Raw genomic sequence first — 144,179 nt, 5'->3', positions numbered from 1 at the left:
AGGCTACCATGATGAAGGAAGATTTTTTGGAAAAGATGGAGCATAAGCTAACTTCTTTAAGTTAAATTTTATTTCTTTCAATGAACAGAAATCTATGCTCCTTCCCTCTCATCACCAAACAATCCTTATAATAAATATATTGTCAAGCAAAACACATTTTTATATTGGCCTTGTCCAAGAAGCATGTTTTGGCTAAATGTTAAAGGATGAGTGGGATTTAGACGGAGATGAGAAAACCTTCTTTCTAAGTAAGGGAATACCATAAACTCAGGACTGACGGTAAAATTGAAGAAAGCTTGGTCAATAGAGAGCAGAACTAGACAGAACAGAGGGGCTTCATAATGGGAAGGAGAAGGGGATGGAAGAACGGGAAAGGAAAGTGAGGGCAGGTTTTCTTCTCTAGAAAGTCATGCAAGATCACAAAGAATCTCTAGCCATAGTTACAAATAGATTGTAACACAGGGAAAGCTCATATCCACAAATCGTGACAACCCCATTGAAGAGCCAGCAACTCCACATCCAGCATTGTGGTCATTACTATGAGGCATGCATTGGTGTCTAAATTTGTAGCCAAAGGAACCAGGTTTGAATCCTTGTCTGGTGGCTCCCTGCCAGGATGACCTTGGAGACCACTTTTCCTCTTGCCCTCACTTATTTCCATGAGGCAGCATGGCACAGTGGTGTGAGCACTGGATTTGGAATCCAAGGACCTGGGCTCAATCTCAGCTCTGCCCCAGAATAGCTGTGTGATTTTGAGCAAGTCACTACAATCCTCCGGGCCTTGGCTGCCTGGTTTGTAAAAACGAGGGGGAATTAATCTTTGGGTGGTGTGGGGGTAGGGAATAAAGAAAAAGAAAAATAAAGAAAAAAACCTAACCTATAACAAGTAAAATGTGCTAAGCAGACTAGAAATAATTCCCAAGAAAGGGAAAGCAAAGAAAATGGGCTATTAATAAGTCACCCGAGTTAAACAGTGTTCTTGAGCAGGCTTTAGAATGGATTAAGAGTTTAACTTCACCTAACAGGTTAAGCTCATTAACTTCACCCAACGTAATTGCATTCCAATGTCTTTTCCCCATAGGGGACAATTCAGGCTCTTGCTTTATTCATTCCTCAAGTCAGCTGACAGAGATTGTCAAGTAGAGGTAGAATGGAAGTTATTTGGAGATCAGTTGTAAACCTTAAGACTTAGGCATCTTTGCAATCTTGCCTTGTGTCAGCTGTTTCGCACCCACGGCCAGTACTCAGAATCACAGTGTTGCTAAGTTGGAAGGACCCTCAAGCAGTCATCTAGTTCAAGCCATAATGGATACTGAATAATCATCCATAAGGTGCTAAGGAGATCTTTACTCAGTCTTTGCTTGAAGTCCTACAAAGGAAGGGAACACTATCTCCCAAGTATCCTACCCTGACTTTGATGGGCTACCTTTGTTAGGAAACGTCTTTATCTCAGCCTAAATCTGCATTTTTATAACTTCTTGTTCTAACTTCTCGAGACAAACAGAAGAAATCTCATTCTATTTTATCAGGTCCTTATCCTAAAAGTCCTCTCTTCTCCAGGTCCTAAATCCCCTTAACATAGTTTAGGATGGGGATGGCTAAGTGGTCCAGTGGATAAAGTGCCAGACCTGGAGTCAGGAAGGCTCATCCTACTGAGTTCAAATCTGGTCTTACACACATCAACTATGTGACCTTGGGAAATCACTTCATCCTGTTTGCCTCAGTTTTCTCGTCTGTAAAATGAGCTGGAGAAAGAAATGATTAACCACTCCGGTATCTTTGCCAAGAAAACCCCAAATGGAGTCACTAAGATTTGGACATGACCAAACAACATCTTAGCATCATGGATTTAGAAAGGGGGCTCATCCACTCATGAGGAGACTGACTCTGAAGTATTCATCCACTCATCTATGGTCACACGGATCTTGAGTACTATAGTGTGGGACTCAAACCTACGCTGTTCCCAACTGGGTCCAGAGCTCTATCCATGACCTTAAAACACTCATCCCAGTTACTCTCTGCTGGGCATGCTAGGTTATCAGTGCATTTCTATACCTACTTATTTAATATCGCCAGACTTTTCAAGTCACGCTTTATTTTTTGGCCAAATGGTGCCTACTCCACAGATGAGTGGAATGAGTAAAGTCATGGATGGCATCATGATATAGTAGAAAGTACTCTGCATTTGGAGTCCGATGTCACACCTGGAGACTCTGGATGTCACCTATCTGTAAGACAAGAGGGTTGGACACAAGGATCTGTCTGCTCTAAAAGCTCTTCCGGGTGTGAGAGATGATTAATTGGACCCCTACTCCACTCCAATCACTATTAACCAGTTTGATATGATTTCATAAGGGGAGTGATTATGAATTCTGTATATTAGGCTGCAGAGTTGTGAACTGCAGACGTCACCTAAGTTCACTAGTTTAATCATAGGAAGCTAACTAGAGGCACTCCACCCTTGTTTTTGCCTTGTTGTGAGGACCAAGCCTAGGTGGAGGTGACTCATGGAATGTTCCCCAGCTATTTTTGTTGTCTCATGATTCTTCCATGTCTTTATCTCAGCCTAAATCTGCATTTTTATAACTTCTTTCCTTCCTTCCTGTTCTAATTTCTGGGGACAAACAGAAGAAATCTCATTCTATTTTATCAGGTCCTTATTTCTAAAGTCCTCTCTTCTCCAGGTCCTAAAACCCCTGCATTTTTATAACTTCTTCCCTTGGACCCAACATGGGGAGATGGCCAGGAGCCAACAAGTAGCCCTGTTTGCCATCCTGTAGCCTGCCTGTTTACTGCTCATTAGCCCCTGGAGATGTTTTGACATCTGTATATCAGCCCAGCCCAGCCCATGGGTGTGCTCTTTGGCTCGGATCTCTGAAAGATCAAGACAGGTCTGTCAGGGTCTGCTCATGCACTCATTTGTCAACTCATGGGTTCTATATTGTGTGTAGAACCTCCTGGAGGGTCAAGGGCAAGGTCATGTGTAGACCCTCCTGGAGGGTCAAGGGCAAGATCAATCAACTATTCCGTATTTTTAGTTTGCTTCATCTGGATTGTCTAGGTATCAAGCACTATAAAACTAGGGTCCTGGAGGAAGAGGGCATCTCAAATCATGAGGAAGCTCTGGGACCCACTTCCTTAGAGGGTGCCATGGACACTTTAATAAAGTGTTATTGGTTTGGAGCTCTGCCTCAGTGGTTTTTCTTGTAGACTGGATAAACTGTAGGCCCTCCACAGCTCTAAATCTTTGTTCTCAAAGTCAGTAAAACTCGAAGACAACCTTAACACTAGATACACTGACTATTTTTGCGTAGGTAGTTTCAACCCTCAGGGTAAACAACTGCTTAAGCAGGTGGGGGGTAAGACAGGTATGCACTGAAAAAGGCTACCTTTCACATTCTCCTTCAGATCCCTTCACCTCCAGCCCCCAAATGCAGAGCTAGGCAGTGTCTGGGGAAGAGCCTCAAGTCAAAAGTGAAGGTTACCTGGGCACCCGGTGAATGGCTCATGCTGCATTCCTTACACATCCACGTAAGGCCATGGAATCATAGCTTTGGTCTGGCAGGGACCTCGAAAGCCTCCTGATCACATACTGGGACGTGAACCCAGTTCCTTCCCAGGCCAAATCTAGCTAACAGTGGGGTCTGTTATAGTAGAATTGTATAATAGAATGGCTGTGCTCGCTGAATCAAACGTCAGAACATGATGTGACAAAAGACAGGCCTTTCCTTAGCCCTCAGCCAAAAAGCCAAGTCTATCAGAAAACCCAAGACATAATAGGATCCTATATAAGGTTAGAGGAAGAAAGGACCTCGGAGGTAATTTGGTCCATTTTCCAGACGAGGATACTGAGGCCCAGGGAGTCTAGTAGCTTGCCTAAAGTCACACATGGAGTAATGACAGACAAGGTTCTCTGACTCCCCCCAAAAAACTATGCTGTTCTTTGCGCTACTCCCCCCCCCCATAAGGTCATATTAGCTAGTACAGGTAGAAACTGAGACCCCAAGAGGGGAAGAGATTGCTTAAGGTCACAGAGCTACTGGTGGCAGAGCTTGGATCGGAACCCAGGTGTTCTGGTGGCACAGTAGTTAGAGTTCAGGGCCTGGAGTCAGGAAGACTCTAAGTTCAAATCCAGCCTCAGATGCTTACCAGTTGTGTGGCCCTGAGCAAGTCACTTAACCTCTGTTTGCCTCAGTTTCCTCATCTGTAAAATGGGAATAATAACAGCCCCTACCTCCCTGAGTTGTTGTGAGTTGGAATGTGAAAGCCTTCTGAGGATAGATGCCAGGGCCAGCCCTTGCTGGCTGACACTCCTTCTTGTGAAAGGAGCCTTACCCTTTTAGACCTTATTCTAGTCTCTCCCACCCCAAAGGGTTAAAAGAGCCCTGGGGAAGCAGGCTATGTTATCATATTGCAAATTCAAGTTTTGTCATTAACCCCACCGAGTGAACAGAGAGAAGTCCCTAGATTGTTTGCCTTTTCTTACCCTTGGTGATTTTGGTCACTTTATCATTGGACTAATTCCCCAAAATCAGTGCATGTGCGCCAACTGCGTACCTTGATGACTGACTGGGATCTCCTACATTTCTTCAGAACAGTCAGGTGAAGACATGAGTGATCCCAGTCCTCTCTACATAGACTGACTCCCTTTCTGGTCAAAGTCCAGCAAGGATGAATCTTGTGGATGTTCCTGGATTAGAGCCCCCAGGAAACCAGATCTCAGCCAGAAGACGTTGTTTGCAAATGACAAGAGAAAGTAAAGCCCTCAGGGAGAAGGATCAGGTTTACTGAGGACTCCTTCAACAGCCCCAGGTTTCTGATCCAGTCAGGGAAGACTCACCTGCAGTCTGGCAGCCTGTTAATTAGCATGTTAAGTACTTTCTACGCTCCAGGCACTATGCTAAAGGCTGGGGATACAAAAAAAGCAAAAGGAGAGTCCAGCCCTGCCCTCATCCTTACAGTCCAATGATGGCTCAGGAGAAGAAAGTGAGACTGGTGACCTTGCACAGCCCTCCCTCCCTCAAATCAAAGTCAAATGCAAGTCATGTCATCTTCTTGATGTCATGGTCCTCTTCGAGAATGAAGGACAAACACAACAACAGTCCATTATGGAAAAACAGCCCAGAAAATGAAGAGGGAAGAGGAGGAAGAGGTACCCAGAGTTGCTTCCTTCCAAGCAGATCCAAAAAGAGCTTTGGGAAGTTACCATCCTCCAGAGCAAAGAGGAAAAAGTACACATGTGGTGCCTGCTGCATTCTCTTTAGCTCATGTCTTCTCTGCCAGGTTCAGGTGGAAATTACCCCCAGCTCCACTGCTCATCAGGTGTTGGCACTGAGTGAATGCATGAGACAAAGATTAGTTTGAGAAGTGAACAGCTGGCACCAGTGGTTATTTGAAAGATCATGGCAAATGAGAAACTGGTGCCACAAGATTAGAATACACAAATGCCCAGATTAACAAAAGTGGGGAGAGGAAAATCTGTCTGCAAAATGTAAGCTAGTGAGTGAGACATCAATTCATGGAATTAGAATGGATAATTAAAGCGATAATTAGTGACCATCTAGAAAGGCAAGTGGTAATTCCAAAGAGCTGGTATAGCCTTGCCAACAACTGGTCATGAAAGATAAACTTCATTTCCTTTTTGAACAGGGTTAAATTAATAGATGAAAGGGGTTGCTGTGGAAATAGTTTACCTAGAATTTAGCAAAGCTTTTGACAGGCCATTCTAATGAAGAAGACAGACATATGTGAGCTAAATGGTAAGAGAGGAATTTACAAGTGTTTGGATGGTCAGACTCCAAGAATGGTTAGAATTTCAAAGTTAACATGACAAAAGGTCTCCAGTGGAGTACCACAGGAATTTGTGCTTGGCCTTGTGATGCTCCCACATTTTGACCAATGCCTTGGATGAAGGCTTAGGTGACATGCTCACCAAATTTGCAGATGACACTAAGTTATAAGGGCTAGCTAATACAGTGCATAACAGCCAGGATCCACAAAGATGTGGACAGACTAGAGCGCTGGGCTGAATCTAGTAAAATGAAACTCAATAGGAACAACTCTAAAGTCTTTCACTAGGATAGAAAAGTCAGATGCACGATGCACAAGTGAAAGATGGAAGAGACAACAGTTCTGAACAAAAATCTGGGGGGTTATGAGAGCTCAACACAATCTATTGTGCTGTGGCAGCTACATAAAGTCATGTAATCTTGGGCTTTATTAAGCACAGATTCCTGGAATACGGAAGCGATGATCACAATGCGATTCACCTTCACCAGCCTGGCATAGAATGTCATGTTCAGTGCCACAACTTAAGAAATAGAAACAAACTAGACAGTGCCTAGAGGAGGTGAATGGTGAAGGGCCATCAGTGCATGGAAGGAACTGCACATGTTTATTCCAGAGAAGAAAAGACTAAGGGGACTCAGGGATAAATGGATTCTAACTATAAATTATGTGAAGGGCTGTTACAGCCTGCACAAAGTCCCACAAGGCAGAACCCAAAATGATGTGGGTGGGAGGGAGATCTCCAAGAGGACAATTTTGAGTTGATGTCAGGAAGAACATCCTAACCACGTGTTCTCCCACAGGGCAGTGTGGTGACCTGAGAGATTCCCCCTTGATGAGGGTTATACAGCAGGGTCCTTTCAGCTATGGTCCTTTCACACTGCGCTCCTTCCTACTCTTTAATTCTGTGAATGTAGTTGTGTTGCCAAACTCTTCGACAGATGGCAGTACCTTTTCTTTTTTTCTTTTCCTTCTCTTTTTTTCTTCCTTCTTTCCTCCTTCTTTCCTTCCTTTCCTTCCTTCCTTTCCTTCCTTCTTTCTTCATTTCCTACTTTTCTTCCTTCTTTCTTTCCTCCTTTCCTTTCTTCTTTCCTTCTTTCTTTCACCTTTTACCTTCCCCGTGATTTCATTGGCATAGGTAATTCTTGGTGAGAGGGAACTCTCTGGTGCATTTCTGGCCTGCTCTACAATTCAGTCTTCCAGAGCTATCTCCCTCACAACAGTCAACAGACTCCAGATTCAGAAGATGCCTCTCCAGTTGCTTCTCCTTATGCTATAAGACAAAAACAAGCAAACAAAACCCTTTTTCCTTTTGGAGATTTGTCTAAATAGGTAAGCCTCTAGAGCTATGAGATTTAAATCCAGAGCTCAAGTTGATGCTTCAGCCCAGACCTGCTTTTTAAACCCCCAGAAAATCAAAACCTTTAGCACCCCCATCTGCCCTTCACATCTGCTCTGGGATCACAGCCAGATTCGAAACTGGTGACAACCTATTGTTCAAGTGAGACACTGTATAAGCTACTTTATACCATGCAGAAGATTTCCCAGCTTGATAAGCTAGTGTAATATGATAGAAGGTCAAGATTTGAAAGTAAAGGGGGGAGGGGTTCTTAACAGATGCCCACAGCTCCCTCACCAAAAAAATAAATAAATAAAGTGGGAGGGAAGATCTTGGGGGTCTCAGAAATATCAGCCAACATTTATGAGACCACTGAGCTTGAAGAATTCCAGCCACAAGCCTATTTTATCTAACACTGTCCGGCATGTGCTCCCTTTGGGCAAGCATATCAGTAGCTTTTGGGGTGAATGAGTGAGGACAGAGGTGCTACAGGAATCCGGAAGAGATACTGGAGGGCTGCTGCATGCTAGAGGAACACAGTTGGGTTAGGGAGTCCCTTCTTCCATTTCTTCTAGGTGTCTGTAAGTGACATGGGCCAAAAGCTAATTTAACATCACTTTGAAAGGTGTCACAAGATCTCCCTCTTCTTCCTTCTGAAAGTATCAGGTACTTTTATTTCCGGAAGCATCTGACTTTCTAAATAGCCCAAAAGAAATTTGACCAAACTAAGTCCCTTAATCAGAGGGAAAGATTCCAGTGACAATGTAGGGCAAGAGGAATGACTTCTCTTTTTTAATTTATTTTTTTCCAGTTAAAAACTATTTTCTCTCCTCTACCAATCCTGTATAAAAGAAATAAAATAAAATAAAAAGAAAACTTGTATAACAATTCTTTATTGCCAAATAAAACAAATTCCTGCATTAACTACGTAAAAAAAGTCTCACTTCACCATGAGTCTGTCACCTCTCTATCAGGATGTAGGTACTAAATCAACAAGTTCTCTGGAATTGTGGCTGGTCGTTGCTGTAGAGTTAGCTCTTTCAAAGTTGTCTTTACGATGTTATAATGTAAACAATTCTCCTGGTTTACACAAATCTTCCCTGATTTTTCTGATACAATTCCCTTGATAATTTCTTTACAGCACAATAGTACTTTCTTAAATTCATATGCCACAATTCATCCAGCTATCTGACATATTCTGATGGCCTCATCTTGCTCCAATTGTGACAAGGCTGTCTATATTTGAGATAGCAAATAAAGTTATTTCTGTCCTAAGACACCTTAGCAGAGTAAGATTCAGCCAAGAACATAGTTAGGCCTGGGTCACTCTTGGTGACCTCCCTAGATCCCATGGGTTTAAAGGTCCCTATACTGAAAATCATCGGGTGGCTATAGCCTGCCCTATTAATTGAAGCCCTCATCATCTTTGACCTGGACCACTTCAATAGCTTCCAGTTGGCCTTGCTGACTCAACTCTCTCCTGACTCAAATCCATCATTCTTCACTCCATTGCCAAAGTGAGTTCCCCAAAGCACAGGTCTATATTACCAGCAGATTCCTATTATCTTCAGCATCAAAAATGATTCCCATTAGGCATTCAACATCTATCACAATTTGGCCCTAACCTACCTATCCAGTCTTCTTACCTCTTATTGCCCTGCCCTTCAAGATTTGATTCAAGCACTAGCTTCTATGAGAAACCTTCCAAATTCTCCAGATTCCAGTGCCTCTACCTCCTCTTCCTCACCAATTACCTCATTATATCTGCCTTTAATTGTAAATGCCATATCCCCTGATAGAATACAAGTTCCTTAAGAGGAACTATTTCTTTTTAAAAAAATTTTTATATCCCAACTCTTGCCAATAGTAAGTGTTTAAATGAAATGCCCATTGATTAATCCCACTTTGGAAATTCTCTTTGGAATTACTGATCTAGAAACAGGGCAGGGATGGCCTAGTTAAGGGTAAAGGTTCAAATTCTCTTTCATTTGGATCACTGTTCAGTATCCTGGGTTGCTTATACCTACTAGAATCCCACTTTTGAGATTTCAACAAGCAAGCAAGGAAAGAAGACTTTACAATGTGTTTACTTCATGACAGGTGCTGTGCTAAATGCTTTATAAATAGCATTTCATTTGACATGCACAACAACCACGGTAAATGCTATTATTACCCCATTTTACATCTGACAAACTGAGTCAGACAGAGGTTACATGACTTGCCCGGGGTCACACAGCTAGTATAAGTTAGAGCTTTCCTGACTCCGAGCCCATCACTCTGTCCACTATACCACCTATTTGTGAGTGTTATGGTCCACATTTGCTTCAGAGGATCAAGGTCAGAGTCTCACGTTTTATTACTCAACATAAAAGACTGGCATGATGGTTACAACAATGAACCCCTGGAACATGCAGGCACTTTGGTATAGAGTTGCAAGGTCTCTCTGAGGTCATCTAGCCCCACCTCATTTTAGAGCAGAGAACCAAAGAAATGAAATGACTTTCAGAAGGTCACATGGGTAATAAGTGGTGGGGCAGCTAGGGGGCACTGTAATGGACAGACGGCCTGGCCTGAAGTCAGGAAGATTCATTTTCCTGAGTTCAAATTTGACCTCAGACACTTACTAGCTGTGTGATCTTGAGCAAGTCACTTAATCCTGTTTGCCTTAGTTTCCTCATCTGTAAAATGAGCTGGAGAAGGAAATAACAAGCCACTCCTGTATTCTTGTCAAGAAAGCCCCAAATGGAGTCACAAAGAGTCAGAAATGACTACAAGAGCCAAACAACAAATGATAGAACTTGGTTTCTTTTTCTGAGAAAATCAGGGTTAAGTGACTTGCTCTGGGTCTCACAGGTAGTGTCTGAGGCCAGATATGAACCCAGGTCTTCCTGAGTTCAACTCCAGGGCTGCCACTCTATCCATTGTGTGACCTAGCTGCCCTTGAACTTGGCTCCAGACACAGGCTCTAGCTGCACATCCAACCTTCCCTGAGAATGGGGCCCAACACATTGACTTAGCCTCAGACTACCAAGTTCAATGACTAGATGGTGATGTCAGATAAGGCTGCTGTCACGGGGCTCACTTGAATGCTCTCAAACTACCAGAATTTGTGCAGACCTAAGACCATGTCTATCCTGAAGGTCAGTAATAGTCCCTTAACATTTGGAGAGCTCCATCTTGTGCTTAAACACAGATAGGTCAGTTGGGGTTTGACCTTCCAGCAGCATCCTTGCAAAGGAGGGTTATCTGCTACTCTCCGATGGACTGGAACGTATTGTAGATTGAGTCTTGGGCCAAGTGAATACCAACTAGAGTCCATATTAAATTGGTGGGACTCATTTGGCTGCAATAAGAATACACTTTATTAACTGGATAGTATTCATAATGGGAACACAGAGCTTCTTCTCACCAAGGACTCCTGCTAAGCTCCCTGCTTCTCCCCACCTCTGCGGACTTTGGAACCCCAGATTCTAGAACTTTGATTAAGCCTTTGGGGATTCCACAATGGCTAGCCTTTCTGGGTTCGCCTCATCCCCCCAAATCTGACAGGCATGCCATTTATGTTTTTGTTCAAGCTGCTGTCCAGGCACCAGCCTCAGACCAAAGAGATCTTTGCAGTGCTTGACTAGGGTCTCCATGGAAATATTAATGAGTTAATTAATTAAGTCCAGCTATCGAATCACAAAGACTTCCTGCCTGCAATACCTTGGGCTAGTCACTTAGCCTTCCTGGCCTCGATTTCCTCATCTGTAAAATCAAAGCAGATGAACTAAATGTCTTCTAAGACTCCTCTAGCGCTAAATCTTTGAGACTGAGAAATACCTGCTGAGTCCTAAGACTAGCCAGGAGCGACATCAGTAGATAAACATTTGTATTAAAGACAGAGGCTCATGTCAGAGCGCATGTTGGCATGGCTACGCGAATGCAGGATCATCAGCCAAACCCCTCATATGTGACCCTAGGCCCTGCTCAGTGTCCCTCCACAGCACCTGGCTAAGCTCAATGGACAGGTAGCCCATTCAGGCTATCAGGCGAACTACAGTGCGCCATCTGGACCAGCATTCTTGATCCAATTCTTTTTCTTGATTTCTGGTGAGTGGCTGCCAGTTCTGATGTCCCTGTTTGAAGACACTGGCGTGATCTAGAAGGTTTTGCTGTGTATAGGGAGGGAATCCCTTGCCATTTGAGGTCTTTTAGATATTTCCTATCACAGTGGCCAACATCTCTAGTGCAAGCAACACAATTTCGTGCCTTGTTGGAACATGATCGATTGAACCACCCACAGTCCCATGTGATCTTAGTATATGCTTGACCATTTGACCTCACTCAAAACAAAGTCAAGTGCAAGTCATGTCATCATTTTTCTGATGTCATGGTCTCCTTCAAAAATGAAGGATGAACACAGATCAATGGTGCTCAGAGATCTACTTCCCTTCCCCCCACCCCCACCCCTCAAAAAAAAGCAACTTGCAAACTTTCCTTGATGAAATCAGCTAGGGTCAAAGAACAAAACAAAGAGACTGAGCCTGGGAACAATTACATGAACTGATACATGCTGAGGCAAGCAGAACCAAGAGAGCAAGTTACTATAACAGTAACATGATAAGAGAGGATCCAAAGAAGCAGCCACGTTGGTGTTTGGTACAGAAATTGTTTAGAGAACAATTAGATGTTCCTTGTTAAGGTACAGAATTAAACAAGTCTTATAAACTATATGCATGCACATATGTGTGTGCATATGTCTATATCTGTATATATAAATATAAACAGGTATGGACCCAGTTGTATGCTGGTAGATGTTTAATAACTGGCTTGGGGGAAGGGGCAGAAATGCATGCACAATACATTTTAAGTTTAATCTCCATCATTAATATTTTCTCCATCACTTTCTTCAGTTTAGACAGTCAACAAAACAATAGATCAAGCCCTGATCTGTAGCATTTGTTGATTTTCAAAGCGTAAATGCTCACCCTGATAATTTAACAATTGACTCTTATGCAAGCTCCAAGGCACCACTATTTGGGGTTCCCAAAGCCCCCACACCTCTATTTTTTCAGTCAGTCATTTCTTGATATAGTTCAGGCTCACTTTTAAACAAATATGCAAAGACAGACCACGAGTCCATCTAGCAGCACATTCCTTTCTGTGCCTTCATTGAGGTAGCTTGATCCCAAGAGGAGGGAGGGAGGTGCTGTCTGTCCCCTGGAACCAAGGTGAGCCCTTCTAAATTATAAGGTATGCCTGGGGTGCTCAAGCTTCCTTTCCACCTCACAGTCAGGTTTCCTGGTGGGGTCAGGATCCTTGAATGCAACCATACCTCTAAGGACTCACAGGGTTGGGACCCAGCTGGGCACAAGGACTGTGCATGCCAGGGTACAAGCATGTACATCGACACGTGATACATGGGCACCAGACTTTATTCCTCCAAGCTGTTTGCCTCAAGTCCATACTGGATTCTAGTTAGATGGGGAATTATTAATTTGAGAGATCAGGTACCACAGCTTTGGTCTCTGTTCAGTCCTTTCAGTCATGTTTGACTCTCTGTGCCCCTATTTGGGGTTTCCTTGGCAGATATGCTGTAGTGGTTTGCCATTTCAGCTCATTTTTACAGATAAGGAAACTGAAGCAAGCAGGGTCAAGTGACTTATCCAAGGTCACAAAGCTACTAAGTGTCTTGAGACCAGGTTTGAACTCTGAAAGGTGAGTCTTCCTGACTCCAGGTCCAGAACTCTATGCACTGTGATACCACCTAGCTGCCCATCTAGCTTCCCACTTACTTATGCTCTAAATGAGTCTAGTCTGGTATCCCAAACCCAGTTACTTGTTACTGTAGAAAGGAGGGATGGGGTAGGAACAAAAATGTATTGAGCACCTACTGTGCACCAGACGCTGTGCCTTTACAAATATTTCATTTTTCCCTCACAACAGCTCTATTATGTGGATATTATGATGATACTCATTTTATAGTTGAGGAAACTGAGGCAAACAACAGTTAAATCACCTGCCCAGGGTCACACAAGTAGGAAGTGACTGAGGCTAGATTTGAACTCTTGCCTCCAGACCAGGGCTCTATGCACTGAGCCACCTAGTTGCCCAATAAACATGGTCACCTTGAGGGTAAGAGAAAACGCAGTTTTGCATTTAGGTGACATTGCACTTTAGAATGAAATTATCTCTGGCCAAGAAATTTCTATTATTGTCCCAACATATATAATCTGTTTTTTAAATATAATTTTCTCAATGTGGATATTAGCCCACACTTCTTTCGTGGGTGTGCAGCCCTGTTTCCAGCTTCCGATGAGGAAGGGGATGTGCACTCCCATTTCTGTAGAGCTTCGTGACTTGGTCCAAGCATCATTCCCATTTTACAGATATGAAGCTGGTTCAGAGGGGGTGAATTTTTCATAATTAAACGTGAGCTCCCATTCCAGCTGAGATTCCCACCCACGTCCTCTGACCAGGCCTCTCTAGGGTTTCTACCCTTAGAATATGAAGGGGTTTTTTTTGTATTACACAGTGAAACATGTTTCATAAGTGATTATTAAAATAATCATAAATTCTTTTTTCATTACTGAAAGTCTCAGACTATTTCCCCTATAATTAAAGTAACCATTTTATATCCTATGAAAGTATTTTTATTACATTTATGAATACAGACTCAGTATTTCAACACAATTATGCATATGATTCACAAATCTGAGGGTCAGCGAGAAATTAAATTTCTTTTAATACTATCAAGGTTTTACATCATGTGCTATTGGCATACTTGTATTCACAGTTTTCAAAGTAAGAAAAACAAATGTTTAATTTAACCTCAGTTCTAAGAAAAATGCATGTCACGTGACATATTCACTAGTCTTGGTCTGTTCTTCTAAAACAGACAAGAGGAGGAGAAAATTCTTAAAAAAACAAATTCAACAAGCCAGCTGCATGTTTTCACTTAAGAACATTAAAGTTTCATGGACCTCCAACACGCTATTTGTACAATTAGTACTCATTAGTATCCATTAGTTGTGGGCTAAAGGTCTCCTGCAGCAACTCCACAGATCTCCCTGCTGGGAAGTACTAGACTCAGCAGGGTGTATGGGTGTTCAGGAGGAGTAGCACCTCTGCTGTGCAGGCTTGCTCAGACACCTTTGGTATCCACCTGGCACCCAACTCTCACCTGTGTGCAGCATGCACAGCGACTACATCCCAGTAAACCATCTCAGAACACAGGCTAAACCAGATGGAGGGTAACTGCTGGGACACAAACATGTCAATGAGTTAGGGAATGTCTACCCTAAGCATATGAAAACAACCCTCAATGAAATGGGTGAATGAGAACAACTTGTTCCAATGGTCATGAAGTTCGCTGAAGCAGGCTCCGTGGAGCGCCCAGAGCTTGGCCATCCACTGCAGGCTGGGCCATCACCAGTTGTCCTGACTTTTGTCCTGCCACTGGACTTTGATGACTCTGAAAGACAGAGTGAGGCTGATGACTTTGTGCGACTCTGCCTCACTTCAGTCCAATTCATGCTCAAGTCAAGATATCACCCCCGATATCATTGATCCTCTTTGAAAATGAAGGACAAACAACAGCCAGAACAATCTCATCATGGCCCTGTAGAGAAGAGCCAGCTGGTGGAATTCATTGGGCCATAGATTCAGAACTGAAAAGGACCTTAGAGGTAATTTAGGACAATACCTTTTTCTACAAGTGAGGAAACTGAGGAAAGCACAGAGAGGTTACGTGACCTATTCAGTATCACACAGGTAGTAAATGTCTGAGGTCAAATTGAACCCAGGTCTCCCTGATTCTAAAGCCAGCACCTTATCTACTGCCCTAGTTTGCCTCAGATATCAATTATTGATCTAGATCCCATTCCTGTCACAGGGTGTCATTCACAAGGAGCCTATGTCCCCTACCCAGAGAAAAGGGAAGGACAAACCAAATGACACAGCTCAGCCCATCTGGTTGGGATCACCATCCAATGCCACAGGAACACTTACTTCCCAGTCTGCACCCTCATACTGTCCCATATGGCTGCCATTCTTCAGAGAGTATAGAAGAAAGAGCCTATAAGAAAGACCTTTTACCATGGAGAGTTTCCCAGTTCACACTTAATGTAGTGATGGTGTTTCTACCTTAGTTAAGCAAGTATCTGAATGAGATACAGATGTCAGACCAAGCTGTGGTGAGACATAGACCTCCCTCCCCACTGCCTTTGTCTTCCTCCACCTCCTCATGCCCCTCAACACTGGCCCCCTGCCTGCCACTAGCCCTTTCTCCCATGCATAAAGAGGAGACAGATTTCTCATCACCTGTTCTTGGCTTCCCAGGTCCCTTTAGACAGTCTGTGACCTCGTTGCATATTAAGGATCTCAGGAGGCACCTCCCTGGATTCCACCCACCCAGACCCTTTGGGCAGATGGCTGGGGACAAGGAAGACAAGGTAACACATGCTGTTAAGAATGGCCTGTGTACAAGGCGGTAGGGCTTAGAGTCATCTTAGCACTTAGATTCTAAAGCAGTTGAGAAGCAGAACATTGTAATGGATAGAGGGCTGAGTGTGAGTTCAAATCCCACTAAAGATAATTAAAAACTACATGACCCTGGTCTAGTAATTTAATCTCCCTGTCTTTCCATCTGTTCACAATGAGCGTGTCCCTTTCTGGTGCTAAATTATATCCTTTGAGTGGGAAGGAAAACAGAAATTAAGCTAGTATTCCAGCTCACTTAGACAAGCACTGAACTCATAGTTCAGTGTTAAGTTTTGGAAAAGCTTTCTTGAGGATTTTCTAGGAGTCAAGAGGTATCATTCCCATTTTCAGCTGAGGAAGTTGAGGTTCAGGGAAAGTGATTTGCCCAAGGTCCCCTTGCATTAATGGGCAGCAGAGCTAGGTTTTCTGAATGAATATTTCTTCCGGTGCCTCACACTGTCTTGATTTTCCAACATAAACTACAGTATAACTGATTCCAGGGGAGAGATAAATGGGCCCAATCCTAGATACTACTCCAGTTCCTTTGGATAGATCACAGCGGAAGTTGAGTTCACAAAATAAAATACATTATGGCATATAAATGTGATGGAATACTATTGTGCTGTAAGAAACGATGAAGGGGACAGTTTTAGAGAAACGTGAGAAGCTTTTTATGAACCTCTGCAGAAAGAAGCAGCAGAACCAGAGCATTACAATTTGCAATAATATTGTAAAGATAAATCACTTTGAAAGACTTAGGAACTCATAGCAATGCGATGACCAACCATGGTTCCAGACGACAGATCTCTGGGCAAGTTTCATCACTTGTAAATGAGGGGGATGGACTACAGAGGCACCGAGGGCCTCTCTAGCTTGACATCTAGGGTTGTATGAGTGTCGGCTTGACGATACATCTATGCTTACAGCACCAACGTAGGTAAGCGCTCCCACATTCAGTCACTGAAGTGAGACTTAAAAAAAATAAAGACTGTATCTGACTTATAAAACTAGAGATACACTTTCAGGAAATGCATGGACTGTCACGCCTGAAAACAAAAAACTATTTAAAATATACCTGAGCCTTGGAAATAGGGTCTTAATGGCTAATGTAGAATGTGCTCTTGGTTCCTACCCATGAAGGGCCTTCTCTTCCTTAAGACAGCACTGGATCAGTGAACCCGCTTTAAGGCCTCCACAGAGGAAATTGTTTCTTAGAGTGACAGTAGAAAAGATAATTTATCCACTAAGCTTTTTCTAAATGACTTTTCTTATATTTTACAAATTCTGAAATTAATACCAATTAAAATGCACATTTCCATACACACATACAGCACAACATGATGCACATGATGCATACAGATACACATTGATGCATAAGCAGTATGTATGACATGATTTCAAGACCTTTCACCAAGCTGGTTGTTCTCTGAAATCTTTTCTGCTTCCAGAAGAAGGAAGATCTCTGTCCCTCAGTCCCAGGTGGAAGGGATGAGGTTGGTGGAGGGTGGCCTAGGCGTGGGAACTAGGTCTGGGGTCTAGAAGGGGAAACTCCATCCAGAGCCAAATCTCTGACTGGAAGGATCGCAGAGCAGACAGGCATTTCCCAACCTCTTGTCTCTCCATCAAGTAATACCACATGGAGGGCAGTAGCGTGCTGCCACACAATTTCCCCTGAATTCATACCATCAGGGGTTGTTCCAGACAAAAAAAATTACCTTAGGACACCAAGCTTTTCTTTTTATAGATGGGAAAGCTGGCTGAAGGTGGAGGAACTTACCCAAGTTCCCACAGCTGGTTAATGGCCTAGCTGAGATGAGAACCCAGGTCTCCTGAAACCCATGACATCACACCGCAGGGGAGGCATGACAGTATTGTATACTGGATTTGGACACAGGGAGAAATGAGTCAAAACATGATCTCAAACAATTAACTTTGTAATCCTGGACAAATCGCTTAACCTCTCTGTGCCTGTTTGCTCCTCTGTAAAATAATAGCAGCTAGCATTTATACAGAGCTTTAAGATCTGCAGACCTCTTTAAATATATTCTCTCCTTCCAGTCTCACAATAAGCCTGTGAGTTGATTATCAGCCTCACTTCACAGATGAGGAAACTGAGGCTGGCAGAGATCAAGTGACTTGCCCAGGTCACAGTTCTAAGTATCTGCAGCAAGATTTAAACTCGGGTCTTCATGGGCTATAAATCCAGTGCTCTATGACAGAGCCTGCACTAAAATGAGGAGGCTAGGCTCAGCAGACTTCCAGGCTCCTTCCAGATCTCAAATCTACTATGCTATGATCCCACTGTAACATTCTGTCATGTTTCTTTAATGTCTGTTGCTCAGTTAAGTCTGATTTCCTCAGAGATGTAGAAACAATAGGTCTGAGAAATAGTTACTGAAGTACTCACTCTCTGACTCAGATTTCTGTGACAATTTGATGCTGAGTTTTGAATTGTGGCAGGCAAGGGGGAGACATGGACAGAATTTTTGTATTATTATGAGGCAAATATAATTTACCCGATAATAGACAGGAGATGGAAATATGATTTAGGGTCATTTGCAGAAAGGGTTCAGAGTTTGATGCCAGAAAGAGAAGAGAAACGTGAAAGGACAGACCATCATCTATGCTTGAAGGTCAAAGTGATAGATATAATAGCTGCCTTTAAGGTGTAAGTCTAGATGAAATAGTTTGGAAATAGGGAATCAGAAAAATCAATCGGGGGTCAACTAATTTGACTGAGATATTTTGCCCAGTAAGCTGATAGCTAAGCATAGTGTGTCAAGCTCAGCACTGAACATAAGGCAGAAGCTTCGTTCATCAAGGAACTTTTATGGACAGTTTCTGTGATAGAAGGTGCATATCAAAGGTTACAGTTGTAGAGTGGCCAAGAACACAGGTTTTCCTCACTCATGTTCCTTCTTGGCAGGTTTCTTTAAGTGTGTGCTCCCTACCCCCCACCAAATACTGCATGCTGTTGGTAAGAGAGGGTGAGCCTGATTTTGTGTGATTTGGGATGTATGTTACTTGTGAATTTTCATAAATTAATATAATATATAATCCTTGTGATACTCTTTATTTTGCCTATTGCTAAGTAAATGTTTGTTTCAGATCTAAAAATATTATTATGAGTCCTTGAGTTTGTTTAAAAGGAAGATCATCAGTGGTGGTGAATAGGGGGATTGAGTGGGACTCTGAGAGACCTTGAGTGTAACCACCTGGTCTTTCTTTCAGAATCTACACTTGTCAATGTGAGGAAAAGTCTGAGTGAGTAAACAAACCCCCAGAGCGAGCAGGGAATATGAGTACCTATGCTACACATCTAGCTCAGTGGCAACGTGGACAGACTGTGAGGCCTGGAGTCAGGGAGATCTGAGTTCAAATCTGACCTCAGACACTAGCTGTGTAATGCTGAGCAAGTCACTGAATTTTTGTTTGCCTCAGTTTCCTCATCTGTAAAATGGGGATAATACTAGCACCCACCTCTCAGTGCTGTTGTGAGGATCAAATCAGCTAATAACTGTAAAATGCTTAGCACATATAAGTACAATGTACTTGCTGCTGTTATTGGCAGCAGCAGCAGCAGTAACAGTAGTAGTAATTATCCTAGGAGTCTCACCGGGACTTGTGCCAGAAAATGACTGTGGTCCCCTAAGGAAGAGGGATTCGTCCAAGATCTCATAGCTGACGAGAGGCAGACGAGGGCCTCAAACCCATTTCTTCTGACTTCTCCTCTAAACCTTTTCCCACAATTACTCTATTTCAGGATGTCAAAGAACAGAAACACTGTTCCATGCTCCCTATTCCCAACAAAGTTTCTTGGTAACATAGACACATGAAAGATGCAAGGATGCACGCACTCATCCTCTTCTACCCAATGTCTGCCATCTAGTTCAGCACCTAGGACTAGCCCTGCAGGCTGATCCTGAGAGGCATCAGTGACTAAGGATGACACTGGTTTATTTTCAGGAAGACAAAGGGTTAGAGTTAGACCCCAGGCACCCTTCATTAGATGAATTACATGTAAGATAAGGATGCTTACAGAGATTGTTAGAATTCTTGAAGGGTCAAGTTCCTGAACTTAAGGACTCATCCATCATTCTAGCTGTTTATTCTTTATCTACAATTTCCCCCAATTACTTCTCTTCATAGGATCCTAGATCTAGAGGTAGCCAGGGCCTCGGAGACCATGTAGTTCAATTCTACCATGTTAGGGATGAGAAAACTGAGGCCCAGGGAGATGGAGTGATTTGACCAGTTACACAAAAGTTAATCTGCAAAAGTTAATCTGACTTTTAGTGATTAAATGGAACTGGGAAGCAGGGGATGGCCCTGATGATAACATCATCCGTGTGGGCTGGAGAAAATGGAAAAGAACCCAAATACCTTCCATTTTCCCTCATGGGGGAGGGGTGAAATATAACATACCTGACCTTGAGACAGTGTGGGGTAACCGTGTTATACCTACATATGTGCGTGTTGTTTCTCCAGTTATAATGTGAGCTCCTATGCTGCCCATTGGGGCTTATATGTGGAGGAGAGAACTTTTACCTAGAGGTAAATGATCCAAAGGTAGGAGGGAATGAAGGGATAAGGTGGGCTCTGGAGTACATAAGGTTCAGAAATCTCTTCAAGAAGATGCTCATTTTGAAAATTGTGAGAAGAGGAAACACCATTAAGTAGGATGGGATTGTAGCTGCATAATAAATTTATTACATTAAAAAAACCAAGCTGAATTTAATAGAGTTTTCATAATTTCATACACAATCCTTTTTTTCTTTTCTTCACACAGAAACAATCGTGTGTGTTGGTGTCTGTCAAGTTTTTGTTTTGTTTTTAAATTTCATCATTGTGACTTTCGTCATGGTAAGACTCAGGAAGACTCCTCCAATGGAAACGTGGCAGGTGTCGTGGGCTAGGTGCGCACGTGGTGAGGCTACAGAAGCACTGTGGACAATCCACACCTGGCTCACAACTCTTCTCCTTCCAGCCTACTGAGAAGCAGGTTGGCACTAGATTTCAATATGCTCTAATTGACCAGATAGAAGATGTAGTACATAATTTTATCACAAGGTGGCACCACCTCAGGTCACGGCAGCCAAGTAATCTTTCCCAAAGCTATTATCAAGCATGACTTTTTCAAAAGGCTGTAATGTCCAAAAGGCTAGAGATGAGAGGACTACTTAAAAGGATGGTGAGATATGGCTGGACCTCTTGGGGAGGTGGGGGCAGGAGGATGAAGAGGTGAATTTACTGAAGCTAGTTGTGGTGCTGAGTCTTGGACAGTTGGTTCCTGGGATGAGAGCACCAGCCACGATGGACCTGGGTTAGCTTTCTCACTCTTTTCTTAGTGATGTGTGAGGAACAGAATTCAACTCCATCCCTTGCCAGAAGAAGACCTTGTCACTTATCTGAATGGCTGTAGAGGGCAAGATTGGTTCCCCCTGCAACTGGTCTCTTGGTTGTCTGCAAAGATTTGATAAGCAGAAGGCAGCCCATGGTGTTATCCATTTATCTGGAGGAAAGATAGCCCAGTAGCCCCAGGAAGGGTGGAGAGGATTATGAAGCAGGTGCTTAGACAAGTTTATAAGCAACAGCTAGTACACAAACCAGGTTAGGGGAAGGCGTATTCCCCGTCTATGGTTCTGGCCTCAGTTGTTTTTTGTTTTTATTTATGATCGAAGGGGTCTTTTATCAAGTTTGCAGATAGGAGTTTGATCCAGAAAGCCTGGTGAGACTTTATTCCATAGAATGGGGCTTAGTGCCCCCTTGTCCTCTATCACTGCAGTTCCCCAATAGCATGATGCTATTTGAAATAAAATAACGAAAGTCATGAGGTCACAAACCACCAAAGTTTTGGTAAACTTGATTGTTTTGGAGTTAGAAGAGGCACTTTGGTCATCCTGGACCAGAAAGCACACTGCTGCTGTCATGGATGTTACTGTACTTTTGGTTAACAAATACTTTTCAAACAGCTAGATCAGGAAAAATTGGAAAACACCAAATAATGTGCCAATACCTGATGTAGGTAGGCTGTATAGAGCAACACAGTGATAGTGGAATCCTGGAAGGTTCCAAGAGACTGGGAACCAGTCAAAGACTGTCCTATTTAGCCTGAAAACCAGTCAGAGGTGTACAAATCTTGGGGACTCAGTCAGGTGGAGCATACATAAACATATGGAGATATATAAAGTTATGTTGTTGTTCAGCCGTTTCATTCATATCCAATGCTTTGTGAACCCATTTGGGATTTTCTTGGCAGAGATCCTGAAGTGATTTGCCATTTCTTTCTACAGCTCATTTTACAGATGAGGAAACTGAAGCAAACAGGGCAAAGTAATTTGCCCAGGGTCACACAGCTAGTAAGTGTCTGAAGCCAGATTTGAACTCAGGAAGAGCAGCCTTTGTGACTAGGTCTGAAATCCTATTCACTGCAACACCTATACAATTGAGCATATTACCGGGGTGAGATAATATATGGAGTGAATATAAACTAAAGATGAAGAGTGTTTCATAATTTTAGCAGGGCATAAACAATTTTATCTTCTTTTATTTTGAGAAGTGAGCATCAGTATAATTTAGTCTCCTGAGGCCACTGGTCAAGGGGCTTTCTCAGAGGGCATTCCATGATCATGTACTGCCCTTCTAAGACTGCATAATCACCATTGCTCACCAGGGGGGTACTCATGCAACTCTTAGACCGGGTTGAGGGTGCTGGCCCTGACTTCAATTGAGAACTAGAAGCAAATTCTAGAACAAGTTCCCAGAACGTCAATGTAGGAAAATCTATCTCTGCTATTGAGCCTCTCCACTGTTGGAAAAGGGGAAACCTGTAACTCATTTAATTTAAAGAATTTAGATTCTATGCCATTTAGTGACTATATGGTCAGTATTTATATTCCTTCATTGTCTATAGTATCTTGTAGCAAAATATAGTTTTCCTGATTATTTCTTTTAATTGGATTGATTTTGGCTTTTGCGTTGTCTGAGATCATGATTGCTATCACTGCCTTTTTCTTTTTCACTTCATCCAAAGTACAATAGATTCTGCTGCAGCTTCTTATTTTAACTCTGTTTGTGTCTTTCTGTTTTAGGTGCATCTCCTGTAACCAACATATTGTATTCCAGTTTCTAATCTATTTCGCTATCTGCTTGTTTTATGGGTGAGTTCATCCCATTCACATTCACAGTTATGACTGCTATCTCTGTATTGCCCTCCACCCTGTTTTCTTGTACTTATTTTTTTTTTTACCATCTTCTAAGTCTATTTTGCTCAACTCGTCTCCTTCAATCTTCACTCCTTGTAATCCTCCCCCTACTTTCTATTTCTCCATTCACAGATGAATTTCTGTAACCATTGTGTGTGCATATGCCTTCTTCCCTTCTTCAACTAGTTCAGTGGAGAATGAAGTTCAAGCATTGGCTGCTTCCCACCCCTCTACTTTCCCTTTACCGTAAAAATTGTTCTCTCATGCCTCTTTCCCATTCTTGTTTTCCCTTCCCCCTTGTCCCAGCGCATCCCTTTTCCCCACCTTTTAATTCTTCTTTTGACATCATACAAACCAAATTGACTCCCATCCATGTCCTCTGTCTAAGCAGACTCCAGGTAAGTGCCATAATGATGATAAAATTCTTAGATCATCTTCCTATGCATGAATATAAACAGTGTAACCTTGGTAAGTCTCTTATGATTCCTCACTCATGTTTACCTTGTTATGCTCAAGTTTTGTGTTTGAATGTCAAAATTTCTGTCAGCTCCATTCTTTTCATCAGGAATGCTTGACAGTTATTTTATTAAGTATCCACTTTCCCCTTGTAGAATTATACTGTTTTCCTGTGTAAATTATGCTTGGTTTGAATCCTAGCCCCATTGCTTTTCAGAATATCATATTCCAAGCCCTCTGCAGCTCCTTTACTGTAGTAGTTGCTAAATCTTATATGTGATCCTGACTGTGGCTCCACAGTATTTTTACTATTTTTTTCTGGCTGTTTTCAGTTTTTTCTCCTTCACTTTGGAGCTCTGGAGTTTGGCTACCATATTCCTGGGAGCTTTTATTTGGGGATTTCTTTCAGAAGGTGACTAAAGGAGTCTTTACATTTCTACTTTGGTTCTAAGATATCTGAGCAATTCTCCTTTATAATTTTTTTAAGTACTCTGTCTAGGCTTTTTTTAAAAAAAAATCAGGGATTTCAGGTAGTCAAATAATTCTTAATTACCTCTCTTCGATCTTTTTTCCCATTCAGTTTTTCAGATGAGATATTTCACATTTTCTTCTCTTTTTAATCCTCTGATTTTGTTTTATTTCTTGGAGTCATTAACATCCAATTAAAGAATTCTAATTTTTAAGGAATTATTTTCTTCAGTATTTTTTGTGCATCATTTACTACACTTAATTTTCTTTTCATAACTAAACATGAAGATAGATGAGCAAAATGAGGATCAGTGAATTTTATTTTGTTACCTTTAGACTTGAATCTATCATATCCCTTCATCTAGAGGCTACATCTTTTTAAGTGGCAGCTAGGTGGTGCAGTGGATACAGCACCAGTGCAGGAGTCAGGAGGACCTGAGTTCAAATCTCACCTCAGACACTTGACACTCACTAGCTGTGTGACCTTGGGCAAGTCACGTAACCCCAACTGCCTCATCCTGGGTCATCTCCAGTCATCCTGATGAATATCTGGTCACTGGATTCAGATGGCTCTGGAGGAGAAGTGAGGCTGGTGACCTGCACAAATCTCCCTCACTCAAAAGAAAGTCAAGTGCAAGTCATGTCTTCATGTTTCTGATGGCATGATCTTCTTCGGCAACGGAGGAACACACACACACACTTTTTTAAACACTTCCTAAGGCTGCACTCATCTTTACTTTTTTGGTATGTGTTTTCTTTCATAATATGACTAAAATGGAAATACATTTCGCATGATTGCACATGTATAACCTGTATAAAATTGCTTACTGTCTAGGGGAAAAAGGAAGGGAGAAAGAGAATTTGGAACTCAAAATTTTTTTTAAAAATGTCAAAATTTGTTTTTCCATGTAATTGGGAAAAAATAATTTTTTAAAAGTGATTTGAGAGCAGAAAAAAAAAAACACTTTTCAAAACACCTTAAAAAATTAATAAATAACCTAGCTACAAGGATGGTCTCCTTGAAAGTATCTTAAACTACAAATTGGCCACTGAGGGGCATACAGGGACTTCTCAGGAGCCCTTTATGACCACGTAACAAGCTTATGAAAGTGGAATTGTATTTATTCCAGGACATAACACTATATGCCCAAACTACCCTGGCTATGCCCCCTGCCTGGAATGCTGGCTTCTTTCAAATCCCAGGTAAAATTCCTCCCTTCCTGATGCCCTTAACTCTTGTGGCTTCCCTCTGTGGATCATCTCTAATTTATCCTGTAAACATTTTGTTTGTACGGAGCTATTTGCGCATTGTCTCCCCTTCCCCTCCCCCAGCACACTGTGCGCTCCTTGAAAGAAGGGACTTGTGCCTCTCCTGGTAGCCATAGTGCATATTTCCCTGTTAAATGTTTATTCACCGACTTTGCAGAGAATGTTCAGCTCCAGTCTACCCTCAGACCTGAGAGAAACGTTGAGTGGACATTGAGGAGAAATCCCAGCCTTTCCCTCCCCTCCCACATTCTCCCACCCTGATTTATCCCTGACTCTCCTCTACAACAGCTGACAAGGGGTCATTCCCCTTTGAGGACTCAGTTTTCTCATCTGTAAAATGAACGGATTGGGCTCTTTCACCCCTAAGCTCCTTCTTGCCTGAAAGTGAGGACTGTCCGAATCCTAGCTCAGCTACTTACTTACTGTGTGATGTGAGGCAAAGCTCCTCGCATCTCTGGGCCACAAATAAGAGGCTCAGACTAAGGGAACTCTGAGGTCTGCATCTCTGCATCTTGTAAATGCAAGAACATTATTACTCAAGAATTCTTCATCTGACAAGTTCAAAAAATCGTGACCTAAATGAAAAAACTGAGACTGACTGGCACTGAAGTATGTTGTCCTCGCTCTTCTGAAAGACGTTGACTGACTCTCACCTGAGGAGGATGGCATCTTTGGGGACTGTCCTTTGGACAGCAGTGTCCTTGACAATCAAAGGCCCAGCCTCCCAGGAGCCACATGGCATACTGTTTATGTGTATCTATCTCCCTGGGTACTGCAGGTCACGGTGTTAACCAGATGGCTTGTCTGGGCACATTCTTTGTCCCACATGGCAGGACCAATGGCTCCTTCTAGGGTAAAATAAAGCCTCTCAAGGATTATAGAGACTAAAAATCTCACCATTGAGAAGCTGTCTCTGGAAAATAGGCTCATAAGGTTTAAAGTGGAAAAGGTCCTTCAAAATTATCGGATGTCATTTTTCAGACCAAGGAAGCTTTAAACAAGTTGGTCACAGTCACTTAAGAGTAAAGTCATGATTCCAAGAAAGGGAAGTCTAACATAATGTCCCCTTGTGTTCCCTTCAACTAAGGAGGAAGGGATCACAAGCAAGTAGGGTTATACAGGCCAAGAGCATCAGAGAGCTCCTAACCACTTCTCACCCTAAATGAGAGCAATCACAGATTTATAGTTTGAAAGGCCCTGAGAGATGATTTATTCCAAACTCATCATTTTACTTATAAGGAAACTGAAGCCAAGAGATGAGCCCAAGGTCACACTAGTCAATGGTAGTGCCGGGATTTGAATTTGGGTCTGTCTCCTGCTTCTAAATCTAAAGTTCTTTCCACTGTACCATCCCGGTGTTCCCACCACATTCCACCATGGATTCAAGTTAACCTTGTTCCCAGAACTTTGACCAAAGGAAGGGAATCTTTTGCCATCTCACTTCTGCTAGGCTCTTCCTCTTCCTCAGCTCCTTCAGGAGAGTTTGTCCTTAATTCCTTATGATGAACTGAGTAAAGAACCCCAAGACAGAACAAGGCAGAGTGGGAGGGACTGCAACAGATTGACGAAGCCTGTTTCTAAGGAGCATGGGCAAAGGTGGCATGTAAAGCTTTTAAATGATGGCTCAAAAGTCAGTTTAAAGGTGAATGAATGAAAAAAGCATTTATTAAGCACTTGGGTAATGTAAACTGTGCCAAGTGCTGAGGACCCAAACAGAAAAGAGACAATCCCTGCCCTCAAGGGGCTCACATCCTAACTGGAGAAGACAACAGATAGAAAAGGGTATAGCTGCAAGGCCCAGGAATCCTTGGGGATGCATCAAGGTGTCTGCCCCACCAACACTGGTAAAGGAAGACTGGGACGGAGTTGGAGTGAAGAGGGATTCTTGGGTTCCCTCCATAAGGGGTGGGGATGTGGTGAACCACACCAGGGTAGGAATGGTAAAAGGGGAAGGATCAGGAAAGTTGTGGGGTGGACTTTGAGATGGGGAAGGGTGAAGAAGTTTCACTTGACCCCAGAGAGCCCTCCAGTGGGATTTGGGGTGGCAGGATGAAGAACTTCCCTCCTCCCCCTCAATAATACATGTAATAATAATATGTAACTACAGGAACACAGCAAAACAGCCTAGACTGGCACATCCCCAACCACACTGCTGGGTGTGCTCCCCAGGGCTGGCCATAGAGAGAACTTGGCACACATGATATCTGTACATCCTACTGGCAACTTTTTGCTCCTCTCCAAGAAAGACTGTTTCCTGAAGGCCAGCACACCCTCTTTCCTTCACTATGAGATGAGCTTCCATGAGTCCCCAGGACCTCGGGTTTTCCCTCACCTCGTGCAGGCATAAAGCTAGGAGACTGACTTTGCTACTGCTGAGAGGCAATGGTAACACCAGTGTTCTCCTCTCCACACCCAGGTCAACACAAAGCCCCAAGTAATGGTCTTCCTGTTGCTTCTTAGCTTTTCCTAACTCAAGTGGAGGGAATCTGAAGACTGAATGGGCAAGGAGAGAAGACCTTATGCAGTACTGAAGGTAGGAAGAGTCACCAGAAGTCCTGTAACTCCAGAGTCCATGTCAGCATTTGCAGATGGTTGTGCTCCAACACAGGCTGGATGAGCCATTGAGACCCAGACAGCTTAGACTGACCCCAGAGTAAAGACAACAGGTCTGAGAAATAAGGGATGAAATCTCTTCTTTGTCTGTGCTGCATTCAGAATAGACCTTGGCAAGAGGAGGAGTAGGGATGCTTTGCAGCATTTAAGTCAGATCCCATTATCCTCAGGGAATGAAGCAGCATAGAGAACCGTGCCCCCAATCTTGGGGAGGGGGGGGCAAGGAATGTTTCTACTTCTGCTCTTGCTCTAGTAGTAAAGATCCCTTTATAAAAGCTATACCATGACATCCCTCCACAATTCCAACACCTACAGCATTCTGTGACTTATAAAGGGCACTGCTCACAAGTCTGCAGAAGAGATGGCCAGTGCTGTATTGCTAAACCTCATCTTACAGATGAGATAACTGAGGCTCAGAGAGGGTAGGGTCATACCCACAGGGGTCTCCTGATGCCAGACCCAGCCTTCTGTCCCCTATCCCACAATGTCTCTGAAAGTAATCATATTTGAGGGTCAGAAGTAGGAATTTATTTAGTCAGGAAACCTCATTCCACAGACACGGAGAGATGCACAAACCTTAAAGGGCTATGTAAACTCTAGCTATCAGCGTTGTAAAAGAAACTGTAGACCTGGAAATCGCCTTGAAAATCATCTCAGCCAACGGCTTTATTATGAGCTGAGGAAAGTGAGGCCCAGAAAAGGGCAGAGGCTTGTCTGGGATTCTGTGGCTAGCAAGCGGCAGAGCTGGGTCCAGGACCTCACCCAGTCCCTTTCCCTCTGAGATTCTCTGAAGCTCCATTCTCATCTGTGACAAGGCGGCTAATGGTCAGCTCCTCGTGTGTGATGGAGGAGAAGAGGAGAATGCTCTTCCAGCCTGGCCTCTTCTAGGCAAGGGAAATTTTCTGCATATGCAGATCATGACCATGTGACACCCCCACTTATTCCAGTTGCCTCTCGGACAGAATGTAAAATCCTGTTTTAACTTCTGAAGGCCTGTACGTGGCCCCAGTCTTTCCAGCTTAGTTGGAAATTACTCTCCCTCTGACACAGCCTTCTCTGTTCCTCTCACACACAGCATTCCATTTACCATCTCCATGTGTTTGGGCTGGCTGTGCCCCCTGCCTTTATGCACTCCTTCCTTCCTCCATCATCTTCCTTGAAGATATGCCTTAAGCATCACCTTCTACATAAAGCCTCTCCTGATCCCCCATGTGCAGGAGCCCTTCCCCCAACTACCTTGTAGTTAGCAGTTATGACTGTTCACTTGCTACATATTTTGTATTTCCTAAAATGTTCCCCATTAGAATGGCAGGTCCTTGTGAGCAGAGACTGTTTTTCTTTTTCTTTGCAGTCCCCTGAGGTGAGCAAATAAAGACATAGAAAGGACCCTAAATTAAGGCAGGAGATGGAATCTAGTCTAAGCTTTCCACTAACCCAGTGTCTAGCTATGGGAAAGTCATGCTGTGGAAAACACTAGCGGCATTGGGGCTTAAGGATCTGGATATAGATCTTGGCTGGGCTCCCGAGGTGAGCCAGGGGCAAGGGAGCTCCTGTGGCCAGTGATACACTCTTTCTGCCCCAGTCTGAGTCTTGAAAGATCATGGATTCAGAGGTGGAAGAGACTAAGGGGTCATCTTGGCCAAGCTCGTCATTTTAGAGAGAAGACAACCAAGACTGGGTCTGCTCCCTGACAGGAAGAGTGACTTGTCCAAGACCACAGAAACAACAAAGCAGGACCCAAAGAGACTCGACTCATCATCCTCTCCTCTGGTGAGTCAGTGGCTTCCATGTCTCTCAGCTCTAAATCCTTGGATACTCTGGGGCCAGGAAACCCAGAAGGCACAAGCTTTCAGCTTTACCAAGAGTACAGGGATGCTTTCTGGGGGATGAGGCAGGGAGTGATAATAACAGACATCCTGTAACATTTCAAAGCTAACACACACAAGCTTATCTGATCCTCACAACAACCCTATAAAATAGGTATTATTACCCCCGATTTATAGATGAGGAGCTGGAGGCTTAGGGAGGCTGCTGAGGATCCAGAAGCAAGATTTGAACTGAGGAGTTCTCAATTCCAGGTCCAGAGTGCCCTGTTATGCCAGCTTGTGGAGACACTCAGGTGCTCAAAGTAGCTGGTGATACAAATCACTCTCACACAGAGCCTGAAGGCTTCTTAAGGTCAGACTGTGAGTAGATTCTGCATGGCTCCCTAGAAACCAGGACTTCCTGGATACCAGGACTTCCTGGATAGGACTTCCCAGGACCAAGCTCTCATGCCTTTCTCTTTCGGGCTGGGCTTGCAAAAAGACTGCTCCCCAGAATCCAGGAAATGGTCTTTCTGAAGGTAGAACTAACAGAATGTACAAAACATTTCCACCTGCCATCTGCCCCCAGCACTGCACTGGGCACCACCCACTGATGTGGATCTAATGGAAAGGCAGCAGGAATTTTCATCTCGCCACTGAAAGTGGGTAAAATCAATGCCTACAAGAAATACTTCTTTAAATATAAAAATATAAGGGTGACCTCTAAGAGGACTTCACGGGCATTATTCGATAGGGCTCATTGTGAGTACTGCACCAATTAATTCCTATCCCAGAGGATATGTCAACAAACACCTTCTTATCATCATTGACTTACAACGTTATTAAGGCAACCTAGAGAACAGCATCCCACACCCCCGAAGCAAAACACCATCAATTCTGTGGCTCCTGTTGGGGCAGGGTCTGAAGCTATGAAGTCCAGTAGCTCTAAATCGAGGATCCTAAGGGCTTTCTCAAGTCAGTCTTGGAAGACCAGAGTCCAAAACTCTTGTGCAGTGAAATTCCGATTCCTCTCCACCAACTGCCGCAGGGCTCGGGCTTCCTTTTTGGACTGCTCAAAGCTTGGGATCCACATCTCCCGCAGAGAGGTCCACTGTAGAGCTGGGATTGGGAAGCCAAAAGCCTGGGGTTTGGGGCAGCTCAGGTGCGTCACTTCTGCATTCCATCTCCTAGGGAGGAAGCCCTACGAGTCGGAGGAGAAGGAAGAGAAAGGCACATGATGAACAAGCCCAAAGGAAGAGGAGCTGCCTGCAGAAGGAGGGACCCAGCCTTTTTTAAAAGAGCAACAAAGAGCTACCGAGGCCTCAAGGGAGAGGGAGGATGTTACCAGTCTTGAGGACAAGAAGGAAAGTTCCTGAACAGGGACTTTAATGCAAATATCTTCATTTCCACACCACAACCAGTAACTCTGAACTACATAAAGGCAGCATGTCTTGGGGCAACTACATGCAAAAATCCAATACAATAGGAACAAAATTCAGAAAAGTACACAGAAGAGAAAAATCAATCTTTTGAGGTATAAATAATATCTAAACCTAAATACAGATATTTAGACATAGATATCTAAATAAATTAATAATAAAGAAATAAAAATAAAAGGGAACACAGAAGCAAACAGTGTAGTTGTATTTAAATACATATGCACATATACTTAAATATTACTATCCATGACAATTTTATATAGTTATACATATTTTATATATTCCATATTTACATATAAATATAGACATACATTATATATATTGTTTTACCTAATTATAAGTACACTTAGCATTAGGGGATTTACAGATCCCCATTTTAACTCCCCTTTCCTGACTGTTTTTGGTGGCTAGAATAACAAAGCTCAGCACAGAGCTAGAAAGATTGTAAAAGGAGGCTCAGAGATCTCCAGCTGGAAGCGCCTTCAGGAGCCAGAAGGAAGCGCCCCTCTTCTGGCCTCCGCATCTTACAGATGGGAGGTTAAAAGACTTGATTACTGGCACCCGGGTCAGAGGCGTCATCCCAGCACACTAGCCTTCCATTCCACGACCCCTTTAAAACAATGATGTGGGACATGGAAGACTTCCCTGGTCTACCAACAAGGGCAGATCATTCCCAGGAAGCTGATTGCAACTCAGGAGGATGAAGGGACATGCCCAAGGTGACACAGCTGGTAAATGTCAAAGATGGCATTTGAACCCAGGTCTTTCTGTCACCCGGGGCAACTGCATCACCTCAAGGGAGACAGACCTACCTTAGAAAGAGTCACTCTGGGCCCAGGGCTTTTCATGGAGAATCTGATTGTCTCCTCTGATTTTCACAACAGCCCAGAGCTATTTTGCCCCATTCTATAGATGAAAAAACTCAAGCTCAGGTAGAAGTGGCCAGAAATGACTTGCCCATGGTCACACAGCAAAGTATGGGCTTGAACCCAGGTCATCTGACTTCCAGGGCTGTGTTCTTTCTATCATAACAGGTATGTGTTCACACACGTTCACACATGCTCGCGCACACACACACACACACACACGGAGGGAATTAGCTGAGTCATGGCCCCTGCGCTATTGAGCTCAGTCTGGCAGGAGGACTAAACAACACCATGGACACACACACTATACATCAGGTGATAAAAAGTCCATTCGCATTAGAAAGCAAAAAGCTCCATGATGCCTGGAGGAAAAGGGGGGACGTCCTCAGTCCTGGGGACATGAAGGAAAGGTGCCAGAGACAGGGAGCACAAGGGCTGGGCTTTAAGGACAGGAAGGGAGGAGGGAAGAGCATTCTGGGCCTAGGGCACGGCCTGAGCAAAGGTACGGAGAGGGGAGAGTACAGGGAATGGGTTGGTGGGCACAGAGAGAGTTGTCTAACTTGGTTAAACCAACAATTTTATTTATTTGTTTTTTAACCAACTCAAAACATTTTGAAACTGAAAAAAAATTTAGAAGGAAAGCCTGAACTGTTTTGTAAACTTTGAATTCAATTCAAAAAGCATTTGTTAAGTGCCCATTAAGTTACGTCCCCAGGAGAGGTTTGTTTTATGAAGGTGATGGCGTTCCTGTGGAGGGCATTAACCACCAAGGAGACCCTAGGGGGCTCCTGGGGAGGCAGCACTTTCACTGTGCTCTGAGAGAAGCTGAGGATTCTTCAAGCTGGGTTGAAAAGGGAGGGCACACCTGGCGTGTGGACATGGCCTGTGGCAAAGTATGGAGGTGGGAGAAAGAAAGACTTGAAGGTCAGTTTTCATGAACTGGAGAGTGGGAGAATAAGGACAGCTAGTGATAGCTAGGATTTAGACAGAGCTCGAAGGGTGGTGAAACACTTTAAAATATGACCTCATTTTCTACGCTTGCTGACCTTGGAAAAGAGGTGCTACTATTATCCCCATTTTACAGAAAATCAAGGCAAACAGAGGTGAAGGGGGTTGTCCAGGGTCACCAGCTAGTAAGTGTTGGGGTGGGATCAGAACTCAGAGTTTCCTGACTTGGGACCAGCCAGCCCACCGAGACTGACACAGGATGGAAAGAGAGGCTGAATTCTGACTGTGAGGGTGTGCAAGCCCAACTAAGAAGCTTGTGCTATGTCCCTGGGGCACAAGATGGACACCTGACCTTTTCCAGCACGGGCACAGTCAGAGCTGTGGTTAGGATCATCGACTTGACAGCTGTGTGTACAGGAGATCAGAGGGGAGAGGCAGCAAGACCAACGAGCAGGCCGTTGCAATGGTGCAGGATGGAATTGTGGACTGTGGAGAAATGAAATATCGTGGAGGTAGAACCACTTCATGTGGAGGACAGATAAAGGAGCAGTAGAGATAAACGATGGCCCTGATGCTGTAAACCTGGGCAACTAGAAGAAGGGCAGTCACTTGCCCAGAAAAGGGGAAGCTGGACTTGGCAACATGGCAGAGGCTCTGTCTTCTCAAGTGCTCCTGAGTCACTGCCAGGTTAACAGAGGGGAGTGGATTGCCCACTAAGCCAGTGGACCGAGCCTCTTCTGAGAGTTGAGGTGACTTGCCAATGGCCATATCGCCAGGACCCATACTTAGTGAGCTGAGAGTTCCCAAAACCACCCTGGCCTTCTGCACAGGCAGATGGGCCATCTCCCCAGTTCTCCATGACCTTACCTTCTCCTGCAGCCTGATGTTTTCCCACACCTTATTACACACCATGCACTCAAAGGCATCAATGTAGTTGTCCTGGGTGATGTCCTGCACACCCCACCTGCGCTCTTTCAAGGCTGTGAGAAGCTTGTGGTTGGAGATCTCGCCCTTCAGTTTCCATGCTATGTAGGCCTCGTATTCTTTGTCATTGTTATCCAACTGCTTGATGAAGCCTGCCAGCTCCCGGGGGTGAGAAAACCCCGTCACCAGCACGGCACTTTTGTTGCTGGGAAGCCAGTCTGTGATGCTGGGTGAGCCGTAGTACACAGGGACCACGCCCAGTTTCAGAGGCCGCCAGAACTTCTCGGTGATGTAGTCGTCACAGACTGCGTTCTCAAAGGCAAGGATGAATTTATACTGCGCAAGGATCCGGTAGAAGCCATCATCATCCATGGAAGCTGGATTTTTCAGCTGTGGGGGGAGATCTCGGTTTCGCAGACACTCACCATAAGAGTCCACTTGGATGTGACTCATCAACTCCCGCACATAGCTGTCCCGGTCCGAGGGTGGGTCGCAGTCCGACTGCACATACACCAGTGGGGCCAGGCGCTGTCGCAGGCTGTTTTTGGTGTGCAGAGGAACCATGTATCTAAGTGACTTCAAGGCATCTACACCTTCCAGATACTGGGTGGTTAATGGTAAGTGGGAATGGCGGCTGAAGGTAGCCGTGTGGTTAAACAACGTGATGACCGGTTCATGGAAGAGCTTGTAGTTGTTCTTAGGAGACTCCTCATGAAAGAGGGCCCAGTCGTGATGGGCCTTCCGAGGCAGAGGCAAGCTGTCTATGCTAAAGTCCGTACCTAGAAAAGATAAGCAGCAAAGGTTGGAATCTCAGCTATGGAGCAGATTTTGGAGAGGTCCTCCCAAACTACCATACTCATGTCAAACTAGACACAATGTGGGGGCTGTTAGCTCCAGTAGTCCCAACCCATGACTTCTGTTGTTCTTTTCTATGACAGTGAATTAAACAGGCAAAATTGTCACAAATACTTAAATAGTAAAAAAGGAAGTTAAAAAGAATTTAACATACAAATCTTGTTCCCAGTGTGAGGAAGAAAGGATCATGATACTGTTACACAGCAGGGACTTACTAAATGACCACTGATCGCCTATCACCAAATCAAGTAAGATCATTCTGTAAAATGCTTCGCAAACCTAACAGTACTTTTAAAATGTCAGCTATTATTACCAGGAGGACATGGCAAATCGCTCCAGTATTTTTGCCAAGAAAACCTCAAATGGGGTCATGGAGAGTTGGTCAGGACTGAAATGATTCAACAACAAAATTACTGTCCCTTCTTTAGACCCTCAGAGAAACATGGTTATGTGCAGGCAGGAACTCTGGATGTGGTGACTGCTTCCTACTTGAGTGCTTGATATACAAACAAGGAGGATTTGTTTTTATGATGGGGAAAGAATTCAAACAACACCATATTCCAATGGGCACAGTGACAGTTTTGCTGGAATGAATGTGACACTGTTTTGACCTGTGATTTAATATCAGGAATTCCAAGATAAGAAAACTCCTTCTATCAATGAAGGTCTGAATTTAATCTTTCAAAAAAAAATTAAACTGGTCATTTTTGTTACAAGCACTAGCAAGCAGAGGAATAAATGGATCTTCCCTTAATGCGGTAAAGAGTATCTCTCTAAAACCAAGAGTCAGCATTATATGTAATGAAGACCTCTAATAGCAGGGGAAAGCAAGGACATCCATTATTGTCACTACTATTTGATATAGTGCTGGAAACACTGACAACAGCAAGAAGACAAGAAGAAGAAATCAAGGGAATTAGCACGGGCAAAAGGATTACAAAAGCATCCCATTTTGCAGATGATATAATGGTTTACTTCAGGATTCTAAAAATTCAACTATAATTAACTGAAGTAATTAATAACTTTTAGCAAAACTGCAGGATGTGAAGTACATCCATATAAATCCATCAGCATTTTAAATATTATCAACAAAACAAAGCAGGGAGAGAAATTCCATTCAAAATAACTACAGAATATATGAAATACTTGGGAGTTAAACTCTCTCTCATGAACTAGAGGAATAAAACAGAAAACATTCTAAAATACAGATCTAAAGAAGTAAAGAAATATCAGATGCACATGGGTAGGTTGAGCCAACATAATGAAAGTGATACTAATACCTAAATTAATTGGCTTATTCAGTAACACATTACCATTGGTCTACTTTACAGATCTAGAAAGAATAAAAAAAAACTCATCTGGAGAAACAAAAAGTTTAGCATCTAGAGGAAAATAATGAAAAAACTGGGAAGAAAGGCTACAAAACAATAATCACCAAAACAATTTGGTCTCGAATAAAAAACCGAGAGGCTGATGAGGGCAACAGAGGAGGTGCACACCGCACTGATGCAAACAAATCTAAGAGCGCCCCGGCCACCGAATATGGTAAAGACTCCCTATTAAACAAAAAAACTGCCTAGAAACTAGAAAATAGTCTGGTGGGAATTAGGTTTAGACCAACAACTACCGTCATAGACCAAAGATAAATGAATGCATCATAAAAGGTCACATCATTCACAAATCGGAAGAGCAATGAAGAACATTTCTTTGGTAGCAACGAACAAGGGAAGAGTTCACAACTTCCCAACAAATCTTAGAAAAGATCCCAGAAGATGATACAGATCATTTTTAATACATAAATTTTTTAAAAATGTTGTACAAATACAACCAATTGTTGTTGTTCAGTCACTTCAGTCATGTCCAACTCTTCGTGACCCCATTTGGGGTTTTCTTGGCAAAGATACTGGAGTGCCATTTCCTTCTCCAGCTCATTTTAGAGGTGAGGAAACTGAGGCAAACAAGGATAAATGACTTGCCCAGAGTCACACAGCTACTAAGTGTCCAAGGTCAGATTTGAACTCATGAAGATGAGTCTTCCTGATTCCAGGAGGGCTGGCATTCTAACCAATGTGCCTCTTAGATGCCCCTACTTAAGGGGGGAAAATCACTAAAGCAACTTTCCCTGTTGAAGGTCTGATACCCAAGGTATATGAGACTGATACAAATTTATAACCATAAGAGCCACTCCCCAACCAAAAGAAAAACGGTTGAAGGATATGAGCGGGTAGTTTTCAAAGCAAGAAATCTAGGCTATCAATAAATACTTTTTTAAAATGCTCCAAATTACTAATAATTAGAGAAGTACAAGTGAAAGCAATTTTTAAATTCTATTTCACACCTATTAAACTGACAAAGATGACAAAAAGAAAATGACAATTGTTGAGGGCACTGTAGAAAAACAGGCACACTAATGCAACGTTGGCAAGCTGTGAACTGGTACAGTTACTCTGGAAAGCAACTTAGAACTCTACCCCCAACTCTGACCAATGACATCACCAACAGGTCTATGTGCCAAAAGCATCAAACAAGGAGGAAAAGCAGCCACATATTAGAAATCTATTTCGAGCAGCTCCTTTTTAGTGGCAAAGAACCATAAGTTAAGGGAGTCCATCACTTGGTGAACAGCTGCACGCATGACAGCACGCCGATGTAAGAAAAGACGACGTTTACGATAAGAAATGAGGAAAGAGCAGGTTTCAGAGAAACTGGGAAGACCTGTAGGAAGCTGCTCTTCCTCAGAGCCGTGCAAAGTCACAGCCTCACCCTCCTCCACAGTCACTGAAGCCCACTGGCAGCCCAAAAGGCAGGATGATGAGTGATGGCCAGAGGACGCGATGGACGATGACGTTGGCATCTTCCATGTGTGACCAAGCTCTGAGCTCCACAGGGTCTGCTTCAGGCTCCTTCAAGGCTGTTGGAACAAACTTCCACTAGGGGAAGTCTTCACGTACCTGGGGGTAGACAACCCTCCCTACCAACTCACCAATGGGTCTGAAGCCTGTCTGTCAAGACAGTTTTGCCGGGATGTGGTCGCTGTGTACACTGCAGTTTCTTGGTAAAACCAGGATAACAATTTTTATAACAACCACCACCTAGTCAATCCATCTATCAGTATGCATTTAGTAAGTGCCTACTATATGCCAGGTATTATGCTAAGTGCTGGGGATAAAAAGATGCAAGGACATTCCATGCCCTCAAGGGAATCACAAAGCAATGGAACTTCGAAAGACCTAAGAACTCTGATCGATACAATGACCAAGCACAAGTCCAGAGGACCAATGATGAAGCATGCTTCCCTCCCACCTTCTGAGAGACAGAGGGTGGACTCAGAATCAGACTCAGATATGGCCAATGCTGGCACTCCTTTTGCCTGATTCTACATCTTTGTTACAAGGCTTCTGTTTTGCTTTTCGGGTTTTTTTTTCCCTCAATGGAGAAGTATGGAGAAGTTTAGTGATAGTGTGGGCAAAAGAAAAAGAAGAAAAAAAGAAATTAAAGAGGGTCATGGGAGCACTTTTTAAGGATGTACAAAGAGAAGAGAAAGAGCCAGAAAGAATCACAAACAGTATAGCTTGAAAAGCTACATGTTGAATTTACTCTATTATTATACTATATTTTAAAAGAAAAGCAAGGTAGAGATGCTAGAGAATCACATTCTTATATGCAATCTTCTTTTTCTGCTCTATGTAAATGAAAATGCTCATCTTATTTGGTGTTTAAGTTCAGAATTTTAAACAAATTTTATTTATTAAGGTAGCTTTCATGCAAAGCATTAGTACTGTGTGCTGGGACAGGGGAAAACCAAGAAACTGAGGCGGAGGGAGGTCAGGGATTTGTCCAGAGTCCAGTGAGTTGTGAAGCAAGAAGACGCAGCTGCTGTGTCCCAAGCCAGCATGCCCAGCAAGGCCTCAGGCCCTCCTCCCTAGGCTGGGACTCTGAACCATTTTAGAGTCAGCCTCGTGAAGCCTACAGACCTCTTCTCAGACATAATCATTTTAAGTGCATAAAATACATAGGATTAAGGAGGAAACCAATTATACTGAAATAGAATGATCAAAATTTTTTTTAAAACAAACTTCCGGACCACAGGTTAACTTGCTGTAGCATGCCCAAAGGTTACCAGACTTTTGGAACATGACTTGGCATTCATGGTCTTTCAAGAAGACAAGTAATCAAAGTTATTTCAACCCTTATCTCATCATTATAAAGAGCCAGTGTGGCATCAGAGATAGTTCTGGGCTCAGGGTCCCTAACACCTGAGTTCAAACCTAGCCTCTGATACGTGGAGCTGTGTGGCCCTGGCAAGCGACCACAGTGAGTGTGTGGCAACCCTAAGCCTTAGCTCTGAAATCGTAGATGGGTTGAGCTCAGCACTAGGAAATTCCCATGCCTGAGAAATCAGAGACACACTGATGATCTAAAATTTTATTTTTCTGTCTCCAATTCAGTAGTACAAGTATGCTTGGCTAATGTCCATGGCTGAGACAAGAGTCTCCTGGCTGTCTCAGAGACATCCACATGTTAAGTACACTATCTGAACTGATCGTAGCCATTCACATTACTGAAGTGTAGTCTGCAGACTCCCTAGTTCCCTGGGATATTTAATTCATGTGCATCTATGCCAGAGTAAGAGGGTAGAGGCATTCTCTGTCCCTACTCCTCTCTCCAACAAAGGGAAAAGGGCTCAGCCAACACTAGGCAGGCCTAGATGCCTTGACTTTCAGCACCTAAGGGCTGGAATGAGAGCACACCTGACCAGCCACAACTCAGGCCAAGGTGGTTCTGGTGATGCCTCCTCTGGAGATATAGGGTTGGCATGCACCTGATCACTGAAGAATGACTGACAAAGGAAGAAAAGAAGGCACACCTACTACTTACCATAGAACAGGAATGCTTTGGTCAGCTGGTGATGCTGGTAGCTCCGGTTGATGGTAAAAAAGCAAGTGTCTGCTCCACAGTGACCTAACCTCCCTGTTTCCCCGGTCAGTGGGGACCACCAGAGCATGATGGGATAGCTGTCTGCTTTGGCCACCTTCTTCTTACTCTGGTACAGTCCTTTCTTAAGAAATGGATGGAGGTGCTTGGTGGCTTGTTCGGGCTTTGGCTGCTCATCTTTCAGATTGGAGTTTTCTATCTTCAGCCTCTCAAATTTGCCAAGCTCACTGACCACCTGCAGAATAAGAATAAGGCTGGGTTTGCCAAGTTCTCTGAATACATTCATTTACTAGAGTTTTAACAACAATCCTGCGAGGCAGGCACTAAAAAAAGCACTATCCCCCTAAAAATGAGGAAACGGTCTCCCAGAGGTTAAGCAATTTGTCCACAGTTACTCAACAGTAAGGATGAAGAGTCAGAGGTGAGGGGTGAATTGGGGCCTTCTTGCCTCCAGGTCTAGCCCTCTTTCCTCTACACCAAGCTGGCTCCCAAAGACCAGGTGCATCGTGGTCTGTCAGATCACTGGGCTGACACATGCTGGTCTCCCACCTGTCTTGGCAATCTTCCCACTGGAAGACCTGTCAGAAAGAATGCAGGAGGATCTCTTGCATGTCTTTATTTCAGTCTAATAGTACATACCTTCTTCCTTTGTCTCCATCATGGGGGAGCACAGAGAATCACAAAATCCAACTTGGAAAGGTCTTATTTAAATCCAAGCCACACTTAAAACAAGCACGCCCTCTCCAATAACCCAAAAGAAGGCCATCTAGGTTTTTTCCATTCAGGATTAGGGATTTCAGACAGAGAAGAGACTAGCTCTCCACTATCCATCTGCTGCTCTGCTTGATTTGGTTGCTGAATAAACTGAACTTTGGAGGCCACCTTCTCGTCCAGGCCTCTCATCAAAGATCCAGGAAAGTTCTCTTAGTTTGTATATGTGACCCCAGAGCCTGGTCCATAGGGAGCACTCACAAACACTGAGGATGACCTCTTGATTATAGAGTAAAGCTAAGATTCAACCCAAGCATCTTTTCCTGGGGACACACGTGTCCTCCTCATCTATGGTCTGCCATCTGCTATCCTGGGAATCTGGGGAGTCATGAAGGGGCTGCTCACTCCCCCTGAGCTGGACCTGCCCTGGAGCTGCCCCTGTATTCTGTGCTAAGCACTTCTCTCCTTTGGATCTGCCTCACAGATGCTCAAAGGCATCTGCTTCCTCCATTCCCTTCTCACCAAACATCATGCTGCTGCTCCTGCTCCTACCGTAAGAAAGGGAGGGCCACCACTGGTGGAGTTGTGAACTGGTCCAAGCAATTTGGAACCAAATACAAAGTGCTATAAAACTGTGTATCTTCTTTGACCCAGTGACACCACTCCCAGGTCTGCATCCTGAAGAAAAACTTATACATCCAAAAATATTCACAGCAGTTCTTCCTGTGGAGGCAAAGATCTGAAAATCAAGGGGATGCCCATCAGTTGGGGGGATGGTGTATGACTGTGATGCTACAAGAAAGGGTGAGCAGGATGGTTTCAGGAAAACCTGGGAAGACTAACGTGAACTGATGCAAAGTGAAGTGAGCACAACCAGGAGAACACTGTACGCTGTAACAGCCAACACTGCATGGTGATCAGCTGTGACTTAACTGCTCTGACCAAGGCAAAGGACCCACAATGAAAAGTCCTTTCTGCTCCAGAGAGAACTGACAGAGGCTGAGTGCAGACTGAAGCAGGTTTTTCCTGCTTTCTTTGTGTTTCTGGCTTTTTATTGCTTTGTTTTACAACATGGCCAATTTGGAAAGATGCTTTGCATGATTTCACATGTGTAACTGGCACACTGCTAGCCTCCTCAATAGGTGGGGAGGGGCTGGAAAGAAGAGACTTAGGAACCTGAAATTAAAAAAAAAATGAATGTAAGAAAGAGAGGAAAAAAGAGAAAAAATAAAGAAGAAAACTAAGGGAGAAGTATGATCAGTACAAATAGGCTTCTGGCTGAGAGGGCCTCGGCTGCAGCTGGGGGTGCATCCTGCTGGGGGCCCGGAGGAGAATGAGGGGAGTTGAGGATGGTGAGGGTGCGAGGCCCCAAAAGGTCTGCTGCTAACAGCCGGGGGCTTTATCTCTTTGGGCCAGATGATTTCCTAGCAGTCCCTTGGGAGGCAAACATAACAATGCACCAACAACGATAGCTCACAATTACAGTCCCTCCAGGAGCTAAGGCTAAAATGCTGCCAGATGACAGGGAGCCTTGTAGACTAAGGAGCTCAATGCTGCCTCACTTAGCAGTGAAGGCTTCTAAGGACTGGAGAGCATGAAATGATTCTGAAAGCAGGATGAAGATGGAGTGTAGCTAGGATTACTTCATCTTCACTTTTTTAGTGATCACTAAGAGATGCCTGGAGAACTTAGCTGGGGTGGGAATCACGGTAGGAGGGACCACTGCCAGATTACAGGATCACAGTTGCAGAGTTGGCAGTGACCTTGGGTCACCTTGTCCATCCCCCTCATTTTAGAGAGGAAACTGAGGCCTGGGGGTGACATGTCTTGCCCATGGCCTCACCAACAGCAAGTGAGACTTGAAGTTCTTTGGCTCCAAATCCAGGGCCTTTTCCAACGTGACACATGTAGTTCATCCATTCTTTTAAAGTCTTAGGTTCCACAAGTTAAGTTCTAGCAATTTATATTAACTAATTCTAGCAATAGTTCATGTGGTTGCACTGGTTCTGTGCTTATGAGCTCATAAGTCCTAGGAGATCACTATTTCCCAGGATCTACTCTAACAAAGCATACAATTAGCAGTAATTCGCTCTTTTGCAGCTTTTCCAAATACTATGCTTGCCTCGGGCAAGCCCAATCCTGACACCTTCTGGAGTGGAAGCCAGGGCTGCAGGAAGGCCAACCACACTTGGTGAGAAGGACTCTGATGGGAAAGGGGAATGAGCTTTTGTAGCTGTCCACCTTCAGCCTGGTCCTGAATTCAGGATATTGGTCTGACTGGTTTTACATTCTAGCAGACATGCCCCAAAAGCCTTGATTTCCTCACATCCTCTGTCCTCTCCCTGCATCAGATTCCTGAAGCATAAAATTTAATTCATTAAATACGTACTGTGGGCACTGGGGGCTCAGAGGACATAGTTCCTTGTCCCCCCACTTTCATCTAACAGGAGGTGCCCCCCCCCACATTATTCTAACACACAATGACACAAAGGGGACACTTGGTACAGTGAATAAAGAGCCAGGCTAAGGTTCCACCTGTACCTAGACTGCTCATTATGACCCCAGGCAAATCATTTACCTGCTTGGTGCCAGAGACTTCCCAAGAAGAAGCCCCTGCATTGGGAGAGGAGCACCCTATACTGACAAAATCACATCTCTGGAGGAAAAAAAAAAACAACCCAACGACACAAAAACATGAAATTTATAAAGCCATGTGAAGGAAGAGATAACAAGGACCTCATTTTGAGATTTAGGAAAAGCACCGAGAGATCAGAGACCTCAGAATCCACCTTCTCAAGAGTACCTGGAATGTCATGAGGAGGAAGCAGGCCACCATGATGCATAGGAAGGATGCCCAGAGTTTCTTCCTTCGTACTCTTGCCATGTTGCTCTGCCTGGGAGGAGAGGTGGAGGCCGAGACTTCCTACCAGGAGTTCTCTCTGCAGTCCATGTCCTGCCCCAGCCTCCTGTGAGGCCACCATCTGGAAGCCCATCTCCTCCACTGCCATTCCAGCTGGGAGCTGGTCTCCATGGAGGACTAAGCTTCGGTGCACTGAGTGGGGCTGATTCCACATCTAGAGAGTCCTGGCTGGTCTTCTCTCTGGCTACTTCCTCGCAGCTTACACTCAATAATCCTGGAAAGGAAAGGGGCCAGGGGCAGATAGTTAACAGCGAGTGGAGGAGCAAGACAGGTCTCATGGGGCTTACCAGGAAGGGCCAAAGGCTCACGGTCCCCTCCCCCCTCCTCCAAGATGAGTCTAGGCAAAAAAGCTCCCCAAGACTTGGAAAGGTTAACTAGACTGTCCACACAGTGGGGCAAGAATCTGTGCTGGATTCAAGTCAAATATGCCTTTGTGTGAGCACTGTTCAACACTGGATTGGTTTGCAGGCTCTCAACTGCTCAAGGTGGTGAGTGCTGACAGGCCTAAATGAGCCAGAATGAATGCAGTGTTCCCTGGAGGGCCCAATGCTGTTCCAGGTGAAAGTCTGGTCCCACTGCACCCCGCCTACCAGGGCTGAACAGGCTTCAAAGTTCTCCAGGTGGGGTCTCAAATTACAGATGTAAAAAGAATATAAAGCCCCCCTGGCCCCTCTCTGGGCACACAGTTTGCCTTATTTTAAAATATCCCTTCCTTTTTCCATCCCAAGTATCTCGCTGGCAAGGGCCTGTAATCTCATCTCTGTTTGTATCCTTTTTCCTAATACAAATCCAAATACCACTACGGCTTAGGTAACAGCCTTTGGATGTTACTGCGGCTGAAAGTTTTTAATGTCTGGTGGCTAATCTGGAAAAATTTTTAAAAAATCAATGGCAGTGTGGCAACATAGGAAGCCACTGAGTCAAATCACCATCCATCTATAATTTAGTCTTAGAAAGTAGGCTCAGAGAAGAAATCCATACAAATAACTAATACAATGCACATGGACAGACAGTATGATTACTCGTAAATGGCCTGCCCATGGGCATACAGCTAATAGGAGTTTAAAGGTAAGATCTGAGGCCTGAACTTCTAGCATCCATGGCTAGTGAATCTAGGTCTTCCTGATGCCAAGGCACCATGACAGGTTTCACTTCCAAAATAATAACATTAAATGTCATTACTACTGCTCTTCTAGGAAAAGGGGAGCAGACAGTCTGAGGAGGAGAGAAGACTGCTGAGTAACAATGAATCAGAAAGCAAATACAGATTGCCGGAGAAATTCAATCTATATCTCATATTGATCTAATCAAAAGTAGAACATAAGGCCCTCCATCCAACACAACGTCCTTGAAAGAAGGAAATGTTTCATTTGTCTTTCTATCCAGTGTTAGGAGCAACAGTTAGGAACCTCAGCACTGAGACTGAAAGGTGCCCCCTCCCCCCTCCGCCAACACTATCTTTCCCCTAAAAAAGGCAAGGAACCACCAAAGATCAAGAATAAACAGGCAGTTTTTAGAGGAAGACATCCATGCAATGAATGGTGAGATGAAAAAAGGCTCCAAATTACTGCTAACGATTAGAGAAATTGGTAATAAAAGTGGGAAAGACAATTTAAAAAGAGAAAGAACTGCTGGTGAGGCTGTGGGAAGCCAGGTGCATTATTGTGCTGTCTGGGAACCTATGATTGGTTCAGCTATTCTGGAAAGGAATCTGGAACCATGCCACATGTCACTCTACTGTGCATACCCTCTGAGCCAGTGATACATACATATATGTGTGTATATGTATGCACATAAAACCCATATGTACAAAAATATCTATAGCAGCTCTTTTCATAGCATCCAAGAACTAGAAACAAACCTGAGGAAATCTGACTCATTTGGGGGCACTAAAATAATAGGAAATTTGAACCTCCCATCTCCTGAACCCAGAGCCAGCACCTTTTCCATTATACCTTGTACAGAAAATAGCCTGAAATCTAAGGGCACCTCACAATCAGTGGCCAGCAGAGGGAAGGTGGCACAGAAGACAAATCCTGCCAACTAAGGCTGGCCTTGTGGCCAGTTCCAAGATGGCGTGATGGCCATTGAAATAGGATCTTTTCTGTTTTTGTTTTAGTATAATCAAGTGCCTCTGATTGAATCTTGCCTTTATCAATCAAGAGTCTTCACAAGGAGTAAAAGTACAGGAAGGAGAGTTTCTTTAACCGGAAACAATGTATGTATTTGTATTATTTTAATGTGATTAAAGATCTTTCTCACCCATAGTGGGTAGCTTGATTAGGGGAGTTGTTTTGTAGGAGGGTCCCAAGTACCATTTCCTTTTTCTATTGCACTGGTCAAAGGGTCGTGATGCCCTCTGGTGTAAATACTGTAGCTGAAGTTTTACTTTGTGGCTTAGTTTTTGTAATAAGGTTTGGGTGCCAGATGAGAACTCTAGGAAGCGACTTTAAAGAGCCTCCAGCTTTGAGAACCCAGATGTCATGCTTCCCTCTCTGGTAACAATGGTCAGACAGCTGTCCCTGTCTGTTGAATTATAGTCAGGCAGAGGAAGTCACGTCTGTTGATTACTTTGGGGCTCACTGACTGGCAGTGTTTGTTTGGCTAGACGAGGACTCTAGAAAGCTGGTAAGGGGCTCCCCAGCTTTAAGAACCCAGATGTTGTGCTGCCCTCTCTGATCTGATAACTATGGTCAAACAGTTGGGGTCCAATTCAATTGCCTGTTGATTTCTCTTTTTTCTGTATTTTCTTTGAAATTCAGGGTGCTGACTCCCTGAACTAAATGAATGACATATGTACTTGATTAAAGGAGTGTGACATGTGCAGATCTAAGAACCTGTTACGGCAAGCCCCACCGTATGTTGGGGTACTTACTGATACAGATGGTGGGAGCAGCTGAGAGTACTCAAGGTTATTTGTTAGAGATCATACTGTACACAAAGTCTAACTACAGAGGCATGCACTGCCCAAGATGGACACTACACAAGATAACCAACAAGTGACCTCCATCAATGAGATAGGCACTTCATACAGGCCAGTATGACAAAATGTTTTTGAGCTGAATTGTTGCTAGTCTGAGGCAGCTAATCTGAGTTTGAGTAGTTTGATGAACAGGGCAGCCAGGGGGTGCAGTGGATAGAGTGCTAGGCATGGAGTAAGGAAGACTTCTCTTCACAAGGAAAAATCTGACCTCACCATTTACTATCTGTTTGACCCTGACCTGCTTGCCTCAGTTTCTTCATCTATAAATTGAGCTGGAAAAGGAAGCAGCAAACACTCAGTCCTTTCCCTCTCTGGATCTCAAGTTTCCAGGTAGACAAGGTAACCTTAAATGTGACCTTTCAGCTCTAAATCCTATGGTCCCATTAAAAATAAGAAGCTGATATGTAAGGGATGGGATCGTTTTCTCCTCAAAAGCTGAAGGTGCATCCTTGCTTATGGAATGCCAACTCGATCTCAAAGTTGGCATCCACCACTGCTTTTATGTGCAGTAATCTTGGAGACAAGTAAATTCTAGGGAGATGGAACACAGCTGAGAGCAGTGAGCACCATGCCAGCCAGTCCCCCATGCTGGCTCCCCTCTGCCCCATGCCTTTCAGAAGAGTATGTGATGACCCTTCCCCTTCCCAGCCCTATAGCCAAGGCAGCCTCTGGGCCATTCACATTCCCCCAACCAAACTTACTCACGCTATACCTTCCCAAATCTCATTCACTGGTTTTGCAAAACAAGCTCTCTGAGGGGCTTTAGAGACAACCTAGTGCCAATATCCTCTTTTTACAGATGGAAACTAAAGGGATTAGTTTCTGCAACTCTCAAACAGAGCAATTAGTTTTCTCAGTTCATAATTATCAACTTCTATTTAGAGACTCTTGGGCAAGAAAAAGGGAAAAAAGTTCTGGAGCATCCAAGGGCAAACCACAAGTCGCTAAATACTGCTGGGTTCCCTGCATCACCTCTCCTCCCCTGATAGTGAGAACTGCCTAGAAAAAACCCTTCCACCTCCCACCCATTCCTCTCATTACAAAGGATGCTCTCTCAGGCAGCTGACTTCTCTGCTGATGCTGGTCCTATCCTAAGCTCCAGCTTTATTTCCAGTCCACGAATTCCATCTCTCTACCCTTGGAATAGACCTGGAAATGGCTGACAAGCCTTTCTCAGCCAGCAATCCTGCCTCAGAGCATTCCCTGTTGCCAGCTGAACAGTCCTTCTGCAAAGTTTTGCTCTCCCAGCAGTCTCTGAGGCTCCCACTGTGGACATTTTCTTAACTTAAAAGGCGGCAGCTAAAAGGAATTCTACAGGGAGGAAGCTGACTCTGCTGCAGCTTCCAGCACATTAGGAAGACTCTGGAAGCTCAGAGTCAAATGGTATAAGAAGCAGCTTTAATCCAGCATCAGGCCAAAGGGGGCCAGGACTGCTGTTGCATCACCAAATTTCCCATGACTTACAGAACAAACTGACTTCAAGAAATTCAGGCTAATGACTGGGCCTGGGACATCATTAATACAGGTAATTTCAGACGAAGACACTCCCTCTATCAGCACAGGTCAGCAGCTTCTCTGCAGCAGGCACCCAGCCAAGACTTGGCACATGCCTGTATTAAGCACTTCCTAAATGAATGCTGATTTCACTGCAAGGCCAGTTCTCTCTAGGTTGGAATGAGGTCTTCTAGTCCCAATCCATGGAAATTCAGAGAGGTCATCTAGCCTAATCTTTTACAAATGAAGAAATGAGGGCACAGAGGCCATTAGTCAGGATTTGAATCCAGGTCCTCTGCCTTCAGTGTAATCAGCTGATTCTCCAAATTATGAATAAGTATGGAGGGGATACAAAAATGAAGGCCTCCTTGCCTCTCAGGGTGCTCACATACTACAGGGAAGCGGAAGGACCAAGTACACAAAATCAGGAGTGGAGGATCTCCCAACAAGTGGTCCTCTTTAGTCTCCTTCAAAGACTCCCAGTAAGGGGGACCTCACTCCATCAGAGGCCATGATTTTAGACAGTTTTCACATTTTCTCAAGCTTGGCTGAAACCTGTCTTCTTGTAACATTCCTGCATTGGTGTTTGTTCTGCCCTCCCAGGGAAAGTGGATCAAACCTAATCCCTCTCTCATAGGACATTCTTCAAAAATTCCTTGCAATCTCCTCTTTCCAAGGCTAACCTCCCACACAGTTCCTTGAACCAATTTTAGTATGGCATGGCTTGGAATCCTCTTCTCATCCTGATGTGCAGTTCAGCATGTCAATGTGGGCCCCAGGACTGGAAGTCACGTCAGTCTAATTCAGCAAGTTTATTATGGGCTTATTATGTGCTAAACACCAGGGACACAATTATGAACAAAATGGCAAATAGTCTTTTCCATGAAGGACATTGTACTTTGCAGGGGCATAAAACAATTTCAAAGGTAAGTTAACAGAATACAATTTGAGGCAGAGAGCATGGATGGCTAGGAGAGTTGTCCTCATCATCCCTAAGAAGGTGAGCATGAGTTCTGAAGGAAGGTAGGGATTCAAAGAGATGAGAACGGAGGGCATTTCAGGAATGGGGATGAAAGACAGAATGACATAGGGTTTTTTTGTCTTTTAAAATGTCTTATTGTTAATCTAGTCAAACAGAATAAATACCATATTAGCAGGTCCTAAAACACATGCTTTATTCAGCAGGTACAGTCCTTTACCCCTCAACTGAGAGGCTCCAGTGGATCAGTCTTCTGAAGTCATGACTGAACCCACCCTCTGGAATGACAAGATCAGGGAACAGGTTTGTGGGGCTGGAGTGTAAAGTCCATTAAAGGAAGAAATATGAAATTAATCTGGGAAGGAGCCACAATGTGAAGGACTTTAAATACCCAAGTGAGAAGCTTGCATCTGATCCTAGAGACAACACTGGTGTAGCTAATGGAGAATCTGAGGAAAGTGAAATGGTCAGAGACATGCTTTAGGAAGATTATCTTGGTAGTGGTGTGCCAGAGATTGGCAAATGGAAGCAGAGAAATCAATTCAGAGGCTACTGCCATTCCAAGTCAAATGTGAACTCTGATGCGCAGACAGACTGGGTGATTGTGAGAGAAGAAGAATTATAGGAGAGATATTGCAGATAGAATCAACAAGACTTGGTCACTGACTGGGCATGAGGGAGGGAAAGGAGAAGAGTTCACAAGTCCAATGTTAAAAAACCTTAAGACTAGAGGGATGGGAGGGCCCTCCTGGAAAAAGAAGTTTGGAAGATGAACAGGTTGGGGAAGATAGCGAGGGACATCCACGAGGCATTTGGTGAGGCAGCATTGGCATGTGCAGGATCGGCACTCCCTTGACTGGGATTCAGTATTTCTAATCATATTATATTTTGGCAGGTAACTCCTGCCAATAACTCATCCTGAACTCGCAGTCTGCCAATGACATGACTCCTCATCTTGGTCTTGGGCCATTCATTTAAAAAAAATCTAACTGCAGAACTTTACATTAATCCCTATTAAATTCTGAGGTTTTCTTTGATTTTTAATGTGCACTGAGGTCCAGAGTTGAACAAGAGAAAGAGATTGGGCTAGGTTACATGGGGAAACTGTGTGGTACTTCTGAGTGGTCTAAACCTGCTCCCTAACGCCTCAGCTTCTCTTTAGACTTTAACATTCTCCCAGTGATGCTTCAGGATGTGAATCACAAACAAATCTCATTGTCTCAGAAGAATTCAAACTGCACATAACCTGAAAGGCAGTGGAAAGAGATGTGCTCAGTGTAGGGACGCTGCAAGACTCCACTGGTGACTAACTACAAGAAATGGCAAAAAAGATAGTAAAGGCCACCTATGGCCAAAAAAGGAAGCAGGAGCCAGTGACCTAGTAAGGGGGCAGCTATGGAACAAGGTTCATGGATAAGAGGCATGCAGCAGTAAAAGGCCTCTGTTGTGGTCTGAAAATGCCCTGCGGAGAATTCAGAGGAAAAGAATCACATAAGATAAGAATATCTGGATCTGCCCCTTTCAAATCAATATATAAAATTAACAATTTTGTATCATGGAAGTACAGGAGTTAACATCCATTATAAATGTGTATGCTCAAGCAAAACCCATTCCCACACTGGCCACAATTAGATAAAGGTCTACATATTTATACACATGTGTAAGCAGAGATAGAAACTGATTCATATCTATTTTCATACATCTATATGCTTCAATCTTTGCTCTGAATTACAGGAGTTAATCTTAATAGTATCATTCATAGGATCATTTTCCTTGGAGCTGGAAGGGACCTCAGAGGCCATCAAAGGATCCAAGCCCACCAGGATTTTCTTCCATCACAGGTTAGGATAGATTTTCTCTGAAAAGTGATACATCGTTCCAGGGAGTGAAGGCTTAAACTGCACCTGAAGTCCCCTGCCCACACCGGTGTGGCTTCCTGGTCACCAAAGGGTCACTCTGAATGAAGCCAGAGCCCCTCATCCTTGGCAACCTGGCAGAGGTGGATGTCCCAGGGCCAGGTAAATAATCGCACCTGGCCCTGCTGACACAGAGGAGGAGGCTGGTCTGCCTAAGTTACGTGGTAGCGTCTGCTCTACGCTATGATAAAGTAAACCCTGTTTTGTCGACTGTTAAATGTGACTCCTTTTGTTTCAATGCCAAACCCTGTTCTTCTTCATTCTCCAAGAGGACCGATGACATCACAAGTGTGATACCAGCCAGAGTGGGGCCCACCCAATGCAGAAGTCACCCTCTTGACCAGGCCACCCTCAAGCCCAGTTTGAGGTCAGCCATTCAATAAGCATTTATCAGCTACATGAGGATGTTGTGAGAAACTGGAGAACAGAAGAGGGAAAGACGACTTAGGTCCAAGCTCCAGACCTAGAGGCTTCTGAATCTAGATCAGGTGACTGTGTTCCCTCATCTCACACTGATGCTTGACAGGCATATATGAGATGAGATAGGTAAAATCAGGGCTTCAAGGCCACATGTGGCCTTCAAGGACCTCGGCTGCGGCCTTTGGACTGAGTCCAAGTTTGCCAGAACAGATCCTTTTATGAAGGCGATTTGTTCTGTGAAGCTTGGATTCAGTCAAAGGGCTGCACTTGAGGACCTAGAAGGCCACATGGGGCCTTGGGGCTGCAGGCTGCCCACTCCTGGGTTAAATGCTTTGCAAAGTTCAGGGAGTTGTGTAAGTGCCAGCTGTAATCTCCCTTCCCCTTAAGTGTCATCTTCCCTTTTGTCTGGACCTGGTCCTTCTCTGTCTCCCAGGCTAGGTCTCCTTCTCCCATTTGGGAGCTCCTTACTTCTAGGCTGCTCCTCTTCTGGAACCTCCCCACATCTGCACCTCCTGTGGCTCTGACTATAGGCTTGAGGCTCCAACATCCAGTTCCCTAAATGACCGGGTGTCCCCATCTGTGACCTCCTAGATAAGAAACTAACAGACCCACCTGGGCAGGACTCCACCTGAGCGTGCCTGGTTCTGGAGTGGTCCTGACTCACAAACACCTCTGAAGCCAGGGCCGGGGCCTGAAGTGAAAGGGGAGGGCACCATCTTGCACCAACTCCTGGGAGCAGACGCTTCCTTGGCCCTAAGACTCCCTGGCCACTTCTCCAGTCCTGCCCTGGCTCCCACGGCCGCCCCGGCCAGTCCTAACAGGAGAGGACCTTGGGGCTGCCAGTTTGGAGGGGAGGTCAGGGGCCTCCCACCTCCTGGGAGCGGCCTGGGCTCTGGGGGTTTCAAGGTGACCACCAAGTTCTCTTCTTAGTCTCAGACTCGGCCCTGGCTTCAGTTTCTGTATTTCGGCTCCCAGCCACCCACCCTATACCCCTGGGTTTGGTCACCCATGCCTCCTTCCTCCCTCGTGGTGGTACAGCGGGGGCTGCCTCGGTGCCTTTGCCCAGGCTGTGCCTCCTGCCCGGAACGCTCACACTCGGCTGCCCAAGGAGCCAGCTCCTTTGCCTCCTGCAGCCCAGGGGTCTCCTCTTGTCGGGGCGCATCGAGGCGCCCGAGGAGGGTCAGCTGCTGTTTGTCCCTCCGGTCCGCTGGGGCGCCCGGCTTTGCCTTCGCTCCCCACCCCACCCCCCAACCCCCAGGCCCGGGCGGCCCGGCCTCGGACGGTCCTCCCACGGACCCGGCGGCAGAGCCGGCCACTCCTCCGTCCCCAGCCCCCTTTCCAGCCCTGCGGTCCGGCAGGGCGGACGCACACAGACGGCGCTTAATAAGTGCACCGTCCTCCAGCCGGCCGCTCCTCCGTTCCCCGCCCCGGGACGCGCCGGCCGGCGGGACAGCTCCCGGGGTCCCGGCGGGGCAATGGGCGCGCCCCGCCCCCGTGAGTCAGTCATTAACACGCCCGCGCTACCCACCTCGGGGCCTGGGGAGACGTCAGCGGGGCCCGCCGCCTCCGGCCCCGACGCGGAGCGCCGCGGGAGCCCGAGCCTGCGAGCGCAGGGCGAGGACCAGGCGGCGGGACGCTGCCGGCCGCGGCGGAGGGGAGCCCAGCCGCCAGCCCTGCGCAGCCGCAGAGACGTCCCTCCCCTAGCCACGCCCCCGCAGGCCCGGAGAGGCTAGCCCCGCCCCCCTGCGCAACCGCAGAGACGCTGCACTTCAAGCCACGCCCCCTCGCAGGCACAGAGGCAGAGTCCCTAAGCTACACCCCGCCTCCCCTCTTCCTCCGGGCGCGCCACAAAAACACCCCGCAGAGAAGGGCTTCTTCAAGCCGTGTCCCTCCCCGTCCTTGCGCAGTCACTGAACGAGAGCATAGATCCGCACCCCCATTCCCGCCTGTCCCCGAGAACCCAGTGAGGAAGCTCACCCAACCACGCTCCGCCCCGCCTCTTTAAGCCACGCCCTTCTACGGATTCAGCTTTCCCTAGCCACGCCTCCTCGTCGCGCCCCCTCACGTGATATCTCTCCAAACCTCGCCCACATCCCTTTCCTGCGTAGCCACGGGGACGCCGCTCCTCTAAGTCCCGCCTCTCCTAGGCTCCGCCCCCGTCCTGCGCAGGCTCCAGAAGTCCACGCCTCTTCCCCCTCTCTACTCTCCCCTCCTCCCCGCATAGAGCGACCTTCGTCCCCCAAGCTCCGCCCACTAAAGAGAAACCTTAAGCGGCCGCTTCCAGGACAAGCGGCCGGAGACAGGCGCGAGGCAGGCTCCGCCCCCTCCAGGCCGGAAGTACGTCACCGTAGTTATAAAACCGTGCGCGGAGGCGTGCTCGGCCTTTCTATGGCGCGAGCGGCTGGTGGCTCTTTTACGGCCGTGCAGGCTGCGGCGCTGGCCGCGTCTGGCCGACCTGGGTGAGGGAGCGGCCGGGTATGGGGTCCGTCAGGGCCGGTCGGGGGCGTGCGGGTGACCCGCTAGCCGGCTCGCCACGAAGTGGGGCGGCCTCGCGGCCTTCTCTCCGCGCTCGCGTGGGGGAGGGCGGGCAGGGGCGCATGCGCCGCAAGCCGTCCGGGTCAGTCTCACGTGGCGGGGCGGGCTGGGGGTGGCCGGGGCGGGAAGGGGTGCCTGGGTCCCGGCGGGGCAGCCCCGGCCGGGCAGAGGCCTGCGCGTGGCCCCTGGCCCACGAGGAGGAGGGCGAAGCCTCCCGGGAACGCGATCTCCATGAATCCTTGGGCCCTGCCGCCTGTGGCAGTCTCCCTTCCTAGCCATGGAAGAGCAGGATCTTGCGTATTGGCAAAGCTGTCACCATTTAATTGGTATCAGGTTCTGACTTGTGCAAGTTACAGCCCGCGTCCCGGACGCGCGTGGGGGCGGCCGTGGGCCGTGCCGCCCCACTAACCTTGTGCTCACTGCCCTCCCTAGGTGCCCGGACCCAGCGGGGATGGAAGGAGAGACGCCAAGTAAGTGGCCTTTCGTGGTTTCTGTGCAGGGCTGGGGGCAGCGATCTGATCAATAAAGTACCTGAGATCACTCTTATTAAGTGTCGTGTTAATCTTTCCCTGCAGGCTTCGAGGGACTGGAAGTGGTAAGAATGAAGGGTCCTGTCTTTGGTTACTATGGCAGCGCTGCTAGAAGACTTGCCTTGTGTTGTGTTGACCGACAACCTTTCCTAACGTTGTGTATTATAGCTGTTTTGTTGTAGAGCGTGAAAACCGGGTGCCTTTGTGTGTGTGAGCCTGCCCCTTCCTGCTGCTGAAAGCTGGGCTTCTCTCCTGGCTCCCTCCCCCTTTCTCAAGCTGGTCTCTGAAGTTACTGACCTTTCCTCTTGGGACTCAGCTGATGAGGGCTTCTCTGGGTTGAGAAGCGCCCCGACAAAGTCCTGACCTCCTCCCCAAAGTTCCATAGCCTTTAAGTCATTCAGAAAATGGTTTACACAGAATTCTCCTTCCATTTTCTGGCAGTCATGGAGTCCTGGCTTCTCACTTTATGGTAACTGAGAACTGTCTCTCCCTCTTCTCAACCAAACCTGAGAAAACCGTCTACCCCTTGGTGCCTTTTCTCACTTCCCTCTCCTTCCAAACTCCGCCTCCCTCTGATCTCATTCAAAGAAACTCTAAAGTTATCAATAAACTTTTAATAGCCAAATCTAATGGCATATTCTCAATCATCATGCTTCTTGCTCTGCAAAATTTGACCCTGTTGATCATCTCCTCTTGAATACTCTCCTGGGATTTTATGGTGACTCTTGGTTCACCTGTCTGACCACTCAGGTCTCTGAGGTTTTCATCTTGGTCACTTCACCCTAGACTATCCTTGACCACCTTTTATCTTCCCCTGCTACTTAGCTAATTTTCTATAATTACCCAAAGACAAAAGAGTGTTTTCACAAACACAGCACAACTTGGAAAAGGATTCAATTTAAAATCAAGAATTTCTGTTTCACACTATTTTGAGAAAGTATGCAATGAGTACACGATTTTCAAAGCCTCCCTTTTCTGTGCTTCCTTTGTTGTGTGCTGTGTGCATTTTCCCCTTCCACAGCCCACCCTAGAGAAGTCTAACTTTAGACAAAGATGTATACGTGTGTAAAAATTCACCATGCGTACTTCTGCTTATCAGGTCTTTGTTCTGGAGGTGGGTGGCATCTTCTTTCATGGTCCTTTATGGCTGATTTTGAGTATAATAACCCAGGTGACTTTTAGTCCGTCAGAACTATTCCCAGGACAATATTGCTGTTTCCCTGTACAAAATTCTCTCCATCCTGCTCATTTTGCTCTTATTTCCTGCAAGTATTTCCATGATTTTCCAGAATCAACCAGCTCATTTTTTATAGCTCGGAAGTATTCCATCGTGATCACATGCTACAACTTTTTCAGCCATTCCCCAAAGGATAGGTCTCCCCTCGATTTCCAGTTCTTTGCCACTACAAAGAAAAGAGCTGCTATAAATATTTTAGAACTTGTAACTTTACCTAACTTTTGGGTGATCTGATAAGTATAAAATAATAGCTCAAAGTTGTTTTAATTTGCATTTCTTGAGCATTTTTTCATGACTAGTTTTGATTTCTTCATTGAAGAGGCTATCAATTGGTGAGTGGTCTGTATTATATATTTGAGATATGAGACCTTTATCTGAGAAAACTGTCTAAATGTTTTCCCCAGTTTTCTATTTCTGATCTTCACTACATTGGTTTTATTTGTACAAAAGCTTTTTAATTTAGTTTAAGTGGAATTATCCATTTTATACATAATTTTGTTCCCTTTTCTCTTGTTTATTCATAAATTGTTCTGTCCATAAGTCTGATAGGTAATATGTTCAGTTTTCTTGCAGTATATCTCCCCTTTATATATCCCATTTTGACCTTGTCTTTGTAAATAGTATAAAATACTGATCTATTCTGTTTCTGCCAGACTGTTTTCCAGCTTCCTAATAATTTTTGCCAGATAACGAATTCTAATCCCAAAAGCTTAAAAATCTTTACATTTGTTAAATACCAAGATTACTGTAACCATTTGCTACTGTGTATTGTGTATCTTCTCTCTTCCACCGTTCTACTTTTCACTTTCTTAGCCAGTACAAGATAGTTTTGATAATAACTGCTTTATAATATACTTTTAAAACTGGTACTGCTAAACCTCCTTCCTTTATTTTTTTTATTCTTTTGATGTTTTCCAAATTAATTTTGTTATTTTTCTAACTCAGTAAAATAAATTTTTTATAATTTAAATTGGCATGGCTTTGAATGAATAGAAGAATTTAGATAAAACTGTCATTTTTATTTTATTGGCTGTGCCTATCCTTGAACAATTAATGTTTCCAATTTTTTAAATCTGACTTTATTTGTACAGAATACTTTATAATAATATTTATGTGGTTTCTGGGTTTGTTGTGGCAGGTATGCTCCCAGGGTATATTTTATACTGTCTGCTGTAATTTTAAAATGGGATGTCCTGCAGGATTTTGTTGGTGATATATAGAAATGCTGATGATTTACATAGGTTTATTATATCCTGCTACTTGACTAAAATTATCATTTGAATTGTTGGGATTTTCCAAATAGGCTACAAAAAAGAGTTTTATTACCTCATTGCCCATTCTGATTCAGAAGTAATGCTTGCTGGTGGTTTCAGGTAGATACTTGTAACAGTTTTAAGGAAAAATAAGTTTTGCAATAGAAATGAGTTACATTTTATCAAAAGCTTTTTCTGCATCTGTTGATATGTGCTTTTGTTACTTTTGCTATTGACGTAATCAGTTAATGTTGATACTTCAGCTATCGCTGCCTTCCTGGTAAAAATCCCAGCTAGTTACAGTATCCTCTTTTCTCCTGTTAATAATCTAGGCAGTTTAGATTTTTGTAATTCTTTTGTTTCACTTAAATTGTTTACTGCCTGATTATTGCTTTAACTTTCATTGTCATTTGTAGTTTGATTTCTCTTTATAAATCATACTAACCAATGGTTTACCAATTTTATTGGGTCTCTTTTTTTTTAATAAAACCTTAATTCAGTGGTTTTGATATATTCTGTTGGTGTTTTAATAGGGAAATTTTAAATTTGTTTTTCTAATTTAATTGCATACACAATTCAATGGTCTGTTGTATCTATTTAAGTTTAGAGATAGAACTTTTCCTCTGGTTACTGCTTTTGCTGCATCCTATAGGTTTTGATATCTTGTCTCGTTATTCTCTTGAATGAAATTTTTGATTCTGTGATTCGTTCTTTAACCCACTTGTTCTTTAAGATGAGGCTTAGTCTCCAGTTTTTAAGTCTATTTTTTATGGTCTCTTACTGAATATAATCTTGATTTCATTGTAATGCAATGAAGATACATTTAATTTTTCTGTATTTAACTATACTTATGTCCTAATATATGGTCAGTTTTTGTAAAGGTACCATATACTGCTGAGGAAAAGAAGATGTGTTGCTTTTCTATTCACATTCAGTTCTCTCTGGCTATCATATCTAGCTTATTTAAAATTCTATTCACCTCCTTGACTTAATTATTTTTTGGTTAGAATTATCTAATTCCGAGAGGGAAAGGTTAGAATCTCCCACTATTATAATACTATTACCTGTTTCTACCTGTAATTTATTTAACTTTTCCTTTAAAAATTTAGATGCTGTAGCATTTGATGTGCCTATACGTTAGTATTGATATTGCTTCATTGTCTGTGGTACTTTTTCATAATATAATGTAGTTTCCTTGTTTTTGTTTTTTTAATTAAACCAGTTTTAGCTTTAACTTTAAGATGACTGCTAGACCTGCTTTTTTTACATTAGCTGAAGCATAATAAATTCTTTGTAGTCCTTTTTTAACTCTGTGTGTATCTTATTTTAAAATATTTCTTGTAAACAAATATTGTCAAATTCTGATATTTAATTGATTCTTTTTATGGGTGAAGTCTTCACAGTCAGTTATAATTATTAGTTGTGGGTTTCCCTTTATGCTATTTTTTCTCAGTTATCCTTACCGTATCCCTTCTCACATGTCTAACTTATTTCTAACCATTACCTCTGTCCTCTGTGCCTTTTTAAATCTCACTTATATTCTCTCTCTACTCTATTCCTTGATCTGCCCACAACCCTCTAAGCAACTCCCCTTTTTCCTGTCCTAAGCCTTCCTACTTGATCTACATACATACCCTTCTGAAAGTCCCTTATCCAAGCCCTCCTGTTTCTTTATAAACTTAGGAGACTTTTCTACCTTTGTATATCGACCTTTGTGTTTGTCCTTCTCTCAGAGAAGATCATGACATTCCCTCTTTAACCCACTTATGATGAGAATAAGGTTCCACAACTACCAGCCCTGCATACCCCCCCCACCCCCAGTTGTTCATCCTTTCTACGAGATCGTTACTCTTGCTCTCCCTACCCAGTTTCATTTTTTAGAATCATCCCATTGTACTCAACTCATGCAAGCTTATTGACGGTATCCTCTTCATTTTTCCTTAGCCTCTTATTTTTAAGTTCTTCCAAGAACTCTGGACTTGTGACTATTTGACATTTTTCTTTGAAATAGTGGCATCTTCTGAGAATGAACCCAGATATTCTGTTATCTATGCTTAGGTTGTTCTCCTTTGGTTCACTTTTTTTTCCCATGGTAGTCAGGTTCTAGTGCTTAGGTGTGGGTGGTAGTGTCTTAGGCTCTGGGTTTTTGTACTGTTCTCTGAGTTCTGTCTGGGAGCCCGAACTTGGGCATTCCTCTGCTGCCCCCCTCCCAAGCCATGACCAGGACCCCTAGCCATACTGTCACCAAGCCCTTGTTTCCTGCTGCCCCTCCTATAGCTGCAGACTTGAGCACACTCCTGCCCTGGGACCAAAACCAGGGACTCCACTCTTCTCCCTGCCCACAGCCATAGGGACCAGTTTTGGTCATCACCATGGGGCCTGGCCTCCTACCACAGCAGAAGGACCTTCAGGCTTCCGCTGCTTGGCTCATTGTACCTTGTTCAAGGGAGAAATACAGGTTGTGGAACCTGTATTTGCTCTTTCTGCTATATCTTCCCCCCCGCCCCCCTTTTTTTTGCCTTACCTTATCTCACTTGGGAATTTTGTCACCTCCCGTAGATTGTTATCTTGACACAGATGATTCTCAACATCAGTTGAGCCCTAATCTTTGATCTCAAACTTAAAATGTCCAGAACAGAATCCATCATCTTCCCCAAATGTAAATGTTCCCATCTTTGGGGTTCCCAGTAATCACACAGCCTCGTGGCCTCATGTTATCCCTGACTTCATACTAACCTCAGGGCTACCCAGTCTTATGTGCCTTTAAGTCTTAAGTGCCAAAACACCAGTGGCTCCTAATCAACCCTAAAGTCCTGCTTGGCTTTTAAAACCCCTTCACAACCTGGCCTTTTTCTGTTGTTTATTTTGTGTATTGTTCTGCCTTGTAGACTGGCCCCCTTGATGTTCTCAAAACACTTGCTTTTACATTTGCAATAATCTTATTCAGATGCAACACATGCATATAAAAACCATGCTGGAATATTTTTCCTCCACACATCTGCTTCTTGCCTTCCCTGTCATCAAGACTTAAGCTCAAATCCCCCCTTCAAGAAGCCTTTCTGAGACAAAAATCCCTCTTCCCTCATTAACACCATGTTGTGTCTGCGTGTTTTCACTGGAATTTTTTTTTTTGTATTCTCCAGCACGTAAATACAGTGCTTAGTGGGTACTTGTTGGCTCAGTAGTCCTAGATGTGAGTGTCTTGTAGAGCCACCGAGTGTTTCAGTGTACAACAGCCCAAAGAGAGCATGAATTTAAATGACTTATTTGTGGGGCTTTTTAGAAGATTCCACCCAACGCTAATGGGAGGGAGGCTTTGAGGCTAAAGATAAAAAAAATTAGAAAAGTATTACTAATGAACAGAATGGTCCCTAACAAGTAGGAAATAAATTTGTAGCATAATAGCGGAAACATTCATCTGGAATTGATCTTCCCCACCTTTAAAGCCTTTTCAGGAAACCCTTCTACTTTCCCCTTCTAACCTACCCTCACGTAATTCTCCCTAAGTAGGACTTTTGGAACCCAGATTGCTCTGCTGCCCTGCCACCCCCACTCCAGCCTTTCTCATGCCCCTCCTGTACCCTTCTAGAAAGCCTGGGTACTAATATGAGTGAGACCTGATCTAAAAGGTAAAAGGAATTCAGGTAATGTATATGAAGATAAATTTGTCAAGATTGTTGTCTGTCCCAGACGGAGAAGAAAAAGTTGATCGTTTACCCCTTTGTTTCTGAGAAAATTGGGGTATCCGGTAAACCAATCTTATTCAGTTTACTGTGTTGATGTTTCTTGGAATATTTTCTCAGTGACTGATAACATAAAAATCTATGGTTCAGTCAGCAGTCCATAATCCGAATTGGGGATTTAGATTGGTTTTTGTGGCTTGTCTTGCCATCAGATGGTGGGAAAATAAGTACCCAGAGGGCAGTGATTCCTCTTGCCCTGATAGGGAAGATGGGTGGCATGAAGAACAAACAACTTCACTAAGCCTCGAGATCAAAGAACACAGGCTTAGAATAGTCAAGTCCTTGTGGGCTTGATTTTTGTTTTGAAGACCACCAGTGACATCAAGAGGGTAATGTCTTGACTTGCTCGGGAATTGAAATTAGATGAGGCAGAGCTGTGCAAAGTTGCCTGCCTCACTGTCAGTCGAAGTCAAGTGGCAAGCTCAAAGTCAGTACAAATAGCTTATATTTACCTTTGTTGAACAACTTCTCAACATTAAAATTACCTCAAAACTTGTCTTGGGGGAAGGGTCACACATGAAGCCAAATAGACAAATTACCATCTTGTGAGAACATTCTACAAGAAGCTGAGAAGAGGAGGTACTTCAAAGGTGGTACAATGGATAGAACCGTGGGTCTGGAGCCAGGAAGACCTGAATTTGAATCCAACCTCAGACACTCCCAACTATGTAACCCTGGGCTTATCCGCTACTTTCCTCAATTTGCTCATCTGTAAAATGGGCACAATTAGCACCCACCTCACATGGTTGTTATGAGGATCAAAGGAGATAAGACTGCCTTAAGAGATGTAACAACCCCCTTAAACATTAGGAGTGGAGCCAGCACTTTTAGAAGCCTTTAGACTCCGTATTATAGTTTTTCTCCACAGGTCCCATGATGGCCCCAATTGTCTTAAAAGGACCCCACCCACTCTGCCATACAACCTAAATTTGAGGGCTGGGAACTGAATTTCTTGAAGATTAGTTTGTTCCAAAGGAAGCATATTCTGTTATATTGGTGTCCTTTGTCGTGATCCCCTTGCCCTATTGGGCCCCTCTCTGATGAATACTTTCTACGCTTGTAAACTGGAAGCCTGGAATTCAACCCCAGCAACCCAAGTTGCTCTCTGTGTGCATTCTATCCAAGGCTGGGTTTTTACCTTCAAACCCTATTTCCTAAGGTATCCAAATATTAAGGAAACTAAAGGCAAAGTGATTTTTCTCCCAGAGTCACAAGCCAGTGAGGTAGAACTTGAAGTGACTTGGGGTCCAGAACGCTTTCTACTTACTGTTGCCCTTGACTTTTTCTCCTTCCCCTTATCAAACTTGAGGGAACGTGATATTCCCATGAGATTATTAGGAATCATCTTTCCTAAATGAATGAAATCTTTTATTTCCACAACATGCTACCCATTTGATATAGGCTTTGCTGTAGCAACCAAAGTATTCTTTTATGGATTGTACCTGCTGACATCACTGGACCAGAAGACCTCACATCCAAACCCTGGTTTGTGCAAGAAACCTACTTGGGCTAGTTAGGAAATAACCTTTTATGCCTAAAACTTGGATTCCCGTTCTTGGGTCATCCAGTATATCTGGATACTGTAGATTGCCAAGATAGGAATGGCTAAACTACTTTTGTTTCTCTCGCTGTCCCAGCACTTGTGAGGATTACGGTACATAAGGAAGCTTCCTGCCAGACTTTAACAAACCCTTTATGCTAATGCCACAAAGAAGCTAAGATGAGTAGCCATTCTATGCTGACCCTTTGGTCCCAATATCTAGCTCATGCTACTTTTCACAACCAGCAAATACCATAGTCCCAATGTTGACTGCGCCTTGGCTGCAGCTGCCCTCACATTCAGGCACCTTTCTAATCTGTATTGTGCTGTTAGCTCTGGTCTGTCATACTTGAAACCTACCCGGAAACACCATCGATTACCTCTCCTGCTATCTCATTCTTTCCAGATAATCTAGCAGTTTATAAAAGCCATTCAGTGAGTTTGTAATCCTTGCCAATTCAGATTAAATACTTTTCTGTGATTGGCCCCATAAGTGCAGTTCCCCTGCTGCCCTAGATGCATCCTACGTTGTTTACGTCCTACTTGTTTAGCTTCTGACCATGACTTAACCAAGGTGGCAGAACCTATTTCCTTAATTCATGCCTGCCACTTTGTGTCTGATGTTCCAGCTAACATTTACACAAACTGTAAATAGACATTTGGGACATAACTGCTTGCACAGTGTGCAGGATCTAGGAGAACTGGATTCCTTATGCGGTCACCTAGTTATTCCATGGCCACCTAGTAGCCTAACCTGAGGCCATCCATTTACATACCATGACCAGTGGCCACTGTCCCACCCACACTAGCACACTGGATTAGCTGCCAAGGCTGCCATTGATAGTAGCATCCCATAGCCTTTTATCCTCACTGCTACATACCTTTATTACTGAGGAACCATATCTGCCCAACAAACCACCCCTTATCTGAAACATGAGCAATGGAAACCCATGGGTTGTGCTTTGTACAAGTAGCTTCATAGTCCACACTTTGCAGTCAGTGCTTCCTTCTCTGCTGAAGTGCATTTGTATCCTATTGAATGGGCCACATGCAGAGGGAGGAGGATGACTAGAATATGAAAGGTTTGGTCATAACAGTTAAATTCTCTGCCTTTATTACAAAATAGTGGGGAATCTGAAGAGTTCCACTGTAGACCAGGAGAAAGGGTTGATTGATGAAAAGATCCCTCCTTGATGAAGCTTACCCTTCAGAGCATTCCAGACCACTTTCATTAGAACTTCCATCATCAACTTCCATCATCCTTAGTGTTTGGGGATTGCCTACTGATTGTTTTCTTGTTTAGTGGATGGTAGAATGTTAGCTCACTAGAGCTGGGTTTGGTTTTTTTTTTTGTTGTTTGTTTTTTGTTTTGGGGGATTAAGTGACTGGCCTACTGTATCACAGCTCCTGACTCTAGGGCTGGTGTTCTATCCACTGTGCCACCTAGCTGCCTGAGCTGATTCTCTTAACAGTGGCAAAGAAATGGATCTCCAATTTATTTCCCAGTTTGGGATCCAACCAAGGGACCCATTTCACCTCCAATTTTAATCGCAAGATAGCTAAAGCCCTTGTATTCTCTTAATTCACACCTCAAAGCATCCCCAAACTCCTGGACATGTAGACTGAAAGAACTTGGATGTTAAATGAGTATTGTGAAAAATCTGTAATGATTCTGAAATGGTTTGCAGTCCTACACTTGGCTTTCTTGAGGTTGTGGAATGCCCAAGGTAGAACATATGCTTTGTTACCTTATGAGATAGTATTTAGAAGATCCATGTCAACTGCCCTACAGTTGGGGTATGAATTGAGGGAGCAATTTGAAGAAACCACTAACTATATTCCATCCTCTAACTGGAATTCTTTCTTGTTTGTGCAGAAAAGCCCAGGATGCCTGGATGACGTCTAAAACACAACCCTGTCCCAGTGTCTGATTATCCAAGTCCATTATCAGAATTCACCACTGGAAGTCCTCTGTAGATCTTTGGTGGAAAAGGCCCCTATCGGGTTGTTCTGACGAGTCACACTGCAATAATAGCCAGAGGAAAGGCTGTGTAGATGCATGTGAGCCAAACCCAAGGCTCTCCTTTTTTAGATGCGCTGTCAGGCATTGGGCCACTTCAGTTCACTCCTTGAACTAAAGATTGTATGGAATCCTGCCCTTCCAAACTTGGGATGTTGGCTGTTTTTAACTATCAATGCTGTTGGCATTAAGCTGGTCCTGTGGCTAAACTCCAGACTAATGTAAATCTCACCTGTGCCCATGATGAAGCAAGAGATGATGAACATACTCCCCATTGTCATCACAGCACTCCTACAACTTGGCCTGGCCAGTCAGGCCCTTCCACAGCACCCATTTATCACATCAATACAAAGGGCCGTCACTGCGGCCAACTTAACGGACTGTTGGGTCTGTTATAAAGTGGGTAATATGGAAAGTGAGCTTTCCCTGGTCCCTGTCCCAGCTCCGCTGTCCCACTGGATCAATGAATCCATCTATGGAGTGTATCATTCCTCCTCCTATTCTAAATACCAGTATCTGTGGAAATACACAGGCCGGCCCCTCTCTCCTGAATACGGGAAAGGGCTGAGATACAAAGTACACGTAAGCCGCTCCTTTCATACTTACCAAGTGGCAGGACGTCCACAGTATCGCATACAACACCGAGGTCAGTATCCGTTGTGTATCCAAAACGACAATGGAACCGTATACTTGGGCGATGTTCCAGAGGACAGATGTGCCCAGACCCTGTGGTTTGACACTGATGATGGCATGTGGGAAGTGGACCCTGGATCAAATAGCGGAGGAAACCTCAAATGTGGAAAGACCTCCCCAATGACATTCTGGGGAAAAGAGAGCTACTCCAACTTCACCATCCTCCCTCTCAATTATACCTCTGCCAGTTGGGAAAGCGAAACAAAGAACTATCATAATGACACTTTATATGTACTTGCTGAAGGGGGAGAGATTGTCCACACGAGCTTTAACATGTCAAATTGCCCTGGAGAAGGATCTTTTGTCAACTTCACCCTTTTATACCAGATGTTTGAGTCTATACTTTGTGCCTATAATGACACCCCTTGGCACCATATGACCCGCTTGTGGAAAAATTTTGACAAGCGATGCCCTTGGTACTTTGAAACAGGTACTCTGATGATCCATGGGAAAGAGCGGTGGTCACCAAATTCCACCTGGGCCCAGTATTCTGGTAACAGACTTACTCTCTCTCTTGCACATGCACCAGGGCTTTATTTCATTTGTGGTGATTATGCTTATAAGGCTTTGCCGCCAGGGTGGGGAGGAACTTGCACTATAGCTTATCTAGTCCCTGACCTACAGATCCATAAGACCTTAACCTCCACATCTGTCCCCAACCCTGGGAGCTTCATTAATCGGTTTCATAAGCGTACCACTAATCCTTTGGCTGAGAAACCCTCAGGATTCCATGCTTTTGCCCGAGCCTTGTTTCCATGGCTTGGGATCTTAGAAATTGAGAAGGCAATAGTGAATATGTCTGCAGCTGTGGAAGAAGGTTTCAGTGCCACCCTCGATGCCATTTCTAACCTGCGGCTCGAGGTGGACCCCCTTTCCCAGGTGGTGGTTCAGAGTCGGATGGCATTAGACATGAAGCGGGCGCAACAAGGAGGGGTTTGTGCCTTTATCAACACCATGTGTTGTTTCTATGTTGACAAGAAGAATCAGATAAGTCAGAATGTTACCAAGTGGAAAAGCTTCATGAACACAGACCCTGAGTAGTCCTGACTTGGTGAGACTCCAAAGGAACTTGGGGGAGGTGGCACAGGACACAATCAAGGGGGCCATAGCTTCCAGGGAAAGTCCTAGGGAGTGCCTTAATGTGTTTAGCCTTAGTTGAAACTCGGATTGCTTTCTGTCTATGCAGTATGCTGCCTGTTGGCTGTCATCTCTGCTATGGTGCTGAGCCTTAGAGCACAAGGGCTCCTAAAAACCAGACCCTTGTTCGAAGAGTCACTTTCTAGCTGGTGACTCTCCTACCTAGCTTTGAATAAACTTTCCTTTTTCAGCTGGTTCCTGAAGTTACCAACCTACCGAGTGGATGAGATTCTCTCTGGGCTCTTCTGGACTCCAGGCTGAGAGATTCTCAATCAATACCTTTATCAGACTGTGAGCTCCCTGAGAGGGCTGCCATATATACTTCGTAGCTTCCACAGCCTCCAGCAGGGCACTTCTCGCAGTGTCTGCTTAACAAGTACTGTAATGTATTCTCTAATTGATTTTTTTTTTGATTGTCAGTGAATAGTGTAAAGGGACATACATTTTGACTTAAATACTTGTGAAACTTGTAATGATTTTATAAGTAAAAAGTTGTTTTAAAAATGAAACATTTTCACTCTTATTCAAAAGATTGGGTTTAGACTGGAAGGGACCTAGCAGATGATCTAGTCTAAGTCTGTCATTCTCTCCTTCCCCTACATCCTCAAATTTATGGAGGAGGAACTGTTGAAATTGTTTGCCCATAAGGAGTGAACCTGAATTAGAGCACAGGTCTTCTAGTCCAAATTCAATTATTCCCTCAGCTACTTTGCATCCTACTTATATGTGGGGTAGATGGGGAGCTCAGGGAAACATTTAGTCAAAATGGAGTAAATTACCCTTCTACGTGCTGAAAAGTTCTGTCCCCAAGTATTTCTGATACAGAATTTAATAAGTAATCTTTTAGAGAAAATGGTACCACCAACATCAATATCCTCTTTTGGGGTCATAATCCCTCAACCATCAGATTTCACAGGGCAGTCTGGGGAATGTCACTATAAAGAAAAATTCTGTTACATAGTGATATTGTAAGAGGCAAAATCAAGTCACCATTATAAATGCTTCAGATGTAAGGATACAGAATTGCACCATGGCTCCCACTGTGACTTGAACAGCTCCCTTCAACATTCTGGGGCTGGGCGAGCAGTTCGAATGCATTTTTTCTGAGGAGTTGCCTTGCATCTGGACAACTAGTTGAGTGGACACGTTTACAAGGATCTTTAGGCAGAAGTGTGAAATGGGGCTGAACAGTAGTAGGTCTCGAGGCCAATATCCTCCTTCCTTCCATCTCTGTAGGTTGTGAATGTAAGCTCACACAGATCTGCTCTACTTTTCTTTCCCTTCTTTATATGTTACTGGGAAGATCCAGAACGGCCTTGAGATTTCTAGCCTTGCTTAACTACATACTAACTTGAAGGTTGTTAGGGATGTTGGTCTTTGATTGTATTGGTTTAAGGAAATGCTTTCTACTAATGCAGGTTGGCAGCTTCGAACCCTGACTGGAAGGGGCTTGCCCTAGGGTCTGATAGCCAGGTTGTGTCAGAAGCTGGGTTTGAACATGCATATTCCTGTCTTCAGGGACAGATATCTTCTGTTATGCCACATTCAGGAGTAATAAGCGAAGGGTATAATGTTTTCCACATTGAATCAGAATATTTTATGTAGTTTGAGTCAAAGTCACATCAACACCAATACTGGATGTCTGACAGATATAAAAAGTCATTCCAAAATCTGAATAATGTTTGAGGTTATACGAAATAAGGCCTGAACCCTGATATCTTTTTCATCTTGGAGAAAATGCTATGGAAAAAGATGAGATCATAAATAAGGCCCAGTTTGGCAAACAGAGAGATAGGGAATTCACTCTTCCAAGGTGAGACACATTAGATACGAAACCATTTTCTGCAGTCAGTGCTGAAATGGAGGCACTCCTAGACTGGCCAACATTCCCAACACCTTCTGTGGCTTTTGCAAAGTTTGCCTCAACTTGATGCTGAGTCATTTCTTTGTGCACAGGAATCCTAAAACAAAAGTAACAAGTATACAGCGTATATTCCGTTTCTTAAAAATGAAAATCACAACATCAGGCAGGCAGAAAAGTATGTGTGGGTTGTCCACAGGTTTGAACTGGACTAGCAGTTCAGTTCAAGCGCCACTGAATTCCAGTGTCCTTTTCTCTTGAAGTTCCCGTGCTGAACTCTTCACAGTTTGGTGACACTTTTTATCCAAGGTATAAAAGCTGAGACTTTGGTATAAACCCCTGGAGAATCCTTCACACCACAGCCGTAACCCCAGGAAGTGACTCCATACACAGCCCAGCTTTCTCCAGGCCGTTGGCACATCAAGGGGCCACCACTGTCGCCCTGGCAGCTGTCCACGTGGTTCTGCTCCTGCAGACTTCCAGCACATAGCATCCTCCCTGTGAACCGACTCTGGTAACGCTCTTCACAAAATCTCTTGGGAAGTAAGGGGATGGCTGCTTGCTGCAGGGTCCTCGAGTAGGCTTGTCCTGCCCAGACAGACCAAACAGCAGGTTGAGTCAACATCTGTGCTACACAGAACAGTGTGTCAGAGGTGTGGGAAGCCCTATGTGCCCACGAGAGACTTCCCTACTCTTTGGACTATTAGGATAATAGTAGATTCCAGCCCATCTTTGTGATGTTTCTCAGCACCAAAAGACAAGCAAGGCAGTGCCAAAAACTGACGGGCTTCATAAGGTAGCAGGACTCCCACTAGAGGAAGGCCTGTACAATCAACAGGGGTTTGGATCACACTTCCAGAGCTGGAAGGACGGCCAGCTCATTCAACCTCCTCATTTGACAGACAAGGCACTGAGGCTCCCAGGGGGACATAATAGTAAGCATGACAGGGAGGTTTTGAACCCGGTCCTTTGTCTGGTTCTGGAGCCAGCCATGTACCATGATCCCCCCATAGCAGATGCTCAACTGAAATGAACACGAGCTGATTTTCCCTGAAGTTATCAAATTCCCCTAAGGTTTCCCATCATCAAATAGGACAATTATCACTGAAAGATTTTCACATCTCTGAAAACATCCTATAAGTGGGAAGTGGCAGTATATGATTCTGGATGGAAATCCCAAAGATTCTGAGATGCACAGCAGTTTTGAGCACTGGCCTTGGAGTTAAGAAGACCTGGGTTCAAATTCTGCCCAGCTGTGTGACCCTGGGCAAGTCACAGAATGGCTCTGTGTTTCAATTTCCTCATCTATAAAATAAGGGCATTGGATTCAGCCTCTCAGGTCCCTTTCCGCTGGAAATCTATGACAATATGACCCTCTGTCCTCAGCTGGTAAAGAGTAAGGATTTAATAAGCCCTTTTACTCTTTCTCCTATTATCCCCCCTGCCCATGTATATCTTCATGGATCTGTGACTCAGGGAGCTCCCTCCACCCAGAGAGGTCATAGTGTCCAGGGCCCAACTGGACCCCAGCTCTTCTTATCGGGCTGCAGAGACTGCACAGGGATAAGTCAAGCCCTGGACAAGTGTATCTAGACTCCTGGGCCATCTACCAGGCATGACCTTAGAGGTTAGGCCTTTCATTTCAGACGATAAAAGTTTGATTAGATCAGCTGATGGGCATTTGCCAGGCAGATGGCAACCACCTTTTTTCTGAAGAAGGGAAGAGGCATCAGCTGCTGGGCAGTTGCCCAATCCTTTCATTTTCCACAAGAGGAGACGTGAGGTCAGAGAGGTTAAAAAATTTACCCAGTGTCACACAGCTGGTCTGTATCAGAGGTGGGATTTTTCTTTGCTCTTCCTACCTCTATGTACAACAGTCAACACTGTAACACAATGCCTTCAGTCCTCTCATGGTGATTTCTGTGGCAAGCCTGCCACCCTGAACTTACTTTTTTTTCTACTCAATCCAGTTTAGCTGAGTTCAGCCTCTTCACTAAAAGGATGAGTGCTAGATGACTGAATTTTTTGGCTAGGGTTATTCATAAAATCAACAGTCCTATGTGTGGCCCTTTATGCTTCTCTGGTGGGACTGTACAGACAGGGGAGAAAACACTGCCTGGAGTCCAGAAGAGCTGGGTTGCAATCTTGACTCTTAACCTTCTCCAGCTATATAACTTAACAAGTCACGCAGCAGCCTGGGCCTCAGTCTCATGTAAAATGGGGGACGTCATGGCCACAATGTCCACTGAACAGGAAGGTTGAGGCCCAAACAAAATAGTGCACAGAAAACTCATTTGCAACCTTAGAGCATTCTATGAAGGTCAGCCATCGTTACAATGACTTCCTTGTCAGGATTCACTTGGATTAGGGCCGAGGTTTTGAAAGCAAGTGACCCAAGCCATACTCCCCCTGGCAGGAATTAAGGAGTCTAGAAATACACAGGCACTTCAGTCATACCCTGGCAAGAAGAACACTCTAGGGAGTCTATCTATGATGCCCAGAGATCAACCAGGCCCCAGAACAACAAGGCACTGAAGCCTGTGCTGCCCACAGGGGACCTAGTAAGGCTCCTGGAAACAGAAGAGTAAGAACCCAAGAGGAGCATGAGCCACCAGGTGCAGCTGGTCAGTTTGCTCTGAGGAGAGGCCATACAGAAATTAAATGGGCCAGACTATGCATAAAAAGGAAACAAGGCAGATAAGGGAGAAGTCCCCCAAAGAATCTGCATATATCACCTGGGAACCCCTGCCACAAGGTCATGCCAACATGTCCTGAGCCCTAGGAAGTGGCTGGAGCACTCCAGCATGGTGCCTCCCCCTTCTTTGTGTTAACTCACACCTACCCGTATCTCCCCATCCAGTGATATAACAGTTGGGCGCAGTCTTCTGTGGTCTCTCTCGCCGGAAAGGCAGGCAGGCAGGCAGAACATGGCTGCTGAATGTGGCACACTGCTCCTCTGGTCCCTGCAGCCTCACCAAGGCTATGTCATAGTCACTGCTGTCCGGCCTGTACTGCCGGTGAATCACAATCTGCTGGATCCCAAGCTCTTCTTCAAATTCCTCTGGCACCAGGGTGTGATAATCCCCAACTCTAACAATGTAGTTCCGAGTGTTGTTACCGTACCTGTAAGGCAGGGGAAGGAGCACACCTTGTTTCAAAGGCTGAAAAGTGGGGATTATGGGGAGAAAGATTCATCAAGCAGTCATTAAGGACTAACTATCTTCAGAGTTCTGGGCCTAACCTGTAGTACCAGAGGCCTCAAGGTCACACATGGCCTGCTCTAACCACCAAGGCACAAACAATTTCCAAGGAATCCGAGCAAAGAAATCAGTTACAACGAGCTGACAAGCAGCAGGAGCATTGTGATGTTGTGGAGAGCTGGCCTGAGGTCAGGAAGATCCTAATCTAGGCTGGCCTTGCATCCCCTGGCAAGTTCCTATCCTTCTCTGAAACCAGCCACCAGTCTTCACCCGCAGAGGGGATTCTGTCAACAAAATCTGGATGTCCCACAGGCATCTCCAACTCATTATATCCAAAATTGAGCTCATCATGTTTCTCCCTTCCAAACCTCCTCTATTACCACCATCCTCCCAGTCACCAGGCTCACAACCTTGGTGCCATACTCAACTCCTCACCCTCACTCTCTCTATCTATTCTGCCCAATACCTAATCATGTCATTTCTACCTCCCCATCACATTTTGTCTATGTTCCCATCTCTCTATTCATATGGTCACAACCCTAGTTCAGGCCCATTTTTACTCAGTTCTGGGTTAAAGTGAGTTCCCCTTTTTGCCTATATTACCCTAGATGGAATGATATATTTGACCAAGACTGATCAGAGTCAGGTCCCCCAGACCTTCATTAGAATAAGTCCACCTCTCATAATATTCATTCTCATCCGTTGTTAATCAGAGTTTATTGCCACGCTCAGGAACACCCATTCTTCCAAGGGCATATAATCATTGAGTGGGTTCTGTGAGGGGTCTTTGGCATTGGAGAGTGTCACCGACCCCTTTTCTTATTTGCAAAATGATTAATTATCCAGAAACTCTATCTCTTGAGCTTTTCATACATCACCTACTCTAGAATGCAGCTCCTGCCTTTCTTCCTCTTCCTCATATACAACACACACACTCTCTCTTCACAGCCCCTCTTCCTAGAATGCTCTGACCCTTTGCCTCTCCCTGACTTCTTTCAAGATTCATCTCAGATCCTACCTCCCACCCAGTTCATTCCCTCCATGGACTCTCATATTCCCCAATACAAGGAGGCGGAGGTGGCTTTGTAGCCCATCTTCCTGGGGTCTGTGGTAATAATGAATGGGGGGCAGACAGAGGATGAACAATGGGGCAATACAAGAAAAGAAAATGGAAACACCAAGAATATCAAAGAACAGGGCTCAGTAAAAGCCCAGCACATAAACAAATTAACAGCAGAAAAGATCCTAAAAACAGAAAGGAGGACATATAAAATGGCAAATAGAAATAAAAATATACTTATGGGCACTGGGTGGTGCCATGGGTAGAGTGCTGAACATGGAGACTTGGGTTCAAATCCTACCTCAGATAAAGGTACCTCAGTACCTACTAGTTGTAGGACCCAGGGCAAGTCTTTGTGCCTCAGTTTATTCATCGGAGACCTCTAAGTCTCCTTCTAGCTGACTCTATGATACCGTGTGTCCATGATCCTTGGATTATATACATGGATACTCTGGTGGGTTACAGACCATGAGAAATATTCCCTTGTGGTTTTAGTCCACCACAAGGAGTGACTGAGGAGTTAGCATCATGAGTTGATGAATAAGTATTCTTCCGATTGTCTGAGAATTGGAAAGGATTAATGACCCAGGCTGAGGCGGAACTCAGGGTGAGTACAAAAGTCGCTCTTCCTAGTTGCTTTTGAGCAAGGTGGATTGTTATGAGCTATAGGGTGGAGAAGTGACCTCTTATATTGTGTCAGTAAATTTTGCCATTCCTTCAGCTGGGCCAGGGATGGCTCTGGCTCTTCAGCTCCCTAAGAAATCCTCTGTCAGAGATGTCACCAGTTTTTTGGGGGGAAATGCTGACAAAGAGAAGTCAAACACCCAAACAGGAGGGCCTAAGATGGTGAAAAAACTAGACTATGCCACACAAGAAACTTTGGAAGAATTGGCATGTTTAAATTGAAAAAGAAGAGTTTTGATGAAAGACGTGTCAAGAGATATTAGACTTGGTCTTGGGAAACTGAGGCCAGAGCATTTATGTTAATAAGTACTGATTTATTAAAGACTACACTGTTAAAGGATTTGCCTAAAATCACACAAGTGTTAACTGAGAGAGCCAGAACTTCAGCCCAGACTCTGGCTAGAAATCCAGGACTCTCTTCCATTGTCAAGTCAACAAGAATTTATTAAGCACCTACTACCTATAAAACACTCTCCTAAACCACCGTATCACTTATTAACAATTAGAATTGTCCAAAAGTAACCTGTGCTGTTTGGGGAGGTAGTAAGCTCCCCATCACTGAAGGTCTTCAAGTAGAGATGAATGACCATTTGTCAAGATGTTGTAGAAGCACCTTTTACTTAAGTCAGAGAAGCAGACCTCTAAGGTCCCTTCCTACTCGGAGATTTTCTTTCATTCTGTTCAGAATGATTCTCTGAGAGGGGAGAACTCTAAGGCTCCAACTGCCATAGCTGACTCAGGATTAGCAGTCATGGCAGACCCAGTCTATCAGCCGGCAGAACTCTACTTTTGCCTTGTCCTGTCACCCTTTTCATAATTATCCCACCTCAGTCTAGCCTTAGGGAAGTCTGTGAGTAACTATTGGGCTAGAATGCAAATGCAAATCCATATCTAAATGTAACCATTTCATTTCATTTGACAAAATCTGTCAGATGATTGCTTAGCTGAAGCAAATGTAAAACTTAGGAGTATCGAGCTCTGGAAGGGGCTCCCAGATTTAGATGAGGAAAGTAAGGCCCAGAGAGGTTAAATGGGTTGTCCTAGGTCACACAGGAAGTATATATCAGAAGTGGGATTTGAACTCAGGGCCCCTGACTCAGGAGACACTATACATCATAAAGCAATGCCACATGAAGCATCTGGCAGGGAACAGAACAAGGAACAGAACACTGCTGAACTAGACTCCAGGTATCTTGGACATCACAGCCTTTGGAAGGGTTCTACACCCATACCCATCCACAGGTGGGATCATTTCTATGATGAATTTACTCCTTAAAGGTAAAGGCTTCTGGAAGGCAATCATGGTGTCCTAGAGAGAGAAACCACCCTGGAGTCCAGCTAACTTGAGTTCTAGTCCTGACACTGACCCGCTGACCCAGTCCTGGGCAGGTCACTTAACTCAAACTGAGCCACACAAGAACGGCAGACACGACATTGGTAGAAGGAGCTTTCTTACTCCAAGAAAATCCTAGGGTCAGTCCCCAGCCAAACCTCAGACTTCCAGCGAGTTCCTGTATCATACCCACAGACAGCAGAAGAGCCCACACACAGACAACACCAAGAACGAAGGATTTTCTGTGGGAGCCCAGTCACAAAGGTCTGATGGTTTTCATTGTCTGAGCTCTTGCAGGTGGCAGATGATGGGACACCACTGAACCCACAGTGCATCCATCCCCCTTCCCTCCTCACCAGAGGCAGCTGTGACCAGCAGTAGATGCTTGAGGACAATCTTACTGATGAGTGTGCAATAGCTAGGACTGACCGCATTCTTTAAAGTCTGCAAAGCCTTTTACAAGTGTCTCCTCTGATCCTCACAACCACCCTACGAGGCAGGCTATTCTTATCCCCATCTTTTTTTTTTTTTAAACAGATGAAGACACTGAGATAAATAGAGGTTAAGTGACTTACATACTAGTAAATATCCGAGGGTGGTTTTGAACACAGGTCTTCCTGACCCAGAGCTCTATCCACGGAGCCACCTATTATGTGACTACCTCTCCCTTCTTCCTCCCTCTCATTCTAGGTGTGGGACTATCAGCTTTCACCAGACTCCTCACCCACCCGAAGGGAAATCACATTATCTCTTAACAGAAAAACCTGTTGTCTCACACGCTACCAAAATGAAGTGTGTCTTTCATCCTCACATGTTCTGTGAATCTCAGTTTGATGCAGCCAGCTTGCCAAACCCATCCCTTCATTTACTGAGATTATAAATGGAACAAGTGTCATGCTTGGAATTCATAGGGCATGATACTGGATTAGGCAGGGCTGCTGGCCAAAGATTTGTCATCTGGTCTGGTATCAGCAGTTATAGAGGATGTGGTTACATGCTAAAAGGACCACATTCTGGCTGAGATTATGAATCTGTTAGTCAGTGTTTAAAGTCTTCATTAATGTGTCTAGGAATTATGAAGGAACCTTGTTTGCAAAGGATTCCTTCCTGCCATGTAATTTATGAGAGACTTTCTAGGGGTCCTGCTGCAATTTTAATAACCTTTGTTTATCAAAGTCAAACAAGCTCCTAAAAGAAACATGGCAAGCTTGGACTGCTAGCTCTCTCACTCTGGTGTGTCCTTTATCCCAAGGAGGGAGTGGATGAATGAATAAAAAAGAATTTATTAAGCATTTACTGAACACTAAGCCCTGGAGATAACCAAAAGTTGTCTGACATTTCCAAATGGATTTTGGCTTGGGAATATCTGACACAGCAACCTTGTGAAAGTCAGTATCCTTGTTACTTACTCCTTGGGACAGGGACTAAAATAGAAGCAAATTGTTAGCATTTCCAATGCAAGCCCTTTCAGACAGCAGGGCTAAATTGTCTCCTCTTGTTCATTTTCCCCTACATGCTACTGACAGCACCCAGGACATGGGCACCTGCCAGGGTCCGGACTTGTTCTGGGACACATCAAGAGGCCTTCTGTCCATGTGGACAAAGGCATTTCCAAATTCTGCTAAATATGGAGTTAAATGATGAGGGGCACGGAGCCTGTCTCACGTCCTGTCCTGCATGTAATCAGGAAAAACATTTGTTAGTGGCTGAATGGCTGAATAAATGAGTGGAAGGTTTGGAGGCTTGGAGTCTGTATCTATGGCAGCATGCAGGTCTCCCCAACCCGCAGATGGATGAGCAGGAGGGAACACAATAAGATGCCTCCATCACCATGGTGACCATTCGACTTTCCTAGTGACAGAAGTTTGGAGAAAAGGAAGAGACCCTGGAGCCAATAGGAGGAGGGGAGAGAAGAGGAGGATGTAGCCCCAGCACAACCCCCAGAGGACAGCTCCTCCTTCCCAGATGGGGAATGGTGGGCTGACCTGGGTCCAAATCCCACCTCGAATGTTTGCTACCTAGATGTCCTTGGCCAAATGAATTCACCTTCCTGGGCTCAGTTTCCCTTTTAAAATGTGCGTATGCATAAATATATATATATGCAAATTATATGAGATATAATATATATATGTAAAACATATATTCATACACATACAATTTATTCTGAATTTAAGAAACATCAAATAATATATTTTACATTTTATATTTATTCTGAACTTAGGAAACCCCCTCTCTCCCTCCCACAGAAAACGAGCATTTCCATAGACAAAGCAGGACAGGAAAGGTTGCACATTAAATCTTGAGTCTCCATTATGCAACGCATGCCTTTCTTTCTAAGAACCTCTATAGTCAAGTCAACAGTTCTGCTGATCTGTGAGCACAGGCCTCAGTTTCCTCTTCTGAAAAATGAAGGGGTCGTGCTAGGTCCCCGAAGGTTCGTCCAGTATTAGGTCAATAATGTTATGAATCAACGCATTCCCCCTGCTTCTTCCTCAAGGCTGCTGTTTTTCTAATTAAGGAACTTTTTTTCCATTTTATTTTATTTACAATTCCAAGTTCATTCCCTCTCTTCACCCACTTCCCAACTCATTGATTAATAAATAAGAATTTTGAAAGAATCCATTAAATCCTCTATTGATTTGCTCCTCATCCATTCATCCTTGCAGAGAAGGCAGATCTTTGATGGAGAGCGACAGGCCTTTCATGGCCTCCTTTCTTAAAAGTCCCTCATAGCCAAAGGAGATTGCTGGTTTCCTACAGAATCTTCTCTGTGTTTCTGCTGGGTTTGGAAAGGTTCTCTTTTTTCACTAAGTTCAGAATAAAAAATAAATTTTAAAATGGCTTAAGCAGCCAAATCTCCCCAAAAAGGTGAAGAAGTCGGGTAGAAACAAACAGGGCATTTGTTTGTTACAGTTAATATACACATTTTTAAATTGTTTAAAATGTATGGTCTTATGTACAGTCTCACTTTAAAATGTTGTTCATTGGCAAACTGGTCAGTGTGTGTGTGTGTGTGTGTGTGTGTGTGTGTGTGTGTGTGTATGTGTGTGTCTGAAGTAAAGGCAGTCTTTGTGTTTAGAATAAAATGAAATAAAACCCACTCATCATGCATAGTAACACTTCCGCATATTATGTGCATGACGGAGGTTGGTGAAGTTGTCATTAAATTGGGGGAGGGGGGATGGCAGCGTATGACTCCCCGGCCATCACTGCTGGTATTTTCAGATCTAAGAATGAGTGAGTCATCCGGGAGGAAGAAAGCAAATCAAAATCGAAGTTCTTATTCTCCCTTTTTAAGTCATGGTGACACTAGTTTCTCTGATACAAACAGTGCAGAAGCCATCACGAAACTGAAAAGCAAACCTAGGCTAGTGGAGAGAACACTGGATTTGGAGTGAGAAAGAACTGGGCTCAAATGCTGCCTTGGGCAGTCACGTGACTTCTCCAGCCCTCAGTTTCTTACTTTGTAACATAAGCAGGTAGCACCCCACAGTCCCCTCCTCTCCATAGTGCTGTTAGTGGCATTCCTGGCCACCTCTATTTACAGACTGATCCTGGTCCGCAGCATCAGTTAAGCAAATCAAAATAGAAAAGATGTCAGTTTTCTCATCTATGGAATGCAGTGGCTGCCCTGACTGAGGCCCTACTTCAATCCCTAAAATGCCTCTTCTACAGAATCAGAGGATCTGGAGCTAAAAGGAATAACAAACGCTTTACAGGTGGAATCACTGGGCCCAGAGCAGGCAAATGAATTGTTTGAGCCTGGAATCCAACCTGGATCATCTGAGCCCTCTATCCAGGGCTCCTTCCACAACCTCCCAGCACTGGCTGTCACTGAGAACCACATCTCTCCTACACTTAAAGGACACTGGACTGGGAATCAAGCAGGCCTGAGCTCAAATCTGACCTCAGACACTCAAGAGCTGTGTGTCCCTGAGCAACTCACTTAACCTCGATCTGCCTCCGTTTCCTCATCTTTAAAATCAGGAAAAAAATAGCGTAGACTTCCCACTGTTGTTGTGAGAGTCAAATGAGATTACATATTCAAAGCACTTTGCAAATTTTTTTGTTGTTGTTGTTCAGTCATTTTTCAGTCATATTCAACTCTTTGTGACCGTACTTGGGGTTTTCTTGGTAAAGATATTGGACAGGTTTGCCATTCCCTTCTCCAGCTCATTTTACAGATGAGAAGCAAAGTAACTCGCCCAGGGTGACACAGCTAGTAAGTATCTGAGTGCAGATTTGAACTCAGGGAGATGAGTCTTCCTGATTCTGAGGGCCACCCTCTATCTACTGTGCCACTTGAATCCTAAAGCTGTATCAGTACTGGCGATTACTGATGAATCAACAAGATTTCTTAGAGAGGCACCTAGTAGGTGCATAATAAATGCTTGTTGGCATTGCAAGGGGAGGGCTGGATCTAAGCAGTATTTCTGTGATGCAGGGAAATCCTGAATCCCATCCCCAAGAACACACTGACCAGGAGTTCTCAATTGGATCAATCAATCAGAGGAATAAAGGAGATGTGGACCAAGCCTGGTCACCTCTATTGAGTCAATCAATAAAAAATATAAACTAGCAGGGAACAATCCATGAAAGGAGAAATACTATGTTTTAGAAGCATTGACAAAAGCATATGGCATGGTACAGAAAAACGTCTTAGGGTTGGTTGAGGAGAGTCATACTGAGCTGTGGGGCTGAGCCAATTCAGAATCTGACCATGACTGAATGGTCTAGAGGTGGAGTGGGTCCATCCAAGCTCTAGCGAGGGAATCCATTGGGAAGAAGAGGGTCATAGTAGAGAGTATCTGCTTCTTCCTCCCCTCACCCTATTAATTGGAGGATAACATTGTGAACTTTGACAGATCAGAAAACCTGGAGGCCCCTCACATCTCAGCAGTAGCATCCACCATAGTGTAGTGTCCCAGTGTGTCCCAGCAGGGAACTGGAGACAAACTAGGTACATCAAGGAAAGACAACTCCAGGACATAAAGAGGAGCAGAAAGCTATACCATATGTTTACCTTCTGAATAAAAACATTTTTTAAAAATACGGTTTTTTTAAAAAAGTGCATTGAACTCTCATAGCACAGTGTAAGGAGCATTGGTTGGGGGTCAGAAGACGTCGGTTCAAATCTCACCTCTGACATTACTCATCTTCTCTGGGTCTCAGTTTCCTCGTCTACAAAATCAGAGATTTCTAGGGACCTTCAAGCTTTAAATCTACGATCCTATAACTGACTTGCTTTTTGCTTTCAAGCAGAGTGACGAGTGAAAAGACAAATTAGGGATATGACTGGTGTTACTGTGAGCATGTCTTCAGTGCAATTAACTAGGGAGTTTAAGAAAATCAAATGCACATACCATCTCTGCATTATTTTCCATAAATACCAGTCACACAAATGGATATCTGTTGAATTAAATGTTTTGGTTACATTAGACAGCAATCTGGTGGCCTAGTCTTGGCCATGTTGGCAAATTTTTTAAAAAGCATCTTTTTTTTTTCTTTACAAAAGCCACACTATATGCCCAAGGGGGACTTTAAGAAGACTCCACAAAGGGAGAAAAGGTCTTCCAGCAGCCAAGAACCATGAATTATACTTTTGCCACATGTTTTCTCTAAGCTTGCACCTACTTTCCCTTGGACTCCAAATGTCCTTGTGGGAAAGCATGTCCCCATTTTGGAGGGAAGTTTTATACCAATTGTTCTCACTGTATCACCTTAGTAAGTATCTGTTTCTAACAGCTAATTACATTTGACTGGTTAATTGATATCAAGTGATAATCAATAGAGAACACACCAGTAGGGAGGAGATCTTGAGCAAACCACCCTCAATTCCTCTATGTTTCCCCTAGAACTTTGAGGGGAGAAGTTGTCAGTGAGTAAACTATAGAACTCTGGACCATCAAATGGGAGCAGAGGTTGGGGGAGTGTACCCAGAGCCTGTACTACCCAAGACAACACAATGCTGGGTTCACTTTTCATGGGGAGTCTGTCTTATGACCATTACAAATTTTCTATTCATAATAAGTCTTGACCTACCTCCTTAGAAATTACAAAACAGGAAGTCATGAAACCTGAGACAGGCTTCAAACCCAGTGGGACATGTCTCAGGGACAATCTTCCTTTCCTCAGAGTTTATTAAAAGAGTCTTAGATGACATTTAAGGACCCATTAACTCTTTATTGAATATGATTGTCTGCTTGTCTCCTTTCCAACTGGTCTTTTAATCATCTTACCCAGAATATGACAGAGACTTTCTGAGCTGCACGTGGTTGGCTTTAGGAAGGTGCATGCATACCTCATATATTAATACAAATGATATGCTTCAGACACTCCAATAGAGTCGTCCTCCAGTGGAAGCATGAAGGTGACACCGAGTTACCAAAAGCTCTGTCAGCTTGGCAGCAAGGCTCGGCCAGCCCTGAAAAGGCTGCCCCAGCTATGGCATTCAATGTCACTAACTCTGGAGATAACCAGAACCTGTGGCCACAGAAATTCATGAAGCCACTTGTGACAGTGCACACACCAGTGTCTGCCTTGCTACATGTGCAGGCAAAGAGACCCCTTTTCGGGACGTTAGTTTTTCTTCACTTACAGAATGAGCAGATTGGAGTAGAGGAGATCTAAGCTCCCTTCCAATTCTGAACCCAGTGATCTGTTTTTGTGGAGAGATAACTCATCTCAGTGAAACTGCCAGTGTTTTATTGGTGTTAAAGGAGTACAGCAACAATGAACAACTGACGAATTAGCAAGGATGAACCAGTGACTAAGCTTATAATTTTGAAACTGACCTATTATTCTGGCTCCAAGATCATTTGGATCCTGGCTCTCTCATGCATCTCTCCCAGGTTCGTGCCCCCTGCACCAGCATGGTATGTATCTTCATCCAAGAAAAATCTCCAGTAACATGACATCAAAGAAAGATCCCTAAACATTTCACTGGAGACCTACACTAGAAACATCAGCCCAGCTGCTCTTGAGGCTGGTCATCTAACTGTTTAGGAACCCACTTCACTGTGTCTCCTTTTCCATGGCATAACAGGAAAAATTTCTTCAGATGCTTTTCTGAAACCTAGGTAAAGTCTATCCACAAAATTCTCCTAAACTCTGACCAAAAACAACAATGAAGATAGATGAAGTGATAATGCTGCTACCTGTGCTGTTTCTCTTTTGAAATGCACATAAATCATTCCCTTTAATAATGTGACATAAAGTTAATGGTCAATAACTAATATTTTAATGTTGGTTATTCGTAATTTAATAATCTAACATTTTGCTGGAAATAAAAGCGAACTTCACTGATCTCTACGTCATAGATTCTAGACTCTTCCCTTTTCTGGAAACTGGGAAATTTGTCCTTCCTAAGTCCCATGGTCCTCTCTTGCTCTCCACAATCTCAAGATTCTTGATACTGATTGCTCAGAAATAACATCTATTAGGTCCTTAAGGACCTAATAGGGATGTGGTTTGTCTGGCTTTTGAGACAAACACACTAAAGGCAGTCAGTTTTCAAACACTTATTAAACACATTGTTTTCTGATCTTTCCAGTCTTTTTCCTTGGCAGAGGAAACTGAAGGAACTCTTGCAAAAGTTGAATTCTTTTGCATGCTCTTGGTCATCTGTTATTATGTAATCCAGCCCAAGCTGTGGTCCTACTATCTGAGATCCTTCTCCAAGATAGCTTTAAAACAAGTTTTTGTTGCACCTAGCCTTCCTGAATTTCACCATCTCTGACACTACGCTTCCAAGAATAGTGCATCGATCCTCAGTTTCATGCCTTTGATTCCATTGTCTAGAAATATCTCATTTTGTTCTTGAGTTACCCATCCTTCTCAGACGGGATTCTCCTGTCAAATTTTCATTCATGGGATCCTCTCTTCTTCCCTCATACCCTTTGACATCTGCTTTCCATAATCCCAGACCTGACTGGCTTTCCTCTCCTTCTCCATCCCGAAGGAATGGGGTGGGGGTCACTTAGGGTGCCCATTCTTTCTGCTCTAGTCACCAGGTCCATTTTGTATTCTCAGGTCCAAACAAGCAGCTCCCCTTGTTGCTTCCTCCAACTTTGGAAGAATTATATTATTAAGGCAAATTAAAAGTTGAGTTGTTGCTTGGCTCTTGCAGCTGTCAAGAGAACTGAGGTCTCCATAACTCAGATATCATCCCTCTGTGCCAGGTTTATGATCTATCTCCAGAATCCCTTGTTTATTGGCTGATCCTAGCCAAGTGGTTCCTAGCAAACTCCCAGAGCAAAATCCTCTCTGTCTCCCTCCACTGATCCTCACCCAAATGGATTCCATCATGTTTCTCTCCTGGAATTTCTCGTTGGAATCTGTCTTCTGACTTTCCTGCTCTGTGGTTTCCATTTACCCTCTTAGAAATCAGTCATATTCTTTTTCAATATGATATTTGTTCTATAGACATTATAGTTAAAAACCCAGTTTGAGTCTCAGTGATAGAACTATAAATTTGGATTTGCCTCAAGTCAAACAAACAAGCATGTATTAAATACCTACTGTATGCTCAATACTTTGCAAAGAGCTGCAGATACAAAGAAAGCAAAACCTCCCTGCTCTCCCTGAGCTCACAATCAAATGGGCGAAACAGCACAAAAACCACTGTGCACAGTCTAGAGATGGAGAAGTGGGACTGGGAGTAATTTCAGAAGGAAGCCACTAGAACGGAAGAGAATTGGGGAAAGCATCTTGGAAAAGGTGAGATTTTTCACTAAACCTTGGAGAAAGCTGGGAAGCCAAACTGAAGAGAGAGAACTTCAGGTCTGGGAGATGGCGGCTTGTGGGGAGGGTCAGGAGGAGAGGAGGCTGGATGATTGGGCAGGAGGAAGGAGGACAAGACGGTGAGGAAGACATTTAAAAAGTACACAGGGAATCTTATATTTGATCCCAGAAGTGACGGGAGCCATGGGAATTTACTGAAGGGGGATCGGACCTCCCCTGTAGGGAGATTCCTAGGATTTGGGTCTCTCCCTAACCTTGATACCCTTACTTGGGTTATTTTCCTGGAGATATTTCCTAGAGATATAGCCTATCCTGTGCTATCTCTTCTTGGATCTTGTCTCCTGTGAATTTCTGCTTCTATCTCTGGATATTCGTTCTCTGTTGGTGTACCTGCTACTCATGAGATACCATCCATGAGCACATTCACGTGGGCCATTTTTTGTCCCTCCTCCCTTTTCTGTTTAAGTTTATCAGATTTACAAGGGACCAGGTGGTCTCTCGTTAGGTGCCTTCAATCCCTGTTTGAAGAGGAGACATCTCTGAGCACTTGTTCCTTACACAGTCAGTCAATCACTCCCTCCTGTTCATTCATACTTCCCAGCAGACCCCAGCCCTGACCAAGTGCATCATTAGCCTCAGTAACCTCCTCATGAGGCTGACCTCCACCTATCACCACAGCACCCTGACAACAGATCCAGAGGCCTCAAACTAGATCCCGATTCGCTGTCTGGCACCCTGGAGAATGGGAAATGACCAGAGAAAGAAGAAGTCTGAAACTGTACAAGGATATCAGCAAAGCCAAGGGGAGTCTGGCATGGTGGATAGAATGCAGGAGCAGGAGGCAGGTGGGCAAAGGTTCAGACTTGCCTCTAGTTCTTAGACATTGTGTGACCATGCGCAGGTCACAGATCCTCTGGGAACCTCAGTTTCCTCCTCTGTAAAATGGATATAGAACACTTGTAGAACTTGCCTTCTAGGTTATTACACAGTTCAGGTGAGATGTTTGTAAACAGTAAAACACTATAAATGACTATTCAGTGTTACTACGTTAAAGATGTTTTGTTGATAGCTTCTTGATAATAATCTCATATGCTCCCTTCTCAGGAAGCAACGTAAGCACAGACAACTAATCCAGTAACAACTTTGGGCCCCAGAGATACAGTTCTGCCCTTTATCCCCCACCACTATGCTGAGAGGAGGAGGCATGCTTCCAAAACCGTTCATCACCGTTTTTCAGTCTGGCTTCTTTGGGGCATTATTTCCACTTCCAGTTCCGTGCTCATCACACTCTATATGGCTAGCATTATTCCTGTTTTGTTAGTTACATAGTAGGGGACACTCACCTCTTGAAGCAGTGAGCTGCAGTGAGCACCCAGCAGCTGCTGATGAGCGTGGCCCCACAAAGAAGTCTGTGGTCTCCATGGGACAGCTTCAGCCGCAGGGCCACCTGCCAGGGCCAGCCACCCCTACAGAGCAGAGATGCCAAATGTGGCTGTTTGTGTCATTTACCAAATAATGCAGAAAGGGGGCAGGGGGCAGGAATGAAGTGGCTGGAATGGCCTCGGGGGTTGGCTCATGGAGGTTGGGGCATTACTTAATCCCCTTGACGCTGCCAACCTGAAAATGTCACCCATTGGCAGCCCCTAGGATCTGCTTACAGACTCCAACCTCCCTGCTTCCTCCAGCCCACTGGAAAACACATTTAATCCTCTCTCAAGTTTCATAATATCCTACAAAGGTGCTCTCTCTCTACTTTGATCCCCTCGCCTAAACTTGACTAAGCAATCTGACAGAAGACGGGCACTCCCACTGCGAGGAAGCTGAGCCCGTCCAAATCTCCCTCATTTCACAGGGAGTGGACCAAGGACTCCAGAAAAGAGGAAGCTTGTCCATCGTCACGTAGCAAGGGAACATGGCATTATTCGCTATTCAAGCCCACAAAGTGACAGACCTTGGACATCCTCTGCTAAGTCACCTTGGTCCTGTCACACAGGTTTTGGAAACTCAGGGCAAGGCCACAGTGGAGAGAATCCTGAACCTGCCTGCAATTAGAAGACCCAGGTACAAATCTTGGCCACTCACTTGTTAACTCGACCTTTGACCAATCCTTCCCCCCTCTCTGGGACTCAGGGATAATGATGCCTGCCCTAAATATCTCATAGAGCTGTTGTAAGAAAAACATACTGTGCACTTTCAGGACTAGAGAAACAGCATTCCTCTCTATACCACAACACTTAAATATGAAAACCATGATTTCATTGGGGTCCATATTCCCTTTGCTGATTCTGATCATGACCCCTTTCCATCCTAGACAGAAAGCACGGTGCAGGAAAAAGAACATTGACTCTGGAGCCAGAGGACCTGTGTTCAAATCTCGCCTCTGATGCTTGCTCCTTGTGTCACCTTGGGCAAGTCATTCACCTCCCTGGGTCTCAGTTCCACATCTGCAAAGGACCAGACGGTCTTTGAGATCTCTTCCATTCCTTCATCTTTCATTCTATGACTGCACAGATGGTTGTCAGGAATATTTGTGATTAAACACAGTAGCAACCTGAGGCCAATGTAGACACTGGTTTTGCCAAACTTAATTGGATTGATCCTGGGATGACAGATAAAAATCTATTGCCCAGCCATATCCCAAACCTTTCCAGTAGGCAAAGAAGCTAGCACTGAAAAGGACAAGCCCTGGAAAGCCCAGGGTCCTGGCACTCCCTGATGGGAGGAGACCCAGAGCCACATAGTTCACTAACCATCAATGCAGCCATAGCTCCTTTCTTTATGTTTAACAGAAAACACAATAGCTAAGGTAGAAATAGAATCTAACTGGAGAGATGAGGGCCATGTGTAATTCTACGAGAGTTTTTTTTTTTTTAATTGGCACCTACGAACAGTTCCACTGTTGAGTATCATTTTACCGTAAAGAGTTTTTCCCACCAATGATCCTCTTCTGCCTTCGGTGGAGTAACCTCAGACCACAAACAGATGAAAGGGAATCTAGAGAGGAAACAGGACATTCATTAAACTCTCACATTATTGCTGGAGGCCCCCACAAGCCAGGGACATGCATGTTCCCACCCATTTAAAACCACCAGCTGGACTGTGTCTTCCCTTGGAAAAAAAAAGACGACTCCACTCATCTAAAACACCTACATTTTTCTAAGTCAGCCAAGGTGCTTTGTGTGTCTCCTAGCCTCCTTCTTTTCCTTCCCTTGCCTTCTTCCTCCTCCTCCCCAACCCTGAGGAGACTAAGCAGAGCATCTAGAGTCCACTCTGGCCAATGTGCTCTCTCCAACAACAATTTCCCCTTCTGAGGTTCTTTCTAGAGATAGGACACTGGCTTTGTGGTGAGAGGTTCTGAGCAAAAGACTTTCATCAGGGGAGGAACATGACTGAAGTATTGTTTGATCATCAGAACACGCAGACTGCTTGGAGTGGGTACAGCCTGATGTCAGGGAGGTCAGTGGAAAGTGAGAAAGTGATCATTCAACTCAATTCCACCATCAGTTATTAAGAGCCTACTATGTACAAAGTCTGGGGCTAGGCCTAGGCCAGGAACGACAAGACCTAAAGGAGTTCTAATCTGCTTGGTAGGGAGGAGGAAGAGAGAAAGTGGTATATGGAGCACAGAGCAGTAAAATACAAGGGAGGGACCCTAATAGTGGGGAGGGCCAGGGACAGGCTCAGGGGCCTCAACACTCAATCTGAGCCTTTTTCAGAAATCTGAGAGTCAGAGGTGATGAAAGCCTGTGTTCCAGCCATGGGGAAGGGCATTCACTTAAGTGGGATTGCAGCATCACTGATCTTGAGCTGGAAGGGACTTCAGAGGTTATGCTGATGGGAGGATGGATTAAGAAGCAACCATGGAGGCAGGAAAAACAGTTAGGGGGGTGAAGGCGAAGGCCCTAAATAGGGCACTAACTGCAAGAATCTCAGGAAGAGAGCCAACATCTACCTCAGAAAGAATCAGCTGGGTGGAGGAAGGGGGAAGGGACAGGTGGATGTCGCTGCTGGTTGTGACAAGGAGCACTGGGAGGTTTGGGGGAAGGGCGGCTCTAAGTCAGGCCAGACGATGAGTTCAGTTTTGGACGTGATGGGTTCCAGGCGCAGCTGCAAACCTCCAGCAAGCAGAGGGGATGTGGGATTTGAGTTCCTGAGGGAAACTAGGACTAGATAAATGGAGAGATCTGGCAGCTCTCTGCCTAGGAGGGAGGTCACAGTTTGGGAGCAGAAAAAGCCTGGGATGTGGAGTCAGGGAAGTCAGGTTTGAAACCTGACTCTGTCACTTCCTAACTTAGGAAATAGGGTAACATGGAAAGCACCATATAAATGATAGTTATTACCCATGCAACCTCGTGCAAGTCTCTTTGCCTCACTGGGCCTCAGTTTCCCCATTTGTAAAATGAGAGAGGTAGGTGAAATGCTAGCCAAGGTCTTTTATGACCCAGAATGTATAATCTGATGATCTTATAGCTTAGTTTCTGCTCCTTTCTACCTGTATGACCTTGGTTTCTACCTGAATGACATCTCTAAGCCTCAGTTTCCTCAGACTTCAAAAAGAAAGGATTATATGACCTCTAAAGTTCCAGATCTATGGTGGCGCTTCATGACTGGGCTCAAATCTTGCCTTCTGGAAGCGGCCTTTCCCAGACTCCCTCTCCCCACTTGAGCCTACTGTCTTCCCTTGGAGATTACCTCCAGTTTGCTGTGTGTACATATATCTTACCGATACATGGTTGTCTGAAAGCTACCTTCCTCATTAGGAAGTGAGCTCCTTGAGGGCTAGGACTGTGTTTTGGCCTGTATACCCAGCACTTAGCACAGTGCCAAGAACCTAGAATATACTTACGAAGCGCTTTTTGGCTCTCAACCTTAGGGAAAGATAAAATTTCCAAGGAAACAGTGTACAAAAAGAAAACGTGGCCAATTGGCCTCAAGTTCCTCATCTGAGAATACGACAGCCTCCAGGACCCTTTCCATGACCCGTGAGCCTGGAAGGCATGATCGGAACCTTGAAACTTCCAGCAAAAGAAACTAAGGATGCCTGGGTAGAGGAGAGGTAGCAGGCACCTAGATTCCACCTAGGTTATTTGATCTAAGTGGCACTGTCTCACCCAACTAGAAAACCTTATGAAGAACTTAATCGAAGGTAATTGTGTTCCACTCAGGCAGGTGGAACTTGGGCTGGGATCAGGGATGATTGGGAAGTAAATAACAAGTTCAAAGTCATGTCTCCCATCCCCATTACAATGGGTCCAGTTCTCATGATATTAATTTTCTCTTATTACTTGCTAATCAATCAGAACTGACTGGCACCCTCAAGAACACCCAGTCTTCCAAAGGCATATAAGTATTGAGTGTGTTCCATGAGTGGTCTTTGGCATTTGAGAGGTTCACCGATCCCTTTTATTAATTATATGCTAGCATAATTAGTAAAATAATTAATTACTCAGAAACTATGTCTCTGAACTTTTTAGATGTCATTCTTAGAAAGATCAAAATGCAAGCCTGTTTTTCCATAGGATGCAAATCGTGCAGAGCAAGTTAAACCCAAATAGAAAAGGTGTCTAGGGGACCCCACTGGGAGAACCTCTGTGACATACATGGGCGGCCCTCTGAGAGACCAGACCAGAGGAGCCAGTGGGGACGCCTTGCACTGGCAGAGGGGGCTTCCTCACCCAGAGGCCCCCAAACATCTGCCAGGATTTCAGGAAGGATTCTCACCCTTATTACTGTGCCCTGATGCTTTTTTGACAAAATAGTCACAGATCACTCCAGCGTCCTCGCTATGACGACAATTGTGCTTCCCGATGTCTTGTTTGATGCAGTCTGCGAGGTTCCTCTCACTCCCAGTGCACTTCACATTATCCGCATGGATTGGGCCTTTTCCTTCTCCGAAATAAGCCATGGTTCTGGCTCTGGCAGGACCCCTGGAAATACAGCAGCATTGCCAGGGTGGGTTTTTCGGGATTCTTGAAAGGACACTCAACCTTTCCTAATACATCCATCATGTATCTAGAATCAGGCCTAATTTGTGAGTTATTTTCGTTTCATAATTCATTACTTATCTATCATCTTCTCAATGAACACTCTTCATTTCAGTCAGTGCAGACACCAGTTAAAATAATCTATTTTTCTAGAAGATTCCTGATTCCTGCCTCTCACAGTGGCTATGGGACCCTGGACAAATCACCCAATTTTTCTTGGTCTATGAGATAGGAATGAGTTGCTGATCTGCATTCAGGTAAAAACTTGCCACACCGCGAGTTCCCTACAAAAATGAGATCACACACACGCAAAACTAAGTTAAAAATTTAAAAATAAATTAAAAATGGAAAAAAACACGAAATCACAAGTCCAGGTTAGACCCAAATAAAATTCTACTGAAAAACTTACCTTTAGGTAAATAAGAGAGGGAATAATGACAATTTCCATACCCAGCTAGCTCGAACAGAGCAGGCTGCCTGATGAGGAGCCTTTCTGTCCCAAGCCATAGTGGTGCCGCCCTGGTACGATACTCTTCTTGTATTCGTGCACATTACTTTTTTAGCCAAAGAGGTCAAAACTTGAATAAATGTAAATGTTCACGTTACGTTTCACCATCTTGAGTGAAAGGAGTGGAGAAGGTGCATCCTTTGGGGGCGACTCACATGGTGCCCTCCCAGCCTTTGCTTTACTTGTCAGTGTGAGGCAGTGAACATCTACGGGGCACCCACTGTATACTCAGCACCGTGCTAGTCCCTGTCCTTAAGAAGTTCACAACCTAATAAAGGCCAAAAAGGAAGCTGAAAATTGGAAGTGGCGGGGCGGGGCTGCAGGGATAGGAAGGGAAAGTTCCAAGAAGTCTAAAAGATTAATTTCCTTCTCTGTGAAATGGGGATAATAGCACCTTCCTCTCAGAGTTGTTATGAGGATCCAATGAGATATTTGTGAAGTGCTGAGCAGAGTGCCTGGCACCTAGGAAGCACGTTACAAACATTTACTGTTAATATTAGATCCCTGGGAGGCAGATGCTATGGATTTTATGGATAAGAAAACTGAAGCAGGTCACATGATTTGTGCAGGGTTCACACAGTCTTCCAGACTCCAGGCCCAGCATGCTAGTTACCGCACTACCTTGATGCCTACTATACGGAAGTGTCCTTTTTAATATATCTGAGACTCAATCCTGGGCTCCCATCCTCTGGAGTAGGGGCAGGGAATCTGTGCCTTGAGGCCACATGCGACCTTCTAGGTCCTCAGGTGTGGCCTTTTGACTGAGTCCAAGTTTTACAGAACAAATCCTTTAAGTAAGTGGATTTGTTCTGTGAAGTTAGGACTCAGTCAGAGGGCCTTACTTGAGGACCTAGAGGGCCACATATGGCCTTGAAGCTGAGGGTTCCCCACCCCTGCTTTAGACTCACAAGCTTGATTTGTGGGTAGGAGTTCCTACTTACTCTCCATGTGGAAGCCCATCTATAGATGGGGAGAGCTCTATATCTACACTATACTTCATGTCAAACTAAGCTCTCACTGCATCGTTGTTGTTGAGTTGTATCTGACTCTTTGTGACCCCATTTGGGGTTTTCTTGGCAGAGATACTGGAGTAGTTTGCCATTTCCTTCTCCAGATGATTTTACAGATGAGGAAACTGAGGCAAGCAGGGTTAAGTGACTTGCCCAGGGTCCCACGGCTAGGAAGTATCTGTGGCCAGATTTGAACTCAGGAAGACAAGTCTTCCTGACTCCAGACCCAGTGCTCTATCCACTACACCACCTAGCTGCCCATATAGCCATTGATTTAGAACGAGAAAGTACATAGAAGGTCATCTATTCCAACCTCCATATTTTACAAATGGAGGATATAAATTAAGAAGTGAATTGATTTGAAAACAAGTCCAAGGACTTCCCGCTGTACCCCAAATATATAATGGAATATTCACTACAGTCCTTTTTTTCTAATATTGTGAAAGAAGCTTATTTTTCAGTTAGTGTAATCCTAATCCTCCAAAGCTTCCCCAACATGTGGAGATGGTCCTGGGTTCCCAGAGCCAGGGGTAGTTGAGCAAAAGTTCAGGCAGTTCCTACTGACCTGCCAGGGACAAGTTTTGTGGTGTGGCTCCCCCAGGGCCATGCCCCAGACCTGTCCTTTGTTACGTGTATGACCCTGGACAAGTCACTTGACTTCTCTGGGTCTCTGTTTCCTTTTTTGTAAAAGAAGGATTTTGGAATTAATGACCACTAAGATTCCTTCCAGCTCCAATCCATGATTTAATATGTTTTTAAGAAACACCAGAGGATATGAATCTCTATGTTGGACTTGGAGCGAGTTAATACTGGAAAGTCTCTTGGGTAAGATGAAGAGATGTAGGACTCCATTATACAGTGTTCCAAAAAATATAAGCAGTGGCAAACTTTACTGCACTAAGACTTTTGGGACACTTTGTATATGTGTAAAGTGCTTTGCAAGCCATTATATGCTATATTCATATTTGCCTTCATTGTTGTGTAGCTTAGAGCTGTCTTGGAGATGCCAGCAACAGCTATTGGCCTACAACATGTTGAAAGTGGTATGGCTGGGGAAAGTTTTTACAGAGAATTCCGGGAGAAAGATGCAGGAAAGAAAAGAAGAGAGTGAGGAAGCAGGTTTGCCATTCCTGTGGGAATCCCCCCTCTTGGTGACATGAGGGAAGATGCCCAGACCCCAGGTGTTCCAAGCCCCCTGGCTTCTTCAGAGACACCACCATCAGTAGGCCACAATGCCAACTGAAGTGTCTTCGAGGCATTGTCCTTCTTCAGATTGGAGAAGAACATTAACTGAACAACTCCTGTGAGGTCTGTCTCTCGCTCTGAGCCATGAAGGAGAAGGAACCCAAGTTCAAGATCAATTTCTGCTCCTTCAGGAGCAGCACCAGACCCTGGCCACTGTATATCCAATGAACTTCCCTCTTCTGCCCCATTTTTGCATTATGTCTTCCCATGTTCATAAAATAAATTATTTGTGCCTCCCCTGGTTCCCTCTCAAAAATAAAATGATGGCTCTGCTGATGAGTTCTATGTCTGTCATCTCAGGAGAAGCCTACCTAAAAATGGGGAGAATCATCACTAGAAGGGCAAAGGGGTGAATTTTTTTTGGACACTTCAGCTCTTAAAGATGGTTTACAAAGGCAGAGAAGAACGAGACTATACTCTGAGTCAGTACTGGCCATACCCACGCAATGAAACCACAAGTCCTTAAGAACTGAAATATTCATTAAAACTGTTTAGAAAATAGTACAAACTTGAAAAAACCTCTTTCCCTGGAACTGAGATTATATATAAAAATCAAAGCTCAGCAGGTAAACATTTATGAAATATTTTTTAAAAGAAAAAATAACTTCTTTAAAGGATAAAATGTCCAGAATAAACCTCTTCAGATCCACCCTTCCTCCCCTTACTCCCAACACATTTTTTCTTGGTGATCTATCCATAATTGTCCATTTAAGTAGTCCAAGAAAATATCTTTTTGATAAGGCACAATTTGATTTCTGCCCAATTTGATTTCTGCAGGTCAGGTTATGAAATTAAGAATTCAGAAGGTAAAGCTACAGATAAAAAACCTTTGATCTGGGAGAAATCATCAAACATTGAGACAAAAGGAAAGCCTAAAGCCCCACTCAACCTGACAGCAAGACAAAACATTATCTTTCATCAGGCCTTGAGGTCAGATGTGAAACACTCACACAGTGTTTTGGTGATGCCTTTCTCTGGATTGAACACGTGTTACTGTAACTGTTAGAATTTCTTTGTCTTCTGTTTTGGTGACATTTAATTTAAAAGTTTTGCACTGATGTCCATTAAGGATATTCATCTATAGTTTTCTTTCTCTGTTCTGACCCTCCCTGGTTTAGGTGCCAAGATTATACTTGTATAATTGAAGGAATTTGGTAGAATCCCATTTTTTCCTATTTTTGCAAACAGTTTCTATACTATTGGAATCACTCATTCATTGAATATTTAATTATAAATCTCCTCAATTCTGGGCAGTTGTTTTTTGTTTTGCCTAAGCAAGGCAGATCAGAAAGGTGGGCACTATATTGTAGGAAGCATATGTACAAGCTAGAAACAAGTCCAGAGGAGAGTGACCAGTGGCGAGAGGAGTGGAGGAGTGGAGACCACACCATAGGAGGATCAGTTGAAAGAACTAGGGAGTTTTAGACTGGATATGACAGCTGTCTTCAATCATTTGAAGGGTGATTATGTGAAGAAGGGATTAGTCTTGTTTTACTTGGCCTTCGAGGCCAGATTTAGGAGCAACAGATGGAAGTATAAAGGCAGATTTTGGTTTGACAGGAAGTTTTCCTTACAACAATCAGAGCTGCCCACAAGTGTAATGAGCTGCTTTGGAAGCTATTGAGAAAGTGGACCTCAGTAGCAGACAGAAAAACGAGGACATCTGAATGTCAACAAAAGAATGCCTTACTTGTAGCCGAGCTGCCGACAAACCACAGTCGCATCTTTATCGGTCCATCCATCATCACAGATTGTTCCCCATTGCCCATTGACAAAGATCTCCACTCGTCCTTCTTTCTTATTCTCTCCATCCATCAGCCTGATAGGGAGACCTGAAAAAGGCCCCAGAAGTATCAGGGTCAAAGCTGGTGCCAAAGTAGAAGAGGCTTCCACTATACCAAGCATTCTTTTTTTAAAAACTGAACTGCTATATTCTGACCCAAGCCACATTTTTTTGTAATCATATCCCACAGTCAAGTCAACAAATGTCAATTAAGCCCCTACTGTATGCAGAGGACTGTGTGCATGAGAGTTTATAGTAGCTATTCCCCAAACTTGAAATATCCTCTCCCCTCTCTGGACCCTTGTACTCATGGGTGGAGATGCTGACAAAGAGGCATATGTGAGTGTGACATCAGGAAAATGCTTCACAGTTGAAGGTCTACAAAAGGGGAAGGTGCTTTCTCCTTAATGGAGACTCATCCAGGCAGTCATAAAGGGGATTTCTGTTCAGATTCCGGTGGGACAAGGTGCGCACTGAGATCCCTTCCCACTCTGACGTTCTGTAACTGAATAGAGCTTCATAGCTTAGAGGATGAAAAACTGTTTAGTCATTTTTTAAAGTCATGTCTAACTCTGTAACCTCTTAGGTTTTTTGGTTCTATTGGCAAAGATACTGGAGTGGTTTGCCATTTCCTTCTCTAGCTCATTTTACAGTTGAGGAAACTGAGACAAACAAGGTAAAGTGACTGGCCCAAGGTCACACAGCTAGTACGTGTCTGAGACTGGATTTGAACTCAGGCCTTCCTGACTCTACTCATGGCACTATTTAGCTGCCCCTTGTATATGAAAAGCTATATTCTGGTAAATCTGAAAGGCTGAAATATGTATCCAAGGATGCTTCATGCCTTTTGGTTTTAGTATATGAGGACCTTATGTTATAGAAGACAAAGCAAAGACATTTTTGGTTCCATTTTTTGAAAATACTCTCCACCTAACCTTAGGACCTCATTTTAATGCTGTTTTCTGAGTCTCTCTGCTCTGTCCCTTCTCTATGTTCCACCTTCCACACTGCTGCCAAAACAACCTTCCCAAGTCACAGCTCCTAATATGCCTGTCTCTTACTCAGAACCTTTACTGTTCCTTGTTACCTTTAGAACAAAATAAAAATTCTTCCCTGTCATCTTTGTGCTCCTCCATAATCTGATTCCAACCTACCTTTCAATCAATTAGTCAGTTTTGTTCACAGGTGGACTGGAGCATTGAGCTCCCCTGGCAGCTACTAGAGACACTGTGGCTCAACACTGGAAGGGTTGGTGCCTTGGAATGACATCATGAACTCTCGATGGTCCCTTGATTTCTCCCACCCCAGCAAATGACAGATACTGGGGGTGGTGGTGCTGCAATGGAATTTGTCTTTAAAAAATGAATTGCTGACTGAACAAATGAAGGTATTTGAACGTGATGGAACATTACTGTGCTGTAAGAAGTGATGAAGGGAACAGTTTCAGGGAAAACTAGGAAGACTTATATGAACTGATGCAGAGGGAAGTCAACAGAACCAGGAATATAATCTGGGCTATAATAACACCCAAAATGAGCAATTTTGAAAGACTTAAGAACTCTGACCAATGCAAACACCAGACATGAGGTGGTAGATGGATGATGAAGGATGCCATCCACCTCCTGACAGAGGTGAAGGACTAATATGAAGAATGAGACACATTCTTGGACAGGGACAATGTGGGAACATATTTTGATTGATTATGTATTCTTGTTACAAGGGTTTTTTTCTTTTTTTGTTTAATTGTGGGGGAGGGAGAGAAAACAAATGCTTATTATTTAGAAAAGGATAAAACTAAGTTTTTAAAAAGCAATTTACTATGACATTCTCCTTAATGGGGCTTAGCCCCACAATTCTGCTGGACAGACACAATTAACATGTGCCACTGGAGTTGGTAATGAGATTACACTGGAAATAAGAAAGTGGGTTAAGAACTCATGCAGGGCCAAGGCAAAGGGAACTCTCGTGGTCAGAAGGAAGGGAGCTAACTTACCCAGAGAGAATCTGTTCACGTCATTGTCCGGATGGCAAGTAATGTGAATGTCCTCTCGGTGACTACAGTCATGTTCTCCCCACTTTCCTCTGGAGCACTGAAGGAAAGCTGTTTCCTTTCCTGAACAGTGGACATCATCCAACCAGATGGGCCCTAGGCTTTCTTCAAAATGGCGACTGGAAGCCTGTTTGCCATACCTGGGATAAGGAAGTAAGATTGTTTTTAATAACTGCAGTCTCTTGTGAATCCCAAACATTAATGAGCATTAATTAAATTTCATGTTACTGAGATGGGTTAAATATTCATCCTCTTCCTCTTCCAATCAGGAAACAGAAACCTAAGAGGAAGGAACTCCCAAGAGTACCATACAGTGCCATATTAACAATTTGTGATTATTTGGGGGGTAGATAAAGCACTTGGTGGATTATACAAAATCCCCCTTTTCATTTCCCAAGTTTGGACAATATCTAGATCCCAGTTGGCTTCCTTCGTTGCTTCAGCTGCCAGAGACACACAAAAGAATAAGAGATAAAGCTCAAATGAGTTTGTATATATTGATTCATCATGCGGGCAGATTTCTCCTCTGCAATGAGTCATTGAATGAGAGAAGAGCCAGTAAAGATAACTGTTAAATGAGAAAAATAAGAAGAAAACCTGCAAAGTGCCTTGCAGACCTTTAGGATTAACAAATGTAAGCTATTGCCATTCATGGTATTATCAGTGACGTGTTTCCAGATCATTCTGCACATGTCTCTGGACTGTCCCATATGGACCAGAGCAACTACTTCCCACCTCCCTCCCTCACACGGTCACCGTGGGCACAAAGTGAATAATGTTATGTTGAGATGACTGTCATTTCTCATGGGAATAACAAAAAGGCATTTCAACCAAGGTGAAAAATTGCTTCCCATCTTTTTGGGAGAAAAATCTCTGTTTTGTAATAATTCACTCCCATGCTTCTCTCTGGTCCCTGAATTATCAAGAGTGAGCCAGATGATTCCCACTGGCGATGGCGAAGCCTCTTCCTCTTCCTGGTCTCACTATATACCTTTTTTTCCATATGATCCATGATGTTGATCCTCATCTCCCCATACATTCCTCTCAACATTAAAAAGAAAAAGCACCTTTGACCTCTTGGTTTGGACTGGAAAAAGTCATCTGCCTCTCACGAAATTTCTGCTAACCAAAAAGATATGTGGCTCAAGGGCGTGAGAACAGCTGTGGCTGACCTGCCTTCCAAATGGTCCTGTTCCAGACAGTGGGATAAATGGGAAGTGAGAAGTCCTACTCACCCTCCCATGGCCTTTATAACAAGGAAAATAACTGCCGTTTCCATGGTGCTTTATCGTTTTCAAGACATTTCCAGATATTATTCTATCTGATTCCCCCAACAATCATGTGAAATAACAGCTCAGGGCATTATGACTCCCATTTTATAGATGAGGAAACAGAGTAAGATGTGAGTTGACTTTGCAATGATCACACAGCTAGAAGGCGTCTGAGGTGGGATTCAAACCTCAGTCTCCTTGATACCAAGTCCAGTCCATGAAGGTTAAATATAAGGAGAATAAATGCAAAAAAAGAAATCCTGAATCATTAGATACAAAGTGTCATTCTTCATTATTCTTTCTCAAAGGGGCCCAATGACCTCGTGAGGGTGATGTTACCTGGTGGGTAAACTGGGTTCAAGTGAGGCAGAACTGTGCAAAGCCATCAGCCTCATTCTCTCCTCTCAAGTCAGTGGAGTCCAGTGGCAAGACAAGATGGCCCTAGACAAAGGTCATTTGAGAGGAGAGGACCAGCAGTGGAGGGGCTCAGGAAAGGCTTCATGCAGAAAGTAAAAAAGATGTGGGTCTGATGCTCACAAATCTGCTCCCTAAGCTCAAGGAAAGCTGTATCCATTGCTCAGAGTGTCCCTAGCGAGGTGGGTTCAAAAACTGAAATGTTACCTAGTGACAATGTTTATTCTCTGCCTGAATGACAGTGGATTTATGTAGCTTTTCATTCTTTTATTTTAAAGGATCCAGAAAGACATCTTCCTGAGTCTAAATCTGGCCTCAGACACCTACTAGCTGTGTGACCCTGGGCAAGTCACTTCACCCCGTTGACCTCAGTTTCCTCATCTATAAAAGGAGAAGGAAGTGGCAAACCACTTCAGTATCTTTGCCAAGAAAACCCCAAATGGGGTGATGGAGAGCTGAACACAACTGAAAAACAACTTCAGCCACTGCTTTGAGTATCATTATTAAAATAATATTTCAAATGATTGTTTTTGAAAAAATATCTTTATCTTATTCATCTTTCAAGCACGAAGTAGGGAGACATAGAAAAACAACAGACAAAAAGCTTTCAAGAGTTTGCATTTGACTCAGCCCACAGCCAACATTCAGGAATTTGGTATGTGTGAGCTACAAAGTGTTTCACAGAAGCGTGACTGATGGCTTTCAGACTTCCAGACAACAGCTAAGGGGGAATTCTGAAGGTCACTTCCATCACAAGGAGGACTGTTCTTCTGAACCAAAAGTGACCCTCATCCTCCAATTCTGAGACCAAGGTTAATGTAATAGCCAAGTGGTGAACTCTGCCCTCTTCTCTAGCTCTGGCCCTGTGACGTCAGGACTGGTCTAGGGGTCAGGAACCAGCCACAGGAGATGCTCTTCTAGAATAAATTCTGCCAGTCATGTCAGCAACCCCAGAAGTTACTTGAAAAGCCAGGAAGGGGCCTCAATGTGGCACACAGCTCCCGGCGATTACGTAAATCTTCTTATGAACAGTGGGGGTAAAAGAGAGGACAAGGGAAAGGGGAAAATGTCCTCTTATGAATATGTTGTTCTCCTGCTCTACTTCTTGTCCAGATCCTGGAACTTGGATCCTTACAGATCATGTAATCCAATATCCTTATTTATATAGAGGAGGAAGATGATGCCTGGGGACAGAACTAATCTGCCCAAGATTACGCAGGTAGGAAGGAGCAGGAGGACTCAGGATTTGAACCCAATGCTCTTCCTCCAAACCCAATGCTGTGGTTGGGGGTACACATAGTACAAAAGAAATGACCTAGAGTGAACATGACATAATGAAGGACTGGGAGTTTCAGCAGCTGATACATGATGGTCACCCGGAGTTTCGCTGTACAGTAAGGACTCTTACTTAAATCCCAGCTGCCGACAAGCCACCTGGGTATTCTTCTCTGTCCACCCATCATCACAGATGGTACCCCACCGGCCACGGTAATGTACTTCCAACCGTCCCTCATGACTGCCCTTCCCGCCTGTTAGTCTCAGGGCCCCATCTGTGAAAAGAAACAAGAATCAATCCTTGCCCAGAGAGGCCAAAGGGGCCTTTTGATTTCACCAAAAGGGTTTAGAGGAATTTCATTTAATGCCACGCTACCCTGGCCCAGCATGGAAGACTAATACGATGCTTTGCCCCCACCCCAGTCACAAATGGGTATATAGATCTGCCACTGTGGCCTGTTCTCGCCCATTCTGCACGAGAAAGGCTTTTGTCTCACTTTTTGGCCCCTCTGAAAGCTGGCCCCAGTTTTCCTCCTTACCCCCATTCTAACAGATAAAACCTTCATTCCTTTTTGTTCATTTTCTTCTGAATATCAAAGATCACAGATGACCCCAAGACAATTATGTGCTTCCTCCTCAGGATAAACTATATCTGGTGGGAAATCTACAGTTTCTTTGTCTTGGCTTTGTCCATTCTGACCCACAGACAGGGGCTATTTCCACTCCAAAGGGTTTCAGATGAAAAAAAGATAAGAAATGACTGTTCTAAGGGGAACACTGAACGATGTCTTATAAAGAAGGATTTCAAAGCAGTCACAACAAATTCCTCAGGAGCCTCAGGCATCTGTTTGTGTCTTAGATTCCCAAATGATGTACAAGTGAGGTTTTGGTTGTTCAGTAAATAAATCCTGGGCCAGGAGTAACTCAACTGTCCATTCCCTTTGGTCTCACTATTGTATATAGACCATGGAGGACAGAGAAGGAAACAAAGGTCCAATATTAAATAAAATACTCCTAGCAACACTCTGTAAAGAACTGAAAAAAAAATGCGTTTCTCATCAGCTGAGATATGGCTTTAAAAAAGTAACATATGAATGTAATTGGATATAACTGTGCAGCAAAAATAATCAATGAACCATTCAGAAAAATGTGGGAAAATGCATATGAACTGATGCAAAGTGAAATGAGCAGAAGGATAAGAATCTACCCAATGAGTCTGACAATCGAAGGAAAAAAGCCCAGCCTTTCAGCAAGCTACAGAGCCAGACACTGGAGACATAAGAAGTCCATAGTCTGACAGCAGGGCTTGCTGCCCAAATCCTGCCCAAATAGTGGCACTTGGAAGGAATGGCTTAAATTCTAGCAGCTTTCTAAGGGAAACACCATTCAATTCGACAAATATTGATTAAGTGTACAGAAGACACTGTGCTACCTTGACATGGTTTTATCTAGGATCTCACCAATGTTGGTAATCCCTCCAGGGATGCAGATCACAGCCCATCCATGGTTTCTCATCGTTAGCCCTTCCCTGTCCTGGGGGGCTGAGTGTGTATGTTGCGGGGGTGGGGCACTGATCCTTCAGTTCTGTTGCTTTAGTGTGGAGCCTGCTGGCAGTCCATTGGGTATTCTTGAATTCCTCTGCCACATAAACCCATCTCTTCCTCCAATCTTACATCTCTCTGAAGATGTCCTTTAAGCCTCTTGTCCTGAGCAATTCTTGGCTGGCCATGGATCATAGCTCCCCAAAACCTACCATGTGTTTCTCTGTCATCCTTTGGGTGCACTTACATTTTAGATCTTAGGTATTCTACAACTTAAAGTCATGGGGTAAATGAAGACACAATAAATTCTGGGTCCTCGGGGCAGGGGGGGATTCTTCTGGTGGGATACAGCATGTATATACATAAATATAGTTCAGGGATAACCATTAGGTGGCACTGGCAACCAAGGAAGGCCAGACTGTCAAACACCAGGAGCCTAGGCCCAGGTCTGGTTGGTTGGTTGTTGTCCTTCGTTTTCAGAGAGGACCAAAATGACATCACCATGATAAACTCAAGTTTCAATGTGTCTGACTGTGGCTGATCAGACCAATATGAGCTTGGAACGCTCTACCACAGGTTGGGCACAGGTAGTCTGTGTGAACATTTGGGGTGGATACTCCAAATTTGCGTATCCTACATTTACTTTGAGTTGTCTTAATTCTGCTTTGCTCCGAGAGCACAGCACCCTTTCTGTTGCGGACATGCCATAACTTGGGAATCCCCTTCCCCTCTGGTGCATGACTTTCACTGAAAATCATCGTACACGGCCTTTCAGGGGGAAAGAAGAAAACTGGCTGCCTGGGTCCCCACTTTCCCCGCTCCATGCCTGTACCAGATCAGGTCTACTAAAGGTATCATCACAAGAATTTTTCTCGCTCTCTTTCTCAATAGTCATTAAAAACTAACTAATAAATTCTCATCTCTATTAGATGTGTAGCTCCAAACCGCAACTAGTTTTCACTGGCAGAATCCAAATATGGTTTAGAAAACCCCAATAATTTAGATCTCCTCTTCCAGGATTTTTCTCCCTCTTTTCCAGTTTCCCAGTATAGCACAAACTTGCTAGCTATTTTTTTAAAAAAGTTTTTACTGATGTCTTCTACGGGGTTTTTTACATTATTATTGTTTTCCACATGTCCTTCTCCCTCACCTTCCCAGAACCATCCCATATAACACAGAGCATTTTTTAAAGACCAAAAAAAGAAAGAAAAAGAAGAGGGGGAAAATCAACATAACCTAAAGGTTCAAAATGTGCACCGTGCAAACTCTGGAGCTCCATCTCCATGAGGGGATCTGCTTTACATTGAATTTCAAATGCATAACAAGGAACCCAAAATACCACTTAAAGAAATGATAATCTATATGCTCTGTCTGGAGCTAGAAGGAGATACAAGTGATAGGAGAATTCTAGACATGGTTGCTGGTCAATGCTAATACCTAGAACCCGTTTGGGGACCATCAGGAAGTTGTGTATTTCCCACTTGCTGCTGGACTTTCTCTCTTCTCTCCCTCCATCCCTTGTCTTTTTGGGATAGTGTGGATGCTAGTTTAGTAGCTTAGCATGAACATGGCATGGGAATGAGACCTAGAACCTGCCCCTGCCCACTTTTCTCTCTAAATTTGTTTGCTCACCCATCCTGTACTCACACTGACAAGTTGTGGGTTTGCGTGGGGGGAGCAACTGTAGGTTTTGAGCCCCCACTGGAATGCTTTCCATTTAACAAATCATCCAAGATGACAACACTAATTCTAAACATTTACTAAACTAGATTTACCAAACAAGAATAACCAAAGCATGACATTCCCCCAATGAACTTAGGAAAAACTCTTCTACCAATGTACATAGTATCCATGGTAGAAGATACATACAAACGTGGAAAACCACAGCATGTAGGCACGTGAGGAGGGACCACATGTTCCTGGAAGGACTCACAACTTGAGATGGCTTGACCCTTGGTGGCCTGGTCCCTCAGGAACAATTTGCACCACGGTTCACTGATGGGCAGGGCCATTCTTTTTCTGAGTCTCTCTGCACTGTTCTGCTGGCTGCCTCTGGATGCTGCCTTTTGGCCCTACTGAGCCTGGACTATACTCAGTGAAACAGAACTTTCAGCCAGAAAACTCTAGTGCTGTTCCAGGTCTGCTACCTTGGTTGGATTCTGAAGGATTTGCTTAGGTCTTGCTTTGGCCCAGTGCTGAGGACTCTCCTTACATCCATTTCGACATCTAGTCTTGACTCCCAAAGGTCTTGTCCTGACCAAGCCTACTGCTCTAAAGCAGGGTTTCTTATGTGAAATGACTCACTTGAATCTTATGGTGAGAAACCCAAATCCACTTTTCTGTCAGTCCAACCACAAGTAGGCAATATACAATTTCCCTCCAACTTCAAAACAGTTCTAAGTATGAGATTACCCAGCTACCAGGAATATAAAGGTCTGGGAATGATCATAATAGAGGCAGTAACTGAACACACAGGAGCTAGCGAGGTTGCCAGGTGAGGGATCACCTGTCATCCGTTCTGTTATCTAGTGAACCAGACTCCCACTGCCTTGGCATCACCTTTTTTCTGAAGGTAAAGTGCTCCTGGAGGTTGTGAGATCTGCCTTGGACAACACAGGGGAGGAGATGAATGAACACGATTAATTATAATTATCAATACTGCTCTTTGGTAGTGATTGTTCAGCACACAACAAAGTAACACTACGTCCTTCAATCACATTCAGTTTGATAAGTCAGTACTAAGGGCCTACTGTGTGCAGGGTGTTGTGTTAAACACAAAGATGAAATTGAAATAATAGTCCTGGACTTGCTCTGAACCACAAGACCAGCCATCTTCACTGCACGAAAGACAGATGCAGTTGCCCTGGGCATGCCCTTTGTGCATAGGTTTTTGGAGGCTTTGTTTTCCTGGTGGGCTGATGGAGGGGGAGGGTTTGGGAAGAACAGGGATGGTCCCAGTGGGAGAGTGTGGCTCGCCACTGCTAGCCTGCATACCTGTCAGAGGGGTGCACGAGACGCCAGCGTCCTCCCGATGGTCACAGTTGTGGTGTTGCCAGGCGCTCTTGGGACACTGCTCTAAGGAGAGCTCGTTTCCTGTACACTGTACTTCATCCAACATGACGGAGCCGGATCCTGGCCCAAAATAGGCCCGCGACCACGCTTTGGCAACCCCGCTAGACCAACAAACAAACCAGAAGATCAAGTATTGCAACGGCCACCCAGGCGCCTGCCCACACAGAGACATCGATGGACATGCAGAGGAAGGGCTGTGGTCTGTAAAGGTCAGTGGTGTTCGTGCCCAAATGTCCTCGTTCTAAGAGGACCGCATTCCATCGGAGTCATCCATCGGGCGGCTAGGTGGTACAGCGGCTGGAGTCAAAGACTGGGAGTCAGTAAGTCCTGACTCCACATTCTGTGTCAGACACCTCTCTAGCCACATAACCCTGGAACCCTTCTCTGCCTCGATTTTCTCAGCTGTGAAGTGAGGAGAACAGCCTCTACTTCCTAAGGCTGTTGGGCGGATCAGAGGAGACGGAAGGAAGCACATTGCAAACTTTAAGGTGCTGTACAAAGGCTAGCGTTCCTGTTTGTACTCTAAGATAATCCCATCTCTCAAGGCAATAATTTAACTCTTCATAGTATTCGGGCTGGGATGGTAAATATTTAACAATTGGCTTTCCCAAAAAAATTGTACACATGACATACACTGAGCCTAATCTACGTTATTTACATTTCCTCCATGACTTTCTTACATTTAGACAGTCAACAAAACAAGGACTCAAGCCCCCATTTCTAGCCGTGGCCAATTTCCCAGGTGTAAATAAATGCTCACACGATAATCTTAACAGGCTCTCCGGCAATGGATGGGACATGCTGGCTCCATTGCCCTGAACTTATATTTGTCCTAAATTTATGCAAGGACCAGTGGCTGTGGAACTGGGAGGGATTCGGATGGCAGGGATCTTAGTCAAGGAAGCAAGTCCAGGCCTCCCATTTTATAGATGAGGAAACTGAGGCTCAGAGAGGTGAAATGCTTTGCCCAGGGTCACAGAGCTATAAGGTGCCTGAGTGTGAATCATCCTCGACTCTGCCCCCTTTGTGTTATAGAGGAGGAAGCTGAGGGCCAGAAGTGAAGGTGACCTGTCCAAAGTCAGGCAGCTCACGGAGGGCTCCTTCCAGGGCCTCCCCTCCCCCACGCTGAATCTCAAACACCAGGACTTCTCTTTAGACAGTTTGGACTCAAGGATCCGGCGACTTTAATGTCAATCATGTAATCTCTGCTTCTTATGGGCGTCTTCACCTTTGTCTCGTCAGAATGAAGGAGCCTGGACTCTGCCTGCCTCTGTTCTCCCCAGCAAACTCTCCCCTGACCTCTTCTGAGCATTTGCTACCTCCCATGACTGTCTGTCGGAGTGAAGCCGTTAGAAGCATAGAGGGTCATAGATCAAGCCTGGAAGGGACCTCCGGAGCCTTGCATCCAATGCCCTCATTTTACAGATGGGGAAACTGAGGCCTAAGGAGGGGAAATGACAGGATTATAGGTCTAGAGTTGGAACAGACCTCAAAGGTTATCTAGTCTAACCCCTCTTTTATACATGGGGAAACTGAGGCTGGGAAAGGAAGTGATTTGCCCAAAGTCATCCAGGTAGCAAGGTGGCACAGTGCAGAGAACACTGGATTTAGGGTCAGAGAGACCTGAGTTCATATCTGGCCTCCGTCACCTGTTAGCTGTGTGATCTCAGGAAGTCCCTTAAACTTTCTCAGCCTCAATCTCCTGTAAAATGGTGAGTCACAGACAGCACAGGAAAGACAGTTAGTGCCATTATGTGTGATCCTATTGTAATAGGGAGCTATTAGAGGTTCCTGAGCTGGGAAGAAAGACAAAAAAACAAGCATCTATTAAGCACCTGCTATATGCAGGCACTTCACTAGGTGCAGGGGATACAAACACAAGCAAAAGGAAAGCCGGGCCTTGCCCTCAGGGAGCTGAAAGCTGAGGTAGGGCAGGGGTGGGAGGAAGGTTTGCTTTCAAAATCTGGAAGCCAGGAGCGGGGACAGGAGGGGAACGCATAAAGGAGAACCCAGGAGGAAGCCATTCATTGAAGAGGGGGCAGGCCAGCTGGAGAGGGCCCTGGGAGGAAACTGAGGAAAGTTCTAGCTGGGACAGTGGCAGAGGTGGGATCCTGAAATCCCAAAGGCAGGGTGTGATAGCCCCAGCCCACGTCTGAGTCCTCGGAGCAACGGTGACTGACGCTGCTTTTTAAAAGACAGTATCGGAAGGAGGAGTAATAGAAATTTTTTTTTCAAATTATTCATTTATTTTTAGCATTTTAAAAAATTCTAAATTCTCTCCTGCATTTTTAAGAAATAACCTCCCATCAGACCAAGCGGCCATTGCCAGGAGCCATAAGCATTTCCCAAGGACGCCCTTGTTCCCTAAGACTCAAGGATATTTCTGTGTCTGAGGAGAAGAGCGGCACCCACAGCCAGAAGGGTGGCTTATGTCAATATGGCTGACAAGGGATTGACTGTCCAGCCTCCAGCCCGCCTCAGGTTTACACCAAGAAACATTTAAAACATTAAGGAACTTGTGTCAATGTGCAGAATGTACAGAAACACTCGATTTGAAATAATAGCCAAAAGGATTTTCTTTTGGAGCGCATCTAGGGTTGGAGTCTTCTGTTCCTCCTCCTAGCTGTTGTGTTCCGCCCTCCCCTGCCCAAGTTACCAGACATCTCTTTGTAGACTCTCGTACACACGTTTTTATCATCTTCCCCGCCTAGACTAGTGAGTCTCAGGGATGGCTTTATTTTCGTCTCTGTATACCCAACCCCAGTCCTGGTGCCCAGTAATGCTCGTAAATGCTGTGGAATGATTGATTGGTGAGAAAACAATTGGATTCTTAGTAAACTGAGGAATAGTGAGTCTGGAGCTGACCTCATCAGTCTGACATATGAGTGCTGAGACCCTGGGCAAGTGCCCAGCCATCTTGGGATCTAGGGAGCTGTCAGAGATTCGAGATTCCAAGTGGCAGAGGAGGCACTGTGGCTGCCATGGGAGAGAGGGAATCCCCTATCCCACTGACATCATGGGAGCATCCCTATCCCTTTGGCAAAGACTATCACAGCCCAAAGGGTTCTCACCAATTGCTCTTCTGTGCAATCATTGGGCTGTTAAAACAGCTGAATGTTTTAAAGTTCTTTTCACTGCTTCTTTCACTGGACAAGAGGTTCCATGGAGATAATATATTCACATAATATTTAGGATAAAAAGGTAAAAATGGATATTTCAAAGACTGTCAGAGGAGAGAAAAACAAAGTTCCCTTACACCCTCCCAAGTCGCCTGTGAATTCAGACTAATTCCATCTGTGGGGAATAATAGAAAGACATTTGTATGTTAAATATGTTCATGCTTAATGTCACGGTGAAATTAAGACAAAGAATCATGGAAACCAATTTAGAGAAACAAGGGGTCAAAGGACTTGAGAAAGGAGAGGGCTGAAGAGGCAGCTGGGGAGGTCCTAACAGAGGATGCAGGATGGAGGAGAGGCTGCTGGGAATGGTCCAAAAAGATTCAGACACTTACAGTGATTGAGTCACTATTCTGAGCACTTTGGCCCCAAGGACAAAGTGCAAAGTAATCCCTGCGGAAAAAAATGGTCTACATTCTAAGGGTGGAGCCAATGAGTATGGAGTACCTACAGAACATGTTTAAAGAGAATAAGTACAAAGACATGGAAATGATTTAAGTGCCAGCACGTTGGCAGGGGCAGCCTAGCCTTGGGGCATCAGGAAGGTTTCCAGGAGCAGGTGGTTGTGCTTGGGCTCCATCTTGAAGGAAGACAGGGGTTCTATAGGAGATGACCCAAAGAAGAGAGAAGACTCCAGGGCTGAGTCAGGGCAAAGGCCCAAATGGAAAAGCCTGATTGACTGACCTTCCTGCCATCCAAGGGCCAGTGAGTGCAGCAGGAGGAACAAAGGGGCTGGTGGAGGCAGGTCAGGGTTCTGGTCCCTCCCATTCTGTGTGCTCATTGTGTGACCTTGAGCAAGTCATTATCCTTCCCTTGGCCTCAGTTTTCTCCTTTGTAAAATGACACTGGACCAGATGATTTCACAGATCTGTGGGTCTGTCTGACCTTTCAGCAGCACGATTGGAAAAGAACAGCCCTTGGATTTTGATCCCTGAGGCTACAAACAAACAGGGAATGAGCCAAACCTCAGGCCTAGCTGGCGGCAGACCACTTCTGCATCGGCATCATCCCACTGGTCATCGCACACTGTACCCCACTGTCCTGCGTGGTAGAGTTCCACTCGGCCTTCATGGATGCTGCGCCCACCAACAAGCCGCACCTGTGTCCAGGCAGGAGCTGTGGGTCCAAAGACAGAGAAGGGAAAGAGCTATGTCACTGGATGCTAGACCACAGCAAGCTAGAACACACCTCACTCTCGTAGAAGGATGAGGATGGGCAGCACCATGAGCCAGGTGTAAGCAGAGACCACACGTGCACAAGGAAAGTATGCCTCACTTTAGACACATTGCCACAAGTGATCCTGAAGCAGGCAGGAAGGTCATTCTCAGAAGCCTGTAACAAACACAGCAGCAGGGACAGGACCCAGAATCCGAAGAGCTGGGGCTCATGGGCTGTTTAACGACAGCCTCACATTTTAAAAATGACTCAGGCCCTTGGGTAAGGTAGTGAGTGGCAGGGCCAGGGTTGAAGCCCCATCTTCTAACCTTTTCACTGTGAGCCAAAATCGATTTTCTTTAACAAGAGAATCCAAATTCCCAGACCTTTTCATCTCCACTGTTACTATGGTGGTGATGAGATTTCTATCCATAAGAATCCATTTGCCCAATACGCTCTCATTAATTATGCCATTTGCCTTATTGGCCATGATGCTTCCAAAGCAGTCACATTTCCAGGCAGTGTTTATTAATAAGACCAGTCAGAGCTCAACACCAAAGAAGGATAAGGACTGCATTTCATGATTTCATAGATAAGGAGAAATCTCAGAGAAGGAAACTCCTTCTCCAGATGCATGTGGGACTTGAACCCAGGACTTCCCAGCCTCTTATCCTACTGCCTCTCTTCCCTTGCCCAACCTCGGCCTTGGACTGGATGGAGTTGGAGGAAGTCACTGAACGGTGGAGATAGAATACATTATAAATATTCATGTTACCCACCTTGAAATGGGTCCTCACTTCAGCATGGCAATTCTTTTACTGCTCTTTAATTGACTCCCCACAAAAGCTATTCTCAAGGCTTTCTTCCTGTGTCAAGTCTCTACAGCTCACCCTCTCTCAGCTGAGGACCTCACCTCATAATTTTACAGAGAAAACTGAAGTCACTCTACACGAGGTCCGTCTTCTCCCCTTCTCTTCATTTCAAACCCCCTTGGCACTATGTCCCACTCCTTTCCTCAGTTTCTTCTTCTTCATCATCATCACCTTAGCACAAAGTCTGGACCTCAGTAGGTGCTTAATAAATGGTTATGGATTGATTGATTGGTATCCTCAGCACCTTCCATAGGCTTAATCCTTATCTTTATGTAGATGACTCCCAGATCTACATATCCAGCCCTAATATCTCCTTCCATTGTCAGTCCTGCGTCACCAATTGCAATTGCCCACTGGATATTTCAAATTGGGTGTCCCAGGGACATCTAAACCCCACCAAATCCCCCTCCTTCTTTGACTCTGCCCCCAAGACCTTCTTTTCCTTCTCCATGTAGTGAAAGCACTACCTTTGACAGTGAGACCCTTCCTCGTGCACCCAATGCCAGCGTCCTCAACCACACCATATTTATGCATATCTCTTCACTATTTGGTATGTCGTTACAAATGTCCTGCTGTGTGAACAGCACTACTCCTTGAGAGTAGGGATGGTTAATTCTTTGTATTTGGATCCCCTACACCTCATATAGTGCCTATCGCTTAGGAGATAAGCAATAAATTTGTGTTGCCTTATGATTCCTCGTACCTAGGCTACCTTGTGACAGTTATATGGTTAGTAATTCCAATAAGCCATAACAGGCTGGTAGGAATCTTGTGTGGTTCTTTTTAAGAGCAGAGCAAACCTAAAAATAACTAAAAGTAGTTTGGACTTAAATGCTACCAGTGTTTGAGTTATTGACTGAAGCAACGTTGGAAAGTTTTCGTTAGACATTTAATTATTGTAAAAGAAGACAACAAAAAGTTTAGAAATGCACGTTGTCCCAGAAGTCTCAGTGCTATGCTTTAGGAAGTTAAATTGCATTAAGAATTTTGGGAGACACCGTATGTCATCTGGATTTCCCCAATCTAAGCCAACTGAGATCTCAGATGGATCATCTTACCAATTATTTCAGTTAAAGCCTTGAACCCCTGGATTCTATTGGCCTTCCTAGCCTGTGATCCTCCTCCAAAGCCTCACCTCAGGATGGAGGTGATCCTGAGTTCCAAAAGGCTAATCCTTGTCCAACCTGGGTTTGGAAAGTGTTACTGAGAGCTGAAAGGGCATCAGGCCCAGGCCCAGTGATGGGCTGCTTGCCCATCTGCTGCTGGCCCATTTCATGTCTCTAAGCCTCAGTTTCTCCATCTGTAAAATAGGGACGATAACACCTATCATACCTACATCAAAGGGTCGTAAGCTTCAAAGAGATCATAGTGCTCAGTAAATCCTAACCTGCCATACAAATATTAGTTATTGTTGTAGGAGTGGAGAGGGGTTTGAGACATGCAAAGGCATGAGAAATTGATGCTTACTTCTGGGTATGGGAACAGATCATGAAAGGCTGCATGGAGAAATGGGACTTGGCCGAGGTTTTGACGAGACAGAAAAAGTTGAGCAAGTTGAAATGAGAAAGGAGTATGGCCCCGGTCAAAGGGGCAGCCTGCATAAAGTCAAAGAAGCAGCAGAAGTCAAAATGGGACTGGCTACTTATTGTGTTTGTCTGGAACAGAGAGTGCATGAATAGGAATCTTGTGAAATAAATAACAGAAAGTGTGGTCTGAGCCTCGTTGTAGATGGGTTAGAGAGTCTGCATTTTATCTCATTGATCAATGCCTGCTTAAAAGAGTGTAGAGTGGCAGAGTAAAGGCATTAAAAGTCTGCTTTAACAAGCCCATTTCAGGAGCGATATGAAGGGTGGTTTGGAGAGGAAAGAGAAGGGAGGCCAGAAGACCAATTAGGAATGTTCTATCACTAGGCAGGAGGAGATGAGGACCCAAGCTTGAGTCACAGAGAAGGGGAGGGAAGAAGATGCTATAAATACAGAATGGTAATGTATTGGCAGCTGATGGGATATGGGAGATGAAAGATCAAGATTATAGGACTTGGGACTGGAAGGCATGTTGGAGACCAGTGAGTCCTGCCCTCTTGTTTTATAGGAGAAGAGACTAAAGATGAGATGGGGAAAAGTGACCTGCCTACGTTCACACAGGAAGTCAGTGGCAGAGCTAAGATATAAATCCAAGTCTTTGGAGTGCAAATCCAGTGCTCTTCCTATGACACCAGGCCACAAGAAAGACTGCCTGTGTATCATCCCTATAATTTTTAATCTGTTGAAAGTGAAATATTATGAAAATAGGTTTATAAAACTAAGGAAATTGTGATTCAAATCTTAGCTATGCTCATTATGGCAAAGATTTCAGAAGACTATAAGTTCTGACATTTCAAAATTATACTGCATTTAAAGTAACTCAGAAAAGAACCAAGGCAAATCTGTCATTTGTCGTTATAACAACAGATGAAATGTGTGCATATGTAACATACATTTTAACTATGATTCTATACATATATGTACACATGCATTCTAGCTATTATATATGTCTATATGCATGTATAATATACATTTCAGCTACGCTTATATATACATACATTTGAACCATTATCACAAATACCTATATACATATGTAATATACATTTCAGCAATTGTTACATATTGTATATTAGTAATATATAACATGTAAGATATTATAACATGTTACACATACATGCACGTCTCATTTCAAGGTTTATGAAGCACTCTATGTACGCTATCTTGTTTAAACCTCACAACCCAGTGAGCTCCTTACTAATGGTATTCTCATCCCCATTTTACAGCTGAGAAAACTAAGTCTCAGAGCGGTTCGGTGATTTGCTAGTGATGCCATTGCTAGTACTCATCAAGGGCAGGGTTAGAAACCTGGCCCTCCTGATTCCACACCATCTGTTCTCTTTGCCATATCTGGCTGTTTCCTTGTTCTGAAAACACACAAAAACTGAGAGAAGAAAATTGTTGGTTGTTGTTGTGGTACCTTGGTAAAAGCTGCATGAGACTGCAGCCACCATTCTCTGAGGACACGTCCCCGGGGGCCCAGCGGTGTCTGTCTCACAAAGCAGGATGTTGTCTTCATCCCCTCGGCAGTGGGTGCTGCTCCAGTGAATGGGAAGGAGGCCCCGTTCAGACATTGGGGTCTGCTTGGCTGTCCCTTTGGCCCTGGGAGAGAAAACCACAGTTAAGTTATGAAATAAGCATCTGAGCCTGTGGGTTTGGGAGTAGGAGAGGGAAGGAAAGGGAAAAGAGCTTTTTAGGAAATTAAGATGTCAGATCAAAACTTGGGCAAACCAGCCACAGTAACTTCATTCTTTTTACTAGTTCTGCAAGACTTTTAATTTTTACAGATCTTTTAAAATAAACACTAGCTCTTTAATTTGGGGGCAGAAAAGGACCCTTGCCAATAGCCCCTAATTAAAGGAGAGAAATCAGCCATGGTTCTCAAGCACAGTTCTGATCAGTCACCCTCCTACTCAATAATCCCCAGCGGCTCCCTGTTCATTACCTCTACGACTCAATGGAAACTGCTCTGTCTGGTAGTGAAAGTTCTTCCTGCCTTTCCCTTCCATAGTCCAGCCAAACTGGCTTTCTTGGTGACTGTCCCCATGACATTTCATCTTGTCTCTTCCTGCCTTTGCACTGCCTATCCCCTAGGCCTGGAAGGCACTCCCTCCTTGTGACTCAAGCTTCTTTTGTGATTCAGCTGGAATATCAACTTCTACCTGATGGACACTGCCCCTTCCCCTAAGTCCCTCCCCATAATTACTGGTCCTCTGCTTTATGTGTGTTTTGTACATGTACATGTACACGCATGCACACACATAACTCTGTCACAATGTTTCCCCTATTGGAGTATAAGCTCCCTGAGGTCTTTGTTTCCCAAGAGCCTAGCACATAGTAGGTGCTTACTAAACGTTTATTGCCTGACTAAGTGACCAACAGGCCAACTTCTCACACAGATGGTTTCTTATCTGCTCCCCAGCAGCCCTCTCCTGAATCCACGGACCATTGGGCATTGGTTTCATACAGCCCCCAACCAAGCATGAGTGTCCTTGTCCTAACAAAGAAATGGTAAGAGTGGGCAGTAGCACTGGCAAAGCCTTTCCCCTAAGAGAGAGAGGACAGAAATACATGGCTTCACACATTGGGCCAACTGCATCTTTTCAGGAGCAGGTCAAGAAAAACAGAATTATTGGTGTGAGAGAAAAGGCACAAAGCAGATTGGCATGGTAGAATGTTCATGGATTTAGGGCCAGAAGGGACAGTAGAGATGTCTGTTCCAAGGACAAGGAACAGAGGCCCAGAGCAGCTAGGTGACATGCCCAGGGTCACACAGCTGGCATGTATCCAAGGAAAACTTTGTATCTAGGTTTTCTTGACTCCATGTCCAGTGCCTACCATACCATACCAGCTCTCGTTAAGACCTCTGGTTTCAGTTCTGTCACTAACCACAACAATCTCTTTGGGTCTCCATTTCATCATTGGTAAAATAAGTGGCTGTATTTCAGGTGATCTGCTGCATGACATAATCCCTCTGGGCTTTAGTTTCCCCCTTTGGAAATTGAAGGCATTTGACTCAATGGTGTCTAAAGGACCCACGTGCTCTAAATGTATAATCTATGATCCTTGGGCCATTAGAGGGTGTGAAAGAGCCCTAATAATCCCTCACATTTAGATAGTGCTGAAAGAGCTGTCCTGACAACCCTGTATTAGCACCCCCAATGTACAGAGGGGGAAACAGAGGCTCAGGCATATTACACAAGCCACCCATAGGCACACATCTGGTCCTAAGTGTGGATTTGAACCTAGATTTCCTAAATCCAAGTTAAATATCCTTTCCACTCCATCATCCTCCAACATTCTGTGACTATAGGAACATAGCAGGACATTGGAGTACCACATTTCCAAAGTCCTTTCTAAGGTTCCATTTTGGGGAGAATTTGTATACAACTAGTATCAAAGCTAAAAGTTAAATAAATGATCTGAGAGAAGATCAGTTCCTGATGAAAATAACAAATGTTGGCCAGGAAGAATATGAAGCTGATTGCCCAAGAACCAGACTGGATCCAGATGGATCTCAACTCATGTCATCTAATCTGCAGATTTTAGAAGAAATTGCTTTGAATGAATCCAGACTAATATGAAATATTCTAAATACTCATTCTAATGGGCATCCACCCAGAATGATGCCACTCCTGACAGTAAATCTGGTGGCACATTTAAGGTCCTGTGACAGATGCCAAGACTGTCCATTATGGCAGCAACAAAGGTGGGTTAGCCCGAGGTGGCAACATGAGGAAAGGAATGACATGCAGAGGGATGGCTGGAGCAATCTCACTGACTTCTGGGAACTTCATGGCTTTTCCAAATGATAAAAAAAACCAAAACCCACTCCCAGCTATTACAACGATCCTCATTACCTAGGCTTGCAGAGGGGTTCAATGACTTGCCCTGGGTCACACAACTCCTAAGTATCTGAGGCAGGATTTGAACCTGGACCTGTTTGACCCCAAGACTTGTGCCCTCCCCCACCATGCCACACTGCCTCTCCTCTCTAAGACCTTCCACTTCAGTCTCAGTATTGTGTTCTTCTTTCCTTCATTCCTCAGTTAATAAGATGGGTTTTTTTTCCTCCAGAGATCAGTTTTAAAAAGGAAATAATTTATGCCCTTCTCATTTACACACAAGCTCATAGCTGGAAGGGACTTGAGGTCAGTTAGCTCAATCCCCTCATTTTACATTGAAGGAAACTAGAGAAGGTCCAGAGACTGGCCCAAGGTCCTAAAGAGCAACCACCACTACAAACACTAAGGATTCACACAAAACACATCAATCTCTCCCCTCACTTACATACTCCCTGGGGCAAACAGCAGGCACACAGATAAGCACAGAGATCTCATTTATATAGATCTTCTCTCAAACCTTGTAGGGCCTCAGTTTGCCCACCTGTAAAATGAGGGGGCTTGACCAGGTGGTCACTCCTATGATGGCAGTCTACCCAAGTCTGCCCATCCTGGTTGATGCTTGTCCACATACCCCTATGATGTGTTCATTGGTTGGGCTGCGGAGGCAGCAGGATGAAATAAGCCAATGCAAAGAGACCTCCCTCACTTTCTGTTGATGTCATGAAGATACTACTGGAGCCATAGGCAGTCCATGGTCATCACTCCCCTTTGTCACTTGACCAGGCATCTTTCTCTTTGGATTATAAATTAAAGGGAGAACCTTAGTAACTAGTGAAACAAGGGATGCTTTGCACAAGGGGCGGTAGAAATTGAACCTTGAAGGAAGGTCAGGATTCTGAGAAGCCAAGGTGCCAGGAAGGAGGACAGTGTGGGTCAATACATCTAGACAAGGAGTGGCATGCAGACAAGGACTGTGGCAATGTCAAGGATTAAGGCCCAAGCTAGAATGACAGCCACAAGAGAGTGGAGATGTGGGCTCCTCCTCCTCCTTGGAGACCTTTAAGCAGAAACCAAGTGACCATTTGTTGGGTACGTTATAGTGGGGATTTCTTTTGTGCATGGGTTGAGCCAGATAGCTTCTTAGGGCCCTTCCAACTCCCAAATTCTGTGGTCCTAGGGACGGGTGCCAAATACGTGGTAGATGTACAAATGGTTCAGCAGATGCAGGATAGGAACCAACTTCCCCAAACTCCAAATCCAGGGGTCTGTATGGGTTACGTAAAGGAACGCCTGGTATTGACCAGGCCAGGGGATTTTGTAAACCTCTCCCTGCTCCATTCTCAGGAAGTAAAGCCGTAAGTCTGCTTTCCTAGGTCAGCATCAACTGTCACTTGTCCACCCACAACTGGTCATTGGCAAGAAGTGTCAGGGAAGCATCTGAGCCATGACTGACTGAAGGGACCTGCCCTCACTGCCTCCTCTTTCCTGAGCAGTAATTCTAAGGGGAAATGTCTATGCTAATTTGGCATGCAATTAATTAACCCTGTCCCTTGCTCCCCTGAGCCTGCTGGTCACAAAGTATATTAGAAATCTATTCTTGAAATCAAAAGTTAATCATCTAGAATTAAATGTCACTAAAAAGATCTCAGTTTCTCACATTCTCAGCCTTTCATGTGACTGAGAGCAGAAATCAGAAGACTTTACTGGATTTTACATCTGGAGAACCAAAGGACCTCAGAGCCCAGTCTGTCAGTCAAGAAGCACTTACTATGAACTTACTACATGTAGATACAAAGAAATGCGGAGCTAGCCTGTGCTCTTAGGACCTTACATCCAAGAGGGAAAAACAGCATGGCAACAACTAGGTACATCCTGGTTATATACAGAACACTTGGAAAGCAATCTGAGAAGAGAAGGCACTGACAGGTGGAGGTACCAGGTTATCCCATACAGATACTTTTTACAGATGAGGAAACTGAGGCCCAGGGAAGTGAAGTGATTAATCCCCAGGTCACAGATCTGGTATCGGAAGGGCCAGAAGCCATGTAGGGAAGCCTTCTTATTTTACACCTGAGAACAATTAAATGTAAGGAGCATGGTGAAGTGATTTATCCATGTTCACACAAGTGGTAAGTGGCAGAAGTGAGGTTTGAACCTTGTTTTTCTGACTCTAGAGTACTTTCCACCCAGATCCTAGGAACTTTAACTAGATTTCATTAGCTTATGAGGGTATAGCTCTAAAGTTGGAAGTTATCTCAGAACCCATTCCAGCCATACTGATTTTACAGTTGAGGAAACCGAGGTTCTTTTAAGTAACTTTCCCAAGGCCACCCAAGTAGTTGGGACTCCAAAAAGTGCTCTTAAGTCCTAGTCATTTTAGCTGAATTTGGCCAATCCACTGAGTTTCAACATTGATCAAAACACTCTCACTTATAGAAATTAATCTTTTTTTTTAAAAATAGTGGTATCCAGGCACACTCACCTCCAGTAACCTCAAGGTTCCTGTATCTACTCTTCCCTTTGCTCTTATTTGCCCTTAGATAGTGAGCTTCTATCTTGGAAATATCTATCTTGGAAATGAACTGTGAACCTCCCCAATGTAGCACAAGATGGTGGTCATATCTACTCTGCACTGTATTGCCACAGTAGCTCAGGGCCCAGAGACTGAATTTGTAAGCCTGAACCAACCCTACAATATAGCATGTGAAGGCCCTCCTCACCCCTTGTATTATTCCCATGATCTCTTAATTGGTCTTTCCATCTGTAATCTCTCTCCAATCCAATCCCTCCTCCACTCAGCCACCTGAGCAGTATTCCTAAAGAACAAATTTGACAAAGTCACTGCCCTGCTCAAGGAACATCTAGGATAAAATGCAAACTCCTCAATTTGGCCATTAAATGTTCATCATGATCTGACTTGTATTTACCTTTTCAGACTTATTTCACCATGCTGTCCTTCATGTATTTCACATTCCAACCAAACTGGTGCATACCCTATACAGGAAAGCCCATCTCCTACCTCCGAGCCTTTACACAGCCTGTCCCCCTAACTCCTCACCTCCACCTCTAAGACCCCCTAGTTTCCTCAGGCTCAGTTTTAGAGTCCCTTTCTACACAAGGTCTATTCCAATCTCTTTTTCCCTCCCCAAAGTTGCTAATGACCTCCAGTGACTTTATATTTACTTAGGATATATCTGTATTTATTTATCGCAGTCAATCCATCAATCCTCAAGCATTTATCAAGCACCACGAATTGCACTTAGCACTGCCTTCCTCATAAGAATGTAGCTGGGCACACGTAAGGAGAGACAGATTATGAAGAAGATAGATATGGATACAAAGCAGCTTCATGTAAGGTAGTTGGAGAGGGAGGGCCCTCTGTTCAGAGGATGGATTAGACAGGGAAAGCCCCAAGTCCATTTGGGAAGCTGCTGAGGTTGTGCAGGTGAGGGGATGAAGGTCCATACTAGGCCAACAGCCCTACGAGTGAAGGAAAGGGGAAGAGGAGAGCTGGCCAGCCGTGGGGATAATGGCTTCCCACTTCCTGGAGGTCTGGCTATGAGGTGATCCTGGGGTGCTGTTCGCTGGGCAGGTTGGAGGGGCATTCTTAGGTCTGGGTTGGGCTAGAGGGTCTCTGGGGAGCATTTCACCTCCTGTAAAAGCAACAGGGTCTTCAACACAGTTCAGTTGGGGAGGAAGGGTCAGGGCTCCTTCCTCTGCTTCCTTTCCTGAATTGGGGTGGACAGGGACCACACCCAAGGGACCCACTCAGGAGACCTAGGCCCCAGACTTCCAACTACCTACTTTGTGGGATGGACTTTGGGATTAGAATCTTTGTTGCAAATATTTTAGGTGCAGTGGAAGCGTGTTACATGCAAAGCTGGCGTCCCAGGAGGGGGTGGTATCCCCAAGCAGTAGAAGAAACACAAACTCTAAGTCCTGAAAAATGCACTTTTTCTTCTAAAGACCAGAGAAGGCCTTGGATCACTCAGCTCCCAGCACCTGCTGCATTGGACAGCTTGGCGGGACTGAGGCTATCTGAGGTATGTTTGTCCCTGGGGCTTTTCCATTTAGAGATTGAGTTTTCATAGTGATGTTTTAGGATGGGCAGCGAGAGGGCAAGATTTTAATTTTGCACGCCAAAAGAATCCTCTAGGTTTGCCTTAGGATCATACAGCTGGTAGGGGCATTGGAGGTCATCAACTCTAGCCTCTTTATTTTACAAAGGAGGCAACTGAGGCCCAGAGAGGCAAGTGACTGGTCCATGGTCACACTGTGAGGAAGCTTCAGAGGCAGGACTTGGATCTGACTCCAGGCCAGTGCTCTGCTCACTCTCTACGTTCTTCCTCTTACTCTATCTCACAAAGTCTTTCCCAATCCCCTCAGGTCGTGTGTGTGTGTGTGTGTGTGTGTGTGTGTGTGTGTGTGTGTGTGTGTGTGTGTGTGTGTGTTCTGTCTCTCGCCCCACCTGTCTCTGTGTGTGTATGTGTGTGCGCATGTGTGTCTCTCTCCCTATCTCTCTGTATGTCTGCCTCTCTCCTTATCTGTCTGTCGCATGTGTGTATGTCTTTCTGTCTCTCTTCCCAGTCAAATGTAAACCCCTTGAGGAAAGGGTCTAGTTCATTACTGCCTTTGCCTTCCCCAATGCCTGGCCCACAGGAGACATTTAAAGTTTGTTGAATTAAATTGACCTGGAAACTCACCCAAAATTCAGCTGGCGACAGATGACAGACGCAGCACCATCATCCCAATCGCTGCTGCAGATCGTCCCCCAGACTCCTCTGGAATACACTTCCACAGTACCTTCAAATTCATTTTTCCCGCCTCGGAGACGCACTGACCCTAAAGAGGAAAGAAAGGCCCCAGTTCCTTAGTACAAGAACCAATCCGGACAGGGCTGGCATTTGGTAGCACTTCATAAATGCTTGTTAATTGCTTGACTATTTGACCGACCATAGCCTGAGATTTCTGTGCAATGGTAGTAGCCCCAAGTCTGACAGATTCTGAGACCCCCCCCCCTTCCCAGCATGAGGCACTGACTTTAAGTAAGCATTTAAAAAGCAGCTGCTAATTAGTATACTGACGGGGGAGCTCATGACGCCTCCCAGCAATCTTAGACAAGCAGATGGGTGAATTCAGATTTAGTGGGGGTGGAGAGGAGCAGGATTCCTGCACAACCGCAATCCTAGAAGGAATGATGGGCCCTCTTCAAGGGGGGGTGGACAGTAGCCCTGGGCGGGGGGAGTGGGTGGGCTCCACTGCCAGGCCCATAACTAATTGTGGGACCTTGAAATTGGCCATTTTACACACCCTGGGCCTCAGTTCTCTTACAAAGTAAGGGGTGGTCTAATGGGAGGCAGGTACATCCAAGACCCATTAGCTTGTGTGGCTGATCTGATGCCATCTCTACCCAAGGAAGGCACCGGGAACTTTCTCTTAGTAGAATCTCAAGGAGGCACAAGGGAAACGGGGCATGGGTGGAGCATCTCTAATGGGCTCCAACTGGTTAATTGGGAAGACTTGTTCTGCAGGAAGGCTTGTCAGCATCTTCCTAAAGGCGGTCAGCTTCACCTACTTAATCTTTGTCTCATTCTTGTCTGGGGGAGCACAGTGACTCTTGCTTGTGGCATCCAGAGAGAGGTTATGTAGTCAAGGGTGATGGCCTTCAGGCCTTCTTCCCAGTTGATGCCATGTCCCTCCCTCCTTACCCCAGCCCCCAGGGATGGACCCTCTCTCCTTGGCCTTGTGCTTTGCCTGTTTCTGTTATGGACAGAGGGAGTGACACTGCACAACTTCATGAGCTGGCAGGGTCCTCAGGGTACCTTGGGCCAAGAGTTCCAGGCTGGGTTTTGCATCCAGGGCAACATCAAGGAGCAATCCTTAGGAGTGACTTTTGAAATCCCTAGCCCAGTGGGGATTCTGGACATGAACTTGGTAGGGTATTCTGCAGTGTAAGGGAAGAAATGACCCAAAGTTTTAGCCAACTTTCCCAGGGACAGAAGTGGTGTAGGGGAGATCAGGTATTAGAGGATGTGTTTGTTTCTTTATCCTTACTGTAGCTTTGGAGGAAACATCACTTTGTAAAACTAATGGATGGTAAGTGGAGAAACGGATCTGGGGTGCTAATCATGGGCCCTTAACAACAGAAGGGACACAGCTGGCAAGGGCCTCAGCCCAAGGCAGAGATGAAAAGATTCCTGATGCTGGAGGTATCCTAGTATCCTGATGGGGGGCTGTGGCAAGCCCAGCTCTGGAAGAGAAGGACAAGCTGACTGCTTACAGGAGAACAGATGTAGGGCCAGACGAGGAAATCGAAGCTCAGAATGAATGACTAACCCACCAAATTGTGTGTTCATTCATTCACTCCATTCATTCATTCATTCATTCATTCATTCATTCATTCATTCATTCATTCATTCTGTCCTTTACCCCTAGGGGCCCAAAGTGGAAACAGAAATCCATCCTTGAAGGCAAAAGTTAGGAAGCTAAGGTTAAACTTCACTGAAAGCTGTTTCTCACATTCTCCACCTCTCTAGTGTTCCTGACAGATGTCTTATCATGCTAAGACAAGATCTATCTACAGATGCAAAAGACCTCAGAGTCCAGTCCCTCACTCACCCAACAAGCATTTACCAAGCATTCACTCTGCGAGGATACAAGGAAAGGCAAACATAGCTTGTACCCTCAAGGACCTTTGATTCCAATGGGAGAGATGGCATGTACAGGCAAGCTGTGCACATGGGACAAGCAAGACCATCTGACAACAGCTATCCATCCTCCCAGAATTAACTGGCGGAGGCACCAGGCTATCCAGCTTCCTCATTTCACAGAGGAGGAAACTGAGGCCTGGGGAGCCTCAGTGACTTGACCAAGGTCATATGTAGTAGAAGCAGAGATCTAGAGCTGGGAGGGGCCTCAGAGGTCACCTAGTCACTCCCTATCATTTCACAGATGAGACAACTGAGGCCCAAGGAGAATCCTGTGAACCTCAGGATAGGAGCGCCTATGTTAGAGGCAAGACTTCCAGTCTTCTGATTTCAAATGTTATATTCTTTCCTTTTCATGCAACCTGTGAGTCCACACACACACACACACACACACACACACATACACACACACACACACACACACACTGCCTCAGAGTAATTTTTTAAAGTCCCTGTAGTGACTGTGTAGTCTGCTGGGTAGTAGACTCTTTGGGACCCCATTTGGGGTTTTCTTCACGGAGATATTGGAAGGGTTTGCCATTTCCTTCTCTAGCTCATGCTACAGATAAGGAAACTGAGGCAAACAGAGTGAAGTGACTTGCCCAATAAGTGCCTGAGGCTGGATTTGAACTCATGAAAATGATGAATCTTCCTGACTCCAGGCACTCTATCCCAATATGGCACCACCTAGCTGCCTGAAATCAAACAAAAGACTAATGAAAATCTCAAGTCTCGTGCTATGTCTCTCCCAGTTCTTCCCCAATGAAGAAACAAAGATGCATTTAAACAGAAACAGATCATCCAAACCTGGATATCTTTAGAACCTCACTAAATGGGAGGAATTGACCGGTCAATCGGAATGACTAACACTGTCAAGGAAAAGTTTTTGTAATGGGGATGGGGACCAGCAGGTGAAGTCCTTAGAGCCCATCCTGGTGGGCTATGCAGAGTTCAAATAGTCAATGCCTGCTTCCATTCCAGTATCTGAAGGCTTGGCCGAGACCAGCTAAGGGACTGGTGACAGCACAGACAGTCAGCTAGCCCTTTAAGGCTTGTTAACTCACGGACCCTCACAACAACCCTGTGAGGAAGGGGCTATGATTGTCCGCCCTTCACAGATGAGGAAACTGAGGCCCAGAGTGGTTAAGTGACCTGTCTAGAGTCACAGAGTGAGTAAGTGTCTGAGGTAGGATAGAAGACTTTTGGTTGGCTGAGGAGATGGATGGCCCGTAAGATGCTGAGCCAGAACTGGGTAGGCATATGTGAATAGTGATCTGCCAGTCTCTTGGCTCTTTTGGGTTCTTTTTCTTTCTTGGGGAAGAATAAGGCTAAAGTCTGTGAGCCACTGGGTGGAAGGCAGGCCTGCTGCCGGTTGGTGCCATTGCTGAGCTACTGTATCTCCCACCTGGTCACCATGCGTCAGCAAACACATGTCGCCTCTGTTTCTTTTATGTTTGTTCTTTCCTGATTTTAGGTGGGTGGTGATTGTGAGAGAGGAATGCCCAGCTGACCAGCAGATCCATCAGAGGTGCCCCTGGCAACCAGAGTCACTAGTAAAGAAAGTAAAGTCAAGTAAAGAAAGAGGTGGGGGTTAATGACTGAAGAAGTACCTTGCGACAATGGCGGGAAGACAGCCTCCTGAGGGTGGCAGGAGCTTCAGGGATGGTGATCTTTCATAACAGAGACAGGCGGTGCTGCCCATGGACTCCAGAAAGAATCACTGATCCTCAGAGCCCAGCAAGATGGGAGAAGGGGTGGGAACATGGGTGAGGACTTCATGGGGCTAGGGAGACGCACCCTGGCCGTGTCATTCTCTAGACATGTGCCTCACTACTTTGTGTGTGCAAGGGGAAAGTGCCCCAGGATGGGGGCCAGACTGTTGCTATAGCTTGTTCTTTCTCTGCCTCTCAGTAGTTTCCTTTTCAAAAGAACAGTAGACTTGATTGAAAACACAAGGGACACTTCTGAGTTACACTACTAGCAATCCCAGGCCCCCAGGGTCACCCCTAGACCCTTGATTAGGAATAAGCAGCACATCTATGGGGCCTGAGCCTGTGAAGGCAAGTGGGGCGTGGAGAGGAAGCCCAGAGGGCTGCTACACTTTGAACTAGGTTTGTTCAAAGCTGGAGACTGAGTAAGAACAGAAGTGCCTTCATTCGGTTAGAGAGCGGTTTGGCCGCAGCCCTCTGGCACATGGCCGATGCCAGCACTCTGCAATCCGGCTGAAGAATGAGCATGTTTTTCAAATAAAGTTTTATTTACATGTTTTGTTCTTACATAATTTCCCATTTCCTTCTGTCTTCCTTTGCTCTCTTTCCAGTTATTCCTTATAATAAAGAGAAAATAGGAGGAAATAGAAAGTCAGTCAAACTAGCCAAGACACCCCGAAGTCTGACATCATGTGCAGGATGCAAGAGAGCTGCAGGGAGGGTGTTGGGGCATCCTCCCTCTTCCTGGGGACAAAGCTTGGTCATTCTAACTTTGTAGCTTTCCATTCTGTTTGTTTTCATTGCTTCTGATCATCCCATTTATGGGGTAGGTAGCTGCCACAGTGGTAGAGTACTAGGTCTGAACTGAGGAAGACCTCAGGAAGACACTTACTAGCTGTGTGACCCTGGGCAAGTCACTTAACCCTGTTTGCCTCAGTTTCATCATCTGTAAAGTGAGCTGGAGAAGGAAATGGCAAACCACTCCAGTATCTTTGCCAAGAAAAACCCAAATGGGGCCACAGAGAGTTGGACATGACCAAAAAATGGCTAAGCAAACAACAAAAATCTTTCTTTAGACTTTTTCCCATTCCACTTATTTTACTCTGCCTCTGATCACAGGCTCATTGGATTGCAGATTATTGCTATGCCAGGCCTATGAGGTCAGGGAGTCTAACTCCCTTATTTTACAGAGGGAAAAATTCAGGCCCAGAGAGGTTTAAATAACCTCACACAGCCAGAAAGTATAGGAGGTAGGATTTGAACCTGGTTATCAGCTACACTTCCCCGGCTTCTCAGGATCCTTCCTGCTAATTATTTCTTATAACATAGTAATGTTCCATTATATTCATGTACCCCAATTTCCTTGGCCAATCAACCAATATTGACTTTATTTCCAGTAAAGAATGTCCTTGTTGACTGGTAACCTCAAGGAAAGCCTTGTGCATGTAAGCTCCATGAGGACAAGTATTATATCATACATAGGATCACAGATTTAGATCTAGATGAGATGAACAAGTTACACCCCTCTCCTAAGTCTGAGGATAAAGAATCTGTGGCAGAAGGAGGAAAACTGCCTTATCCAGTGTCTGAGGCATGACTAGAACCCATAAGTCCTGCTCCCAGAGGAATCAAACATGTGGCAGCCACATTGCTGCCTGAGTACCATAACCAGACTAAAGTATAATTGGGAAATATTTAAAAACTAAATGAAAATACAAACACACTTCATTTTGTTGCATTCTGCTTTATCGCACTTTGAAGATTCTGCATTTTTCATAAATTGAAAGATTGTGACAGCCCTGCATCGAGTGTCAGTCACGTTTCCAGCAGCCTGTGCTCACTGAGTCTGCATCACAGTTTGCTCATTCTGGCAACGTACCTAACTTCTTCACTATTTTATCTGTTACAGTGAGCCATGAGCAGTGATCTTTGATGTTACTGTTGTACTGTGGCATTGTACAACTTCACAATGTTGTGTGTGCTCTGACTGCTCTACAGACCAGCTGTTGCTCATCTCTCTCCTTCTCCTCTGGCCTCCCTTTTGTCTGAGGCATAACAGTCATGAAATTTTTCATGCTGTTCAGTCATTTCAGTCCTGTCTGACTCTTCGTGACCCCATTTGGGATTTTCTTGCAAAGATATTGGAGTGATTTGCCATTTCCTTCTCTAGCTCATTTGACATATGAAGAAACTGAGGCAAACAGGGTCAAGTGATTTGCCCAGGGACACACAGCTAGTAAGTGTCTGAGACTGGATTTAAACTCAGGATGATGAGTCTTGCTGACTTCAAGCCCAGTGCACTGTGCCACCTTGCTGCCCTCAGTATTGAAATTAGGCCAGTTAATAATACTACAATGACCTGTAACTGTTCAAGTGAAAGGTAGTCAATTGATATGGCAGACTTCATCATTGTTTTATTTTTAAAAATTGCCACAGCCACCCCAAATTTCAGCAACCATCACCCTGATCCGTCAGCAGCCATCAACATCAAGGCAAAACCCACCACCAGCAAAGATTATAATTCACAGAAGGCTCAAGTGATAGTTAGCATGGTTTAGCGATAAAGTATTTTTAATTCAAGTATGTACATTTTTTGAGACATAATGCTATCACTTGCTTAATAGATTACTCTTACATGCCCTGTGAAACTAAAAAAATCCTCCAACTCACTTTATTGTGATATTCATTTTAATGTGGTGGTCTGGGATGGAACTCACAATATGTCTGAGCTATGCCTGTACAGCAAAACATAGATAATATTAGTACGTGGTTTTCTAAGTCAGCGTGCAGCCCACAGGGATCAGGGATCCTTATGTCAGCGTTAGTGGCCCCTGTTTGTGTTTGAATTAGACAGCACTATACCAAAGTGTAGTGCCTTGGTTTCCTCATCTATAAAATGGAGATAAAGACCGCGCTCATCTTCCAGGGTTGTTATGAGGATCAAATGAGATGATATTCATAAAGTGCTTTGCCAAACTTAAAGTGCTATATAGATACTGGTCATTAACATTATTTTTAAGTTGTAAGATCATCTAGTTCAATACGCTCATTTTGTGGACGTGGAAACAGGCCTGTGCAAGCTCATTAACTTTCCCAAGTTCACCAAAGTATAAAGTAGCAGGGCCAGATCTTGAATACAGGTCCTCTGCCTTCAAATGAGTGGACTCGTGATCTCTTCTCTGGGCACAACTTATCCACTTGTCGCAATTGTTTCTTCCCTTCCTCTGTCAACTTTATCCATGTTTTTTTATAAAACCTTCATGGGATACACTATGATATCCCCAGATACACTGAAGTCTCTTCTCTTGCCTTTTCACTAATATCCATGAACATCCATACCCTGTATACAAGAGCTGTCCATCATCCCTCACTCCTTCGATAGTCACACTTATCCCCAGTCTTATCTTCTCTGCTGTCTCCCATGTTTAAGTTACCATTGTTAAGATGCTGCAGTACACTTCCCCTTTGGGTCACTTGCAACTCTGAGTCTTCTCCAGTGGTGCTGTTCTCTGACTTGTGGCCACAAAGCATCCCCAGAAAAATGATGGTTTGGTGGCAGGGAGCAATTGAAGAGCCCTGACCAAAAAGGATGCAGCCCATCTTTGTCCTTCTGCTCACTTCTGGACCCAGCTCACTGGCCATTGGCCACTCCTAGCCAGGTTATGCATACACAGATGAAATGGCTCAACTGGCTGTCCATCCAACTGTATGTCATAAGCTGCACAAGAGCCATCTTCATCCACTTGGTGTTTCCTTTGTGGATCATTAGCCTGATCTCTTTTGAATGTCCACGGACCTCAAAGGGGCTTTCTACTCGAGATCTCAGTCAGCCAAATACCACCGGTGAAAGTAAAGAGCATCATGAATACTTCCTTATTTATTGTCATCTCACGTGTGAATATCATAAAAGATCCCATGAGACCTGAAACCAGACAGATAACTTTGTTCATGGATCCTTTGAGTATCTATAGCAAGTTAGGCATAAAACAGGGCAAGAAGAGACAGCCAAGGCATCATCATCATTGGTATTTTTATAAGTCTTTAACATTTTCAAAGTACTTTAGCAGTGTTACCTCACCTGAGCCTTACAACATGTAGATAAGTAGCTGACCTTGGAGTAAGGACACATAGAGCTGGTGGTTGGTGTGCAAAGAGAACATGACATCCCTCGGTCGAGGTCCAACCATGGCAGATCAGACCAATGGGAGCTCGGAAGGCTCTACCACAGATTGAGCACAAATAGTCCACATGAACATTCAGAGTGGATGTGGCTCTCATTTTGTATGTCTCACATTTCTTTTGATCTACTGCAATTCTGCTTTGCTTAGAGAACACAGCACTTTCTTTGATATGGGCATATCATGCTGGGCGGTCCTGTGCTAGTGTCTCCCATGTCTTACAACTGATTCCAAAGTTCTTCAGAGAGATCTTTAGAATGACCTTGTATCAGTTCTTCTGACTTCCATGTGAGTGCTTGGCTTGTATGAGTCTTCTATGAGATAGTATTTAGGCAAACATACGTTTGGCATTTGAACAAAGTGGCCAGCCCATTAGAATCTCACTCTGCAATAGAGTTTGGATGCTCAGCAGTTCAGCTTGAGAGAGGACCTCAGCATCTGGTACCAAACTCATAGCTCTCAAGCCCAGGGCAGCTCCTTTCACCTCTAAGTGGTCTAGGACTTTCTAAAACCACCATTCAGACTTGCAGGGGTTTGGAGACCAGAAAAGCCCTGGATGAAATCAAAGGTCTGGACAAAAGAAGAAAAAGGTTCCCATGACATATATAGACTCTCCAAACACTCAATAAACAAAGGTAGGAAAAAACCAAACAAGGTTCTCAAGGAGCTGATGTTCTACTGGGGACAGATAAAAACACATACATAACTAAGTATAATACAAGGTAAAGAGAGGAAAGAAAGAATGCTAAGGGAAATCATAAAGGATTTTCCTGCAATATATCTAAATGAAAGAAATGAAACAAAAGTTTCAAGTATTTATTTGGTTTCCTATGGTCAAAAGGGATAGGGAATGGACCAGTTAGTTTATGGATACAGGGAATGTCCCAATGAGGAAACTCTCTCCAGCAATGCAGTTGATGGTAAGAGATTCCCCCAAGAGTGCTGAGATGAAGTAACTTGCTCATAGTGTACATGTGTCAAAGGAAGGACTAGAATCCAAGTCTTCCTGGCTCAGGCAGAGGCCATCTGACCACCGCACCATGGCTGTCCCTCATGGTTAGTAATTGGTTGGTTGTTGTCCTTCGTCTTCAAAGAGGCATGGTGCTGGTGGACTGTCCATGTTTCACAGGCATACAACAATGAGATCATCACAACGGCTCTGTAGACCATCAGTTTAGTAGTCAGTCTAATACCTCTTCTCTCCCAAACTTTTCTTCAGAGCCTCCCAAACACTGAGCTAACTCTGGCAATGCGTGCATCAACCTCATTGTCAATGTGTGCATCAACCTCATTGTCAATGTGTACATCCCTGGAAAGCACACTACCAAGGTAAGTGAACTTATCCACAGCATTCAAAACTTCTCCATTTGTTGTAACTGATGGTTCCACGTATGGGTGGTGTGGTGGTGGCTCATGGAGCACCTGTGTTTTTTTGGTGTCAATTATAAGGCCAAAATTAGCACAGGCAGCAGAGAATTGATCCATACTTTGTTGCATCTCAGCTTCAGAGGCTGCATTGAGTGCACAATCATCTGCAAACAGAAAATCATGCACCAACACTCCCTCCACTTTGGTCTTGGCTTGTAGCCTTTTCAAATTGAAGTACTTACCATCAGTACGGTAGTTGACCTTGATGTCTGAAATTTTCCAGGTTATATGTCAAGAGGAGGTTATCCCCCAGGAGTTCAAGGATGCCTCCATTGTCCATCTCTATAAGGGTAAAGGGAATAGATTGTCCTGCGACAATCACAGGGGGATCTCTCTCTTAGTCATTGCTGGACAAATTCTTGCTAGAGTCCTCCTTAATAGGCTGATCCTTCACCTGGACAATGGGTATATACCTGAGAGCCAGTGTGGCTTCAGAAAGGGCCAAGGAATAGTCAACATGATGTTTGCTGCCTGACAACTCCAGGAGAAATGCCAGGAGCAGAACAGAGGTCTGTAAGCAATGTTTGTGGATCTGATCAAGACCTTTGACACTGTTAGTCATGGGGGCTTATGGAAAATTATGTCAAAATTTGGTTGCCCGGAGAAGTTCATCAATATTGTACATCAATTTCATGATGGCATGCTTGCCTGGGTTCTGGATAGTGGACAATACTCTTGTATCTTCCCAGTCACCAATGGAGTGAAGTAGGGCTGTGTGCTTGCTCCCATGATTTTTAGCATGATGTTTTCAATCATGTTGACAAATGTTTTCAATGAGGATGATTAGTAATACTTAGTCATTGAATTGCCAGATGATTCTGAGGATGCAAACTATCCTTAAACTCAAAGATTGTGTGTTCATTCATTCTAAGTGGTTCACAATGGTTCAAATGACTTGAAAGGACACATTCATCTTGATCCCAAAGCATGGCCTCAGGACCTCTGGTTCTGACGTATGAGGGCAGAATAAGAGGCCACAGAAGAGTCCAAGTTTTCCATGTCGCAGCAAGAACACCAACAGAAGGGTCAAACTCAAGGAAGCAGCAGCTTCTTTAACCAAAAAACCTCAAATAAAAATTCTCAGAAGAGGAGGGACAAAAAATGAGCAGAGAAGACAAAAGGTCCATCATAATAAGTCACTAGAAGGTATGAAGAAATACGACAAATTAACACCAGCGATTGTCCCAGAAACAAAGTTCTGTCTAATCAACAACATCCAATGCACCAAAGGAAACAAAGGGAGAGATGAAATTAGCTGAGGAAATGACAAAATAGGGATTGAGCTCAACCTGGAAATATCTGTGGAAAATATTTTTTCCTAACAATGATTCACTGAGAATTTGTTCTTCTGGAAGACAATAGCAGAAACTGCTAAAGAATCAGCAAAATATGCTTGAAAACAACCCAATAGAACTTCCAGCCAAGATGGTGGCCTCAGTGGAGGCTGGCTGACCAACTCCCACAAAACCCTTAAGCTCACACCAGACTCAATGCTGATTTTTAAAAATTCAGTAGAAAACTCCAGGAGGTGACATCTTCCAGCCCAGAACTGCACAAAAAGTTAGTCACAGGGAGGCTGACCAGCAAAGCGAGCTTGGCCAGAGACAGGGCAGGTGTAGCTACAAGGGTCCATGTCTAGAGGCAGCCAGAAGGGAGGGGGTCAGAAAGCCCCAGGGTAGGGACTCCAGAAGCCCCAGAAAGCTATAGGAGGCAACATCCTGCACCCAGCAAGCTGCTGTAGAGCTCGGATCAGGACATCCTAACACTGTATTGAGATGCCAGAGAGGGAACAAGAATCCACAGGTCATAGGGTAAGAACAAAAAGGAGTCTCACTTGTGTTTAGTGGGTGTGTGTTTAGTTACGTGTGTGTCCCACTCACACAAAGATAGTAATAGAATTTGGGGAGGGAGGTGTAGACCTGTGGAACTCTTGGTATGGAAATACCCTCTCCTGATGCATAGAAGCAGTAAGATTAGTTGTAGTGAAATCAAGTGGACTGAAATGAGCACGGACAACATAATCATTGGCAGACGAGAGGAGGAGAAAATCAAACGTAACAATTTTAGTCTCTAATTTAAGATGGCAGCATCTTCCATTTAAGTGGATTTGCCCGAGGATCAGGCTTGACCCTAGGATCGTCTTGAAGCCTCTCTAGGTTGGAAGCACATTACTGGTCCATGTCCTTGAGGCCTCTGGGCTACTTCCACAGCACAGTAAGGGAGAGGGTCAGGACTTTGTGTTGGATGGCTCTTAAAAACAGGAGTAAAGAAGAGGGATGGGTAGGGGTGGGGAACCTGAGGCTTCGAGACCCCATGTGACCCTCTAGGTCCTCAAGTACAGCCCTTTGATCGAATCCAAACTAATTTGTTCTGTGAAGTATGGATTCCGTCAAAGGGCCGCACTTGAGAACCTAGAGGGCCACATGAGACCTCGAGGCTGAAGGTTCCCCACCCCTGAAAACCTCAGTGCTTTGCTAGTGGAGTGATATGTGGGAAATCAGGGTTTTTTTTTTACAGCCTCGCACATTGTTCAATCTTAACTCGAAATGTCATTCGTTTTATTTTCTTCTGCCAATTAATTAATTCATTAATTCAACCAATGTTTGTAAAGCATCTAGTCCAGCTGGGGCTTACAAAGACTGCTATTCAAATCTTTATTCTGCCCCATCCAACACACTGACCTTCAATGATAAAGAGTACTCCCAAATGTGGAAGTCCCTTCTCCCAATGCAGGCGGAAGGAGCAACAAACCTCTTCCATTCCATTGTGTGTTATATTGTGTATGCACCCCAGTCACTGGTCTTGTCTAGGGCTGTGGGGGAATGCCATGTGGAGGAGATTATCTTATTGTTCTGATCCTGAGAAAAACAGAGAGTTCTGAAAGTTCTGAGAGACATCCAATAGCCCGCCAAGTGAAATTTCTACAAGAGTAATAGAAAAGTTGCCATTACCACACATCTGTTAAGCAATAACTACAGTCCTTCCTGCCCGACACCAGCTGCAAAGGATGGGAGGCTACATTTCTGCCTGAATTATGAAATTTCCAAAGTCACATATTGAAAGAATCTAAAAATAATTGAATTCTGAACCTCAGGCTGAAATTTATTCCAACACTGTGGGAGAGGGCAAATGGTTGGAAGATTTAGACATTGGTTTGTGCTCATACTAGTAGTGAGAAAAAACAATTTCTAGAATGGGATATGCCACTTCAAACTATACTTAATAGGTAAAATATTCCCATTTTGCCATCAAGAAATGTCTATTTTTATTCCAACTCATACAAAGTAAAAAATGAAAGCCACTATTCCTTTAATCATATGTGCTAGTCACACTATTTCATAAGTATTTCACTGAAAAGGCCTCATTGGTTCTCATTAATTCATAGAGAAATGACCATTGATTATTCATGAAATGCCTTTCCATCAGAAGATAAAATGGACTGGTAGCTGCCTCACCACAGCAGATGCCTCTCACATAAACCATCTTAGACATTTAAATTGTGTTTAGAATATTTGTGAATTGCACCCAGTATTTACTGAAATAATTACACACAGAACAAATAAATACAAAACCCTTTTCCTTTTTCCACTCTTTTAGAAAGAACCGGCTAAGAGCCCCAAAGGCTCCATCCAGGACCCCTCTATGTCTCTCTGTCTCTGTCTCTGTGTGTCTCTCTTTCTCTGTCTCTGTTTCTGTGTCTCTATCTTTGTCTCTCTGTCTCTTTCTCTCTCTGTCTCTCTCCCCCCTTCTCACTGTCTCTTTCTGTTTCTATTTCTCTCTGTGTGTCTCTCTTTCTCTGTCTATCTGTCTCTATCTTTGTTTCTCTCTCTGTCTCTCTCTGTGTCTCTCCCCCGCCCCTTCTCACTATCTCTGTGTGTCTCTATCTGTCTCTATTTCTTTCTGTGTGTCTCTCTTTCTCTGTCTCTATCTCTGTGTCTCTCTCTCTCTCTGTCTCTCTCCCCCGCTTTTCACTGTCTCTTTCTGTTTCTATTTCTCTCTGTGTGTCTCTCTTTCTCTATCTATCTGTCTCTATCTTTGTCTCTCTCTCTCTGTCTCTCCCCCGCCCCTTCTCACTATCTCTGTGTGTCTCTGTCTATCTCTATTTCTCTCTGCGTGTCTCTCTTTCTCTCTCTGCATGCTCTCACTCAGTGATCTTAGCAGCTCCCACAGGTCCAATTATAATCTTTGTTTTTGAGGTGATTCCAAGATCTAAATATCCTAATCACTCTCATGAACTCCAATCCCATATCACCAATTGCCTATTAGATATTTCAAACTACATGGACTGGAGGAATCTCAAACTCAGTATCTATAAACCTGAATTAATTGTCTTTCCCAATAAATTCATCCATATAGGAGATGCTGAACGAATGTTTGTTAAATCAAACTCACATACATTAGGCTTTCAGGGTCTGTGCTTTCATCATCTTATACATATGATTTAAATTTAGAATGGATCTTGCAAATTATTTCATTCAATTCCTTCATTTTATACATAGAGAAACTGAGAACCATGAAAGAGGAAGTGACTTATCTAAGGTCACACAGATAAGATGAAGCAGGGTAAAGATTTGAGCAGAGATCTTTGTAAGCCCAAAATGAACCTGATGCTTTATAAACACTGGTTGAATTAATGAATGGTCAGGAAAAAAAAAAAAGTAAATCAACACTTCAAGTTAAGATTAGACTGAATATGAGAGGGTGTAAAAGAGGCCAGCTGTTCCTATACCTACCCCCCAGCAAAGATCTAAAATGAAACCTTCCCTGATCCCCCTGAACAAAGTCAAAAACACTGAAAAACAAAAGCTCACATAAAGCATCTACCATCAAAACAACTGACCTGGAAAAGAGGCGAAGGAGAGACAATTTAAAAACTATCCAAGTCCCTGAGAACTATAACTGAACCAAAATACCACATTTCAAGAAATAATAAAAGAAAACAATCCAGATCTATTGGAATAGAGGACAATGTGAAAATAAAATCCACTGGTGAGCTCCTGAAAGAAACCACAAACCAAAAGGATCCCAGAATATCACAGTCAAGATCCAGATCTTCTAGGTCAAAGAAAAAGTAGCGTAAGCAGCCAGGAAGAGAATGTAAGTACTAAGGAATCACATGTAGGATCACAAAAGCCAAAGCCAAAACTATACAGGAGGGAACATTTTATATGATAGTCTGAAAAGTGAATGATAAAATGGTATCCTTCAACCAAGGATAACTTTCCCTTTCAGAGTAATCCTAAGGGGAAAATGGACCCACCTTAGAAGGGAGGACCTTCAAGCATTCCTGATGAAAGATTAGAGCTGGGTAGTGTCTTTGAAATGCAAGTACAGAAAAAAAAAAAAAGAAAAAAGAAACCTAGAAAGGAATTAGAAAGAGTTAATGAGGATGAAGTATTTATATCCTGACTCAAGGAGGAGAGGAAACAAATATCCCTTCAAAATCCTACTGCCCTCAAGGATCAGGGAGTTAAGAAAGAACCAAAGGCACCAGGGTTGTTTTTGTTTTCTTCTGCTATTTTAAAGAGAGGAATGAAAAGGGAGTGAAAGTAATATATTGAGGGAGAAATGAAGGAGAGGGGGAGGAAATTGTTATTGGGCATAATTGTAGTATATGAGAAGAAAAGGACCCAAACATGGAGGAAGGAGTGGGGATAACAGACATCTCATTTATCTCACTTTATCTAAACTAGGCAAAATCAGGTTGAAGACACACAAACAATTTGGTATAAAAGTACACTAAAATCAGCAAGGAATGGGGGGAGGGGAGAAGGTAGTTAGTGAAGATGGTAGATACAGTGAGGAAATAGTCACAAGCAAAAGAAATTCCATCATCAGCTGTGGTTCATAAATGATAGATTAAAAGGGGGAGAGAGGAGGTGTAGGAGTCAGTGATCAGGGGTCGGGACTACAGGAAGAAAGAAGCAGAGGAATAGGAAAAATCTGCATAGAGTACTAATACTGCACACATTTCTGCTCTTTCATCTCATCTTCGTTTTTTGTAAAGAGAGGGATAGCTGGCAAAAAGAGGAAAAAAATATAAGATAATATGACGATAGAAAATAGAGCATTAACAATCATGGCCATGAACATGAATGGGATTGATTTGCCCATAAAACAGAGGAGGGTAGCAGGGAAAAAAATAGAAAGTAAAATTCAATAATTATCTTATTTATTTATAAGAAACACACTTGAAACATAAAGATCCAGAGTCAAAATGAGGACCTAGAGCAGAATTTACTATGCATTGGGTGAACTTTTAAAAGCACAGAGTACAATCATGCTCTCAGACAAGGCAACAGTAAAAAACAGATATGATTAAAAGTGACAATCACAGAAACCAATATCCTTAAAGGAACTTTAGACAATGAAATAATTATCTGTCTGTCTGTCTATCTATCTATCTATCTATCTATCTACCTATCTATCTATCTATCTATCCATCCATCCACCCATCTCTCTCTCTCTCTCTCTCTCTCTCTCTCTCTCTCTCAGCACTGAACAGCATGGCACCTATTTAAAGGAAAAACTGATTGAATTACATGGAGAAATAGAGAACAAAACCATAATAGTTTAGAATGTGTCCACTTCAGACCTGGATAAATCTAACAAAAAGATAAACAAGAAAGAAGTGAAGGAACTGAACAAAATTTTATAAAAGTCAAATATGATAAATCTCTGTCAATAACTGAATGTAAATAGAAATAAATACACTCATTTCTCAGCCCTTTATGGCACCTTTGCCAAAAACAAAAACAAAAAAATACGCAAAGTCATAAAAACCTCATAAGCAAATGAAGTAAAACAGAAAGATTTCAATAATTGAAAAGATATTAATAGCTCAGGGTTGGGTTTTGCCAATATAATAAAAAAATTATGATATTATTTAAATTAACTTATAGATTTGGTCAAATTACCAAAGTTTACATTATAAAATTAGAAAAATAGTAACAAAATTCATCTAGGGTAATGAATAGTCCAAATCTAAAGGGGAAAAAATGGGGAAAAAACAAAGTAACAGAGCATAATGGTACCAAATCCCAAACCAGACTATAAGATAGAAATCATCAAAAATATCTGGTACTGCTTAAAATCCAGGAAAGTAAATCACTGGAACTGATTAGAAACAAAAGAAGCAATCCAACATGGTAGCACGATATTCAAAAAAACCCAAGGACTCCAACTACTGGGTTAAGGACTCACTATTGGACAAAACCTGCTAAGAAAACTGGAAAGTAGTCTGACAGAAAATAGGTTTAGATCAATGTTTTGTCTCATATAATACAATAATCTCCAAGTAAATAATGACCTAGACATAAAAAAAAATCATACAAAATAGAAGAAAAAAGAAAAAGATAACATCCTTTTGGATATATAAGGTAAGACTTACTGATCAAGCAAGGGACTGAGGTCACAGTAGATAAAATGGGCAGTTTTGATCACATGAAATTGAAAAATTTTTGCATAAATAAAATCAAGGTACTTAAAATTAGCAGAGAACTACAGCATATTTTTCTTAACAGTACAGTAAGGTAAGGGGTTAGGACTTAACAGCATATTTTGTTGCTAAAGATCTGTACCCAAGATATATAAGGAATGAATAAAAATATATTAGAACAAGTACCATTCCCCAGTACATGAATAGTTAAAGTACAGGAATAAGCAATTCTCAAAAGAAGAAATGCAAGCTATAAATAGCCACATTTTTAAATGCTCCAAATCACCAATAATAAGAGAAATGTTAATTAAAATAATTCCAAGGTTCCTTCTGCCTCACAGTCAACAGATTGAAAAGGATGACCAAAATTGGAAATGCTAACTGCTGGAGAAGGTATGAGAGGACATGTGTGCTAATGTACAGTCAGTTCTGCTATAAGTTAATGGCTCGACCATTGCCGATAATTCTTAAAGCTACCTTTCCTGCCCCAATTTCTGCTGACCTCCAATTATGAATCTCCAACTGCCTTTGGGCATCTCAAAACAGAAGTCCAGTAGCCGTCTTAAACTCAATATGTCCAAAACAAAAGTCATTATCATTATTTCCTCCTAAACCTTCCCTACCTCCTACCTTCCCTGTTACTGTAGAGGGCAATATCATCCGTCCCATCCCCTAGGCTGGCAACCCAGGAGTCATCCTGAACTCCTCACTATCTCTCATCCACATGTCTAAACTATTACAAAGGCCTGTGGATTTCACCTTTGCAGCACCTTTCAGATATGCTCCCTTCTCTTCTCTGACTCTGCCCCACAATGGCCCTCATCTCCTCAGTCCTTGATTACCTCCATAGCTGTGGTGAGTCTGCCTGCCTCAAGTCTCTCCCTACTCCAATCCTCCATTAAGCAACTAAAATGACTTTCCTAAAATGCAGGTCCAAGATCATGTCACCACCCTCCTCCCACCAACTCAATAAACTCCACTGGCTTCCCCCTATTGCCTCCAGGAGCAAACCATTTAAAACCCTTCATAACCTGGCCCCCTCCTACCTTCTCAGGCTTCTTATACCTTACTCCCTGACGCATACTCCTAGATCCAGAGACACTGGTATATGAATGTAATGGAATATTGCTGTTCATAAGAAATGATGTGAGGGATGGAGTCAGAGAGACCTGGGAAGACTTCTATGAACTGATGCAGAGTGAAGTAAGCAAAACCAGGAGGAACATTTATCCAATGACAACAGGACTGCAAAGAGAAAAAATTTTAAAAGACTTAAGAGTTCTGATGAATAGAGTCTCTGGGAATAATTCCTAAACACTGTTAATGAAGGATGTTCCTAGGTATCCTAGCAGAGAAGCAATAGACTAGAGGGAAAATATGAGACAAACACTGATGAACATGGCCAATGTATGGATTTGTTTTGACCATATTTATGAATTTCAAAAAAGGGCTTTGGTGTGGGGGATTAGGAGAAGAGTTGTGGGGTGCCACTATTGTGATAGTGAAGCAAAAAAGTGAAGGAAATAAAGGAATATAAATAAAACATTTTAAAAACACACAGAACATAGAGGGGCAGAGGAAGATAGACAAACTGGCAGTAATAGACAATTTAATATATACTTCAAAAAATAAGCTCTATGGAGTCAAGATTCATAGATTCATTTACAATCATCTTTTCCGGGTCTTCTTTGTATATGGAAAAGGTCATGTTTGCTGATATTTGTCAAGTTCATGATGAGGAAAAAAAGGACAGTGGCCGAGCAAACCCAATTGCCAAGGATGAAGTCAGCGTTGCCTTTCTTCCTGGTTGGCAATGCTGCGCTCATAGAGCAGATGGAAACCCCACTCAGAAGCTGTCTCACCCCAAAGGGAGCAATTCTTAAACTCATTCTAGTCTCTTCTTCTCTGATGTAAGAAGCATCCAGTGAGTGGGGAGGGAAACGTGAAGGGCAGAAGGATTTAAGTCGCACTGAGATTGAGTTGGGCTGGTGCAGCTAATTGGGTATTTTCAGATTCCCAGGACCATTTGCTGACTGGCCATGACACATCAAGTGACAGATCTACCAGGCAACAGGCCCCAAATAACACTCTGTGTGGTCCCAATGTTTTCTATTCATTTATATGCTGCCTAAATTAAATGACTCAATCCCCACCCCCACCTCTCATGCCCCGCCATGTGGTTCAGTGGCATAGATATTCATTTCAGAATAAAAATTAAATCACAGATGACCAAAACTCCTTAATGTACATAGAGGTAAATCAAAGCCGTGGAAGCTGTGAACTGCTCTGCTCCCATCTTGAGCTAATTTGCCCCTTCTTAAGCATGCTGTGTCCTTCCTCCCTCTCCCACCATATTGGTGCCAGACTTAGTATGGACACTGACTAGCTTAGCCTCAGGAAGCTCAGAACTCCGGATCTCAAGAAATCCACCCACCTCAGCCTCCTCAGTAGCTGGAATTACAGACATGTGCCACTGGGAGCCTTTTTTGAGTCCAAATCCAGAGCTCTTTCCACTGGACCGCCATGCCTATTCTAGAGATACAAGTTCTGATTCTCACTGAGTAACTGAATTCATGACACATAGTAGGTGTTTAGCAAATTCTTGTTGACTACCTTCCTGCCTGCAAAGGTAAGGAAGATGCAGCATCTTCCCCTTGGTTATGACTTGGTGGTTCAATGGAGGTAGCAACAAAAAGAAATAGACATCAATAAAACACATAAAGGGGCAGCTAGGTGGTGCAGTGGCTAGAGCCCTGGCTTGGACTCAGGAAGCCTCTTCTTCATAGGTTCAAATCTGGCTTCAGACACTTCCTAGCTGTGTGACCCTGGATAAGTCACTTAACCCTGTTTGCCTCACTTTTCTCATCTGTAAAATGAGTTGGAGAGGGAAATGACAAACCACTGCAGTATCTTTGTCAAGAAAACCCCGACTGAGGTCACAAAGAGTTGGACGTGACTGAAATGACTGAATAACAAGAAAAACACATAAAATACGTAGAAGGAAAAGAGTTTATGAGGACACACTCAAAACAATTTTTATTACTACTGCATTAAACTTGATATATACCTTAAAAAAACCAGAGTATGTAACAAGTCTGCAGTTCCGTATACAAATATCTTTTTTTGCTCTTTGTGTGTTCTTTATTTTGGTTGATAATTTTAAAATTCATAACTTTATAAAAAAAACATTTAAAAAGGAACAAAACTGCCAAGAGCAAGGAGGGTTTGACTAGAATGAGGGAGCAGGCTGGTCATGTCCTAAGATCCCAACCCTGGGCAGACGGCACTGAGGGCGGTCAGTACAATGCTGTGAGCCAGTGTTCCCATGGGCTCTGCTTTATCCAAGCCTACATAACTAAACAACTTTTATCTTTTCCTAGTCAACAGCTCTGAGTGATGCTTCCTCTACTTCCAGCTGGTCAGTGCCCCAAATTCAAAGTGTTATTTTTCATCTGCCCATGGCCTTAACAGTAGGCAAGTATTAAGAGTTTTGTAAATCAGGGAAGAAAGAGCAGAAAGCTCTGTACTTATTTTGAGAGGTTGTATGGGATAGTAGATAGAGCATGAGACTTGAACCTCAGGTCAAACCCCACTTCCGACAATGTGTCATTCCTGGGCAGGTCACTTAACCTCTCTGGACATCAGTTTTCTCATCTTCAAAATGAGATGTTTGGATTCACAACCCATAAAGACTCTTCTAGCTGTAAATCTATGTGATCTCATGAGCATCTATGATATAGAGAAAAGAAGGAACAGAAAGGAAGGGGGAAAAGCAGAGGAGCAGCCAACCCTCTGGGCCAAATGGGTCATTCTAATCCATTTCCGACAAAAGATGGACTTCCAAGAGCACAGCCTGTCAATGATGGGCCTGTCCCAGATGTCTTCTTTTTTATATCAAAATGCAAATGTTTACAGTTCCTGCAACTGCTGTTGACTTCAATCTCAAGCCTTTTTTTTTTTTAGTAGTACCGTATGGTTTACAAAGCACTGTCTCCACAACAACCCTACTGGCAGTCTCAGTATCATTACTTCAGATTACAGATGAGTAAAACTGAGGCTCAAAAGAATGAATAAATACCGTACTATAATTCAAACCTGGGTCTCCAAACTCCAACCCCAGTATGCTCATAAGTCTTCCCTTCAATAACCTATGTTCAATAAGTCAGAAATATGAATGATTCTTTTGGGGAAATCTTAAATGTTACCTACAGCAATAGCATTTATCCTGTGACAGCTAAGAATATAGTGGAGTTTCCTTTCATTGTTATCTCTCGGGTGTGGTGGAAAGAGTGGTGAGTCTGGAGTCAGGAAAACTTGTATTCATATCCTACCTCTTATACTTACAAGCTGAGTAACCTTGGGGAATTGACTTAACCTCTCTGGGTCTCAGTTCCTTCATCTGTAAAATGAAGGTGCTAGACTAGGTAACAGCTGAGGTCCCTTCTAGCCCTATATCTATGATCCTCTGACTCCAACATTTCTCTCTCTGCCTCTGTCTGTCTCTGTCTCGCTATCTCTCTCTGTGTCTCTTTCTGTCTCTGTGTTTCTGCGTCTCTGTGTTTCTGTCTGTCTGTCTGTCTCTGTCTCTCTGTGTCTCTGTCTCTGCCTCCGTCTGTGTCTCTCTGTCTCTCTGTCTCTGTCTCTCTCTCTGTCTCTGTCTCTCTGTCTCTGTCTCTCTGTCTCTCTCTCTGTCTCTCTGTGTCTCTCTCTCTCTCTCTCTCTCTCTCTCTCTCCCTCCCCTTCTCTTGAACCGCAACATATCATCAACAATAGCCTGCTTCACACCTCCATCTCAGACTCAGTACATTTAAGAAAGAACTCACTGATTCCTGCAAAATTCATTGTTCTTCCAAATAAGCCTCTTTCTGTTAAGGGTGCCACCATCCTAACAGTCACCCAGGTTCAAAACCTTAGTGCCGTCCTTGAATCTTCATGCTTCCTCACCCTCTGTACCCATTCAGTCCCCCAGTCTCATTTGTGCTGTATTGCCAACCTCCATTTCCTTCTCTTTACTCAGGCCTCCATCACCTGATATCTGCCCTATTACAGTGGACACCTTACTACCTCCCCTGCCTCCAGTCTCTTCTCTTTCCACACCGTCCCCCACAAAGCTGCCCATATAATCTCCCCCAAACCCAATGTTAATCCCTAGCTCCCAAATCTTCGGGGGTTTACTGTTACCTCTAGGATAAAACCAAACTTCTCAGACTAGTATCTAAAGCCCTTCACACTTGAGCTCTGACCTACTTTTTCTGCTTTATAATTAATCTTCTTCAAGGTCTCTACATTCCAGTGAAACTAATTGACCTTGGTATCCCATTTCCCACATCTGAGTTTTTATAGAAATTGGTCCCCACGCCTGGAATACATACTCTCCTCACCTTTGCTTCTTAGAATCCACGCCTGGCTTCTTTCCAGGCTCAGCTCTGGTACCACCCCCTGCTACGGTCTCTCATGATGCTCCTCTGTGTTGGCGTTCTCTCCAACTTTTATTCCTTATCTGTGTTTGTGTTATATCCTACCCCCACCAGCAAAAGAAGGGAAGCTGCTTCTTTTCCTCTTATTAAATTAATTTTTTTTTCAAACAAAGATCAACTTTCTTTCCCTCCTGCCTCCTCCCCACCCCCCCACAAACTGAGAGAGTGAGAAAAGCATAATCTCTTGTTACAAGACATTTATAATCAAACTTTTGCTTGATTCCCACAATGGACATTTCCAAAAAGTATGTCTCAGTTGGCACTCTGAGTCGATCTAATTTCAAAGTGGGCAGCCTGTTTCCTCACAAGCCTCTGGAATCATGACTGTTCATTGGGTCGATCAGAGTTCCAAAGTCTTTCAAACTTGTTTGTTTTTACAATATTGTTCCTGTATAAATTGTTTTCTCTTCTGGTTCTGTCTGCTTCACTCAGCTCCATTTCCTAGCCTTCCTGGGTTTCTTATGTCAGAATTGCATTCTATCATAATCCTAGAATGAAAATTTCTTGGGGGCAAGGGTTCCTCGAATTGGCTGTTTGTGGGCATTCTGACTGATTTATTAGAGCAAAGATCAAATTTAATACAAAACTTAAAGAAATTATTTAGAAAGAGATCACAGACAATGAAACAACACTCAATCCCAATGTATTTAAACAAGTTATTAATAATGAAACATGGATAATCAATAGTAAAATTACATGAATGCCAATTATAGAGAAATTTAACTGATATACACCAATTGTCATAATAAAGATCCTAAAATTAGCCTCAGTCAGCAAATACTTGAATCATTTCCAATTAAGAGAAATGGTTATGAGAGAGAGAGAGAGAAATGGTGCCCAAGGGAAGCACCTATTTAGAACATAAGACTCATTTTGAAAAAGCTTATGAAGGACCATAAATGCAACACTATAAACTCGTTTGTCAAATTTAATGATAGATAATGGATGATTAAGATAAGTATCTCTTAGGTCACAGAGAAGCAATAGAGGGTAGAACCAGATTTTAAAAAGCTTGGCAAGAGACCCAGTTTGGCCAGACAAAGTTAACAGGCTGGGGTGCTGTATCAATCACTAGTATTGCCAGGGCTTGAATGGGATGAGGGTATCAGGGTTCTTTCATGGGCTTCACATCAATTTTAGCACATAGAGTCCAAAATATATACCTCCTGACTGTCATCCCCCTTCCTTTGCCATTGCCTCTTCATCTTCATTGTGGCATAGGGAATGGGTTGGATTTTGAAGGGAGTAGAGGAGTAGTAGTAGTAGTAGTAGTAGTAGTAGTAGTAGTAGTAGTAGTAGTAGTAGTAGTGGTAGTAGTAGCAGTAGTAGTAGCAGTAGTAGTAGCAGCAGTAGATGGCGGTGGTGGTGGAGAAGGTGGTGATAGTGGTGCTGATGGTGGTGGAGATGGTGGTGGTGGTGGTGGTAGTAGTAATAGTGATGGTAGTGGTATTCAGTTGTTGCTCTAGGTGGGAATTTTAATCCTGAAGTCATAGATAGATGCCTTATAGTAAATAGCAAGAAAACTCTAGACTCCCAGCTGGGGCCAGCTCCCAGCCATTACAACCCATCAACATTCTTGCCATGGAATATGAATGTAGCAGTGATGACTTCATTCCTGAGCAGAAGAAATCACTGGTCTTAACCCTGCTATGACTTTCCTATAGCCCAAAGGACTCCCGCAACCGAAGGCAGAGTTAAAAGACTGAACAAGCCTCTGAGGGGGACAAAATGAGGTGTGCCCCAGGTCCTAAATGAAAGGAAGTGGATTATCATTCCCTTACTTCCCCCTGGCTGGGCAGAGAGGACAATCAGATGTAAGTGGGAAAGCTAAATGCCCAAAGAGAGAAATAGGACCTTTCAGTAACTGTACAGTAATACAGGGATAAGTAACATTTCTATAACTCTAAAACATTTGGAAAGGATGTTACATATATGGTATTTTGGCTTTACAGGGATCATTACCACAGGGTAATGGCTCAAGCTTCTTTGTTCAATGTGCCTTCTGGCTGACATCATAGGTGTAGCTGTACTGAAATTCAAACAGAAATAAAGAAACAGAGGCTCCCATTTTACAGCACGGATAATTAAGTAACTGGTCCCTGGCCACATAGCTAGTAAAGGTCAGAGGCTAGATTTGAGCCCATCTTCTAAGCCAGTATTCTAATCAGGAGAGAAGTCAAGTGACTTGTCCAGGGACACACAGCTACCAAGCATCTGAGACAGAATTTCTGGTTCTTCTGACTTCAAATCTGAATCTGTAATCCACTAGACCATACCTCTGCCTCTGAAGACATTCTACCAGAATATCAAATCTGAAGGGACCTCGGAGACCATCTGGCCCAACCTGTACATTATAAAGTGGAGGAAAGTCATGGGGAGAGAGAGGTGAAATTACCTGGGCAAGATCTCACAGTTCGTTTCAGTCTAGAATTCTAAACCCTAAAATCACTGAGAGAGCCCTGGTATGAAAAAAGCACTGTGCCTGGAATTCCAAATCTAAGAGCGGAGTTCAAGGTGGGGGCTGTAGTAGCTTTTGTTGTCGTTTTAGCATGAAAAGTAACTGGAAACTAGTGCTGAGTCCTACCCTTATCTTTCCCATCAATGCTGCTCAGTGATAGATGAGAATTAAAGTGGATAGCTAGCTGTCTACAACTAGGTTCTCCCATCCCTAAGAGGACTTTCAGTGGTTCACAAAAGATTTCCTTCAGGCTCTCTTTGTTCGTGCTCCAGCCAAAAAGCAGGTCGATTGCCTCCAGCACTTTGGCAGGAATGAGACGTTGGCTCAGAGAAGGGTCTTTCTAGGATCTCCAAAGGAGGAAATGCCTCAGTCTCACTCTTGAACTGAGGTCGGACCAGCCACTGGGATTCTGGGCAATGAATCCCACCACGAGGAAGAATGGAATTCTTTCTCAAAGTAATGGCCAAGGTCAGAGGGAAGGCCACTGCTGGACAGAAAACTGTCATCAAACGCCGACCCCCGGCCAGCAGAGCATCCCGGCGTTGACCCAGACAGCGCCGAGCACAGAGCCCGAGCAGGCGGACAGCTCACTCGATCGCTCGCTGCCAATATACCTGCCAGTGCAGACAGTGGGGCAGCTCCCACATATGCACCCAGAATTACTGAATGTTCGATCTAGAAGACCCAGGAGGGTTTCCGAAGAGAAAAGGAAGGTGCGAAAGCTCCGGCTCCGAGTTCCCCAGAGAGGAAGGCAGCTAGGCATCGTGCAAAGCTCCCTAGCGAGGGGACCTCAGGACCTAGGGCTGAGGCTTGACTTTGTTTCTGTGTGGCAGCTGTGTGGTCTTGGCTAAGTCCCTTGCCCTCTCTGGGCCGCAGACTAGCCGCTTTTCCGGGCTCGGGTCCATCCCCACTCAAGCAAACCCATCATTACCTCGCCCTCACACCCTGAGCCCGGAGCCACTCACCGTGTCTGCAGTCGCAGCGGTCCCGAGGGGCTCCGGGAAGGCAGCACTGTCCGCCCCCCGGCCCCCAGTCCCGACTCCTGCCCGAGAAGCGCGGCTGCCCCGGGCCGGGGACTGGGGCGGCGAGCAGCGGCAGGGGCGCGGAGGCAGGGGACTGGCGGCGCTGGAAGGGCGGGCCGGCCGGCCGTCGGGGTGCTCCGATAGCCAGAGCGACCCGGCCGGGAACCCGGGGGGGCGCGGCGGGCAGCGGGGGCCGGCGCGACCAGGGGGGCTCGGGGCTCCTTTCCAGTCTACTCACTCCCAGGAGCGTCCCCAGCGCCAGAGCCACCGCGAAGCTGCAGCGAGTCATGGTGCCCGCCGGTCCGGCCGCCGCCGCCACCGACGCTCCGGCCTCTGGGCCATTCTCCTGCGCTCCCGGGCGGATCTGGGGGGCGGGCCGGCCCAAGGGGAGCCGGGGGGCGGGGACTGGGCGGGGCCTCCCCCGTCCAGGGAGCTCCCCGCCCCCTCCGCCCCTCCCGGCGGGACCCTGGACGTGGGCGGAGACTTCGGGGAGCTGCGAGGGTGGGGAGCCTGGAGGTGGGCAGCTGGCAGCACAGCCAGGTATTAGGAGGGGCTGCCACCTGGCGGGGAGAGCCGCGGCACAGCTAGGGCCTCACCCCATCTCACCCCGGGTCA

At 44.3% G+C, this 144,179-nt stretch overlaps 3 protein-coding genes and 1 non-coding gene across 9 annotated transcripts; 2 read left to right on the top strand and 2 right to left on the bottom strand.

Annotated features, from left to right (window-relative positions):
• Positions 1–28,238: 28,238 nt before the first annotated feature.
• FUT10 (fucosyltransferase 10) lies at positions 28,239–52,804 on the bottom strand. Of its 4 annotated transcripts, none has more exons than XM_072625387.1 (6): positions 52,324–52,392; positions 51,408–51,486; positions 42,887–43,217; positions 39,316–39,607; positions 33,526–34,361; positions 28,239–30,606 (listed from the first exon to the last, which is right to left on the bottom strand). In XM_072625387.1, the coding sequence occupies exons 3-6, from the start codon at positions 42,965–42,967 to the stop codon at positions 30,382–30,384; spliced, it is 1,434 nt and encodes a 477-aa protein (XP_072481488.1). In that variant the 5' UTR covers positions 42,968–43,217; positions 51,408–51,486; positions 52,324–52,392; the 3' UTR covers positions 28,239–30,381. The 4 variants fall into 4 exon arrangements, with proteins under 4 accessions (XP_072481488.1, XP_072481489.1, XP_072481486.1 ...); XM_072625389.1 differs by lacking the exon at positions 51,408–51,486 and adding an exon at positions 33,011–33,144 and having other exon boundaries at positions 30,514–30,606; positions 52,324–52,467; XM_072625388.1 differs by lacking the exons at positions 51,408–51,486; positions 52,324–52,392 and adding an exon at positions 52,773–52,804.
• Positions 52,805–53,128: 324 nt separating this feature from the next.
• LOC140514900 (endogenous retroviral envelope protein HEMO-like) lies at positions 53,129–65,992 on the top strand. 2 transcript variants are annotated; one of them, XM_072625378.1, is made up of 4 exons: positions 53,129–53,254; positions 53,763–53,800; positions 53,906–53,925; positions 63,510–65,992. In XM_072625378.1, exon 4 carries the CDS (start codon positions 63,894–63,896, stop codon positions 65,385–65,387), a length of 1,494 nt encoding a protein of 497 aa, XP_072481479.1. In that variant the 5' UTR covers positions 53,129–53,254; positions 53,763–53,800; positions 53,906–53,925; positions 63,510–63,893; the 3' UTR covers positions 65,388–65,992. The 2 variants fall into 2 exon arrangements, with proteins under 2 accessions (XP_072481479.1, XP_072481480.1); XM_072625379.1 differs by lacking the exon at positions 53,906–53,925.
• LOC140515090 (small nucleolar RNA SNORA24) lies at positions 53,558–53,688 on the top strand. The gene has a single exon (XR_011970847.1). It is a non-coding gene; the product is annotated as a small nucleolar RNA SNORA24 (small nucleolar RNA).
• A 304-nt stretch (positions 65,993–66,296) lies between the features above and the next one.
• On the bottom strand, positions 66,297–143,932 carry PRSS12 (serine protease 12). 2 transcript variants are annotated; one of them, XM_072625375.1, is made up of 13 exons: positions 143,508–143,932; positions 117,851–117,989; positions 110,723–110,904; positions 106,661–106,811; positions 102,439–102,617; positions 98,037–98,178; positions 94,887–95,083; positions 92,801–92,942; positions 88,085–88,290; positions 85,279–85,357; positions 83,707–83,829; positions 70,187–70,467; positions 66,297–67,932 (listed from the first exon to the last, which is right to left on the bottom strand). In XM_072625375.1, exons 1-13 carry the CDS (start codon positions 143,851–143,853, stop codon positions 67,625–67,627), a joined length of 2,475 nt encoding a protein of 824 aa, XP_072481476.1. In that variant the 5' UTR covers positions 143,854–143,932; the 3' UTR covers positions 66,297–67,624. The 2 variants fall into 2 exon arrangements, with proteins under 2 accessions (XP_072481476.1, XP_072481478.1); XM_072625377.1 differs by lacking the exon at positions 83,707–83,829.
• Between the last annotated feature and the right edge of the window lie 247 nt (positions 143,933–144,179).

The sequence above is a fragment of the Notamacropus eugenii genome, chromosome 7 (genome assembly GCF_028372415.1).
Source record: "Notamacropus eugenii isolate mMacEug1 chromosome 7, mMacEug1.pri_v2, whole genome shotgun sequence".
In the NCBI taxonomy this organism is placed as follows: domain Eukaryota; kingdom Metazoa; phylum Chordata; class Mammalia; order Diprotodontia; family Macropodidae; genus Notamacropus; species Notamacropus eugenii.
Note: the sequence above shows the minus strand (reverse complement) of the source record. Positions and strands in the feature narration are given on the sequence as shown.

Coding starts and splice junctions, on each gene's coding strand:
- FUT10 (XM_072625388.1), bottom strand. CDS start 42,967: ATGGCAAGAGTACGAAGGAAGAAACTCTGGGCATCCTTCCTATGCATC. Junction 39,608..42,886: donor TCCTCCTCATGACATTCCAG/GTACTCTTGAGA, acceptor CTTATTCTGCAG/GTGGTCAGTGAGCTTGGCAA. Junction 30,607..33,525: donor ACATCAGGCTGCAGGAGAAG/GTAAGGTCATGG, acceptor TCCGACTCGTAG/GGCTTCCTCCCTAGGAGATG.
- LOC140514900 (XM_072625379.1), top strand. CDS start 63,894: ATGATGAAGCAAGAGATGATGAACATACTCCCCATTGTCATCACAGCA.
- PRSS12 (XM_072625375.1), bottom strand. CDS start 143,853: ATGACTCGCTGCAGCTTCGCGGTGGCTCTGGCGCTGGGGACGCTCCTG. Junction 106,812..110,722: donor CTCATGCAGCTTTTACCAAG/GTACCACAACAA, acceptor TTGGACCCACAG/CTCCTGCCTGGACACAGGTG. Junction 70,468..83,706: donor GCAGCTCACTGCTTCAAGAG/GTGAGTGTCCCC, acceptor CCTGCCTTACAG/GTACGGTAACAACACTCGGA.